This window comes from Saccostrea echinata, unplaced genomic scaffold, assembly GCF_033153115.1.
Source record: "Saccostrea echinata isolate AGI-Se365-2 ecotype Australia unplaced genomic scaffold, CSIRO_AGI_Sech_v1 ptg000054l, whole genome shotgun sequence".
Taxonomy (NCBI): Eukaryota; Metazoa; Mollusca; class Bivalvia; order Ostreida; family Ostreidae; genus Saccostrea; species Saccostrea echinata.
Genome location: NW_026889803.1, coordinates 895,764 through 1,017,659, shown reverse-complemented (window position 1 = coordinate 1,017,659; position 121,896 = coordinate 895,764). Strand labels below are relative to the sequence as shown.

General features: G+C 33.5%; 4 protein-coding genes across 6 annotated transcripts; 3 read left to right on the top strand and 1 right to left on the bottom strand.

The window, feature by feature from the left end:
* The first annotated feature begins 6,232 nt into the window (after positions 1-6,232).
* LOC133172022 (uncharacterized) lies at positions 6,233-56,281 on the top strand. 2 transcript variants are annotated; one of them, XM_061306826.1, is made up of 12 exons: positions 6,233-6,763; positions 6,942-7,127; positions 7,319-7,396; positions 10,941-11,006; positions 20,284-20,548; positions 27,470-27,570; positions 35,212-35,341; positions 36,633-36,740; positions 38,593-38,716; positions 49,982-50,398; positions 50,501-52,483; positions 54,497-56,281. In XM_061306826.1, exons 1-12 carry the CDS (start codon positions 6,279-6,281, stop codon positions 54,649-54,651), a joined length of 4,098 nt encoding a protein of 1,365 aa, XP_061162810.1. In that variant the 5' UTR covers positions 6,233-6,278; the 3' UTR covers positions 54,652-56,281. The 2 variants fall into 2 exon arrangements, with proteins under 2 accessions (XP_061162810.1, XP_061162808.1); XM_061306824.1 differs by having other exon boundaries at positions 10,938-11,006.
* A 2,070-nt stretch (positions 56,282-58,351) lies between these two features.
* On the top strand, positions 58,352-71,017 carry LOC133171580 (uncharacterized). 2 transcript variants are annotated; one of them, XM_061306350.1, is made up of 5 exons: positions 58,352-58,455; positions 58,878-58,952; positions 65,480-66,478; positions 67,809-67,998; positions 68,603-71,017. In XM_061306350.1, exons 3-5 carry the CDS (start codon positions 65,726-65,728, stop codon positions 70,492-70,494), a joined length of 2,835 nt encoding a protein of 944 aa, XP_061162334.1. In that variant the 5' UTR covers positions 58,352-58,455; positions 58,878-58,952; positions 65,480-65,725; the 3' UTR covers positions 70,495-71,017. The 2 variants fall into 2 exon arrangements, with proteins under 2 accessions (XP_061162334.1, XP_061162335.1); XM_061306351.1 differs by having other exon boundaries at positions 58,878-59,027.
* A 22,812-nt stretch (positions 71,018-93,829) lies between these two features.
* On the top strand, positions 93,830-98,209 carry LOC133205203 (synaptotagmin-C-like). The gene is made up of 5 exons (XM_061340962.1): positions 93,830-94,083; positions 94,444-94,589; positions 94,887-95,369; positions 96,578-96,695; positions 97,151-98,209. Exons 1-5 carry the CDS (start codon positions 93,924-93,926, stop codon positions 97,459-97,461), a joined length of 1,218 nt encoding a protein of 405 aa, XP_061196946.1. The 5' UTR covers positions 93,830-93,923; the 3' UTR covers positions 97,462-98,209.
* Positions 98,210-109,825: 11,616 nt separating this feature from the next.
* On the bottom strand, positions 109,826-116,817 carry LOC133206110 (coactosin-like protein). The gene is made up of 4 exons (XM_061342039.1): positions 116,659-116,817; positions 113,478-113,560; positions 111,981-112,138; positions 109,826-110,113 (listed from the first exon to the last, which is right to left on the bottom strand). The coding sequence occupies exons 1-4, from the start codon at positions 116,730-116,732 to the stop codon at positions 110,006-110,008; spliced, it is 423 nt and encodes a 140-aa protein (XP_061198023.1). The 5' UTR covers positions 116,733-116,817; the 3' UTR covers positions 109,826-110,005.
* Positions 116,818-121,896: the final 5,079 nt, after the last annotated feature.

The window sequence follows — 121,896 nt, the reverse complement described above, 5'->3', positions numbered from 1 at the left end:
GTTGAAATTATTTTTGACTTATCTGTCCTTTCTCGTCTTGCCTTTGATCTCAAGTTTTAACTTCTTGTTACGGAGGATTTGCCGTCTTTTAGTTCAGTTTTCGGACTTGCTGATTTATCTGACTTAATTAAAATGAGTTCCTTTAAAGGGGCATAGACACAGATTTGAAGTTAATATTTTCTCATATTTCTGTATATTATTATGACTTATATGTTGCTATAGCATTTCACACGGAAATATAATTTAAAAAAACTTATTTTATCTGGAAATTATTGAAACTACGAATTTCGGGACGCGTTTGATTGACACATCCTTGCACTTTCACAAAGTAAACTTTATCCTTAATACTTAGGAAAAGTAGAAATTTTGTTGTGAATTAATGAAAAATATTAAAGATATAATCCAGAAAATTCAGAGTAGAATGTGAGAGGGTAAAACCAACTCACCAGTATTGTCATTCCGTGCTCAGTGACGTGTGCCGAGTTAAACAAATTGAACACACCCAGTGGAACGTAAACTGTTTTGTAAACAGGGCACGAGCTATGTTATTGTTAATGTTTACGTTTCACCGGGGGTGTTCAATTTGTTAAATTCTGCACACATCACTGAGCACGAACTGACAATACTGGTGAGTTGGTTTTGCTTTTACTTTTCAAAAAAAAAATTATTATATTAAATTGGTCATAACTTTTGAATGAGAAAAGTTGGGTTTTCATATTATACAACTGTACATGTATACTTGTATTACCTGTGACAGGACCTTTCCAAATATACTATGGTTTTTGACCCCGTGACCTTGACCTTGTAGTTTGACCTACTTTTCAAAATTATTAGCTTTGCTTATAACTTTTGATTGAGGATAGGGCTTTCATATTTTACATGTGCATTACCAGTGACAAGGTGTTTCCTAGCACGCTATGATTCTTGATCTTGACCTTCATGATTGACCTAATTTTCAAAAATTTTATCGTTGGTGATTACTTTTGAATGACATTTGATAGGGCCTTCATATTTGACAAGAGCATTACCTGTGTTAAAATGTGCTGTGATATTTGACCCCGTGAAGTTGACCTTCAAGTTTGACCTAATTTTCAAACATTTCACCAGTGCTGCTAACTTTTGAAGGAGCGAAGATAAGGTACCGGTATTCATATTTGACTCGTGCATTACCTGTGACAAGCATTTCCAAATGTACTATGATTTTTAACCTCATGACCTTGAAGTTTGGCCTAATTTTCAAAAAATTTAACATTGCTGATAACTTTTGATTGAGAGAAGATATGGCATTTACATTTGACATGTGCATTACCTGTTTCAAGAGCTTTCCGACTGTATACTCTGGTTTTTGATATTTTTTTTTTCACATGCATGTGCATTACTTGTGACAAGTCCTTTCGGATTGTATTATGGTATTTGACCTCATAACCTTGATCTTGAACTTTGATGTAGTTTTGAGAAGCTTTAATCCTTGCCATAACTGTTATTAATTCAATAATTTATGCCTTTTTGTATAATGCACAGACACAACAGAACACACAAACAAAACAGTTACAATATGCCATAAATAATGGCATCCCATCCACTAAGACACCGATTGCGGAGTACCACAATTCTTTGAATTTGCTTGTTCTCATTAACTGTTCAACCAATTCTTTTGAAGCACTAAAAATCTTTTTTTTTCACTTCGAAGTGAAAGTTGCGGATCTTTCGGATGAGACCTTAAAAACCGAGGCCCCGTGTCAGGGTATGCGTTGGCACGATAAAGATCCCTCACTGCTCAATGGCCCCGAGTGCCGAGTAAAGGTCTAAATTTTGAAGCCTTTCATCGGTATATGGTGACATCTCTAGATGAGTGAAAAATTCTCGACGTAAAACAAAATACAATCAATCAATCAATCAGGTGGTCAAACTGGTTTCTGAAATAAATAATTGGTACAATGTAATTGGATAATTTTAAACAGTATCCATGGAAACAAAAAGGAATTTTATTTTGAATAACTTTTTTTCTCAAATTGTATTTCAAACTACATGTACACAATATTGTAAGTGTCTCTCCAAGATTCTGGTGTTTAAATATCCAAAATAGCTGCCGTTGCCATAGAACTAAAAATGGGTCATTTATTTCTAAAAATTTGACAATATTACACAGTTGGGATCGAGAGGACTTACTTATGCTTCGGCTTGAATAAGCAGTTTTTTGCATTACTTTCTTTTTATGCCCTGTACATAATCGAAGACTCGGGAGCATATAGTTTTTCCTCTGTCCGTCCGTCTGTCTGTTTTTCTGTTTGTCCGCAAAATTTTTAAGCTTGTCCATAACTTTTGATTGATTGGAGCTATGACTTTCATATTTCACAACTGTATTCCTTGTGACAATATCTTTGGGGGAGGGGGGTCTAAAGTTGTGGCCAAGGTTAAGGAATTGGTAAAATTTTGCAAAAGTGGGCCAAATGCCAAGGTCAATGTCAAGAGATAAAATATGATGGTAGCCCCCCCCCCCCCCACATGTAGCTAGGGCTTTCGTACTTCACATGTTTATTTCTTGTGATAAGACCTTTCCATGGGTACCAACAATTTTAACCCTTTGACGTGACTAATCACATGCAAAATTAATGCTACCACTCAAAATGTAGTTTTAATGACAAGCTTGGTCTTTCAAAGCACATATATTTAGACCTTTGCAGTCGTTAAATCGAAATTCCAAAACTTTATTGCACATCGTTGATGTGATGGCCAATGGAGTACGCAGAATAATTTCAAGTTCAATACGACACTCAAAGTACGAAACCAAAACATTCCGATTTTTAACATAAATACGTTAAACAAAAGTGAAATGGGATTTCTTATATATATATATATATATATATATATATATATATATATATATATATATATATATATATATATATATATAGATAGATAGATAGATAGATAGATAGATAGATAGATAGATAGATATAGATATAGATATAGATATATATATATAAAACAGATAATATCTGACCAAGCATTATGAATTCAGTGTTATGTTATCAGAGAACCTTGAAGGGAAAGCTATGGAAGTATAAGGCAGATAAAAATTACATGCTAGAAAATGGAACGAAACATGCATACTGAAATAGTTGGAAGAAAGGGGGGTCTACGTTAAAAAATTGGTCAACAGCTGGTCAATGTGATGCGCTGGAAGAAGTGTACAAGCGTTAAATTCAATTTGATTTGAAGGGGATAAATAACGATTTATGTTTCTGAGAAGATCAATCGAACACGCTGTATACCAATAAAAAGGATGAGTGCACTTAAGCTATGAGAGCTGGGTCCCGGTGTTTTGCGCAAAATAAAATTCCAAAGTTCATAAACTTTATGTTTTATAGGTATTAAACAATGTCTTAAGAGCAGGTTTTGGTATATTATACTACATGAAAGTATTGAATAATGCCGAGCGACACTAGCTTTTGAGACGGGGGTCTAACAGTTTTGTCACATTTCTATTGTTATTCATATGCATACCAGTTTTCAACGACATTGTTTACATCGAGCCGCAACTTGTCCATTGGTCTCATTTGCACAGAATGTGTATTTTGATTTAAACTTCAACATATCCAAAGGACAATGTTGGACAAATTGCGGCTCATATCTAATTTTTTGAAAAAGTCTCCAAACTACGGTCGAATTAGCCACTAAATTAACAGTTCACCGAGTGTCAACGATTGATATTATAATCACTTTACTCACGTGACATTCCACTGTTCGAATTACGCTAAGGCTTTCATTGAGCATTTCATTGTGTTTGTTATTGAAAGTTTCTATTGTGACAGTATCTATCGTACTTTCAACTTCAAACTATGGAAGATTTTTGCGCAAATTTTAATAGGGTTTGAAGATTATATGTCTCTTATTTTACTTTGCATTTTTCATTACGGGTGTTTTGAAAGAATTCTGGTATTGACAGTGTGATTAGTAAGTACATGTACAGGCTCAAGTCGCCTCTGTATAATGGTCTGCAGGGCGAGACATCTTCCCCATCCCTAAACACTAGAATCATTTATTATTTGTGCACCATAAAACTACACAAGCTCTCTCTTCTCCATTTAAATTCGCAGTGCGAAAAAAAATCATATATGTGCTAATGTTTACATTCCACATCCATGCGATTTAAATGACTCCGCCTATTTGCGGATACCTTAAATTCGTAAGTGGTCCCGTTCAAATTTCCGGAATTTAAGGTTTGTATATGTTCTTTTCAATGACATTGTCTGTAATTATAGAAATATGTATGACAAAAAATTCAAGGAATAAATATCAAAAGAATATGCTTGCACAATAATCATAGATTAATTAAGCGATATATTGTAATGTAAAGCTTAAAATGGGTAGCCGAAAAGGTTCCAAATGACGTACTAAAGTGCACTCATTCTTTTCTAAATGTGCATCTAAAACGTTTTCTGCGTTTTGGTCCATAAACATGCTGTAAACATGGTTATATTGAAGGATTGAAATATTGACGATTTCCTTATTTTAGAAAGGAGCATTCTCTGTAAGACCGTTTTGCGGCCTGCAGTTACTTCAAAATTTCAAATATTTTATTATTCATTATTTCATAAATAACTTTTAGAGAGAGTAAAATTTCTTGATATAAAAGAATCAGTGTACGTCTTGCAAGAAAACGTTGACTTTTTCGATGAAAATTCTGAAATCAAAGGACTGGAAAGACTGGATGTCATGAAAATCTGATAAATTATATTAACTCTTGCTAATACATACATTGTATGATGACAAGTCTGCTGGAAATAAAAATGAAATAATCTTCCTATTCCATATGTTATGCATCTTTAACAACTTTTAAGCTGAAGGCTCAAGTGGGCTTTCTGATCAAGAAGTGTCTGTCTTCTGTAATTTTTTCCCATTATCGACTTCTCAAGAACCAGGTCGATTAACATAGATATCAAATGCAAAAACATGCTTTGATCATTGTTGTAAACTTGGCATACTCTAGTTTGTTTTCGTTGACATTTCATAATTTAAATCACCAACCTTCATTAAAAAAGTTTTTAAAAACAGAAGAAATAAATTATTATTATTGATCTAAGTGTATTCCAACAATGTAAAAAATAATAATAATAATAATAAAAAAGATGTAACAGAGACGTGCGTCTTTAGTTGTGAACTTCTTTTATTCAATTCCAGAATTTGACAGAAAATCAGAGGAGAAGATGTTTTTGTTCGTTTTGTTTTGTTTGTTTGTTTTTTAATTCAGTATCAATTGTTTGTAATATTAAGGACATTGGCAAGGTTCCTGGTTATCGTATAGAATTTTTCAAGAACTTTTGAGTAGGTTTAAATGTACTAAATAGGCTATATTCTGGATCGTTTTACCTACTAATCCAGCATTCTTTTTTAGATTTTGTCAAATTAGTGTTTTTACAATTCTTAATGCATTTCCTATGTAAAATGTTGATAAAAGGGACCTACATAAATTTTCACCATAATATTTCTTCAAAACCCATTTATTTCATACAGTTTTTGTATTGTATACATTATTGTAACTTCATTTCCTATGACTTCTAGATATTTTGGTTGAAAATGTATTTATAGAAAAAAGACATGGATATACCGGCACCGATCATCATTTTTGAGTTGCGTCCCTTAACAGCTAAAATTGGTCAAGTGACTGGTTGATTGTTTTTATCATGTAATTGACTGAATTGATTGAAATACATTGTCATAAAAATATTGACATGGATTTATTTTTAACTTTTATTCGTAATTACTAAATGCTGATTCCTTCACACGACCTAAGAACTGTTCTCAGTCGGCATGGTCGACCTACCTTTCAGCATATGTCACATCTTTGCCCTTCCCAGCATACTGAACATAACTATGGTAAATGACGACCTGTTTGCTCTTTGTCCCTGAATACAATGTACAACAAAGCCATTACTACTTTTCTTTCTTGCTGTATAGAAGATTCTACCCGTTGAAGGAAGTACACGTGCTTTTGTTTACCTCTATAACATACGCTTTACTGGTTTTCACCGCTTAGAGAATTCTACACGGGAAATCACTCTCAATCACTATTTTACAAGTGAAAAAACCCATGTATTAAACCTTTTTTCTCCGGAAAGCCCTGACTTGCCAATGTCCTTAAAGAACGAGTTTCAACAAAAGAAAAATTCTATCCCTGATATGTAGTCGGGCTCGATGTTTCCTTTAGCAGTTACACCGGATGTCAGAATTTAATCTCGACGAAACCGCGTGAAAATGTAATACGTCTGAAAATAATGTTTGATTTTAGAGTGGTTTTAATCTTGCCATTCCTTTTTATTGCAGTTTTCATCAATTTAATAGCTTTTAAAACTTTTATCTTTACATCGATATCCATTTTATGTGCGAGTGTATTGTTCGAAAGATGGTCGTCGAGTGGTTGGATTCGCGCGGATAAGAGACTGCAAAAGAAACAAAAAAGTGGCGAAAAGGAAAGATTCTCGGTTACGAATGGTGGTTTTTCAAACATGTTTTTCAACAGGTCATTCCAAGATAAATCAAAAGTGAACAAATCAACTACCAGATCGCCATGGAAAGTTGGATCAAGTTCGCCGCCGCTGGACAACAGAATTCGAAATCGTAATGCCGTTTCAAGAAACCATTCGTTTGCTGGTAGGAGGTCAGATTTTAATAATTCAAAGATCACGGACAGTCGCTTAACATCCATTCCTTTTCTACCTACCGTGAGAAAAGCTCTTGGTCTCGATAATGTATCCAGAAGGTATTGTAATTTATTATCATAGCTCATGTCATTGTCTAATACATGGAAAAATTATTGTATCTTACTGCCAAAACAAGAAATTTCAACATTTCATAGATTAGTTTATAAACTTTGAGACTTTTATATCATTAATGCAAGGTCTCCTGCGAACATTCAACAACCTTAATGTTCCTTTTAGCCCTCTTACAAAAACTCCAGAAGTTGCAGCAGCCTATCCGGAGAGGCCAATGGCTGGCTTTCTACCTGCAGTTAGACTGGGAAGACGAGAGCGACCCCTGTTTTCTCCAAGCTCCAGAACTTTAGGGAGAAGCCCAAACACAGTGAAGATAGCTCCTCCTAATGCAAGAAGAATTAATAATGCAAGGTCTAAAATGTTCATTTTAGCAGATAGATTTTTGTTTACTCACTCATTGATTTTTTTCTTTTGAAATATGAAATTCAAGTTTTCCACTTAAAAATAAATTCACACATAGTTATGTTTGAAAACACTTCTCTGGTGAACACTTTTACGTGCAAGAATTTACAAGTGGTAACTGTGTATGGCATATATTTCAGATTATTCCAAGTAAAAAATGAAAATGCAAAGACTACACCAAACACACAAGCTGTGTTGTCGGCCTTAAAAGAGAAAAGGTAAGTTATAGAGTGCTGTCTCGGTGATTGGGAGGCCATCATGGTCAATGGGACTATGGCACAACTGTCAAAGTTTTTAATGGGCCATTTTGAAAATGAATGGGCCATCTATGTATTCTGATGGGCCATTTTAAGAAAAAAATGAAATGATAAACAAATGTCAAATACAAAAAGAAACATATTTCTTCATTAACCAAATTTTATTTTCATGTATGCACTGTAGCACATTTAAAGGAACCTGCAAACAATATGATTTTCTTGTATATTAGATCAATAACATCAAAATTTCAACATCAACATTGAAAATGAGTGAGGTAATGTACCTTTGTTGTCCTATATAAAGCCGGGTTTTAATCAATGAGATTTGGATGTAGAAAAATCACTGATGTGCATAATCTTATAAGAATTTCAAGTTGACTTTTTTACCCCAGGTTGTAAGTCTCTAATCCTGCCGAGGGGAACCATAAATTTGATATTTCCCGTCATTTCCCAAGTACCCATTCCATAACTGTTTTATTATACTGAAACAATCATGGGAGATTTATAAAACTAGAGACTCAGGCATTTTTTAAAACAATATAGAGGCATTTAAATAATCACAAATGCATGTGATTAAAAATATTGTAAGATAAATAATACCTCAATACTGAGGAAAATAAAATTATCAAAAAATATATAATAATTTCACTGACACTTTGAAGGATTATCGTTGTCTTCATTTTGCTAGAATTCCAGTATGAATTTGACATCGCATGTCGAAATGTTTTGACGTCATAGTTACATTTCTATTAACATTACTTCACAGACTCAAGATTCCTTGAACACTCCGCCCACTGTTCATTTGAATTGGTTAAAATATTAATAAATATTCATGAGGGAGTAGTCCCAGGGAGTAGCTCTGATTTTTCAGGGAGTAGTCCTCAGATTAGGGAAATAGTATCTTCTCAGGGAAATAGACAGTTTTATGGTATAAATTTTATATAGAGTAATAACAGTAGAGGTATAATAATATATGATAAAGCGCACTACTATTATCGAATACAGGGACTTATTATATCAGATGATATGTCAAACACATTTAATAATCAATGTAAAACATTACATGAAATCTAGTTCAGGTAAACAAGTTCATTATTACATGTAAATGGTGCTAGGACTAAATTTAGATATTTGGATTGAAGCAAGATAAGAATTGCTTTTTTAATACATGTATTGACCAGTTTTACATTGTTTCTTTAAGGTGAACTTGAAAATGAAAGAGCTGTGTTCTTTTTATACATAAAATGGCCCTGTCCTTATTCCAATTAATTGACTATCACCCTCTGTCCCATTTCTAACATCAGTATAAAGTAAGGAATTAATGCTTTTATTTCTAATATCAAATTTTCTTCTATTGAGAGTCCAGGTATTGAAATACAGGGTTTGTGAAATTGCGATGTTCTTGCAGTCTTCGACAAATCCCGGGAGTCCGAAGCCCGGGACCTGGTAAAATTGGAAGCGGGCATGTGGAAATTGCATACTTACAAGCCCGAAAGGCATGTAAATTCTGAGGCCTAAGCCTTCGTATTATCAAATTAAATAATACCAATAACATTAAATGTACTTAAAAGTCTGATTTTTCATCTAAAGTGGAGCATCAAATAAAATTTTAACGATAGTTTATTCTACCGAGGTTTCCAAGGAACTCTTTTGCAAAGGAGACACAAAAAGTGTACAGGTTGAAAACAGTATTAATGGCGAGACAATAGATCGATAGAAATGGATTTTCGGATCATTTCCTTGCCATGAAAAGGCAAATAAGAATAAAATTACTTGATAAAATTCTGGGCATGTACCATATTTGGCTGAATATGATACACACTTTTTTTCCAAAATAATTTTCTGTGAGAAAGGGGTGCGTATTTTACACCACAATGGGATTTTGATAGGTTTTTCTTTCATGTGAAACATGGCTATCATACGCACATACCGTAGTATTATCTAGGGACTTATGCAATTTCATGCTGTTTATCGCCGTATTTAAAACTTCGGAACTTATTGTTGGAATGTAGGCTTGTTAAAAATGTTATATTTATAACCTTTTGATAGTTAAATTAAATTTAAGAGCAAGTTAAAATTAATTTGAGCTGCATGTTCATCGTCTCTGTGTAGCCACCATTAATGATGTTATTTATAGATGTTGACACATTCCTTTGCCACGTGCTTCCGTAATTATAGTACACATGTACCTAATCAGCCGGACACTTGGTCAAAAAAAGTAATAAGTCATTTTTTTTAATGAAATACAATAAAATAAAATTTATTTTAGGTTTTAAATAACTCAGAGAAAATTCATTTCAACATAAACATTACACACTTGTTAAATTTTGATTTTATTTTTATAACATCAGCTATTTATTTAATTAATTAATTAATTTCAAGTTCAAAAGAGGAAAATCGTAGTCTATGAATACTTTGATGTTGCAATATCGCTTGCCCTGTTAATTTTACATAATTTTCAACATGATTACCTTAAACTAAAATTAAATATGACAACTCTTAAACTTGCAACAATACCTCGTGCTTTGTTGAAATAAAATTATTTCTACAAAGAGTAGTTAGAATACAGCAACGTATAATTTCAATATCACCGTATGCTAAAAAAAATTAATAATAAACTCTGTTAATACTTTAATGCAACATTATCTCGTGCTCTGTTAAAAATAAATAATTTCGTCCAGATTGCCGTGATATGGAAAGTCAAGATTAAGAAATAAAAACGCATTTGAATAAAATATTGTGTTCTGTAAATTTTCGGCACTTTATCTCCGCGCCGATTTTCATAGAAAATTACCGCGATTTTCAAAAGTTCAGAACACCGCTTGGTAAAATTTTCTGCTGCGTATAATACAACCGAAATGCATTTTTTTCCCCAGTTTCAGGCTCAAAAAGGGGGGTGCGTATTTTACACCAATGCGTATTGTATTCGGCCAAATACGGTAAATATTTGTTCAGGCTAGTGTAATAAGTGGTTAAACCTGCCCGAAGGGCATGTACTGAAAAAAAGATTTGGCGAAGACTGTTCTTGTATTTTGCAGAAAACAGATGTATTTGAGTAGGGTACCTTCAGTAAAGAATTAAAATATGAGCATACCTTTCAATCCTAAAAATAAAACATATTTTATAATTTATTAACAGATACATCATTATGTCATATCACATTTTTGATCAGAAGTTGTGCTCTATACGAAATATTGAAAAATAGCTTAAACTTTCGACCATTTTTTGAAGGAATTTTTCAAGGTTATAATGATGTATATCATGATGTCATAATTTATTGACTAGCAAGAAAATTATGTCATTTTCAAAAGATGATCGAACTGATATTTAATGCATTGTCAACTAAGACTGAGCATCTTAATTTTTCAGAAACTCACAGAGCCAGAAAGGCCATAAAGTAAAACTTGCTCTTAGTTCATGTTGATGACCATTTTAACTTGTTGCTAAACAGTTTTGTGTAGTAGATGTGTTTTAATCTTTTATTTTTCAAATTTATTTTCAGTAGGAAAAGAACCATGGAAGGATTGGATGTCACTATATCAGATGTTCAAGGGCAAATGGCAAAGCGAAGGTATGGATGTCAGGATAAAAAGAATTACTGTCCAGGGACTTACCTAAACCTCAAATTTAGGGAGACATAACATCTCTATCAGAGAAATTTAGGGAGAAGATTTTTAATCTAGGGAGACTTTTTAGCATGCATGCATTTAAAATTATATAAGGTACCAAACTAGTCCCCAAATTTAGGGAGACATTACTTCTCCCACAGATAAATTGAGGAAGAAGTATCAAGTTCTGTGGAGATTCTTTAGCGTGTGTGAGATACTGTGGTCATACTAAATTTAAAAAGTTATAAATATATGTCAATATACCTTATAAGCAGAATTTTTAGCGGGGATTCAATTTTGGCATTATTAGCGAGGGTGCTAAGATTGCTAAAATTGAATCTAGCTAAAAATTAATTGCATATTATTTGTAATACATATAGCTTCATTAATGAACATTATTTAATCACTAAAATTTAATCGCTAAAAAATTTAATCGCTAAAAATATATACCCATTTTTAAGGATAAATGGCGAAAAATTATGCCTCGCTTAAGGACAAGTGCACTTAAGCAGTGCTTAATGGGCCCTTTTTCAGTGCCATTTTACTTTAGAATATATTACCAAATTGTTCTTTTTTGGTAATGTACAAAACAATAAAAACTGGAGACCAACACCCTGAGGTTCAAATTGCGGAAGATTCTCACGTGTGGATACCGAAAGGTATTCAATAGGGTCTGTACCTAAAGTTATAAACTAGAAGATATAAAACAGATCACCAACACTTCGTGAGAATGCAGAAGTAAATTTATTTGGTTGACCGGTTTCGACCAGAGACGGTCATCATCAGAACAAATATACATGAAATGATTATAATCATTTCGTGTATATTTGTTCTGATGACGACCGTCTCTGGTCGAAACCGGTCAACCAAATAAATTTACTGCTGCATTCTCACGAAGTGTTGGTGATCTGTTTTATATCTTCTAGTTTTTTTGGTAATGGTTAAACACAAGTGGATATTTCTAATTAAAATTACGTTAAAACATCACCTAAATCAGCATGGATTTGAAACAAATGAAGATTTCTATATGTCTATAGAATCCGGAAAAGTCGTACCAAACCTATTTTGAGTTTCGTTTATTTAAATCAAGGGGAGGAGACATTTAAATCAGACACTTGAATAATCTGATGGTGGATCATTGACGGGCGCGTTTTCCGAATAATGCTTCTTGTGCTATTTTACCTGAGAAAAAAAAATCGAATGAAGTTGTATAGATGCCTGTAGCCATAGTGATCAAACTAAAAAATTTGCACACTTGCATTTGAAATAATACAATAAGTATTAACATTAGTTCCTTTAATTTAAAAAAAAAAAAAAAAAAAAAAGTGTATTTAGGTGGCTTTCAATACAGGTACCATTGTCTTGCTTGAATTTTTAATGTTTGACGCTATTATGTATGATGACATTTTAACGACACTAAACTCTTCTAACTCTCCTGTGTTCCTAAAACCAAATACATACAAACTTTTCTATGTGGCACAACTTCGATATAATAATAAAAAACGTGGCTGTGGCTATCTTTTACAGTGAGCACCTTTGAGGAATGTTTACCTGGGTAGAACTCCCATGACTACCGGTATTTTAAATAATTTATTCCACGGGTGAGTTCAACATAGGTCATACAGGTAAATAGCTATCGCTTGCTACAGGAAAAACATTGAACTTTTCATACGTTTTTAACATTTTAAGTACAAGCCTAATCTTGTACAAATTTCCTACTTACACACAAGTTGTAAAAATGTATAATGCGTTTTTTGTCATTCGCACAAGTTTGTACAACGTTAGGCTGACAGTAAACAAAAGCTTTGAAATGAATGACCGTCCTCGATTTACCATAGAAAATCACGAATGTCGGCTGACCCCTACCACATTTTTAGGTCACCTGAGTCACTCAGGTGACCTATTGCTATCTCTTTTCATCCGTCGTCGGTCGTAAACTTTTGAACATTTTCAGCTTCTTCTCTGGAACCAGTGAACCAATTTCAACCAATTTTGGCATATAGCATCTATGGGTGAAGGGGAACAAAAATTGTGAAATTCGTGGCCCCTGCCCCCCTGGGGCCTGAGGGGTGGGGCCAAAACCATCAAAATTAATGCAATCTTTAAAAATCTTCTTCTTTACTCCTGGACATCAAGCAGTCAAACTGTTGGCATGATTGTAATGAGCATTTAGCCCTCTACCAAAATTGTGAAATTCATGGCCCTAGGGTCAGGGGTTCTGGTGCTAGGGCGGGGCTATATAGATCATATAGTGAAAGTGCATTATTTCTTTGAAAATCTTCTTCTCTACTCCTGGGTATTATTGAAACAAATTGAATACATAGTTATGATGAGCAAGGGTGACTCTACCAAAATTGTGAAATTCATGGCCCCAGGGCCAGGGGTTCTGGTGTTAGGGCGGGGCTATATAGAACATATAGTGAAAGTGCATTATTTCTTTGAAAATCTTCTTCTCTACTCCTGGGTATTATTTAAACAAAATGAATACATAGTTATGATAAGCAAGAGTGACTCTACCAAAATTGTGAAATTCATAGCCCCAGGGTCAGGGGTTCTGGTGTTAGGGTGGGGCTATATAGATCATATAGTGAAAGTGCATTATTTCTTTGAAAATCTTCTTCTCTACTCCTTGGTATTATTGAAACAAATTGAATACATAGTTATGATGAGCAAGGGTGACTCTACCAAAATTGTGAAATTCATGGCCCCAGGGCCAGGGGTTCTGGTGTTAGGGCGGGGCTATATAGAACATATAGTGAAAGTGCATTATTTCTTTGAAAATCTTCTTCTCTACTCCTGGGTATTATTTAAACAAAATGAATACATAGTTATGATAAGCAAGAGTGACTCTACCAAAATTGTGAAATTCATAGCCCCAGGGTCAGGGGTTCTGGTGTTAGGGTGGGGCTATATAGATCATATAGTGAAAGTGCATTATTTCTTTGAAAATCTTCTTCTCTACTCCTTGGTATTATTGAAACAAATTGAATACATAGTTATGATAAGCAAGAGTGACTCTACCAAAATTGTGAAATTCATGGCCCCTGGGTCAGGGGTTCTGGTGCTAGGGTGGGGCTCTTTTGATTATATAATGAAAATGCATTAATTCTCTGAAAATCTTCTTCTCTACTCCTGGTAATTATTTAAACAAATTGAATACATAGTTATGATAAGCAAGAGTAACTCTACCAAAATTGTGAAATTCATAGCCCCTGGGTCAGGGGTTCTGGTGCTAGGGCGGGGCTATATAGATCATATAGTGAAAGTGCATTATTTCTTTGAAAATCTTCTTCTCTACTCCTTGGTATTATTGAAACAAATCGAATACATAGTTATGATGAGCAAGAGTGACTCTACCAAAATTGTGAAATTCATGGCCCCTGGGTCAGGGGTTCTGGTGCTAGGGTGGGGCTATATAGATCATATAGTGAAAGTGCATTATTTCTTTGAAAAGCTTCTTCTCTTCTCCTGGGTATTATTTAAACAAATACATGGTTATGATAAGCAAGGATGCCTTTTCCAAAGGATGACTGCACTTAAGGACATGCGAAAATTGCGACAAAATAAACTTTCAAAACAAGCATTTTTCTTTTCATTGCAAGAATAGCCAACATCCAATCTGCAACTTTATGTAATTACGTTTAATAAAAGTGTGTATTTACGAAGTTCGAATCTGTTTTCAAAGGCAGGGGTCATCACAATTTCTTGAATCTCCGTACGATAATGAGGACGCCCACTTTTTTACTGACTTTATACATAGTCAGCGCATGTTTGTCTATTGTTCTCCGTTTCACAGCAGTTGTATATTTGCATAAATAATAATGTGTCAAAAGGAGATTAATAGACAAACATGCGCTCATGGTTAAAAAGAGAAAAAAACTGCTTCTTCTTACATTCGCTCTCTGTGTTGTAACCAAGGATTGTGACATGTTGAATATTATAATTAACCGCGTGATGTCCTACCTCAGGTAACTTTGTGAATACTAAATTCCGTCACGTGACTTGTAAGGTAGCATGTTTTGTGCTAACTAGGACATTGTGTTCGAACACGTTAAGTCATCTGGCATGGATATACAATGCTTTAATTACATTGACGTGCTCATATTGTTAGTTTCGTTTTGAAACCTTTGTCAGAAGTCTATTTGTGCCATATGGAATGGAGAGGGAGATTGGAAAGAGTGTTCACGTTCTTTTTTCAAACATGTCATTGTTATTTATCAAGTTTAATTTTAGACCCATATTTACAATGTTAGCTCCACCTCTCATGCATATCTAATGTTCAATCAAGGGCAGGTAAGTGTAAATTCACTATATTTGGAAAGCACTAAGGACAAAAAACATTGAATCATTTTATTGTATCACAGTCTAAAATCATTTTGAGATTTAAATTTGGTTCCAAATTGGCAGGATTCTTTCATAAACATACAAAAGTGAATTAAGGTTTAGATATAAAAGCAACAGAAGCAACCGAAAAAGACCCAAAAACAGGCGTTAAGTGCAGTCATCCTTTGTGAATTTCATGACCCCTGGATCAGAGGTTCTGATGTTAGGACGGGACTCTATTTATTATATAGTGAAAATGCATTAATGCTTTAAAAATCTTCTCTGCACCTGGGCATATCAGAGGCAAAAAGAGTCAAAGTTTTAATAAGGAAGGGTATTTTTACCAGATTTTTGAACATCAAGACCATTTGGTCAAGTGTTCTAGTCCAGGCCAGGGCTCTATTAATTTGTATTCTACTGAGAGGAGTTATTCCCCTTTGCCATTTACTTTTGATAATTAATCACCGTAAATAATGTACTTGAAAGGTTAATAGAATAAGAGAATTATGCAAGAATTTTTATTGTATAATACAAAAAGTACTTTCATAGTTTTAATGATCAGGTAGACTTGTCTTATTAAGGTTTTCCATCCCTAATAGGAACTAATTCTCTATCCTTAAATATCAATCACGTATATAATACTCTGATATTAATTCAAAGAACTTTACAGTAGAAAAGGATTTACCAAGTGAAAGTTTCAAAAACGTAATTAACTAAGCAGTATTTAATTAATAGAAATTGCATTGAAGTCTATGGAGACAAGCGATTTTTTTAAAATAAAAATTCAGATAATAAGAATATCAATAACTACTGTGGCGGAAAGATCCATTAAATCATTAGAAATAGAATGACAATTGAAAACAATTTTTTTACCGTATATTTTTTTAAAATTGATTTTTATTACTTAAAAAAAGAGGGAGATAACTCTTCAACAAAGGTCAAGTCATAAATTAGGACACTTCCATTCTTACATGCTAATAGTAATAAATGTAGATTATGTCTAAATATACTGAGTATTCCACCCGTACACATCTGTTATGTATTCAAATTCATTGAATCTGAGGCTATTAGGGATGGAATACCAGTACCTTAAATGTTCATCAAAGACCAAGAGTCTTACTCAGGCCAATGTAAGATATTTCCACAAGTAATCAAAAGAGTACAGAAGCACTGATAGTTTCTTAATATACTGTCTGGTGAGAGTGATAAATGGGGAACAGATTAGAACCTAATTTATGAACTGTTAATGAATACTAGACTAATTATTTTGTTAATCCTGATCACCCTATTTTTCTTGCTTTTGGGCAACAAAAGCTTCACCTTTCAGTTCATTTTGTACTCTATGGATCCTCTAAATTGTTGTATTATACTCAGGTGACCGTTAAGGCCCTTGGGCCTCTTGTATAGCTTTGCTCTTTGTATATTCATGAATTTCAGCTATAAAATTTGTTGAATCTTATGGTTTAGATATCAATTAATGATCTGAGATGAAAAATTATGCTTAGGCCAAAGTTTTTTTTTCTTTTGGTGTACGATTCTGCTGACCCTAATTTTCACCAATCATGAAAATAAAAATAATGTCTTTTTCCGACATATTTTTCCGGATTTTTCTCAGCTGAACTGGTGGGTTTTAAATTTTAGAATGCATCTTTGTCAAATAAGCGCTTATAAATATATGAGACCTTTACAAACATTTAGGTGAACGTAAATAAACACATGTGCAAACCAAAAATGGCGGTTTTGTCATGTAACAAGGTAATTCCTCACTGAAAGCAATGACACACACTTAAAGAACTTTTTCTGCATGGAAAAGTGAATAAAATCTTGAATGCATGATCCCTTTCTCTAATTGCGATGTCTCCATTGGCTAAATTCATACCGTAATATTGGAGAGTGTATGCCCAACCCTGACTGACCTAGCAGACACGGATACACCTATAGATAACAGGGATTTATCAGTGCCTTCTCATGGGCCGAAATTCGGCCTCATTCCCAATTGAAAATGAGTTCAGTTTTTCCCAATTTGGCAGTACTTTTTCCCAATTGGTGAACAATGCTTTTATTTTTAATTATCTTTGAAAAAAGTAAAATTGTCAGATTGTCTGTAATTTTCATCTATTTAACTCATTTAGCAAAGCTACAGTCATAACACATGTTTAAAAACACTGAAAAAACATCGCCAACTTTTAATCTGAATTTCCTCCGTTTTTCTAAAAATTATGATATTGTGTAATTATATAGATTTATTAAGTTATTTCCACCTACTCAATTGATCTGCGAGTGAATGGTAAGGACTTTAGGCATTATTTCAGATAGGAAAATTTATTTTCATTGCATTAATACATATTAAAAGAGGACTTTTAGAAAATGTGTACTTAGTATAATAATTTGCAGGAGGTTTATAATCTCCAGAAACAGATACAATAATGACCTAAATTGAAATCTTATACACACATGTACATGTACTACCCTAAGTTGTATAAATACTTTATACTCATTGAAGTCCATTTTACCTTTATTAGTCTATTATTCATAATTGATCTTGTATCATTGTATGATGAAGAGGGATCATATTTAATTGTGGTTTGGTTGCCCAAATTAGAGTTCATGCTGAAATGTTAAATGAATTACCCCTGAATACATGATTTAAGCAACATTTTAAAAAATTTTCCAATTTCATCAAATAGCCGATAATTTTTTCCCAATTCCCCAAAAATGGTGTTTCCCAAAATAGGCTGATAAATCCATGGATAATAGTGAAGCCAATTTAGCGTTGAGAGATACATCTTAGTTGAAGTAAAGCTGACTGGTATTTCACTGGATAAATTCAATTGTGTATAAAACATTTTGTTAATTTATAGAAGTAATTTTAATTTACAAATCTTTGTAAATTTGATACTCAATTGAGATCAGAGCCCTCTGAATTACTAAGTAAATAATGAGCATTGCCTACTGTGCAGGTACATAACAAAATTTAAAGAAGGACTTGATTGAGAAATTATTTGAACATTAAATTTGATAGCTGCATGATCAAATTATTATAACTTTTATTTCAATGTCAATTACTTTCAATATTGTTAAACAGTATTTTTCTTCAATCTAGATTTAACTTAAATTTGGATCCTTATTTTTAGTTTGTGGGGATACTAAGGTTTATAACACATCACATATCACTGAAGAGCACAAAAAGAAGTTGAACATCATGAACCAAGCACTGATTGATAAACAAAAATCAGAACTAAATGAAAATGACATTCAGTCTAAAGTTAGAAATGAATTAAAATTAAATAAAAAGAGTTATGTGATCTAGACAATAAAACTTAAAAGTACTATTGACGTGTATTATTTTCATTAAAATAAACATTGCTGTTATTTTAAAATGAAATTGTTGAATCCTAAATTATTTTTATTTTTATTTTTCGACCACCCAATGCATTTTTTTGAGACAGAAAATCGTAAACCAAAAAAAATAAAAACTTCGGCCTTAATTTGATTCTTCATTTTTTCACATTTTACCGGGGCCCATAAGTGCACTCGTTCTTTCTACTTATATGGTATATCTTATATACATGAATTTTTCTGTATTACTTTAACATCTCAAGAGTAATCAAAGAGTCAAAAAAAAGTAGAAGATCTTTTAAAAATATACAGTCTCTGGCCTTGTTCCAGATCATTGCTGGTTCTGAATCATTCTGTAATTACATGTATTACAAAAAAATCTCAAGCTACTGAAGTGATTGCAACATATAAACATATTTTCACATTAGAATGGTTACAGAATATAAAGCTACAATGATTTCTATTAAAACCTTATCTTGTTTTCCTGTCATACTTGTTTAATAAAGTGAACTTCAACATGTCAGTCAATTTCACGTTTGAAAGAATTTAGTGCTGGCGAGAAAAGTTGTTTACCACTCAAATCCAAACATATTTTAGCACAAAAATCAAAGTGCATTTGATTGATGTCAATTGAGCAACTTAACTTAATCAGCCTTGTTTTTACATCTTTGAGATCACCAGCTACAGTTTGAGTTTAACAGTAAACTTTGTCTGTATTCATGACATGAGTTCAATCATTTGACAATAAGATCTAAACTCATAACTTTGATGAAGGCTTAGCTTAGAAGAACTTGCAGTATTTTTTGGCACATCTGCAGGGTTCAACCTAAAACTCAAAAGCTCAGGGAGAATTTACTTCTCCCTCAAAGCAGATAAGGAAAATTTTGAAAATCAGAGAGACTTGATATTATCTCAATTTATGGCATTAATCCCCCTTTTTTTAACAAATTTAACAGGAACACTTCCTGACCTTTGGTAGATTTAATTATATTAAAATCATGGTCACTGGGAATAAGGTTTAGCCACCATTGGGATCAAATATTGTTCAAGAATAGCAGGTCCATGTATAATCATATTGCTGATATTGCAGAGTTGATGAAAGACTACCAGAAATCTCAGATAATTTTTAAATTCTCAAACTTAGAACTGTCTGCTTGAAAATTTGGACACAAAAAAGAGATCATATCTGAATTATTTATTGATTTTAATGTGAACAAAACTTAATCTGGTAAAATTAATTTGCTTTTTTACCAAGAAATATGTAAATTTTGATATTAATTTCAGTGTGTATAATTTTCTTTCACATTCTTCTTTTGATTATGAGGCCTATGAAATAGTAAAAAAAATCACAGAAGGCTGAACATTAACTGGTAAGATTGGAAATATGCCCTCATGTTGCATGGATTCAGGTTTGGTTTAGTTATGATCCCTTGAAGCTGGGGTTTGGATACAATACAGGGTCAACATTTTTCATGGGAAACAAGGGAAAAATACCTTTCTAAAATTTTCAGAAAAAAGGCAAAGCCAAGGTTGCTCAGGTGAGTGTTGTGGCCAATGGGTCTCTTGTTTATTTTGTAGGCGTCAAGAAAGCCAGCAATCTAATGCCTCCACCTCTTCTCTCCCCTCTCTGCCTGATAATCTTCCTGACCTTTCCACCCAAGGCTACACTATTCCCCGTCTGAAGACCCCCACCCTCAAACGCACTTTGAACATGACCAATTTATCAGATACAGATTGGGAGGATAATGAAAGAGAGAACAGCCAGAAACGACCTCGCCGGGAAGCTCAGTATAATTCCATTGCTAGCTCACTCAGTTCCATGCGAAGGATTAAGGAGAGACAGGTATGGGCCAATCTGGTCAAGGTAATTGTTAATTAGGGCCCTGCAAGAATTTGCAGGTGCCCGATAGTAATCATTGTCTGTCTGTCCATCTGTTTCATTCTGTCCATCCACAAATTACTTATTATACCCCACTCCGTAGGAGAGGGGGGTATACTGTTTTACCCTTGTGTGTCTGTCTGTCTGTAACAAATTTTGGTCGCAGTTTTCTCAGCAACTCTTATTGCAGATGCTTGAAATTTTAGCACACTCTTTGTTTAGGCATGCCATCTGGTGGGATTTATTTTTGTATGAATCCGATGTCAACTTCCTGTTGATCCGTGCATCTGTCCATACCATACATAACAAATTTTGGTAGCAGTTTTCTCAGCAACTACTCATCGCAGATGCTTGAAATTTTAGCACACCTTTGTTTAGGCATGCCATATGGTGGGATTCATTTTTGTACGAATCTGATGTCAATTTCCTGATTATCACTGTGTCTGTCCATAACTGAACTTGTGTATTCACATCTTAGTGAGCACTGGCTCACAGACTTCTTGTATTTTTCTTCATACTCTTTTAATGATTATCCTATTAAATGTTGATTCTCTTGGCAGTAAGGCATACTTTGATACCAAGTTTGAGTCTGTGTGTCATCCATTTATGAGCTGTGGTAGAAGGATAAATGTAAGAATGAATTGTAAAGAGAGATAACTTTTCCTACTGTAAACATCTGATAGTTGCAATGAATCCCCAGGGATTAATTATATTGCCTGTTGTAGAAGATCCAGAGCCTAATCTTTATCTGTCACATTATCGCAAATCTTGCTTGAAAGTATACACTACGACCGAAATAGTGATGCGTTGAGTGACGACACTGTTGAATCTGACTGAAATACAATTGATTATGACTGACATACCATTGCGAAATCCAACAAAGAATCTGATTGGTGCATTTTGAATAGGTCCGCCCACATTCTCAAATGTATTGCCGAAAACGTGGAATGTTTCCAAGATAGAAAACGGGCAAAAGAGCTTCAGTATTTTCTTTTGGTGAATAAGTGGGACGATGCAATACCTTATTAAATGATTGTGAGTGTTGGTAAACTGTAAAATGGTCTTGCAAATAAAATCTGTGCCAGGTCTGGCAGGAGTTGACTTCATACATCTAGATCTGTACATGTACCCCGGGGCCTAATTCTTCGATTGAAAAACACGGCCGTTTTTCCCGTTTTCTTCTTTAGTACATAAATACTTAGATTCGGTGAATATATTGTTTAATTATTTATTTTTTAACATGGAAGTTTATATGATATTTATTATTTTATCATGAATATATAAATAATATTCGCCGCTATAGTAAAAATTGCGCTGAAAAAAACACAAGATTTCGAATTTTCTTGTTAAGTGCCATGACGTCCGTTAGAATGGGTATGCAGTAGCACACACACATTTGAAATATGGTATTTTTTGATGGTTGTGGCAATTAAACAGTAAACTTTTGAATAATTCCGATGTTTCACATGTGTTTTACCAGCTATGAATATAGACTAGCCCCTAGTATTTTTTTTTTCAATAATAAGTGCTCCGATATCAGCTGGGTATGCTTTACAATAATACCTGAGTTTTCAATTTACTTGGGTTTGCCCATCTTCGCTAGCCAAGGGTTTCCGATCCGAGTAGATTTCGGATCGGAAATCCTTGGTTGGCAAAGATGGGGTTTGCCTAGAGCCCTAGATAGAACGTTCTATCATTAAAATGATATTGTCCTACGGACCCCGTTTGTGGTGAGGGCTTGCCCCGAGACAGTTAGATTATTCTAACTAGGGTTGGCCTATCCATTGTAATAGTTCACTTGTTTACAATCACTAGGGACTAAAACATAGAGAAAAAGATTTTTAGTGCACTGAAAAGTCGCACAGACTATTCAATTTAACGAACACCGAAAATGGAAAATGCCTTCAATTTATTGCAGAGGAAATTGGCAGATACATGTAGGATAACACAGTTTTTGTCATTGAACAATATACATGTACCGTATTTGAAAGGAATATCACATGCTGAAATATGATTTTGTGCTTTGTTTCTTTTTTTAAGTTCAAAAAGTCAACATTATTTTCGACCATCAAACATGGCTATTGGCGAGGCTGTTGGATGCTTTCCAAGTATATGTATACCACATGAGAGTGGGCGGGTCCTAATCAACCAATTAAAACGCATGTTTTATAAAATGTAACCCGTGATTCAAATTGTTCAATTGTCAAATCCAATTGTGTCATCACTCAACACAACACTATTTTGGTCGAAGTGTATACTTTCAAGCGAGATTTGCGATAAGATTCATTAAAACATTTCTCTGCTAGTGATTTTTGGCTTGCATTCACTGAAGTCTGGCATTATATAAATTGGTCACATCATTCTGGTTCAAATACATTTTTTAGTCTTCTACCGGTGAAACTGAAGGGGACTATAGGTTTCCTCTGAGTCTGTCCGTCCGTGTGTCTGTCTAGCTGTCCTTCTGTCTGTCTGTTCCTCTGTCTGTCTGTCAGTCTGCCCCACTTGGTTTTCCGCACCTTTTTTCTAAACGCTTCCAGATATTGAGCTGATTTTTGGTATGTGCATGTATCTTGATGAGTTACAGATCAAGTTTGCATTTCGTTCTGCTTCAATGATTTTTGACGGAATTACGACCTTTTCAATTTTTCAGAGTTTTCTGCAATTTTTTTCTAAACGCTTGCCAGTAGGGGACTAGTATTGCTAATGCAATACTCTCAGAATGCTTGTTTATAAATGTTCTTTCTAAGGAATTGTAATACATGTATATATGACTAAAGTTATGGTTTTACTGCTTTTTGTGAATGCAATGAAAGGATACTGTTAATTTATAGGCCATTAGGCCAAACTGCCGCATTGATCAATTTTATTGACATTGAAAAGGGAAATAACTCAATTTTCTATTTTTTAAGTTGAAAAAAGAAAATTCAGTTATTCCCCATTTCACACATGCTAATATATGGACATTTTTATTAGATGAACAATATGTTTCTTGTTAATTTGGTATTTTATGAGTTAAATTTTAAATAGATGTTTGTAATAACATTATTTTTAGTTGAGTACATAGTATAATTAAGAAAAACAAAAAAAAAGAAGAGAAAAAAAAGAATTGGTTGATATCATTTTGTTGAACTACTGACATGGAAAAAAAATACACCGTCTTCAAAAAAAGCAAAGAACCTGTCTGCCGCATTGAATTTTGAAAGGATGTATTCACTATTACAAAAGAATTGAGCTATAGCAGAGAACAATTTCCTGGAAAAAGTGACGTTTAATAATCAATCTTTCTTTGTTGTTTTCTACCATATATATATATGTCTTTCAAATTTGAATTTTACAACTAAAATTTATTATTTACAACTTCACAATAAACCTCCAAAGTTGGCCGAAACACCATTTTGTCCCTTAAAGCGTTGAATTTTGCATAAATTTTGGCCTAGAAGTCCTTCAGGGCAGACCTGCCCCTAAATAAAATTATGATATTTTGATAGGTTGGGATATAAGGAATAATTTAAGATAGGATTTTTTTAGGGGCACCCCTGCCCTACGGTCGAAATTCACAAAAAACCTATAAAAAATAAGTAAACTTGATTTTGACAATCTGCTTCAAATTTATACCGTTCAATCTTGTAGTCAGAATAGCTCATTTGATATATGCGCTGACTTTTATGTCGTGGGTACTTTATTTTTAAAGTCGGGGGTTCGAATCCACCTGTTGCCACACTTTTATAGTTTTAAATTTTCGCCTTTTCAAAGACTATTTTAATTTTTTTTTATAGTCTTGAGTATGTTTCTTCAATTATCTATCCTTTATGCATTCCCATTCTTGATATAAGAAACACTTTAAGAGAGAGATCAAATCGTAACAATCCAATATACAGTTGTCAGTCAGGCGGAACAAATCTCAGTATAAGCACACTTTCTCCGAGGACAAGAATAACTCACTCTGTGTTACTCGATACAGGTATTCTCGGCAGCATTGAGCTGCGATGAATTTCAATTGTATATATTCCTTAGAATTTAATCACATTGCTTTTATTCTGTCTGTGCTACTAGTGCTTGTCTGGGTTACATGTAGTACATGAATGTTACGTATTGCTTGAATTGTTTGAGCTTAATATATTTAGAATAACATACATGTACTTTTGTTTTCAGTCAATGTTTTATGATCTTAAGTTTTGAAACAGTAGGGCTACATATATCAGTAACTGTACTCCGGGACCTTGGATTTCATTTAGGCCCGTATGATTTGCACGCATTAATTGCATGTTTTTATTATATCCAACTGAAATGTGTTGTAAAATAAATAGCCTAGACATAAAAAACAGAGTTCCAGAGACAGAAGACATTACCATTATGTACAATGAGAAGTAAAGAAAAATATCAATTATTACATTTGGAGATAACAAACTCAGAATATCAATGAAAGTGTTCCTCCTACCTCTACTCACTGAAATAAAGATTTATGAAAAACAAATTGTTTTATGTATTCAGCCTAATGTCATTAATCAGAACGGAAATCGACAAGCTTTTTGTAGAGAAAAAAACCAAGCCCGGCCCTATAGGTCAGATCCCTATTCATATAGAAGTGATCCTTTTTGGCCCGAGAAACTAAAGATTAATTTTTGGGGGCCTTACAGGCAGATGGATAAAGATATTCTGCTATTTAGGAAATATCATTAAATTTCATAATTAGGCCAACTTTGAAAAATTGTTTGGTTCCCCTCTCCTGACCGTCTGGCTCAAAATGGCCCGACTCAAAACTTTTTTTTAACCTCCAGGAATTAAGATATTTTTTTGGGTTATCAAGTCAACACTTTCTCATTCACTTCATGCTAAAGTTCTTAAAGGTTTGACACTAACATTTTTAGCTCACCTGAGCCAAAGGCTCAAGTGAGCTTTTCTGATCAAAATTTGTCCGTTGTCTGTCGTCGTTGTCATTGTTGTTGTTGTTGTAAACTTTTCACATTTTCATCTTCTTCTCAAGAACCACTGGGCCAATTTCAACCAAACTTGCCACAAAGTATCCTTAGGTGAAGGGGATTCAGGTTTGTTCAAATGAAGGGCCATGCCCTCTTTCAAGAGGAGATAATTTAGGAATTAGTGAAAAAGTAATGGCGTCTTTTAAAAATCTTCTTCTCAAGAACCACTTGGCCAGGAAAGATGAAACTCATAGTGAAATATCCTCAGGTGGTGTAGATTCAATTTTGTTCAAATCATGACCCCCAGGGGTAGGGCGGGGCCACAATAGAGGATCAAAGTTTTACATAGAAATATATTGGAAAAACCTTTAAAAATCTTTTTCTCAAGAACAGCAAAGCCGTGGTGAGTCATATTTATATGGAAGCATCCTCAGGTAGTGTAGATTCAAGCTTGTTCAAATCATGACCCCCGGGGGTAGGGCGGGGCCACAATGGAGGATCAAAGTTTTACATAGAAATATATAGGAAAAATCTTTAAAAATCTTCTTCTCAATAACAACAAAGCCCAAATTGGTCATATTTATATGGAAGCATCCTCAGGTAGTGTTGATTCAAGTTTGTTCAAATCATAACCCCCTGGGGTAGGACGGGGCCACAATGGAGGATCAAAGTTTTACATAAAAATATATAGGAAAAACCTTTAAAAATCTTCTTCTCAAGAACAGCAAAGCCATGATGAGTCATATTTATATGAAAACATCCTCAGGTAGTGTAGATTCAAGTTTGTTCAAATCATGACCCCCGGGGGTAGGGCAGGGCCACAATGGAGGATCAAATAATTATTGTCATGTCCGTCTTCCTTCCGTCTGTCCTTCCGTCACACTTTGCATTTAGCTCTGTTCAAAGCTCAGTTTCAAAAAAACTATCCAAGATATTTTTATCAAACTTCATATGCTGATAGATATTGATGAGAGCTATGCAACTGCATCAACATTTTTTGACCTTGACCGTTCCTTTGACCTTGACCTCACTTTTCTTAAATTAGTGTTTAGCTCAGTTTTAAAGATACCATTCAAGATAGTTTAATCAAACTTCATATGTTGATACATACTGATGTAAGCTATTCAACTGCATCAACATTTTTTTTCACCTTGACCTCACTTTTCTTTAATTAGTGTTTAGATAGTGTTAAGATATTTTTAACAAACTTCATATGCTGATACATACTGATGAGAGCTATTCAACTGCATCAGTATTTTTCACCTTGACCTTTCATTTGACCTTGACCTCACTTTTCTGAAATAAGTTTTTAGCTCAGTTTTAAAGATACCATTCAAGATAGTGTTATCAAACTTCATATGCTGATATATACTGATGAGAGCTATTCAACTGCATCAACATTTTTGACCTTGACCTTTCCTTTGACCTTGACCCCACTTTTCTTAAATTAGTGTCAAACTTCATATGCTGATACATACTGATGTAAGCTATTCAACTGCATCAATATTTTTTCACCTTGACCTTTCCTTTGACCCTTTATACACCCTCGGCGGGGCATTCATGTCCTATGGACATATTTCTAGTTTATTCTGGTTCAAATACAGTTTTAATCAAAACATTTTTTTTTATAATTGCCTTATGTGAATGCATCATGGATAGACTGTCAAATCCTTTTTAAATTTAGTTGGATAACACAATCATTCTTTTATATAGGAAATATCTGTACTTGTTACATTTCCTAATACAGTACTTGTTTCATTTCTTAAATTATTTTGATGATTTTCATATTGTTAGAAAAGTATTTTTTTAAGGTTCAGATAAAATTGATTCATAAATATCAGAAAAATAAAGAGAAATCTCATAAAAAAGATTTGAAACTTCCATATTTTTCAAAAGCTGCGTGACTGTATTTATTGATTTAAAAAGTACTGCTTTGTTGGAGATTAAATGAAATAATTGTCTGCAGGCTGTTATGAAAAGGAAAAATGATTCCAAAGAAAACTCTGGCTTGGTAGAAGACAGATCTGGTCAGAACTCACCTGTCACCAAGAAGCCATCTCTACAAAGGTAAATTGATAGAAATGTAGATTTAAAAAAGAAATTTCTCAATGCTCTCAAGCTTGAATGCTCAGATGAGTTAGTGTGGGAAAATTTAGTGTTGGAAATTTTAAGGTCGAGGCATTGCTTCTTGTGAAGAACAGGGAATTCATTTCCTTGCTCTTGTTTGAAAATTACATGTATATTGCCTAAAGCCCATGAATTGAACCTGATGACTTGAATAATGTTATGAATGCAATTTGTTGCTGAGGCTGTTCTGGCCTTTGAATTTTTGAACTCTTCCCAAGAGGCTATTAGATCCAAGTGAAGGGCTAACAAGTTTTACATAGGCATGCACAGCCTTGGAAGAACTTGCCTTTTGATACTCAGGTGACTTTTAATGTCCATGGCCTTATTCAAATTAATGCAGTAATTGCCCATGACATATGGGTTTATTACGGAATTCCATATTTTGGGACAGTACTAATGAAAAAAAAAACTGAAAAAATCTAGTTGAAAATGTGAAGAAGTATAAAATGTTTTATATTATTGAAAACAAGTAGTCATTCATTCATTCATACTTTATTTCCTTCATTTTTAGGATTATGTGAAAGCATAAAGTAAAATATACAATTAAGGATTAACATATGATAAATATAAATACAAAACACAAAATGATATACATATCAAACACAAAATGATATACATATCAAACACAAAATGATATACATATCAAACACAAAATGATATACATATCAAACAAATGGCAAAACAAGTATGATGAAAGGGGAAAAAAGAAAAATAAATTCATTAAATATAGTGTTCCCTGAAATTATTGAGAATATTTTCTTGGCAGAGGGAAAGAGCTGGTAGAGCTAGGAATAAAACCCAATTTTTCTACACTTAGTGTTGTTCTTACTGAGCAAATATCCAAGCCTTCTTTGATCTGTGAATGTTAGTTTACTAGGCCTACAAACTCTTTTCTTTAACTGGATTTCTCTTCTTTTTTAAATATTTTGTATCATACGATACAGAGTAGATGGTGAAATATTTGGTGTTTCAGAAATATCACCAGATTTAACAATTCCTTGATTATACATTACTTAAATATGCTTCCTATTTTCAATAGCAGTAATTTTTAACAGCAGCAGACAACAGGAAGTATATAAAGTAAATGGGAGGCTACCCATGAAAACTTCATTATTCATTAGAAAGTACAGGGTATTGTCATTAAATAAAATAGTAACATTAAATTATATTGTATGCTATTAATCTGACATTTTAGATACCGGTGAGTGAATCATAAAAAAATTCTCAATAATTTCTGGGAATACTATAATAAATAAATAAATAGGATATATATATATATATATATATATATATATATATATATATATATATATATATATATATATATATATATATATATATATATATATATATAAAGCACTAAAAACCAACAACACTGTATATCCTAAGTGTCGGATCTACTAAGTAGGTACAAGGTCACGGATGGAAATTTATATAAAGCACTAAAAATGACCAACGACACCAACAATAATAATTGTCAAATTTTCGGGACGACCTGTCCCTTCCTCAGGACAAAGAAAAAAGTTAAGAAGTCATAAAAACAAAGGAAATAGAGAAACAAAAACAACTAGCACTACTACTAAACACTAAATATTTACAGTATTACATGTTTAATTTGAAGTTTATAAACAGTTGTGAACAAAGAAATCCGGAGCGCTATGAATTGCGTCCGGTCTATCGGGTGTACGCTGGTCAAGTGCGATTTACATAATTGAACAAATTAATTATCGCTTATTAATTACGACCAAGCAGTAAATCGTACATTGTCTTATTCTCTCAAAATAGCGTACCTATACATGATAAAAAGAAATTAAAGATAATATGGAAGGGCAATTTTAAAATATGAATTTGGATATATTATAAATTTGGAAATCTGATAAAAGAAATAAACAAAAATGTAAGCTGTAAATATTTGGGTAGGTTGTTCCAGAATTGCTAATGCGAATTAACGGTAAAGTTTACACTATATAGAGAGAATGAACTTGTTCGTAAATTTGACAATTATTATTGTTCCTGTCGTTGGTCATTTTTAGTGCTTTATATATATATATATATATATATATATATATATATATATATATATATATATATATATATATATATATATATATATATTAGGGATGTCAATGAATATTCGAATATTCATTCGATGAGTTAATATTCAAATATGAATTTAAGATTCGAATATTCGGTGTTTTTTTCAGATTTCATAAAAGAAGTACTGTGATTAATAAATTTTGATTAGAACAGTACTGGATTTATCCCTGTTTAATTTACTAGCGATCAATTTTGATCGCCTGATTTCTTTCACTACTTTCTTATCGAATATATCTACTGAATTATTTTGTTTTGAGTAAGGTATTAAAGAATTATACAGCAATGCTTTATATATAATAACAAAACATATTTTCCTAGTTTTTATTAAATAAATACGATCGGATCTAGAATCGAGGACAAAAAATGAAAACCTTCTTAGAATGTCTAAAAGACCTGTAGAGTAAACTTAACTATAAATTTAATTGATCATTGAATGATTGTCCGATAGAATTAGTCTGTAATTAATATTGTAGAGGGCTCAATTTCGGAATAAATGTGTAAATTTCTCGGGTTGTACATAATCTTGAATTTTATATTCATTATCGGGAAATTAGTTAATTACCTAGGAAAATTGTCTATGGTAATATTTGTTTATATTTTAAAAACATTGTATCAAAGATTATAATCATATCTCTTATTAGGTTGATAAATGTAATTAATTACATGTATTGAAATCTGAACAGTATACGACTATCCTTGGTAAGGCGACTGGTTCCTCGGAGATACTATAAATACACATGTATCATTTGTTAAAATTATACTTTTCTACATTTAAATCAATTATTTATTTCAAACATTGACAAATATCAAATGGAATTCCTTATTGTACATATACAAAAGTCTTCATACAATTTTACTTCCAATATAAGAATAACTACGCTAAACCTTTCATGAGAGTAGCATGATGCATACCGGTATTTAAAATAAACCAGATTTTATTTATTTTATCGAATATTCGAATATATTCGAATACTTTCATTGAATATTTTAATATTAATTATTGACAAAATTGACATCCCTTATATATATATATATATATATATATATATATATATATATATATATATATATATATATATATATATATATATATATATATATATATATATATATATATAATTTGTGAATTTATGGCCACTGTAAATTGCGAGTGTGATCAATTGGCAGATTTGCCACTGAAATTAAAAGGCCCGGTTGTAACATGTGGTAATATATGTATTGGAAGTTGGTCATATTAATTGCCGGAGATCTTTTTTTCAGGTAGAGAATGAACGAAATTACCTCCAAGGGGAAAAAGAAAACTTATTTATTTATTTTTCTTTTTTTCTCATTCATCATGTTTGTTTTGCCATTTATTTGATATACATGTTATTCATATTTATGATATTAAAAATTAAACATAAGACTCCTATGCCATTTCCAGCTTTTCCATGATTTGACAAAACTGTCCAATATTCCTGTTTCAATTATAATTGCAAAAACATTGTGCCAGGGAGATTTCTGGATAGTTTTGAAAGTTGCTAATGAACACAAATGTGAGAAAAGTAATTTACTGATTTAGTGGTTGACATTCCATAGATTAAGACAGAGGACCAATCCCTTTATAGAGAGTGTTGCTGTTTACCAATATTGTACATGTATATATTATTCATTGGGATTTTTATATTTTGTGATAATTAGTCTGTATTTATCACTGGCTCTTAATCTAAGATTTTTTAAACCAGATATGAATATTTTCTCTAAAATGACAATTAAGGGCATTGAGAACGTCATGTTTACTTATTTTAAGTGCATGAAAGTAATTTGCGTGGGATAGGTGTAGACAAATCTTGCTATTTAACATTTAGATTTACAGACTTGAACAGGGTTGTGGATAACCACTTGCCCACTCACAAATGCGAGTAAAATTTGCTGTGGGCGATTCGATATTAAAAATCTGGTCGTCCACATGGTGAACGATTTTTTTCCGGAACGTAGTCACATTTCAGTCTTATATTTTATATACTTTCAGTTTTAAAAGAAAACACTCTACTAACCTAGATTATTTATCTTGCGTAAAAGCATATTTTTGAAACATGTATGTGACTGAGATCAAAATGGCGATTTATCTCAGTTAAATCTGTTGATACGAGAGGAAATGTTTGAGATTGTTCTAATAGAAATATTGTGACAATCGGCTATAGTTGTCACACACTCCATCCGACTATTATTCACAGATAGAATTTGAATTACCGTGTCAAATGCACACATTAAAAGATCGGGATCAAACTTCATCACAGGTTGTATGTCATTTATTATTGAATATGCCCCCTTGTTAAACCATAGACACTTCAGTTGTATAAGGTTAAACACTACAAAATGTACATGATGAAATGAATATTTTATCCGATCAAAGTTTTTAGAAATTAAAGAGAAAACTTGGCAAAAATTCATATACTGCAAATATATTGATACTACGAATAAAAAAGATCAGTTAGAAAAAATTAGGATTTTTTGTTGTTATTTTTAATTTTCATATAATGTGGGCCCGTGGATCACATTGTGGGCCCGTAAAATTTGAAAAGTTAGGAGCCCACATGGCCCCTAAGGATTCAAAAGTTAACCACAACCCTGTTGAAAATGACAAGTTTATAAATGGATTTAAAAATTATGAGAATGGATTTTGTTTTTAGCTCACCTGAGCTGAAGGCTCAAGTGAGCTTTTCTGATTGAAATTTGTCCATTGTCTGTCATCCTTGTAAACTTTTCACATTTTCATCTTCTTCAGAACCACTGGGCCAATTTCAAACAAACTTGGCACAGAGTATCCTTTCGTAAAGTGGATTCAAATTTGTTCAAATGAAGGGCCACACATTTTCCAAGGGGAGATGATTTAGAAAAGTGAAAAATGGGTGCAGTAATTTTAAAAAGTTCTCAAGAACAACAAGGCCAGAAAAGATGAAACATGTGAAAGTTTTTTGGGTAGTGTAGATTCAAGTTTGTTAAAACCATTAACCCAATCGTAGGGCTGTCACGGTTCCAAAATTTTTCGGGTCGGTTCTGTAAATTTTTGGTTCAGTTTCGGGTTTTTGGGTTCAGTTATTTACATCTATTTTAAACCTTATTTTCATGAATTTAACTTGAAAAATCTTTATTTGGTACATTAAATTTACATTGAAAACAAGTCTTAACCATGTGAACGTCTAGACATGGGTGTGTAGAACTACTTGGCCTACTATTAGCCACAACCTGACCATTCATGCTCGTTTTGATAATTATCTAATACTTCCATGACAAGTGTTTTGTCTTGGAATGAAGTAAATTTCAGTTGTGATGTTTATTTATCACTGTTATTGTCATCATTCCTTTGATTTCGACGTCATTTTTTTGTATTGAACAGACTCTTAATATATAAACCAGACCCGAACTGAAATCCGAAAAAATGGAACCTAAACCGAACCGAACAACTTGGACCGCGGTTCTCGGTTATTTCGGGTACTCGTGACAGCCCTACCCCCCGGGGTAGTTTGGGGCCACTATGGGCAATCAAAGTTTTACATTTTATTAAAAAAATAAAATTTATCTTTGTGGGCATACAAAAGGTTTATTAAAAGTAGGTAAAAAGGGGGTTTTAAGTTGTAAACTTTCAGAGTTTTAAGAAGTAAACATCAGGAGTTTTAAGTCTTCCCTATTTTTTCCCCAATTTTATTAAATTGTCACTGAATTTTCCCATTTCAAAAAAAAATGTCATTTCCCAAAATAGGCTGATAAATCCCTGTATTTAGTATATGCCTTATCATATAATAGGATATACCAACAACTGATTTGCTAAACAATAGATTATAAAATCTGAATGTGGATTTCCCTGCCATGATTAAAAATTCCTCCAACATTGTTTTTGACCTGATATATGATAGCATAGATAACATGAATAATATTAATGGACTTCTCAAAAAACAGTACATTATAAACAATCTTCCCAACTGAAATTCCAAGGCTGAAAGGAATTTTAGCTAACTTGAGTCGAAGGCTCAAGTGAGCTTTTCTGATAAAAATTTGTTTGTTCTCTGTAATTGTTGTCGTCATAACATTTCCATCTTCTTCTCCAAAACCAACATGCCAATTTCAACCAAGCTTGGCACAGAGTATCCTTGGGTGAAGTGGATTCAAGTTTGTTTAAATGAAGGGCCACAACTTTTTTCTAGGGGAGATAATTAAGAAATAGTGAAAATTGGGTGGCATCTTCTCAAGAGCTAGTGGGCCATAAAAGATGTGAAAGCTTCCTGACATAACTTAGACACAAATTTGTACAAATCATGACCCCTGGGAGTAGGATGGGGCCATGATATGTACTAAGTTTTAAATTGGAATATAAAAAAAAAATTTCTTCTAGGGAACACTAAAGCCACAATTTGTCATTGTTTATATGAAGGCATCTTCAGGTAGTATAGATTTAAGTGTTCAAATCTTGACCTACAGGGGTAGGGTGGGGCCTCTAGGGCCTATACATAGGAATACATGTACATCAGATAAATCTTTAAAAGTCTTCTGAAAAACAGCAAAGCCATGATTAGTCACTTTTATATGGAATCATCCTCAAGAAGTGTAGATTCAAGTTTGTTCAAATCCTGACACCTGGAGGTAGGATGGGGCCACAATATGTTATCTTAATTTTACATAGGAGTATATAGGGAAAAAATCAACTGATAAAGAAAAGAAGAGCCATAGTTACTTAGGTGAGTGTTTCAGCCCATGGGCCTCTTGTTTTATGTATAGATAAGTATTAGTAGAATTAAAGGAAATAAAAGACCAAAAATCTGTTGCATATTTTTTGTCCTGTCTGAAAATTTGTCATTCTATGTTTCTGTCATGAACCTTAACTCAAGGTCAATTTGGGAAAGTTCAAGGCACAAAAAAGTATGTTAATTCATGCCCTAGAATTGTAACCTTCTAATGACGAAACATTGAAAGTTCAAACTCAACACAAAGATTATTTCTGACATGAGAGTGTGCCTTGATCTTGACATAAAGTCTTTGGGCAAGTTCAAGGTCAGTTGCAGAAAAGTTGAAGGTGTGTCTGACAATGACCCAAGATCATATAAGTAGACTTAAGGTGTTGGACATAAAAATGTAAAAGTCATGTCTAGTTCATAATATAACAGAAACTTTTGAAATTCATACTTCACATAAATATTACCTATGATCTGAGGGTGTGTCATGGACATGACCAAAGGTCTTTGTTCAAGTTATTCTGTCTGATCCATACCCTCAGCTCTGATTGGTTGAGGTGAGGCAACAAAAATTGGATCAAAATTGGAATAGAATTGAAATGAAATTTAACCAGCTGAAGTATACCAAAGTTTAGCCATTGAAATAATACATTTTAAACTTGTAATGAATTGAGTTACAATGATAATGTGACTTACCTGAAACTATTGACAAGAAGGACTAATTGTAAAGTTAAGTTAGACTTTAACCTGATTAGTATAACTATTTTTTTTACAGTATGGAAACTGTCCTGTTGCCAGAAAATAAAGACATCCCTGTTACAAGAGCTCAGAAGACAGAAGATGTCTCAAAAAGTCAGCTGTCTGATTTGGAAACATCAGTTGCAGAGTTTCTTGGACAGTCAGGGGTATTTACCAAAAAACATTGTTAAAAGTAATGTGTATATTTAGCTCACCTGAGCCAAAGGCTCAAGTGAGCTTTTCTGATCACATTTCGTCTGGCATCCAACTGTCTGCTGTCTGTCCATCTGTCTGTAAACGTTTCACATTTTCAACTTCTTCTCAAGAACCAATGGGCCAATTTCAGTCATATTTGCCACAAAGTATCACTGGGTAAAGAGGATTCAAGTTTGTTCAAATGAAGGGCCAAGCCTTCTTCCAAGGGGAATAATTACAAATTACTAAAAAATTAATGGCATCTGTTAAAAATCTCAAGAATCATTAGGCTAGAAAGTATTAAACTTATGTGGAATCATCCTCAGATAGTGTAGATTTAAGTTGGTTCAAATCATGACCCCAGGGCTAGGTTGGGGCCACAATGGGTGATCAAAGTTTTATATAGGAATACGTTGGACAAATCTTTAAGAATCGTCTTTTCAAGAATAGCGAAGCCATGATTGGTCACATTTATATGAAAGCATCCTCAGGTATATAGAATCAAGTTTGTTTAAATCATGAACCCCCCCCCCCCCTTCAGGGGTAGAGTGGGGCCACAATGGGCGATCAAAGTAATACATAGGTAAAATCTTTAAAACTCATCTTAAGAACAGCAAAGCCATGATTGGTCATATTCATATGGAAGCATTTTGAGGTAGTGTAGAATCAAAATTGTTCAAATAATGACCCCTGAGGGTAGTGTGGGGCCACAATAGGCGATAAAAGTTTTAGTGAGGAATAGCATCCTCAGGTTGTGTAGAATCAAGTTTGTTCAAATCATGACCCCCTAGGGGTAGAGAGGGACCACAACAGGAGATCAAAGTTATACAAAGGAATATAAAGGATATACAGTAAAAATTATCTTCTCAAGAACAGCAAAACCATGGTTAGTCATATTAATTCATCAGCATCCTCAGTTAGTGTAGATTCAGGTATGTTCAAATCATGTACCTGGGGGTAGGGCAAGACCACAATAGTAGATCCAACATATAGGAAAAATTCAAATTCTTGAAAAATCTTCTAAAGCCATGATTAGTCAAAGAAATCTGGTAGCATCCTCAGGTAGTGTAAATTCAAGTTTGTTAAATTTATACTGAACTGATTTCTGCTTTTTCTTAGCCAAAGTGCTCAGATGAGCAATGTGGCCTATTGGGCTTTGGTTGTTGTATTTATCATGAACAGTTGCTCGTGATATTGTGTATGTAAAGAGATTAAGAACAGGCTTTTAAATCTGAAAGATTTATTCTTATCTATTTATTGTAGACACACAAATCTGTAAGAACACCTAAACGAGTAGCTCTATCAGAGAAAGTGTCAGCCAGAAAAAGAGACATGTCCCTGTATGCAGGTCTCAATAAGACATATGAAAATGTAAGTGGATCTGCATTCATAACTCACTGTACAATCATGGTGCATATTATCTTACCATGACATGTAACTTCCTAATTAACTGGTAACGATTGATTGTAGTCTCAAACTAAGTGTAATGAAACCAATTTTTCTGCTTAAGTGAAGAAATTGAATATTATAGGGTTATTGAACTTATATTGGTGAATATTGGCACAATTTAGCGGTACAAATGTGCGAGCTTGCGTGTGCATTTGTACAGCCAACGAGTGCCAGTATTCACCAATATAAGTTCAATAACTCCTTTATTATATAGCTTAAACATCTCCCATTGATTTAAATTAATTATTTCAGTTAAAAACTATTTATTAAGAATTAAGAAAAACTAATTATTAAGAATTTTTTAGTATCAGTATTTAAATTAACGTCTGTCCTGTAAGTGTTCAATATTGCATCATTCCAATGACCCTTCCAAGCATTATGATTTGCTTATTGGGGTTTTATTGAGGCTAATACGCAGTGATTCATTTTGATCTCATCCTGTGTAAATTACGCTCAAATTTTGCTCAGGACGCATTATTTCAATAATTGTGCATCCCAATGTACGCAATAAATTTATAGAAGGACATTTATTATTTTAAATTGTTTCCATATAATCTGATTCATAACTTGACCGATTGCATCATTTCCATGTGCTAAGCAATATGCATGAGCGATTATAACAGGCATAAGTTCGCCAACAACAGGTCAGATTCACAATCACTGTTAAATTGCAGTTAACAAGCAATTATCAGAAAATATTTAGAAGTTAGATAGCATAGTTCGATTATGTCTACTGTGGAACATTTCTGAAGCGTATACTATACCTTTGTATTAAAAGATGTAACCTGTGTATTTTAATTTTTTTCCTTAGAAGCCAAGAAGTACATGTATAAAATTTGATCATTTTTCTTTCTGACTATTTTCATTTTGTAAAAAACTTTCTTTACTTCATTGAATAGAACAACTGATCTGCTTCTTTGCTTTTTATGACGAAGATCGTACTTATGATCTAAAAATAGAAACAAGGTGTACAGTTGACAATATATTATTTTTATGCCACAAAACCATGTATTCTTACTTCCAATTCAATAGTCAAAGTATAGACCCATTCACAGCTACAATAAAACATATGCACTTTCGTGCAATACCGTTTTATATTTCACCAGAATTTCCTCTGTAGTATTTAATATGCGGTACCCTTGGTTTTGGATGCATACATTTTGGCATGGACTCATTATTTTCATTAAGAGGGGTCCTTTGGACCCATGATAACCATTTTCAAAATGAATCACTGAATACATACTAAATTATTAATAAATAATTTCAGTTCTGTGTGAAAATAAACACATCTTACTTAGCTGCCACTACCTCTCATAAATTTGCTTTTGAGAGATTGACCAGACAACATTTTTTGTTTACAACAGGGCGTTCGATATTGAACGCTGGTATTCGGAATCTTTTGGGTATACTCATTTACGTAATACAAACTCAATGTTCAATAAAACGCCAAGATAATGAACACTTAAATTCTCTAAACTTTTAGTAGTTTTTCATTATAGACTATTTATTAGCTATATAAGAAAAATGTTGATTATTCATACTTGAATTTTATATAAGGAACAGCATGAGAATTTTGATGTCAGAATTTATGGATTCCTGACAGAGGGGTCCACAACCATGCCATGAAACACTCAAACATCATCAACTAACAGTCACTTAATACAAATGTTATGTCAAGAAGCATGTACAATGTGTAAGCCATACATTCAGATCTAAATAATTTAAATTAGTAAATTTGAATATTAATCGATATTTTCATTGGACTTGACAACAGGTTCCACAAGCTAATGTTATAGCTAAGATAGAGGATTATGATAAGGACAGAAAAGAAGAGGAAAAGAGAGCACAGGAGATGATGGCAGAGATTGGAGAACCAGAGAAAGAAGTAACAGCAGCAGGTGAATAAATGGTTACCACAAAATATACTTATAACAAGTCAGATGTATGTAGGTCAAGGTGTAGCCATTCAGCTGTTTCATATCCAGACTGTTTGTGACAGTTTCTCAAATATCTAGATAGCTATCTTCAGTTATTTACTGTATGTGTACTTAAAAAAGCGGGCTTCATATTTTAGTGAGTTGCTCACAACGAGATCTCATCTAGTGTTTTTACTCTGTTTCTTATTATTATTATTAAGGTCTTCAGCGGAAGACCTTCTTGTTATTCTTAGGTTTCTTTTCCACTATTTTTATTATTGTTTTTTTTTTTTTCTTACCGATTTTGTGCACGCGAGTTCTCGGAAACGGCTCGCTCGATTTTCATGAAACTTACAGGTCTGATACAACATCAAAAAATCTAGATATATATTTTTTTGTTTTGATGACGTCACTTCCGGTTCGGAGATTTCCGCGATTTTGTGGTTTTTAGAGGGTCACTTTATCCGGCAGTGTTCTCAGAAACCACTAAACATAGAAGTATGAAATTTTCAGTGATGATAAAGCAAACTATAGAGAAGTGAATTTTGTATATCAGCATCACCGGAAGTACGAAGCGCCGATGCTCGCTATCGCCCGAAAATAGTCTTATCAAGAATTTCAAAATTTCTAACACCTTTTCTACAATATCTTTTTGCCTGTAAATATTTTGTTAGAACATATAGAACAGAAGTTGTGTAGAATGTCACAATCTTACAAAGGATATCAACAAGAAGGGGCTGGCCCCTAACATTAGGGAGCCAGAGGGGCCAAAAGTGTTTTCCTGATATCTCAAAATGTATTGAGAATTTGTATAACATCATAGAAGCAAAGTTGTTCAAAATGACAAGCAGCAGCTAAGGAGATCATTGAAAGTCGTCAAAATGACTTCACTTCCGGTCAAACCGGAAGTAATGGTAGATGGCTCATTCTTGCTCATTTATCTGTAGATGTCTCTCAATCTCGATCTCATCTCCTTGAAATTTAGATGGAAGACTTATTTGTTGCTTTGCAACAAGCTCGTCTAGTTAAGGTCTTCCGTTTCAGACGGAAGACCTTATAGTGATTCTACTGTTTTTTCTTATTAGGGTCTTCCGTCTTCTGCGGAAGACCCTTCTATTATTCTATTGTTGATTTTTCACTTTTCTTTTTATTATTAGGGTCTTCCGTCTTCTGCGGAAGACCCTTCTATTATTCTATTGTTGATTTTTCACTTTTCTTTTTATTATTAGGGTCTTCCGTCTCCAACGGAAGACCCTTCTATTATTGTATTGTTTCTTTTTCACTTTTATTATTATTATTATTATTCCACTTTTTCTTTACAATTTTTGTGCAGAAGATATCTCGCAAACGGTTCGATCGATTTTCATGAAATTTTCAGGGGTAATGCCTTTTGATATGAAGATGATCCTTTTTTGTTCAAATCCTTAAAATTCACTTCCGGTCAGAAGTTATCGCCCTTTAATCGATTTTCAGATAACCATTTTGTCGACACAAAACTAAAAAACGGCAAAAGCTAGAGCGCTGAAATTTTCAGCGATTATAGACGACATGTTGAAGTTTTGCACCTGGGTTTTCAAATTTTCCGGAAGTACCTAGTATGGAAGCTCAGTAGGGGTCGAAATTTAGGACATGAATCAGGAGTGAATTTTCGAGACATTTTTTATCATACCTCTAAAACTATGGAGATTTTCTAAAAACATATTGAATAGAAATTGTGTAGAATTACAAGATCTTTTATATGATATCAAGAAAAAAGGGCTGACTCATCACATTAGGGGCCGAGAGGGGCCGAAAGTCTTTAGTCAATACCTCTTTAACAATTAAAATTTTGTAATGCATTACAGAAGCAAAAATGTTTATCTCAACAATTTACAACTATATATTATAATATTAACATCATATGTTACATAACTAGGGGCCATTAGGGGCCAGAATGCAAAATCTTTGACGCTTTATGTTTCAAAAGTGAGAAATATTTTGATAAGCAATATTGAACAAAAGATGTTCAAAATAATGTTCTAAACAATATGCAACGTTTCATTTTTCTCCAAACGTCCCCATTAAGGAGTTAAAGGGCCGGCCCCTAAATACTTCTTTTGCTAATATCTCGGAAACGAAAAAGAATTTCTGAATAGTTGTTGTTCGAAAAGTGTTCAAAATCATTAGATCTTTAAATTGGTATGAGGAAAAAGGGGCTGGACCCTCACAATAGGGGCTGAGAGGGGCCGAAAGTCTTTGAACAATAACTCTTTAACGATCAATATTTTGTAATGTATTATTGAAGCAAAAATGTTTATCTCAACAATTTACAACTATAGATTATGATATTCACATCATTTGTTACATAATTAGGGGCCATAAGGGGCCAGAATGCTAAATATTTGACGCTTTATATCTCAAAAGTGGGAAATATTTTGATAAGCAATATTGAACAAAAGATGTCCAAAATAATGTTCTAAACAAGATGCAACCTTTCACTTTTTGCTTAACGTCCCCATTAAGGAGTTGAAGGGCCGGCCCCTATATATTTCTTTTGCGAATATCTCAGAAACGAAAAAAAATTTCTGACTAGTTGTTGAACAAAAAGTGTTCAAAATCATGAGAGCTTTAAAATGATATGAAGAAAAAGGGGCTGGACCCTCACAATAGGGGCTGAGAGGGGTTGAAAGTCTTTGAACAATAACTCTTTAACGATCAATATTTTGTAATGGATTACTGAAGCAAAAATGTTTATCTCAACAATTTACAACTATAGATTATGATATTCACATCATTTGTTACATAATTAGGGGCCATAAGGGACCAGAATGCTAAGTCTTTGACGCTTTATATTCAAAAGTGGGAAATATTTTGATAAGCAATGTTGAACAAAAGATGTCCAAAATAATGTTCTTAACAAGATGCAACCTCTCATTTTTTACTAAACGTCCCCATTAAGTAGTTGAAGGGCCGGCCCCTAAATACTTCTTTTGCGAATATCTCAGAAACGAAAAAGAATTTCTGACTAGTTGTTGAAGAAAAAGTGTTCAAAATTTTGAGAGCTTTAAGATGATATCAAGAAAAAAGGGGCTGACCTCTCACATTAGGGGCCAAGAAGGGCCGAAAATCTTTAATCTATAACCCTTTAATGACCAATATTTTGTTAAACATTATTGAAGCAAAATTTTTCGTCTTAACAATTTATTTATATCATTATATTTAAACGAAAATCTCAGTCAAACTCTTATCTCATCTTATCAAAAATCGGACGGAAGACCCACTCGTTGCTCGCAACGAGATCTCATCTAGTTATTATTCTTTTTTTTTTCCTTACCGATTTTGTGCAGAAGATTTCTCAGAGACCGCTCGATCGATTTGCTTCAAATTTTCAGGGTTAATGTGTTGCTATCTGAAGTTTATAACGCCATGTCAGTTTTTGAAAAATCACTTCCGGTCAGAAGTTATCGCCCTTTGATCAATTTTTAGATAGACCTTGAGTCTGCACAAAAACTCAAGAACGACAAATGCTAGAGTATTGAAACTTTCAGTGGTGATAGAGGACATGTTCTAGATGTGCACCTTGGTTTTCAAATTTTCCGGAAGTGCGAAGTATGGAGGCTCGGTAGGGGTCGAAATTTAGGACGAAATTTTTGAGTGAATTTTAGAGACATTTCTTATAATAACATTTTAAATAAAAATATTTTGTTAAAATATATTGAACAAAAAGTCTTCAAAATCACAAGACCTTTTATTAGATATCAAGAAAAAGGGGCTGACCCCTCAAATTAGGGGCTCAGAAGGGCCAAAAGTCTTTTATCTATAACTCTTTAATGATCAATATTTTGTTATAAATTACTGAAGCAAAAATGCTTATCTTAACATTCTGCAACTATATATTATAAAATTTGGATCATATGTTACGTAATAAGGGGCCATAAGGGGCCAGAATGCTAAATCTTTGACACTTTGTATCTCGAAAAGGAGAAATATTTTGATAAGCAATATTGAACAAAAGATGTTCAGAATAATGTTCTTAACAATATACACCCTTTTAATTTTTGCAAGACATCCCCATTAAGGACTTGGAGGGCTGGCCCCTAAATAGTGTTATTCTATATATCTCTTAAACGAAAGGAAATTTCTGAATAGTTGTTGAACAAAAAGTCTTCAAAATCACAAGACCTTTTATTTGATATCAAGAAAAAGGGGCTGACCCCTCAAATTAGGGGCTCAGAAGGGCCAAAAGTCTTTTATCTATAACTCTTTAATGATCAATATTTTGTTATAAATTACTGAAGCAAAAATGTTCATCTTAACATTCTGCAACTATATATTATAAAATTTTAATCATATGTTATGTAATAAGGGGCCAGAATGCTAAATCTTTGACACTTTGTATCTCGAAAAGGAGAAATATTTTGATAAGCAATATTGAACAAAAGATGTTCAGAATAATGTTCTTAACAATATACACCCTTTTAATTTTTGCAAGACATCCCCATTAAGGACTTGGAGGGCTGGCCACTAAATATTGTTATTCTACATATCTCTTAAACAAAAGGAAATTTCTGAATAGTTGTTGAACAAAAAGTCTTCAAAATCACAAGACCTTTTATTTGATATCAAGAAAAAGGGGCTGACCCCTCAAATTAGGGGCTCAGAAGGGCCAAAAGTCTTTTATCTATAACTCTTTAATGATCAATATTTTGTTATAAATTACTGAAGCAAAAATGTTCATCTTAACATTCTGCAACTATATATTATAAAATTTGGATCATATGTTACGTAATAAGGGGCCAGAATGCTAAATCTTTGACATTTTGTATCTCGAAAAGGAGAAATATTTTGATAAGCAATATTGAACAAAAGATGTTCAGAATAATGTTCTAAACAATATACACCCTTATAATTTTTACAAGACATCCCCATTAAGGACTTGGAGGGCTGGCCCCTAAATATTGTTATTCTATATATCTCTTAAACAAAAGGAAATTTCTGAATAGTTGTTGAACAAAAAGTCTTCAAAATCACAAGACCTTTCATTTGATATCAAGAAAAAGGGGCTGACCCCTCAAATTAGGGGCTCAGAAGGGCCAAAAGTCTTTCATCTATAACTCTTTAATGATGAATATTTTGTTATAAATTACTGAAGCAAAAATGTTTATCTTAAAGTTCTGCAACTATATATTATAAAATTTTGATCATATGTTACGTAATAAGGGGACATAAGGGGCCAGAATGCTAATTTTTTGACACCTCGAGCAAGTGGAAATATTTTGATAAGCAATAATGAACAAAAGAAGCTCAGAATAATGTTTTAAACAATATGCATCCTTTCACTTTTACAGATGAATATCTCAGTCAAGATCTTGACTAATCTTATCCAAAATCAGACGGAAGACCCACTCGTTGCTCGCAACGAGAACCATCTAGTTATTATTCTTTTTTTTTTCCTTACCGATTTTGTGCAGAAGATTTCTTGGAGACCGCTCGATCGATTTGCTTCAAATTTTCAGGGTTAATGTGTTACTATCTGAAGTTTATAACGCCATGTCAGTTTTTGAAAAATCACTTCCGGTCAGAAGTTATCGCCCTTTGATCGATTTTTAGATAGACCTTGTGTCTGCACAAAAACTCAAGAACGACAAATGCTAGAGTATTGAAACTTTCAGTGGTGATAGAGGACATGTTCTAGATGTGCACCTTGGTTTTCAAATTTTCCGGAAGTGCGAAGTATGGAGGCTCAGTAGGGGTCGAAATTTAGGACGAAATTTTTGAGTGAATTTTAGAGACATTTCTTATAATAACATTTTAAATAAAAATATTTTGTTAAAATATATTGAACAAAAAGTCTTCAAAATCACAAGACCTTTTATTTGATATCAAGAAAAAGGGGCTGACCCCTCAAATTAGGGGCTCAGAAGGGCCAAAAGTCTTTTATCTATAACTCTTTAATGATCAATATTTTGTTATAAATTACTGAAGCAAAAATGTTTATCTTAAAGTTCTGCAACTATATATTATAAAATTTGGATCATATGTTATGTAATAAGGGGACATAGGGTCCAGAATGCTAATTTTTTGACACCTCGAGCAAGAGGAAATATTTTGATAAGCAATAATGAACAAAAGAAGCTCAGAATAATGTTTTAAACAATATGCATCCTTTCACTTTTTACAGACGAATATCTCAGTCAAGATCTTGACTAATCTTATCCAAAATCAGACGGAAGACCCATCTAGTTATTTTTTTTTTTTTTCCTTTTCTTTTCCGGGCCATTTCTCAGAGATGGCTTAACGGATTTTCTTGAAATTTTCAGGGATAATAGAAAATGAAAATACCTACAAAGGTATCTTTCAGTTTTTTCAAAATTCACTTCCGGTCGTCAGATATGTCCGATTTCCATTTTTTCAAAAATATTTTGTCCGAGTGAGATCTCAGAAACGGTAAGAGATTAAGACACCAAACTTATATGAGTAATAGATCTTGAGGAGTAGGCAAATCCATTTGGGTTAAGATTGTCAGCTGTCACTTCCGGTCGTCACAGGAAGTGATCAAAGAAATCGAAATTTTCAACTTTTCTTTTTTGATTTTTTTTCTTTCATCACATTGTTGCATCTTATTTGTAGATTCGATATATGTTGGTCCCACCGGAAACAAAAACGTCAACTTCCGGCTATAAGCGAAAAACTGCATAATTTGAGTATTTTACTTTCCCATAAATTTTTTTTATAGATAACGTATTTGAACTGATTTTTAGCTCACCTGAGCTGAAAGCTCAAGTGAGCTTTTCTGATCACATTTTGTCTGTAGTCTGTCTGTCCGTCTGTCTGTAAACTTTTCACATTTTCGACTTCTTCTCCAGAACCACTGGGCCAATTTCAACCAAACTTGCCACAAAGCATCCTTGGGTGAAGGGGATTCAAGTTTGTTCAAATGAAGGGCCACGCCCTCTTTCAAGGGGAGATAATTAAGAATTAACGAAAAATGAATAGCATCTTTAAAAAATCTTCTTCTCAAGAACTACAGGGCCAGGAAGGATGAAACTCATATGGAAGCATCCCCAGATAGTGTAGATTCAAATTTATTCAAATCATGACCCCCGGGGGTAGGGCGGGGCCACAATGGAGGATCAAAGTTTTACATAGAAATATATAGGAAAAATCTTTACAAATCTTCTTCTCAAGAACAGTAAAGCCATGAAGAGTCATATTTATATGGAAGCATCTTCAGGATGTGTAAATTCAATTTTGTTCAAATCATGACCCCCGGGGGTAGGGCGGGGCCACAATGGAGGATCAAAATTTTACATAGAAATATATAGGAAAAATCTTTAAAAATCTTCTTCTCAAGAACAGTAAAGCCATGAAGAGTCATATTTATACAGAAGCATCCTCAGGTAGTGTAGATTCAAGTTTGTTCAAATCATGACCCCCGGGGGTAGGGCGGGGCCACAATGGAGGATCAAAATTTTACTTAGAAATATATAGGAAATATCTTTGAAAATCTTCTTTTCAAGAACAGTAAAGCCATGAAGAGTCATATTTATATGGAAGCATCCTCAGGAAGTGTAGATTCAATTTTGTTCAAATCATGGCTCCCGGGGGTAGGGCGGGGCCACAATGGAGGATCAAAGTTTTACATAGAAATATATAGGAAAAATCTTCTTCTCAAGAACAGTAAAGCCATGATGAGTCAAATTTATATGGAAGCATCCTCAGGTAGTGTAGATTCAATTTTGATCAAATGATGACCCCCGGGGGTAGGGTGGGGCCCAATGGGGGATCGAAAGTTTTACATAAGAACATATAGAAAAAAAAATTTCTTCTCAAGAACAGAAAAGCTATGTTAGTCTTATTGATATGGAAGCATCCTCGGGTAATGTAGATTCAAGTTTGTTCAAATGATGACCCCTGAGATAGGGAGGAGCTACAATGGGGGATCAAATTTTTACAAAGGAATAAAAGGGAAAATTCTTTTAAAATCTTCTCAAGTACAACAAATTCATTTGTTATATTGGCATAAAAGCATCATTAGGTAGTTTTAAATTCAAGCCCCCCCCCCCCCCCCCCCCCCACCCCCGTTCATTACTGAACTGATTTGTGCCTTAGTCTAGCCAGTGTGCTCAGGTGAGCGATGTGGCCCATGGGCCTCTTGTTGAATATGTTATCAAGACTGCAAATGTCTAGAGTAATGTCAAATATCTTTGTAAAATTCACTTCCGGTTGCGCGTTTAAATGTCCGCAAAATGAGAACTTATCCGAGTGAGATCTCAGAAACTGTAAGAGATTTAGACACCAAACTTATAGGAATATTAGACCTTGAAGAGTAGACAAAACCATTTGAATTAAGAGCATCAGTTGTCACTTCCGGTCGTCACAGGAAGTGATCAAAGAAATCAAAAATTTCAACTTTTCTCTTTTGGATTAAGACTTGCATCATATAATTGTGTTTTTTTTTCACAGTTACGATATGTGTTGGTCCCTTCGGAAACAAAAAACGACAACTTCCGGTTATAAGAGAAAAACTACATAATAGGGGTTTTGAATTTTCCCCAACATATCGCTTATAGATAGAGTTCTTTAAATGATTTTTATATATGTTATTGAGACTGCAGATGTCTAGAGTGACGTGAAATATCTTAGTAAAATTCACTTCCAGTCGCGTGTTTTCTTGTCCTCAAAATGAAAAGCTATTTCAGCAAGATCTCGGAAACGGCATGAAAGTAAGACACCAAACTTAGAGGAATAATAAAACTTGGTGAGAAGGCAAAACACATGGGGTTAAAAGCATCAGCCGTCACTTCCGGTCGTGACAGCAAGTGATCGAAGAAATCGAAAATTTCAACTTTTCTTTTTAAAATTAAAACTTTCATCACTTAATTGCTTCCCTTTTGCTGTTTTGAAATATGTTAGATTCCACCGGAAAAAAAACTTTAAACTTCCGGTTTTAAGAGATAAACTACGTTATTTCGTGGTTTAACTTTCTCATAAATATCACTTATAGATAAGTATTTGAAATGTTTTTTTACATATGCTGTAGATACTGGAAAAGTCAAGAGAAAATTCAGAGATTTTTATTCAGTTCACTTCCGGTCGTGTGTTTTCCTGTCTTCAGAATTAGAATTTGTTCTCACAATTGTTCGGCAACAGTTAAAGACTGAAGTCTAAAACTTTCAGGACTTATAGTCAGTCATCAGTTTATTTGCTTCGTGTAAAAATCGTTGTTCGTCATTATTTCCGGTGGTGACAAGAAACGAAGCAAAAAAGTATTTTTTAAGTTATTTTGTTTCTACATAAGTTTTAGGCTGATAGCGACGTTGGATAAGACATGTTCATGCAAACAGGAAGTAGTATAACGGAGGAACTTCTCATTACTAGTAATGAGTTTCTAGTTATTATTAATTATTCTTTTTTTCTACTTTTTTCTCCAATACTTTTTTGTCCGGGAGTGTTCTCATAGAACCACTCATCCGATTGACATGAAACCTTTTTAGGGTTAATAGGCATGTTGTGTAGGTGTTTGGAACGAAGTTCATTTTGCATGCACGTGCGCGCGTGCAATAAGTGAAATGACTGATATACTTGATGAAGCCGTAACTTTTATATTTCTTGATGAATTGCTTTGAAACTCAAAATATAAAGATGTATTAGTAGTCTAGACAAGATAACATGGTCAAATTAGCATGAACTCATGCGCATGCACGTGCGCTCTTCTCTGATTGGCTGATACAAAAATCTCAATAAATTCCATGTTTTTTGACAAAATACTTTGAAATTTAGAATATAAGTATATATTATAAGGTGCTACAACATGTTATATAGGAAATTTCTTGAAAACACGTGCATGCAGGTGTGCTGCAATCTGTTTGGTTGAAACTTTAAATGTCTATTACTCCCTTGGTTTTCAACAAAACAGGATGAAATTTACGACATGGATAGGCACATAGAGCTCCTACATTATGATACTATCAAAATTGAATGCAAGGCCATGCATGCGTGTATGCTGAATTCTGATTGGCTAATACTTAAAGGGTTACATCTCTCTTATTTTTCAATGAGATTCTTTAATATTTAACACAATGTATGTATTGTGAGACACTATAAGAAAATTAATGTGAAAGCACATGCGCTGAAATTTGATTGGCTGATACCCATATGGCTGTATCGGAGTAGTTTTCCAATGAAATACCCTTAAAAATAAAGTGTTCATTTATATTACAAAAGTATTGTCTAATTTATGGAAGCTTGTAGGGAATGGGGCATCATACGGAATTGGAGAGCCGTTTGGGGAACATCTGTAACGGTTCCCGTTACAATTAGCACTAGTTCCATTGGAAATCAAAAAGATATATTATTATGTTCACTTGTATTAAAATCAAAAGAATTTTAAAAATTAGGGATGGCAATTTGTAACCGGTTAATCGATTAATTGGTCGGAACGATGGAAATCGGTTAGAAAATCTGCAATCGGTTAGTCGGAAAATTTAATAAACATGTATGTAAAATTGAACGCAATTTTCTTAAATTTCATTTTTAAAAAAAGGAAATCTCTGCATAAAAGTTGATAGTTCAGTGTTTTTACACATTATTAAGCTGATTTGGAGGTAATTATGGCTCTCCGGATTGAGATCGCAGGGTAATAATTGGTCCATTTGTGAAGTGTTAATTACTGTTTTTAAAAACATTATATTGGTACCCTGATCGTCCCGTTATACTTTAGTGATTTTACATAATCTCCACTGAGTACTTTTAATGAGTATGTATACATATCGATCTTTTGCCGTTATCTATTATTTTATTAGAAGAAAGTTCGGACAAAACTTTGATTACTGTGACAATGAAGTATGAATTTGTGCAACATCTGCACTGGAAAGATATCTTTCTGTGTCTGGTTTCTCAGGCAAGATTCATGGTTTTCTTATTTTTCTTTTGTCTAACTATTGGAATTGAAATAAAATAAGTTATATGTACATATAGTTTCCTGATCAAGATAATGAGCAGAATGTTTCTAACTTCTAACTGCGTCTCTCTTTCAGTCTTCTTGTGTATATAAATACAAATACATGAAAAAAGTCAAAAATGTGTAATTTGATACGATACAATTAACCGGTTAATCGGTCGGAACGTCTTGCGGTTAACCAATTAGCAATTCTGTATTCGATTGCCATCTCTAAAAAAATACTTGATTTTGTTTTGATGCTTCATAATGAGCTTTATATTTCTCAAGGTTTTTTCTTTAACTTGCATCTTCTTTATCTATTTTAGAGACTACCAGCTCCACTACTGTTTCAACAGCAGCTCCAGCATTAACTTCAGCTGTTTCTCCATTGGCTAATATCACCACCCCAGTAACTCTTGGATCCACCACACCTCTTTCTGTGACCAGCTCTTTACCAGTTTCTAGTACAATGGCTTCCTCTGTAGCCTCCCCAACCCTGTTTTCTGTTAATACCACCACATCTTCCAACTCTGTCTCACCAGCCAGCAAACCTCTGGCTTCAGCTGGATTTTCATTTGGTGGCTCTCCAAGTGTTGGTAGTGATGTTAGCAAGTCTAGTTCCATGGCCAGTCTGTCTAGTAGTACATCCACTGTGACAAGTGCCTCAGGGGCTATATCCAGTGCTGCACCCTTCAGTTTCCCAACTGCAGCTTCATCTGCAACAAAAACTAGCCCTGTGTCAGGTAACACTCTAAAAGTTCAGAAAATGGATTCTTTGTCAAACTGTAAAAATTTTATATTTTATTTCAAAAGTGTAAAACAATTTACCTCTTGTTATGTTGCAGGTTTTCAGTTTGGACAATCACTAGCTACAGCAGCTGTCTCCACATCCTCTACTCCAGCTTCAACTACCATATCAGGAATACTCTCTAGTGGACCAAGCTGCACCATCACAGCTTCCATATCAGCTCTATCTCCTGTATTTGGAGGACAAACAAATTCACTCATATCTTCTTCCAGTGGTCAAGGAGGTTTTAAAACAGGTGGACAGGTTTCAGCAACCAGCAGTGCTGTATCTGCATTACCCACCATTGGTACACCAGGAGGATTTAGCTTTGGAACCCAAAGTTCCAGTGCCTCGACACCAATTACAGCCACCACTACATTAAGTGTTGGAGGATTTAGCTTTGGAGGTCAAAGTTCAAGTGCATTGTCATCAGCAAGCAGTGTTACAACAACTAAATCAACAGCAGGAGGATTTACATTTGGAGGTCAAAGTTCAAGTGCAATATCATCAGCAAGTAGTGTTACAACATCTGAATCAACAGGGGGAGGATTTAACTTTGGTGGAACCACTACTACTGCTTCTTCATTGATGCCTAATGGCTTTAATTTTGGAAGTCAAACTACAACCGTATCAACTGTGACAACTACTGGAGGGGTTTCTTTTAGTAGTCCAGCAGCCACTAATGCAGTGCCTCCGTCTGCCCCTGGTGGATTTAATTTCAAAGCCACAACTGCTACTCAAGCAAATCCTGCAGGTGTCTTTAGTTTTGAAGTAGGGAAGGAGACTACCCCTGCTAGCACAACCTCTGGCACATTTGTCTTTGGAGGCAATTCATCTGCTCCATCAGTGGGTGTAAACTCTGGAGCTTCCACTACATCTCCTCCAGGAGGTTTTAATTTTGGTACAGTGACAGCCAATCCTTCAAGTGCATCAACTGCTACAGGAGGTTTTAACTTTGGGACTCAGAATCAAGCTCCCAAACCTACAACTTCAACAGCTGCAGGGGTGTTTTCATTCGGAGGACAAAATGTTTCATCCACAACTTCCTCAACAAGTGGTGGATTTAACTTTGGAGGTGCTTCAAATTCTACAGCAGGAGGAAGTTTCAATTTTGGCAAAAGTAATCCATCTATTTCAGCAGGATCAGGGCTATTTGGTGCTACTATTACATCAAAATCAGACCTACCAAAGCCAGCCTTTACATTTGGAGCAGTTACCCAGAACTCATCAACTTCATCCACCACATTTGGACAACAGTCAGCTGGGTCTCAATCAAGTTCAACATTTACATTTGGACAGACCACCACAGCTGCCAGCAGTGTGTTTGGGCAGCCATCTGCTCCTCAGTCTAGTTCTGTCTTTGGACAATTTCAGCCACCTGCTCAAACTTCTCAATCCCAGACTCCAGCATTTGGAAGCAACACTTCCCTCAGTACTTTTGGACAATCCAGCAACACACAAGCAGTGTTTGGACAACCAGCAGGGTCTCAAACAAACACAGGATTTGGTCAAGCTGTACAAGGAACATCTGGTTTTGGACAAAGTACAAACAGTTCTGGTTTTGGACAGCTGCCAGCTCAGCCATCCTTCAGCTTTGGACAGCAGAATCCAAACACCCAGTCTGGGTCAGCATTTGGACAGCAAACAGCTCCTCAGCCATCTTTTGCATTTGGACAGACGCCTTCAACCCAACAGACTACATTTGGACAGCAGCAACCAAGTTTTGGACAGCAACCAGGCTCTGTTTTTGGACAGTCTCAAAATCCTCCTGCTTTTGGGCAGTCAGTGGGTGCCCCAGGATTCACCAAATCTGCTAGTTCACCAAACTTTGGAACTTCTAGTATGAATGGTAGTGGCACAGGGTTCAACTTTGGTATGGCAACACCATTGAAAAACTCTCAGAGTTCAGCAGGATCTACAACATTTAATTTTGGAACACCTCAGAATAACAGTGCAACTCCAAACCAGTCCACTCCAGCAAATCCAAGCAAAGGATTTGACTTTTCACAATCATTAGCTCCAGGTGCATTTAACTTTGGAGGTATGTACCAATTAAAACACCCCCCCCCCCCTTCACACCACACCACACCACCTCCCCCCAAAAAAGAAAGAAAGAAATAGAAATTTTAAAAAAATATTTTACATTTAGGGTTTACCAACTGACCCCATTTTTTTCTCTTCTCAACCCTAATTTCTTAAAATAAAACCATACAGAATGAAATGTTTTTAACTTGTACATTATGGTGAATATAATTAATTTATTTGACCATGCGTTTGATGAGAAAGTCTTACCCTATTTCATTTAGTTTGTTTTTAACCTGGAACCCTAAGCATTATTTGCCCTACTGGGATTATTAAAAATGTGTAGGGATATAAAATCTATTATTAGTAGGGATGTCAATTTTGTCAATAATTCATATTCGAATATTCAATGAAAGTATTTGAATGTATTCAAATATTCGATAAGATTTAGTTAATCTTATATATGCATCATCTTACCCTCATGACAGATTTGAAGAAAAACTGTGTGTAGAATTTTGTAGGTTACAGTAAGGAATTTTACATTTGCTATTTGTCAATGTTTGAAATAAATATATTGATTTGAGTGCACATGTAAACATCCGAAATATAATTCTAAAAATTATATCTTGAAGCTCTAAACAATGAGCCGATCGTCTTACCAACGGCAAGATTGTCGTATACTGCAGACCTGCCTACCCTTCCGCTTTTGGCGTAATTCTTCCGCTTTTTACCATGAAATTACGCTGTTACGCCATGAATTTTAAGTTTACACTTTTAATATTTTTCCTAGACAACTTAATGAAAGGCTAACTTGGAAGTTAAAGTGAAGGCTTTCCTAAATAAAAACGAGAAGGTAATTAATACTAATTAATAGGGGGTTTCGGTTCTTCACGATTTGATTATTTACGATACAAACAACATACCTAATATACTTTGTAGTTATGCCTTTTAAACAGGAGGCATGCCAAAATTAAGGAAAAAAAAGTTTTAAATGAAATGTGCAATGAGTAAAGTCAGTTTAATTTTGAATTCCGTTTATTCTTACATTGCTTAGAACAACATTAGAACAAGTAAATGTAAGGAAAACAAAAACGAAATAGCGCAATAATGTAGAATTTGTATTAATATGCAAATGAAACTTTGAATTATGTGATTTTCTATAAATTTTCCAAAAGCTCATTAGGCATGTAAATTAAATAAATTTGATATGACTGCATTTAGGATACCAGTTTTACAACACATAGCCTTTTTCAATAAATGATTTGAAAACGGAACATTCATGCTTGCTTTGTTCAATGATGTACAATTACAGGTTTATTTAGACAATATAGTATCATTACAAAACATCAAACTAAGGAAACATAAAGGATTACGCCGTAATCTCTGAAATTCAGCCAAAATGAGTATTGAAATTACACCCTCGCAATGAAAAGGGTAGGCAGGTCTGATACTGTTCAAATTTAAATGCGTGTAATTAATTACAATTATCTACCCAATAAGAGTTGTAATTATAATTCTTGATACAATGTTTTCAAAACATAAACAAACACTTCCAAGGACAATTTTCGTAGGTAATTTACTATTTTCCTAAAATGATTTTTTAAAATTTGGAATATATACAACCCGAGATAATCAAGTAATTAACACAGTTTATTCTGAAATTGATCCTTTTACGATATTACAGACTAATTCTATAAAACATGTAATTCAATGATCAATGAATTTATTTTGTCAAGTAAACTCTTCACATTTTTAGACCGACAAAGAAGGGTTTCATTTTGTTGTCCTCGAAATTAATCATAGTTATCTTTTTTGTGTGTAATCTGGGAAAAAACCGAATATTCGAATAGTAAATTCTTATTCGAATATCAACTCATTGAATGAATATTTGAATAATCGAATATTCGTTGACATCCCTAAGTATTAGATATGTTTGAATTTTCAATAGTTTTGGACACTATTAATGTCATTTCATTTAATAATTCTGAATCTAAATGTATGAATACAAATTAAAGAAAATTTGTGTTTTCAGCAGGGGGAGGTAATACCTCATTTGGAACCCCAAGTGGAGGGCCCATAACTCAGCCTAACTTTGGGACCCCTACATTCAGTGTTGGATCTGGAAATACCGGTAATCAGGCCAAGCCCCGTCCAATCAGAAAACCGATACGGAGAACAAGAAGATAGAATATTATACAGCAGACACATCCTACCTGTCTTTCATATTTAGATTTGTTTACATTTGGCAGTTAGTTCTGAATTTGAAATGTCATCTGTTTTATCAATCTGTCAGTGATAAACAAGCCAGAGATATCACTGCTTTAATTTTGGCACTTCACAAGATCTATGCCACATGTACATTCATTTGGATTTTTAAAATGTATCGGTGAAAATACCAGAAAGAAAGATTTTATTCCAAGTTCTAAATGAGAATGGAAGGGGAAAATGCAGAATAATGAGAAAATTGTTGTCATCTTGAGTGAAAAACTTTTTTTTTCTTTTTTTATACTATACCTGATTAAAAAATATTAGATGTAGGCAATCAATGCAATTTTACCTGGTATTGCTTTACAACTAATTTTTTTTTTACCAGTATACATGTGTTGATTTGTATAGAGGATGACATTTGGAGTTTCAAATAAGAAATGCCTATTTCAAGATACATGTATTTAGAAGTACATGTACATTACAAGCTCCTGTTTGGGATTAGAAGTACGCTAAATTTATTTGAAGCTTTAAAATTAATTGTGATATAACATGCTGTTGTGGATGATAAAACAGGATGTTTTAGAATTCTACAACATGTGAATTGTTGGTCAATTCAAAATAAGTTTTAATGCTTTTTGTGCATGTGTCAAATTGTTCACAAATTTTCCAATATGGATTTTCCCATAAGAAAAAGGTGCTTTCATTATTTAAGGAATAACTTATTTTGATTTTGTACCAATGTGTCTTTTGTATTGTTATACTGTTCTATCTGACACATTAATTTTTGTGATGGTGCCAAATTTATAATAAACTCCATGTTACAGTGTGAAGCTCTAACATGAGTATTCTTCCCACTGTCAAACAGTGATCAGCACTTAATTTATATATGTAATATATTATTATTTACCTCACAATTTCACAAAAGTTAGTGTTCAGAACCATCTTCATTAAGATGATTTTTTTCTCCAATTTTGTAAATAAATCTTTATTATTATCATCATATACAACCTGTGGAAGTTAAAAAGCACTTACTGAGAGTGAATTTTTTATCTAAAGTTTAAAATATATCTCAAATGCTACAGTGAACATGTATTGCAGTTTTTTGCATTATGTAGCTGTGGAAATTTGACCACACACTTTTACAGTGTAGTGCAGTGGAGCCCCATGGAGCCAGACAACAATAAGCCAGACGCTTCAATTTCCTGATCAGTTTTCTGGGAACAAAATTAATATTTCTGCCAGTTGTAAAAAGTCCATTTTAGTTATCTGGATGTTCTTTTATCTGGACAATTTTCTTGGGAACACAAGCGTCTGGATTTACTAAGCATGACTGTATTTACTAACTATCAGTATACCTCAAGAAGATCCACTGCAACTTGTTTAATTCCATTGGTACTCACATTATAAAAGGGTGAATATAATGCTCAAACTCATGATTGAACAACTGTTGCAATACCAAGTTTCCAGTCTAGTAAGACTTTGGAGACAGATATTGATATATTCTCTGTGTGTGTTGGAGAAAAATAAAACCTGTTACCATTGAGGAAACACCATTGTATGGGGAAATATTCAACAGGATGTTAAATAAATACGAGCTGTGACAACTGTACATTAGTTTGTTCTTTTTGTATCTTTTATATACAGACCTTGGTATGTACCCAACTATGATTCTCTCAACATTACAAATAAGGATGATGAATTATTATTTAGACTTCTTATACATAAAGTATGAGTGTTTGCAGTACAGAATAGTTTTCAGTGGATTTTGTGTTTCTTTGTCATTAACCTTGCAACATAAATGTTTTAAAGGACTTTAGGTCAGTAATATATTTGTAGGTTCCAACTTCTTTCAGGACCAAATTTTATTCATCCAATGCTACATTACCCTTATTTGACTATACTACAACAAAAGGGGGGGGGGGGCACCCAGTCTTTCAATGAACATTTAGTAAAAAGTAGTGTTTGGAAAAAGGGGGGGGGGTAATCAAAGTTTTACATTTTAATATGTATTGTAGAAAAAATTCTCTAGAACAGCAAAGCCATGGGTAATCTTGTTTATATGGAAGCATCCTCAGAGTAGATTCAATATTGTTTAAATCATGACCTCTGGGGTAGGGTGGAGCAACGAGGAGTGGTTTTACATAGATCTTCTCAAAGAACGGCAAAGCCATGGACAGTCGTATTTATATGGAAGCATCCTCAGGTAGTGTAGATTCAAGTTTGGTCAAACCATGACCCCTGGGGGTAGGGTGAGGCCACAATATATGATCAGTATTTTACATAGGAGTATAGGGGATAAATGAACAGTAGGGCCATAGTGACTCAGGCCGTGGCCGTGCTCCCCCCTCTCTTGTAGAAAACAGCTACTATATGCTTATGCCCCCTCGATAAAAACATCTGATGACCTTATTTTTTTTTCGCTTGTCGAGGATTTTTTGGTTGTTGATAGTGCCCCCAACTGAAAATGTATGGCTGTGCCCCCCCCCCCCCCCCCCAATGAAATTGTTTCCTACGGGCCTGCAGGTGAACGTTGTAGCCCATGGGTCTTTTATTTCTTATGTAGCATTGTACTGTACATGTATTAATCAACATATCCAGTACGTTGTAGATACACATCCCCAACCCATTTTGGTTAACCAAAGAACGAATAAGAAAAAAATTGCGTGATTGAAAAGAGAATGAAATCTAATTTTTGAACTATAAATTTTCTGTGAGACATCAATTTAATGTACATTTCAAACCATACTTAATGTACATATCACTTTATCCATGTTTGATTCATTATCAAAAGACTGGCTCTCGATCATCTTTGTATATATGCCGAGGATTTTTGTTCCACTCCGAAAACCCTTATAGCTTGCAAAGATTGGATTGCTCTGAAAAATGCTTTTTACGATACCCCACTTCCCACTTGGATATCGCAGAACAGTAGATGTTTAACTTGATTAGCATATAGGTGTGTGTAATTTTTCCTTTCCTGAAGTAATTTTTTCAAACGATAAACACTTATAATTATAAATACGAATATCATCGTGGAAGTGCAATTATTAAAACATTACACTGAAAGTTTAGTAGGTAAGGGCAGGAGGTCAGTTTAAAAGACTTGTCGATTTGAGCGAGGGACAGTCATTCGGTTCGATATCAGGATCAAATTTCATATATTAAAGTGCTTTTTCATTTTGCTATGAAATCCTATTGCACATTTCTTTTATCCCATTACACGACAATGCGTAAATCTAATGGTTGCTTGTCAGTTAAGAATAGCAGAAAAAAACACGTCCTGCTTTTTTAATCACATTTCTTCATCTATACCAAAAGTTTTCAAATGATTCGATTGAAGTTGAAATAATAAGGAATAAAAACACGAGTAAACACTCACAGATAGTTTGATTTTAGAAAGGTTTTGTTGAAGTACACTGTTTTTAAGCCATAAAAGACTCGCAAATCCTTGATTTAAATCAAGAATTTAATGAATATTTATATTATCCCTTTAATTCTGTTGATGGATTGTGTTGCCGATTCTCGCATCAGATCAAGTGTGACGAAGGATCAATAAACTTATTTTGACAAAGTGCAGTAATTGGAATCTTTTTTTTTTCAAGGAGATTTTTTTTTCTTTATTGATAATCCTTTCAAGAAAGAAAACGTGTGTTCCGTTTTATTGTTAAACACATGTTGCAGTGTTTGTCAGAAATCGATGTGGAAGAAAAAAAAATGACATGCGCATCTGTATAGAGAACAACACCCTGAACTATGACGGGGTCCATGTGTTGCCTTACACAGGTAAGCTTAATTAAGACCTCCCTCGCCCACATATGAGAACAGAAGTGACCCGTTCCCAGGGCACGGTGTCGAAATGCTTGGATAATCTTGATTTTGATCGTACAAAAGCGAGTATTATGGTGAGAAAATTGAATGAACCATTGTGAGTTATCCAGTGTGTGACGATAGATTAGAAGACACCTGCTCCTAAAACTGTGACTTCAATAACAAAGAAATGATAGCATTTTGTATTATTAAATTCAAGGATGATAATAATCACAACTTGGACAGGTATTCTCTCTCTCTCTCTCTCTCTCTCTCGTTTCCTTGTGTTTTGTTCATGCGTTATATAAATTTTCTCCAATTGAATTGAAAAGATCAAATTGATATGCTTACGCTAACACTGAATATTTCCTGCACGAAATATAATTTTCTGATTGTAGAACAAATTTTGATCAAATTTCCATGGCAACTTGAATTTATCTGGGATTCACCTGTTGTGATCATTGATTTCTAAGGTAACACGATTTATTCCTATCATCTGTTGTTAAATATAAGGCTATTATCTATGGATGAACATGCTCTGACATTAGGTAAATAAGTAACAAACACGCCACTTGTAGTTATGATAATCCCGTAAAAGCTTAAAGTATTCATTGTCATGTATCGATTAGGATTAAATAATTCATGTTGGTTTGTCCGTTAAAGTCCATCAAGTGGTCAATGACGGAGCCAAAGTAGCTACAATCCACCTTCCTACCTATATATATGTGTACTACATACAGGTATTTCGTTTTTGCTTTGTTGAAAAAAGTCCAAGAATGCAATCAGTAGTAAAAGAACTATAGTATGGCTACTGTACATATGTTCTATTTTATGACGGAAATCAATTATTTTGTATAAATCTCACCGACATAAATCATTAAAAGATTTAAAGCAAGCTTATTTATCACGTTTTTTATCCTATGCTGAATCATCGTCACATCTGCTTGTTAAATATCTATAAATGTCCCCAAGGCTTTTCCTTTAGTTTTTTTTTTATTCAAATCAATTTCGTACCCCTACATGTCTTTAATGCTAATAAAAAATGTAGACCATACATTAATGGTGTTAAATGCTTGTAAACCCGCAATATTCCGATCGTTATGGGACATCTATACCAGAGAACTATTTGCTGGTGATATATGCCACAATGTTAACAGTAATATTGTCAGATCCCCCGCACACGATTTTGTTAACAAGGGACTCAAACAGAAAATCACAGTTCGCCTGCACATCTACTTGTATTCAAGTCTTCGAAAAAATGTATAATTAAACCTTTTTATTTTAATTTTTTTATTCAAATGATATTAAATATTGGATAAAGGACACTTCCTTGATAAGTATTGGATGCTCTCTCTCTCTCTCTCTCTCTCTCTCTCTCTCCAATGTTTATAGTTAATGGTTACATGTGGTTGCCAAGAAGTAATCCGAAAATCTTATTTGAAGTACAATGGGGTCTGCTATACAATTTTTTCCCCATAAGTAAAGCTTCAAAATTCTTCCCATGCCATCGATTATAACTTACAACTAAAAATTAAACATACATATTTCATTAAGCTTTAAGCGTATTTTTCAAACATATATATATTCTGAATAAAAAACTTTGCTATATGTACAGTTCATATTGACCTTACCCTTGTAGCACCTACGGCAGCGATTAGCACAAGCTTTTTTTTAAATATATACATAAAACACTGCATGTTCGTAAACAGTACTATCAAGATCTGAACATTTTAGATCTTAGCCGGAGGAGACAAATTGGGTTTTACATGGTAGTATGTGTTTTCAAAAAATCATGTGCGGGCCGTTTTTTGTTTTTTTTTTCTCGAATTGGTTAAGGTTCAAACTTTTATAGTACACGTTATTGTTTGTAATCAATTGGGCAATGAGATAGTGTAATAGTATTTGGGCAACAATACTCGAACCTTAAATTGGAATGAGTTCAAACTTAAGTATATCGTGTTGCCCATCATCTTATGGTATGTCATGATTTTGATTCAGATATTTTTAAAGTCAAGGTCGACGGGCAATAAGACACATAAATTAGGTGTAGCTTCGTAACTGAAGAATCCTTGATCAGTGTTGATTGGAGTTCTAACTTGAGCATGTTTTTGCTTTTGACAACGGTATATCATCATCTTGAAACGTAAAAAAAATCACTGACATGTATTGTGATTGAAGGATTGAAGGCATAACTCGGAAAAAGATGAGAGAAATCCGATTTAGTCCCAATCTGTATGAATAATTTTTTTCTATATTCATCGACCAAAAACTGTAAACCCGTTATCGTAAAGACCCCCCCCCCCCCACCACCACCACCACAAAAAAGTACTAGGAGCAATGCTTTGAAGAAAATCTGCGTTTTTACTGTAAATTATGACCAAAATCTGTGTATATTTTTATTCCATAATACTTTTTTTTTAATAAAAGCACATTTTACTCCAGGAAAATCAAGGAAATAACTATGAAGGTTATAATTCCTATTATAGAGGAAATTATCCTTCTGTTTCGATACTGTCAGCAAAATACACATCAAAACAAAAATGAATAAAAACAAAAATATCAAAATGAAATCTTCAAATGAAAAAGAATTAAGACTCCCTTATTTAGAGGAAGAAATTTACCAATCGATCAACATGCCTCGATTTTCTACGCCAGTTCCTGAAACAAAATTACATAGCTTGACAGTTTTTATTAAGCTACTGTTCATGACTATGAAATTGAAAATCCACTATATTGCTTGTTTACGTCCTGTTCCCCCTAACCCAGCCCATAAAAAAGACATATTGCAGAATATTATCGATAACTGATATGAAGAATTTCGTTTTTACACTTCAATAACTTTTCGTATCCATTATTTATATTAAATGTCATATCCTGTCTGAGGCAATACTTTTGCAATCATACTTTGATTGTATGCTATTATACTCTGTCGATACACCCGATCTAATTAATTAAGTCAATATCAAAATCGAAGACAATTATACAACTTATGGTTTACATACAGAAAAGGAACTATTTATACTTTATTACTCATTATTTTTTTTTAAAGTATCAAATTCTAATATTCCTGATTGGTGAGCTACAAGTCTGCAACCACATTTACTATTACCATAGATGTATATTCAATTTTGATAGGCTTATCTGGTTCCGGATTTTACAATGCTCTGGAGTGAAATCCAGATTAGACTAAAAGATATTCATATTTTAATGTCAACATATCGAGGAAGTAAAAAAGTCACGTATAATTTCCTCTTCTATTATGCACCATCACCATTGTATCCAGGTTTTGCTATCCAATAAAGTAAACGAAAGAAACACACCTAGTTCATACTCATAGCCTCAGTGTTGTGTGACTTCCCACTCGTATTGTACAATGCATCTATAAATTATGAATTAAGAATACACCAGACTTATCAATCTTTAAATTGTAATATTGAAACTTCAGGTAATGCATTACACACCTTACAAGATGCCCATTCAAAATATTGAACATATTTTGGTAAACAGAACGTCATTCGATTACATAAATTAAGAATTGGTTTGAACTTGAATAAATGTACAATCATCTACATTGTAAGTAACTTTCTAGTGTTACTGAAGTGCTTTCATAGTGGTTTGGTTGATATATATATTTTTTTGATTTATCCAGTTCTTCATACAAAACTCTGACAGAATGTAGTTCTCTGAATCTTTATGCATACATTTGTATGCTCCGTAGAAATCTTTGTATTTCTCCACTTAGTATGTTCATATGGTGAGATTAAAACTATCGAGCATTTTCTTAAACACTGACTATTTTGTGTGAGCGCAAAATAGAACTATACTTACAATATTTCAATAGAGAGAGAGAGAGAGATTATGGTTCACAAAATCTTTCAGAAATGGAAAACATTTTCCTTATCGTTCAGAATTTTCTATTTGAAAGATTTTAAATAAAATTATTTGTTATCCATTTATTTTTAAGATATATTACTTTGATCTGATCATTGTTTTAGTGGAAAAAAAATCTGTATGTGATCTGGCCCCCGGGATCATGAAGAATCTTAAGCTTAAGTCAAAATCTTTATATTTTACCAAGATGATGTAGAAGTCAAGCAGACCAAAATTTAAATATTTTTCAATATTGTTTTACAGAAGTGTAGTTATCTGCAAATTTAGAGAATAATTCAATAATTAATAAACATTTTTATTAGTCGATTGAAAATTTGACTTAAGTCAAAGTCTGTTTCATGATCCAGGGTCCTGGTATAAATGAGTGAGCTTAGTGTTTGTTTTATGTAAAAAATAAATTTTTTGAGATTTTTTTTCGATTCCACTTCAAGTGAGACTGTACACAATATGAAAACATTTTTCTGGATGTCTTATATACTAGTTAAAATATCTACATTGTCTCACTTGTTGTATTTGTAGAGAGCGGGATTAATATTTAAGCCTGTTGGCTTGTTTCTCAATGAAAGTTCTATTGTAATTGTTTTAGACGTGTTTGTAATTTTGTCAATAAGATATTGTTTAAACTAAACCAAATTTATTGTGTAGACAAATATATAAAATATTCATTGAAATCCTATATCCTTTTTCCAGATATCTATGTACATGTATTAGAGATAAAAAAAAGAAAAAGAAATATTAGATTTATATCAATAATTATATAACATTTCCTCCTGCTACAGTTGACTCGTTAATTATAAAATTATAATGTCGCATAATATGAACAGTATGTTTCTATACGCTTTCTCGTTCGTCGGGGGGGGGGGGGGGGGGGTTCACGATCCAAAAATTTAAATTAGAAAAAGTAACCTAAATATTTAATTCTAAACGATCCAAAAATTTAAAGTAGAAAAAGTAACCTAAATATTTAATTCTAAAGCATCCATAATAAAGTCGTGTCAAGCTAATGTGTTTCACAATGTAAAGCACAGGACTATCAGACTTTATCAGTTGAAGCATCGGGGTGTCTTGACTCAAATTCTTGATCTCCTTTTGTCATTATATGGCTATGTGTACACAACAGAGAATTAACTTCAAGTATGTTACAATAATTCAATAACTTTATTCCAATGTAGTTGAATCTGACATTGAGTTTGCATGTGTACATCATGTAGTTCGTGTAGAATTGGTGTAATAGGAACCCTAGCAGTGCACTGTATTTGTACAAAATTTTAAGAAAGAATTCAATGTAATATGACAGTATGCTTCTCTCTAATGAACATCAGCCAATTACTTCGACGACATCAAGTTTCTCTCTTTCTGTAAGCAAGTTAGAAGAGTCACGTCTGCATTAAAGTGGATAGAAGTGGGTTTCTCGAGGTGAAACAGATTTATCATTGTAATGCGGAATCTGCCAACGTATTCTACAGACAGAGAAAATCCTGATACAGAAGCAATCACACCATAATGGAAAGGGTGGAAAAATAAATGACCCGTCTACAATAACCAAATAAATCAAAATGCTAATGAATTTATCACTTCTATTGGTTAGCGAGAGAGCAAATGAAAACTGTATTTGAATACTAAATCGCCAGAAATCTTAGTTCGTCAAACGTTTTCATCCGCAATTGCTGCAAATGACAGAACGAGAACTTATCACTTCAGTTACTCAATCGTCAAAGAGAGAGAGAGAGAGTTTTTAGAAATCATTTTAATGAAATGTATAAGAATTAGTAAACTTCCTCTGTTTTCGGAAAGGGTCTTTTTAATTATATGTTCTTTTGATTTGTCCCAATGTCCTCTTATATGTATTGCATTCAATGACACGGCCATTTGAACGTTTAGAATATAAAAAAAAATGATAAAGTAAAAAAGTTAAAGGAACATTCAATAACTCGTCTGCTTTCGACTTGGTTCATTGAAGCAGTTTCCATTTCGACTGTCCTGTCCTGTGTTTACATATTTCCAAATAAGTACGATTAATCGGGCCGGAAGTGAGTTATCTGACAGGGTAATTGGATATTGTCAGGGAAGAATGGTGGGACTAAAACAATGTGATAATCATTATCCGACATACCGAGCCTATTGTCTATCAGTATCTCTTTGGAGGACAAATAGATCGATTTGTTGGACGAAAGGAAAACTCATTCGACACGCCCAATGAAGCCATCATGTGTTCCATAGGCTTATACAACCTGTAATATCAACTTCAAAATCAATGTGTTTTTCTCCTGTAGACTTTGATGTTTTTGAAGAAGTCCATTAATTAAAAATAAACAAGAAAGATATTTTAGTGGTATTTTTAATTTTTAAAAAAAAATTACATACCGTCCTTCAACATTGTAAAACATTTATTTCTCTTAATTATAGTGGACAAATAAATAAAGCAACGGGCTTAGGTACATTTAGATTCGTCTTGGTTCGTATCAAATTTTATTTTACATGTAATGAAACATTTTTAAACGATGTCATGTATAGTTTGAAATACTTCATTTAGTTTTATAATTTAAGTAGTTCCCCTTAAGGACATGCGATCGACATGCGCCTGCATACTAGTATTTCCTTTTACAAGTACATTTACTGTGTTATTCTGTTCAAACCCTCGGCAAGCGTTTACATATGACCAGTCGTGTTTCTGTCTAATTTAGAACGTTAGTCTTATAAGGTTCACAATTTGTAGATTTCATTATAGACCTACATGTAATATAAGCAAATAACGTGTGAAAGCAACAACCTATACTTGTTGAGATAAAAATCAAACAGCCATCTTGAAGTCTGATAAGATCAGAGCTGGCCCCAGGAGCAACGTAGAAAACATTTTTTGTATGTTTCTCTTTTTTAAAAAAAAGTCGTTACAAGAGTCTCAGAGATGTAAAAGAAATGAAGTAAGGACATATTTTGCACCATTTCCGTTGCGATAGAATGAAAAAGAAAGGAGGGAGAGACGTATTCATTGTATCTTCCTGCAATTTAAGTTTTGGAGAGGCTATTCTCTTCTCGTGATCAATCAATACTACCGATATTGCATGGTATTCATTCTTGTAATCAAGACCTCATAATTATTTACTTTCAGAAGAAGACAACTCTATGGCACCTTGGCTTGGCCTGAAGGATGAAGCGGCTAAGCATGACAACACCCGGATCCAGTGAACATTTAGCAGCATGCTTAATTATCTTGTGCCAGGCCCTAACTTTACGGGCTCTCTAAGGAAACTTATTCAGCGATTAGCGAACACTTTAATTCCAGCAGAGGTTCATGGCTTCGGGATCGATCTAGAAGCCATTATTGCATGAGGACTGTGCTTTTTTGACCTGGAATATGACTACAGGTCCCTTGCCATGGATCGTACTCACACCTTTGGCTGTTCTTACAGATTTACTTTCAGTCACCATCTTGTGTCATTACCGTTGTCATTTTCACGGGACCGATGTTGTTTTCATCTCCATTCTCGTCTGTATGGTGTTAAACGCCTTGGTGATTCCTCTTACTCCTTCGCTGTTGAATATAACCAACTCGGAATGGAATGAAAACTTGTGTAATTTCTTTGTATGGACTGCACTGACCACACGAATGGTCCAGGTGTCAAATTTGGCACTGTTATCTTTTCACTGGTCAAAAATACTCAGGACTTCAACAAAACGAATCAAAGTCAGCACGACTACCACTGTGAAGATAGTTGTTCCTATTTTCTGGGGCGTGGCCGCTGTTGTCGGACTGTTACCTGTAATTGGAGCAGTTCCTGACAATTTCAAAACCAAAAATGACTGCTTATTTTTGCTTTCCGACCTGGGTCTAGGTTTCCTGATATTTATGATGGTGTTCATTTTAACAATGACTTGCATCTCCCTTGTGTGTTCATTTGATTCCATTGCTCTCATTCACTATGCAAAGAAGATTGCATTTATCAAATACGGAGCAGGGAGGTTTTACTTACCGAGGAAAAACGATGGTCTAGCTGAAAATTACACCGTGCACGAGCGGTATGGACAGCTGAACTTTGCCGCCGATCTCTGTCGTCTGGTGACAATTGTGACGTGTTTCAGTTTCACTGTTAATCATTTACCATGTGTTGTAAGTATATACCCAACGCACAAGTCTTCGTAGAAAATATGCATAAATCTTCTATACTATGCTTATCATTGCTTTTTATTTTGGAGTGGATATTACCAAGTCCACCCACCTTAATTAAAATTTATAAAATTTTAGACGAACCACTTTGTAATATTACAAAATTAGAGTAGTTGTTTTTTAGTACTGGTCACATCTGAGCCGCCTAGTATTTTTCATCCCTTATGAAAATGAGAAGTTCCACAAGATGCTCCAGCATAAATTGTAAATTTGCAAATTGAGATTCATATTTCAGTAATTCCTCGTCCGATATCCTCAGGCCACCAGAACCAACTAATAGTCTTACTGGAGTAATGATATTAATGTCAAAGCCACCGAAAATCAGTGACAAATATCGTCGTGATACAAATTTTGTGGATATTACGGAGGGTAATGACATTCCCCAGCCATTAAGCTCTACTCTGACGAAGTCTTTTACTGAAATTAAACAAACCTCTTCTGGGAGTCGCGTGGCTTTGGGGGGAAAATTTACCCCTACCATTAGTTTCATTTGTATAATATTCTCTGATAATTGTATTATTACTACAAAGGATTTCAAAATGTCGTTCCAGATAGCATAAGGAGATTAAGTAAGAGAGGATATAAGGGTAAATCAATGGTGCTAGAGAGCAATAGGGAAAAAAAGGAAGGGTGTTGCTAACCATCACCATCTGTTTTTTAAGCAGTAAATTCCCAACGGGACATAAAAATGTTCGAGCAGAAAGTTATTTTTAATTTTCTAGAAGAGTAGATGTAGATGTTTTAGTGCTTAAGAAGAAAATAAATCTAAGGAACTCCGAAAGAAAGATCTCATGCAATAATTAAAATATTGATTACTTGTCATCTTTTTCTATATTTGGATTTCGTTGTGTTCATGTTTAGTTATCTGTTATTATACATTAACATCAAGGTGTTACCCTGAACAATTTATTGACATAAGAATTATATCCTATCCCATTATAACATTGACACCTCTAAGGATTTAAGGGTTTTTTTGTTTTGTTTTTGGGTTGTGTTTTTTTTGTTTCGTTTTTGTTTTGTTTTGTTGTTGTTGTTGCATAATCAAATCAAATTTCGAATTAAAAATGTTTCCTTAAAATTTTCAGCACTCAACACAATTTTGTTATACTGGTAATGCCCATAAATTTGACAAGACTTTAAAAATGTTGTTGTTATACTGATGCATGTACGTACTATTCTTAATTGTACCATTTTAAGAGTCGCTCCAAACGGAATTTATAATTTATATATGTTGGATACAATAACACAAATGTGTACGTATTTCTTTCTGTAGGTGATAGAATTTCTATACATGAGCATCGGAACAGATAGGGGATTATCAGAAGACTTGGTCACGTGGTTATCTCTGATCGAGGCTCTGGTGTTACCCTATTTCCTGTGGTTTGGGAGCAGACGATATAAGCACGCAATTACTTACGTCTTCAAAGTGCATATCTTACGTCGTGACCATGACAACGAAGAAAGTGAGTTGTATTCAGTCTCTGATAACAAATGCATCACTGCAGATCTATTACTTGTGATTCATAAAAAACGAAATCAGGTCCCGCCAGCATTATCTTATGTAATTGCCTACATTATAACTACAGGTAATTTAAGTGGCTTTGTCCGACCGGACTCTATATCATACACTTTTCCTATCAAAAGAGCGACTACTTTATGGGCCACTTTCGCATCAATTTATATTTAGTATTTACCCTTTACATAATTGCTATCAGAAACATGGTTGGATGGGTAAGCTATTATATTGATTCTGATAGAACATGGAGAAAAGTTGATCCCTTAGTTACTTAATGTAGTTGCTTTGCGCTGCTTTATGATTAATTTACATAACCAATCTGTTCAGTTGTTGAAGTATTTGCCCAGGAACATCATTCCTATCTGCTGGGGATGTAAAATAAACAAAAGGTCCTGTTTTGACTAATTAATCTTGTTTTGTTGGTTAGCTTCATATTGCATTGTGTGTTGTAACCTTTTTTATAACCATGTTAATATCTCTCTAGTGTTTCCTTGCTGATAGTTTATACAAGGGCATTTGTAATTTATCAAAATATATTTTTAAAACTTCAGATCCAGATTCATGCACGTTACAGTCTTTTACAAGAAAAATCAAAGATGTCCAAACATTGCCACGCAAAGTTCACGTTCCTAACAATCTATCACCATCTGAAAGAACAAGCAGAAGCTCATCCACAAGGGGGCGCCTCGGAGAATCTTCCATGGAGTTTAATATTCAAAACAAAGTTAGAGCTTGCAATTTAAGCAAAGTTAACGTTGATGTACATAGTAATGGCGGGTCAATAGATTCAAGAGATATGAGTCAATTTCACAGATCTGGGTCCTCGGGCTCACGAAACGATCAAGATAGAAAGAAAAATCTTCCATCGATATTTATTAATGATACTCTTAAGAGTGCTTCACCAAAACGTATGAATACGGAGGCAAAAAATGAAGTGGTTCTGGCCGCCCATAAATCTGAATCAGGAAGCATGCGTTCTATGTATTACATGTCTAGTGATTATCATCCAGACTGTCTTAATACTGACAGCTTACCCAGAATTCCAAGTAAGGGATATCAGGAATCGTACAGTAACCCCACCACAATCACCGACGGACGGATATACCTTGAAAGATACGGTTCCAATTCTTTTCCTCGACTGTACGAAGAATCCACAGGCATCTACTCTGGTTCATTTGGTAGTATTCCCAGAAAGAAGCCACCAAAAATGGGACTGCGAAGTAATTCTGGGAGCTCATCTAGTCTCTATCAAACACACTCACGGTCCTCGAGTGGAAATGTCTATATCTATGGTCATTCAAGATCGGCAAGTGGAACAATCTTTAAGTCCTCTAATATTACCTTACCTTCTACACACCAAATCCAAGTGAGGGGTCGTGTGGTTCCGCGACAATCAAGTGAGAGAAGCGAAAGTGAGGGAGTGGCTGGTCAATACTGTGAAAGCGACATTGATAATGTTCTAGAAAATAGTTCAATGCGCTCAGAGGAAATTCAGAATAAGCCTGTTGAAATTCACTCAGTGACTTTCATTGAAAGACCACAGATATTTTACGAGGGCGAAAAATTACGAAGACCATTGACACGACAAGAACAGTTTTATCCACATCAGAAAGATAAAGAACAATTATCGGATGAGAACGATTCTGGATGTATGGCAAACTGTGCAGAAGAACATTTTGAGTGTAACTTAAATATTCATAAACAATCAAATTCAGCTGCAACAATTGCATGTGAAAGTACTGATGCAGAGCTTGATGGATTTACAACAAGCGAACTCTTATCTTCACAACCTTATTCATATTTATCAAGTAACCGCAAAAATAAAAGACAAATTCAAAGTTCACGTCAACACAATAAATCCCGTTTGCCCTGGATAAATCCTGACTTACCAGATAGTGTCCCAGATCTGTTTGATAGGGAGAAATCAGTGGAATATGCATTCTTTAATAATCAATGTATTTCTTCATCAGAGAGTACGGGTATTTCTACTTCACCAAGATTCGACGAAAATACGGATCGCGGTTTTGAAGAAGCTTTAAATGCAAGTTACAATAGCAGGGAAAGCCTTTGTAGCTGTAATGGTGCTTATGTTGAATCTGTCTCAGAATGCACAGACATGGGAGAATTCTTTGATAATCACCAGTGTGATGATAGCTTTGAGTTCAAAACACAGGCCATCGTCTCTAGAATATCCCCGGCAAGTCTTACAGATCCTTTCTCCGAGCACGATGACTCGGTTTTCGCAGAATCAAAAGTAAGAGAAACTGGACTATACTTCTCAAAAGACAGGAAAGAAGGGAGTTGTCCTGATTCATCTCCATGGCCGAAGTCCACTAAAAATTCCAACTCTGTTGATCTTTCTTTCGAATCCAATTTCTCTAACGAGCGACAGGTTCCAGACGGTGTAGGTCCATACCAAGACATAGAGGCTGTGTATTTTTAAAGAGAGAGAGAAAAAAAAAAGAAAGATAGGGTGTGCTGAATTCCAAGAGCTATACTGAACAAAAAGTGTTAAAGATAATCGAATAACACTTCCATCATGTCTGTATTACATTCCACGTTTTTAAATTTTCTATGTTTTACACATTAAAAAGGGAGAGGACTCGTGTCACCTAAAGATCATGATGTTTAAGCTGAGATTTTTCTAAAAGACACTCCTAAATGCAATCCTGCAGCTGGTCTTGTTCGCTGCAAAAATGTATTTTTCTAAAATTGAATTTTTATATTTAAAACTTTGTTAAAGTATTGACCGGGTGCTTCCTCGTGCTTCTACCACCATACATTAAACCCTAATTGACCATTTTTATGAATGCTTAACCTTGAATACGATTAAAGTGGTTAATTTTGTAAATTTACACTGCAGAACCTAAAAATATGGCCAAATTAAAACAGAGAAAAAAGTAACTGAGCAATATCTTTTGAAAACTTTTTTAGTCCTACCGTTAGACTGTTAGTATAAAAGTTTGTCCGAATTCTATCTTTCAAAAAATTCAAAATGAAAGTTTTGGGTAAATGTTTATTTTCCCAGTTTTGAAATATAAAAAAGTTTAAAAACACACTTTTAAGGTGTTTTTTTTTTTTTTTTTTTTTTTTTGTATATTGAATTATGAAAGTATATGATAACTGTTTATAATGGTAGATCCTAAACCTTTTCACAGTATATATTTTCAATAATTGAAATACTCAGTACAAGAATACCTATGTCAAATCTTTACTATTGTTACAACAATCAAAAGTGTTCAGGTTTGCTTCAACTCTCTAATAAAGCTTACAGAGAAAAATCAGAAATAACTCATTATGTGTGTACTTGAATGCAACTTTATCGACAATCATCAACACTTGTATTATCACGTTGTTATATTTCATGTTATAATTCATTAAAAGCTAGAACACTACAATTTGAATTTGTTTGGTTACCTAGTAAGATTTGCCCTGAAAGTTATATCGAACGATTAAAGGTATGAACTGATATAAGAACAAGTCTACTCGCTATAATCATAGTAGAACAGATTCATTGTCACGAAGTTTTAGCAAATTAAAGGACGAGACTCCTCATTCAGAACGTCTATATAACCTGTTCTTCGCAGAAAATCATGTAATTTAGCTTGTAAGCTTAGCATTTACTTTCCCTATATTGATAGGAGAAAACCCATTAAAGTATGTCACCCGTCAGCTTTTGAGATAAGATCTGTCAGAACCTCTCACTTCAAAACTATTTATTAAAAATCAATTTTTATAACATATTTGAATTAAACAATGGAAATTATATAACATTCAATTTAAAAACTGGTCACAAAACATAAAGTAACGATTTGTGGGGAACCTTTTTTTTTTTTTTTTTTTTTTTTTTTTTAATTATTTTTTTTTTTGGTGGAAGCATATTTAAAAGAAAATTCTTCAAATCTACACATTTGTTAAACTTAATATCTTGGAACTTTAGTCGCACATATTTTTACTCAGAAATATTAAATATAAATTTCAATTAATGTTTTTAGAACAAATTTTACACATTCACTAAACAGACTTTGCCAACAAATGAAGATATATTGAAGAAATCAAGATAAAATTTATTTTTGGCCTGATAATTGCATATTTTGACCGAGATCTCAAAATTTACATCAATGGCCCCATCTTTTTCTTTCATTGTTTTAAAACAACACATACTTCCAGGCGATCAGCATTAAAGTCATAAGAAGTTTGATACAAAGCGATTAACCTTAGAGTAATAATTTAAGTGTAAAAAGGTCAAGTTAATTGTACCGTAAGATGCACACCGACCCCCAATTTTCTTTGTGATTTTGAGACATGCTATATGAGTACATATACTTATCAAAAGTATATTTCTCAAAAAACCCTTGATATAATTAATTTCACGAATGACATACCTTAACAAACTTATACCATTGGAATATTGCTTGACATAATTTTTTCCCTCCAATTCCATATTATTTAGAGTAAATTGTTTAGTATAACATATATCTTCTAAGGTCTCTTTTATTTATATATTGGAGCATTTTCGGATGAATTAAAGCCATTCACAATCTATCAGCACAATTCTTTGTTTAAAATAATAATCAATTCTTCATTTACGTGACTTAATGGCTCCTACAACAGTAAAATCGGCACTGTTGACTGAATGCATGTCCACATGTCCCTTACTCTTTGAACCTAGACTGTAATGGCTTCAAACTAAATACTTGTATATCTAAAAGAAAGTAAAAGAAGCTATAAAAATGGCGCGTAAATACGTTTTAGAACCAAAAATGTAGAACAAATCTTTATAAAATTAAGTAAATGCCAAAGTTGTTTTACCGCTTGCACAGAGGAGCAAATGACGCCGGATTTCATGGCGTTTAAAATACATCTATGTTATTGCGGGTTTCAAATATCAAAGCTTATAAATGCACTAAATCACCACTCAGATATAATTTTCAAAATATTTCCTTTAAATTTAAACCAAAAGGAAGAGGTCTTGGAAAAAATTATCAAATTCTGATCAAAGTCCTTATAACAGATTGGGAAATTGATGGAAAACAACTCTAAAAAAAATTCTTCCTTCCTCAAGAGAGCCATGATTTACATTATGATACACCCAATGCTTTAACTTTTAACTGACAATCACTTGTCATGAAGAAAATATGCCATGGAGAGACAATACAGAAATGCCTACGTCATCATTCTCCCTCCAGATTGATGGCATTTCTGTCAAAGTCGATTCATCATTCAACATTCATAACAATCACAATTCATAAATACAAAAAAAGACCTTACATGAAAATATTTTACAATTCAGGATTAACATCAATAACAATATTTTTTAACAGTTCAAATTTTATCATGTATTTGTAGTCAAGTTTAAAGTTTAAAGTTCTTAAATAAATATTTCTCCAATTGCAATTTAAATGAAATGAATTTCAATAAATTTTGTGAAATTATGTACATAAAATAATGATAAAAACACCACGATCACGATCAAATATATCAAAAAGATAAAGACAAATTTAGTAATTTTGTTAAAAATATCTATCAAAATACTCTGGTAACATATTGTTCATAATGACCATTTACATATTAAGTGATATATGGTTAGAAAATGTATTTTTGATTTTGCAAGTTTTAAAAATTTAAGAATATGATTGAATTAAATTTTTAAAATGAATTTATATAAAAAAAATTCTTCTATATCCTTAATTTTGACAAGTACACCGATTTATAATGCATGACATGAGCATGCTGCTGGCAAACAAAAAAAATGAATATTTATTATCAAAAGACTTCAATTGATGAAACATGATACCCTTTGATAAAATGAGAAACCTGCTTAACAACTACATTTTTACGTCACATTTTACCCATTGTTAATTACACTGATATCGAAATTTCTGTAAAGAATGTTTTGTCCATTCTAGAGCATTGGTAATGCTAAAGCTTTCGAAGTCTCCAGACTGTAGTTTGATGGGCACTTACATTCTTTCTTTTTTTTTTAATTGAGATTATATTTTAGGCTTTAAATTTAGTATTATTACCAGGCCCACAATACCTTTGTAGTAAAACAAAATAATAACATCGTTTTCTATGTTTTCTATACACATATATAGACTTTGTTCTGGGCTGCTTTTTTCAACTGGACCCAGGAAAATTCTGCCTCTCTTGTCTCTGCCACTAAAAAGATTTTTGACCATGTTTGCCTAGGTCTCTCAATCCTCCTCTTTTCCTGTGGATTCCATTCAAGATCCTGCTTTGTGACATTGTCTTGTGATCTGCGCAGCGAATGCACTCCATCCCCATTTTCTTTTCTTGATGTTGATGTTTCACTGGATGAAACTAAACCATTCAGTTAACTAAAAGACTACTGAAATGTGACTGAATGGCAGAGTTGTGCCTTTTGATCATCTTTGCAGGCTTTTCAGTAATCATTAAGTTGACTGAATGGCACAGTTTCATCCTGTGTTCGGGTAGCGTAATGTATCTGATGATAAAAGGTGGCCCTTTATCATAACAAAAACCTTAACGGTCACCTAAGTAATACAACAATTTATAGGATCAATAGAGTATAAAATAAACTGATAAATGAAGCTTTGTTGCCCAAAAGCAAAAGAAATAGGATGGTCAGGATCCACGAAGTAATTAGTCTTGTATTCAGTAACAAATCATAAATTAAGTTTTGATTTGTCCCCCATTTATCACTATCACGATGCAGACTACTAACAGACTGTTATTGCTTCTGTACTAATAAACTCTCACATTGGCTTATTCTGGTCTTTGAACAACATTTAATAAGATAAAATATTTTTGTCTCATTATTTACAAGTCTACCTGATTATTAAAACTATGAAATTCTTATTCTATTAACCTTTCAAATACATTATTTATATAGTGATTAATTATCAAAGTGAATGGCAAAGGGTAATAACTTCTCTCAGTAGCATACAAATCAAGGACCAGAAAACTTGACCAAATAATCCAGATGTTCAAAAATCTGGTAAAAATACTCTAGCTTATTAAAACTTTTACTCTGTTTGCCTCCGATATGCCCAGGAGTGGAGAAAATTTTCAAAGAATGTAATATAGAGAGATAACGAACAGTATTCAATCTCAGTCAATTCAAACAATACAAATCGGTAGAAGAGCAAACACGGACACCCAAAAACATCAGAGGCGGGATCAGGTGCCATGGAGTAGTAAACATCCCATATCGACTCGTCACACCTGCTGTGTGCTCCTTGTCATGATCGGGTAAACGGAAAATCCGTAGAAATTTCAGTGTGTAAATAATGGCTTAACAATTAGTATGAAAAACGTCAGTCAGCTTTGACCTAATGATAGATTGTATTTTCTGATAAGGTCATTGTATCGACCTTAGAACTTCCGAAATGATGAATTCAAACGAGACTGTTGATATCCTTTATTATCAACTTGTTGGTAAATAGCTTACATCGTTTCAAAATTTGACTGTACGAAGAGCATGCTCTTTCGTATCGAATCAACTGGGAGACATAAACCCCATTTGCATGTGATAAGTGTATATCGCTTCATAAGTAAGGGAAGTTTAGGATAGAAAAGTTAAAGTCATCACGTTTATCATAAAGTTTTGTTGTAAGGTTACCATTAACTTCTTTTTCTAGTCAAATATCCAAATATAAAACAGATGTGTTAGAGTCTGTGGTGTCTTTTATTTCAAGTTCACTGGGGTATATCGAATCGACATATGAATGTAAGTAACTATTGTTAATAATTCCTCGTCAATATATTTAAATGTCGAGTTGAAGGCCATAGCAAGCGTTTTCTTCCTCTCATGTAGCTTTTTCAATAAATCCTGCTTCATATGAATACAAAAATAGGTCTGCTAATAAAGGGGCGCAGTTGTTACCCATGGAAGTTCTAACAGATTGTTGGAAGACCTGGAGTCCAAAAACTACATAGATAATGTCAATCAGAAACTCATGCATCTTTTTAATATCAACGTCAGAGTACTTCTGTGTACAATCAGAATGTTTTTCAACAAAATATTTTTGCAAATGATCAATGACAAGGTAAGTATATTTACGAGTACTAGTTCCATTTTTATTGAAAAAGCAGCTGTCTGTGATGTCTAAAAGCCTGGACTTGAATTATTGTGGGGAATTGTTGCATAACGTGTTGAAAAGTCGTTTTGATGTTATTGACTTGGGGAAAAAATTGCGATTTCAAATTTTCTAAAAGTTCCGTTGAGTTTTTAAGTATCCACATCTGATTTACACCACTTCTGGAATATACTGTTGTACAGTGTTCCTAAAGTGTCTCCTTCACTGCTGTAAAATATTTGATTGAGGAGTAAATAAAACATCTGGGATATACTGTTGTACAGTGCTCCTGAAGTTTCTCCTTCACTGCTTTAAAATATTTGAGTGAGGAGTAAAGATTAGAGGCTTGGTAGAACATTTACTAGAACCCGCTATATGTATCTTTGTAAGGATTTTTATGGAGTTGTGGAATCCAGTATAGGTATGGTAATTCAAATTCATTTTCATTGTTGAGAATGTTAAATATATTTAAAATTGACATATGGTTTAGAAGAATTTCCTTCTTATGAAGGGGGCTATGAGTAAAAGTTGGATTACCACTTGCAGAATTAGATCCTAGTTCCTCTAAAATACATTTCAAATAAAGAGTCTTTACGAACAAAAACAATGCTGTTACCTACTTTGTCAGCTGGGACCAGTATATACTGATCGTGGAATCTATCTATTTCTTGTTTCACTTCCACACTGTGGAAGACAGAAGGATAGATGGTTTCATATTGCCCCTTAATCGCTTATTGCGAGATTTCAACATTTATCTGATACTTTTAATCAATTCTCACAAAGTTTCAAGGTTTTCTTTTTCACAATTGGTCCATCGTCTGGCGTAATCTTCCACACTATTCATAATATTTATGAAATTATGATGCGAGTTGAAAGATCGGGGTTTCCTAAATTTTGGCCTTTTTATAATAAAATGATTTTAGGTCCTCATTATTAATTATATTAACTTCACCAGTAACAGTGTCCAGCAGTGCTATATTTGTAGGGCGAGGAAGAACATGAATACATTGGAGGATTATGTTTCAGATGTTTGTTATCTAGGCACTGTAGTTTTTTGTAATTAAAAAGTTTGGAAGCAATTGTCGATATATATTGGTGTGGACGTCAACTTGAAATATGGTGAAATGCATATGCAGACTGGACCTTTTTGTGACCAAGAATATTACTTATATTAACTGCGTTAATTCCTTTGTGGACATATTGAAGTTTAAGGGGTTGCTGGAGTAGTATTTTCTTTCGTGAAACGTGACGGATTTTGCAATGTCCATAATCACAGATCCGAGCCTGTATTCTGGTGTCGAAGAATCCAAACATGGACTTTCATAATGCATTTTCACTACAGATTCAACAAAGCCCTACCCTTACACCAGAACCCATGACCCAGGGTCATGAAATTCACAAATTTGGAAGAGATACTCTCATCATCACAACTATGCACTTAATTGAAGATTTTTCAAAGTATAACATGTAACACATTTTCACTATATTATCAAGAGCCCTCCCCCATCCCAAGAAACACCAGAACCCCTGACCCTGTTTTGTAAGAAGCACCCTATTCATCATAATTATGCCATTTGTTTATCTGCTTAAAATTAAGGAGCAGACAGGATTATTTAATAGAATTAAAACATTAAAATTTTTACCTTGTTTGCCCAGGAGCAGAGAACATTTTCAAAGAAATCATGCATTTTCACTACAGATTCAACATAGCCCTACCCTACCTCCAGAACCCATGATCTAGGGTCATGAAAATCACAAATTTGGAAGAGGTACCCTCATCATCATAACTTTGCACTGAGTCGAAGATTTTTAAAGAATTAACACATTTTCATTGTATATCAAGAGCCCCCCCCCCCCCCCGAGAAACATCAGAACCCCGGATCCTGGGACCACAAGTTTTAAAAGGTTTGTAAGAAGCACCCTTGTTCATCACTAAAAAAAAAAGCAGCCCATAGAACATTTGCAATCTGTCTTGGAGAAAGGGACTAAGAGTATAATTACACGACAAAATTAATGAAGGTAACCCTACACCCACTTCGGTGCTTACAGAGAATGACCGTCGGTCTTTGCATCTCAAGATTTTTATTTCACTCCTGTTCGGGTCTAATTTAGTCCAATTTCTGATTTTTTTTTATTAAAGTTATTCATTTATAAACCATCTTTGCGAGTAAAATTGCATTCTGTTTGTTTAGGTGCTCTCAAATTTTACATGTATGTCACTCACCCCTAAGCATCGACATGCCAGTATAAATGCTTTGATTGGTCACCATCATTTATTTTAAAGAAAAACTGGACCTTTTTTTTTATGCGCCATTAAAATCAAACAACAAACTACTTTATAAGGGGGGGGGGGGGGTATTCTCTTTAGTTACAAAATGTACGTCATTTTTTGTATCATATTTTATTTGGTGAAGAGAAATTTAGAGATTAAAACTAATTAAATTCTATTTCATTGACTATATTGGCCTTGCTACTAAACACAATTTGTCGTTAAGTCGAATGCTGACCTTGTCTTTCATACAAATTGTTAGGCCATTATTTTCACACTGAATTGACGGATTTTTCCGTTTACCTGATCATGACAGGGGGCAATCGGCATACAGGGGATACTTACTCCTCCATGGCACTTGGCCCCACTATTTTTTTTTTTTCAGAGGTCCCTGTGGCTCTGCTCACAATTATTGTTTAAATAGAATTTAGAGTATATGATCACTACTTCGTTATTTTCAAAAATTGTATATTCGGAATACTATACACATCAGGCTATTGAATCCGTTCTCAGAAAATATTTTTTAATAGATTTATTGCTACGCAGCTGTTGGAGTACGAAAAGTAGCATTTTTGTCACTTAAACTGAACTTTATCTGACTATATATATAAATTATTTCCTCAATCGAGAAATAAAATTTAAAAAGGATGAATCGCATTCTTCTTATTAATCAAAATATCATATAGTCAAACACTTTTGTGGGGAAAAGTGATTACTTTTTTTTAGCTTCATTGTTCTTTGCTGATAAACAAAATAAAATTTAGCCAATCCTTTAACAAACTGTATTAATTTGTTCTGTATACAATGTGTATGTTTGTTGGTTACATGAGCGTATTTTCCATCTTCTCTCCTACAGTGTATAATTTATTTAGATAATGATGAAAACAGTTTGTTCTCATCATTGTAATTAGTTATATTTATTAGGGATGACAACGGTAAACCGATTAACCGACTAATCAGTCGGAAAGATGGTAACTGGTTACAATTTTTAATACCAGTTAGTCGATACTAATTGCAGAATATGTACTTATTAAATAATTTTGTTATCTTTTAAAATTACAACTTGGGGTGTGTTGAAAATGAAGGGCTGAGAGCGACCAATTATGCTATTAGGTAATTCTTCAGACCGCCACTGTCTGAACAAGCGCCCGTAATTTATCATTATTACACTGAATACTAACCCCCTGTAAAAACAGAAAATTCCGATTTTGTTCCAATTCCAAGGTACTCAGAAACTGAAACTCTCTCTCTCTCTCTCTCTCTCTCTCTCTCTCTTTAAATGATAAGTCTCAATCCAAGAAATCGAAACTACGTGTTTGCAGATGCGAAGATAACGAACGGTAAACAAAAATACAATAAAACAAATCGAGAGGAGAGCAAAATGGGACCTCCAGAAACATCGGAAGTGGAATCAGGTGCCATGGAAGAGTATCTCCTTTCGACCAGTCAAACTTGCCACATCGGGTATACATGTACGAAGTAATCTGTAAACAAAACCCCATCACCATAAATTAAAACCTCTAGAGGCGTTTTGACATCACAGACAACTGCTTCTTCAGTAAATATAGAACTCGAAAAATTTTTAAATCGTGATTGCTTATCAACAAAAGGACTTTGTCAAAAATATCTTATTCTTATACAAGTACGCTGAAGTTGATGAAATATATGGAGATAAGGAAAATTATCAAGCTCAAAAGTCCATTAAACAATACAAATTTTGGAGCAATACAAACACGGGCCTCAAAAACTTCAGAGATGGGATCAAGTACCATGGAGGAGTGAGCATCCCCTGCCCGTGTGCTCCTTGTCATGATCGGGAAATAACGGAAAAATCCGTCGACAATTCAGTGTGTAAATAATGGCCTAAAAATTAGTATGAAAAACATCAGTCAGCATTTGACTTAATGATAAATTGTATTTGCTGACAAGGTCATTGTATCGACCATAGAACTTACGAAATGACGACTTTAAACTAGATTGCTGATATTCTTGTCTCATCAACTTGTTTGTCAATAACTTACCTCGTTTAAGAAATTGTTCATACGTAGAGCATGCTCTTGGATCAACTGAGAGATGTAAACCCCGTATGTAGGTGATGTTGGTATATTGCTGCATAAGTAAGGGAAGTTGACGATTGAAAAGTTAAAGTCATCACGTTTATCATAAAGCTTGGTTGTTAGATTACCGGTAACGTCTTTTTCAAGTTAAATATCCAAATATGAAACAGATGTGTCAGACTCTGTGGTATTTTTATTTCAAGCTCACCGGGATACATGTATATCGTATCGACATAAGAATGGACATAACCATTGTTCATTGACAATGCGTCGTCGATATATCTAAATGTCGAGTTGAAGGCCACAGAAAGTGTTTTCTTCTTTTCACAAATAAGATTTTTCATTTCGTATTCTTTTTCCTGCAACACAATAAATATAAAAGAATTATTAATGTTTCTATATGTCATCTAGACGATTTAAAGTTGAAGACATTTTTGACTATCACGATGAATATTTGAACACCATAATAAACGCTTTCAGAATTAATCTAAAAGCAGAGCTTTGTAGACTCGATAAACGATGTTTTCATGTTCATTCTGTTCCCAGTTTCAATGCATACTATTGAATTCAAAAAAAGTTTGTGTTTGTGAATGATATAAGATAATTGATACTTTAATGCTATAAAAGTTTATAGTAAAGTAATATTTTCTCAAAGCAATTAAAAGATGAATGAATAACCCAACGAATACTATTTACTATAATGTCTATCAAAATATAATCCAGTTCAATGGCACTATAAACTGATTTATAAAATATGCACAAAAGATGAAAAATTAGAATTTATATGAAATACTTGTTTGGAAATTTAGTACAGCATTAAGCTTTTATGTTAAAATACAAAAAATTCTAACGATTACTAATATATGGAAAATTATTTAAGCAAAAGTTTAACATTTATAAAGAAATAATTAGAAGCAAATTTAATATTCCTAGTTTGCATTTATTGAGAAAATAAAACGTAGATTAACTTTTTAAAACAGTATGGTGAAATACACTTCTTTCTAGATCGCAATTCTAAGGTTTAGTTTCTATTTTCATGAAACTGAATTCCATTCGCACATCTTAAATAAAGTTTGAGTACAAAAATCTGCTGTAATTTTTTTTGTTGGGGGGGGGGGTTGAGGGGGGAGGGGAGGAATTCACTGCTACCCGGTAAATTCAAAGTCTACAATGATGAAAGACGGAAGATCGGAAAGGCAGAGTATCCTTTTGCAAGGAAAAACTTATTTGCCAGCATCATGCTTGTAAACACAATGTCCAACTCAGTAATCCAATTTTCAATTATTAATATGTGATAAATGTACGTGGGATGTGTTGGCATGATGTCTCGTCCACTACAAGGAAGTCTAGCACTATTGGAATTTAGCTGCCCACTTAGATGGTGTAACAGTATCTAGGTAAAGTTGTACGTCATATTCTTATTTGTTCAACATCATGTAAACCTTTTTAAAACACGGGACAAAATACTAAACGGAAATTGATAAGGAACAGAAAACGAGGTGCGGGTGCATTTTGTAAAAAAAATTATATTGAAAAGCTGTTTACACAGTTTTCCTCCCTGAAGTAGTCACATGAAATTATTGACTTTCAATAAGAGGTAGCCTTTAAAAAAACAAAAACACTTAATCGTCATGAAAAAGATTCTGAGCATCTACAATTCTATACTATAATTTAATGTATTAGATGACTAGTATTGTGGGATATTTCTGCCACTACTAGTCAAAAATGTTTCTGATACCGTACGAGGGTCATTCAAAAAATTCGTAGACTTTTGTCATAACTTTTTTATTTGACGTCATAATATAACCAAATTTGGTACACATATTTTAACAATAGATTCAAATATTTTAAGTCAAAAAATGACTTAAAATTGGAATATGTCGTGATATTTATCAAAAGATTTAAAACAGTAAAAATGGGGTCACGGAGCAGAGTCAAAATCGAGTTATTTACTAATTATACACTTTATAATGTCTGTAGTCATACCTCTAATAAATGGCGCTTAAACGAAATAAATTTTAAATTTTCAAATTTAGTATTGTTCTATTTTTTTCAGATTCTAAAATGTAATGTAATACATTGCTTCGTTTAAAAGATATCAATTTCTAGAGAAAAAAAAGAAATAAACGATGACGTCGACGTCGAAGGACGCCACGGAGCAGCGAGTAGCGATAAATTTTGCTATGCATTCTGAAAACCTTTAAAACAAACCTTAAAAACCTTTAAAACAAACTCTGAAAATGCTGGAAGAACCAGGAAATATATCAGAAATGAATCGTACATTTGTATACACATGTGGTTGGTAAAGACTTTGAATCGGACGATGGACGGTCTGCGAAGAAACAAAATATTTGAAAAAAAAATCTGGTCAAAAGAGTTAGTAAAATCGTGAAAAGTGATGTGCGCTTCACTGTCTCGGAACTTCTGCAGAGTTACGCGGTAAAAAAGTTGAAATCACTGACAATCTAACTTAAGCCACTTGAACAATTGTTAGTAAACTATGTGTCAAGTGTTATAGATATGTTTTTATGAATGGGTAAGACATAACAAACCGTGTGTGAGACGAAGAGGCAGAGTAATTTTGAGAAACTTTCTCGACATTTTTTTTGACGTTAGAATGTTGTTAAGCGCACGCCGTGCTGATAAACATATTGCTTTTATATTTGAGTATCATATATTCCATTTAATCAAATGGAATGAAACTTTACACATCGACAAAATAAATGTTTTTACATATGAAAAAGTGTTGGTCTTAAATCATGTAAAAATAGTATGATAATGAGAGGCATTGTCTACGTATTTTTTGAATGACCATCGTAGGTGTACATAAATTGACGTATTCAAAAATTTAGCGCAGTCACTGGTTATTGATGAGTGGTTGGCGTAATCATAAATAATCGCTGCACACGTCTGCACCGTGTTTTGTTTTTTTTTTAATGATTTATTAACGGGTATTCATGCTTTATTTGGCAGCACAAAAATCTTTTCCAATTAATTTGCCACGTCATTTTTCACATGTAATAACGTTTAGGAATTTGGAACCTAAAGAGATTTTGCTTAATAGGCTTGTCATGTGTCTATTTATCTCATTTAGAATTCATTAAAAATCTTTTTGCTTTTTGTTTTATTTGATTGGTTGTTTAACGTCCTTTCAGGAATTTTTCACTCATATTAAGACACCACTTGCCGGTGGAGAGCTGCAAATTTAAACCTGTAGTGTACTAGACACTTTTGCCTTAGGACAGATTGGAATCTTTTTCATGTCAGCACCTACTGGGACAGGGGACCCCGGTTTATACGGTCTCAACCGGAGGACCTATCTCCATGTCTCTTTGCAAAGTATTGACAAATGAAAAATGTTCAGTATTGTGATCTGTGCCTAAAGGACCCCAGGGGCAAAGTATGTGGTTTCTTATGCTACTGAGTTCATTTTTTCAAACAGTACTCAATCTAAAAAATATAAATAGGTACACATGTAGATTAAGTAAAATACATTGAAACATTCCACAACTTATTTGGCACCAAAATTGTGTTTCCTTGATAGACGAAAGTCCAGAACCGTCTTCCCCACCCCTGGCTATTGAGAACTGCAGAGAAGAAATACTCACACAAATACACACACTGACCATATATGTCCATAGTATACTGTATAATAAAAAGGATAGACCGGAAAGATTAAACCTAAATAAGACCAGCAAAAAAACACATGTCACTGGCTCACTAATTAACACTGCGCAATCGTAGGTGTCTGTGTGGAGGGCATAGAAATCGCCTTAAAAAATTAACAAGCTTTCTTTAATCGTTCTGATCATGAACAAAATCGTTCTAATTCAAAATTGAAAGATTGACAGAATTTCAAAATATAAGATCTGTAAAATAAATGGCGTCTCATGTTGGGGCCACATGTAAAGTAGAAATCGCCTTCGTTAGAAATTAACAAGCTTTCTTTGATCGCTCTGAGTAACAAAATGGTCAAAAAATCAAAATGGATATTAAGTGTGGCAGAATTTCAAAAAATAAGACCTTAAAAACAAGTATTCTGATTCTGAGAGTATTGCTTAAGCTATGCTAGTCCCCTACCAGAAAGTGTAATCCGGTTCCCCTTAAAATTTAAAAAGGCCATAATTCCATTAAAAAAAATCATAAAAGCGGAACAAAATTGAACTTGAACTATAACTCATTAAGGTAGATTCACCAACTACAAATCAGCTCAATGTCTGCAAGCGTTGAGGGAAAAAAGTGCGGAAAAACAAGTGGGAAATCTGGTTCCCCATAAAAGATTAAAAAGGCCGTAATTCCATCAGAAATTATCTAAGCGGATCGAAATGTAAAGATGATCTGTAGCTCATCAAGGTACACTCATATACCAAAAATTAGTTTAATATCTGCAAGCATGAAGAAAAATGTGTGGAAAACTAAGTGGGACAGACGGACAGACAGACGAGGAGGAAACTATACCGGTAGTCTCGTCCGGTTTCAGCGGTAGGGGACTAAATGAGAAGACCAACCGCTTAGACTTACATGGTATTTGCAAATAGCAGCCAAATCTTGTGAAAAAACCAGACCATGTATCTGGATGAGGTTTTGTCACATGTATGATATACGCTGTGTTTCTCGTATTAAAAAGTCTCAGAAGTTCACAAAACATCTAGTATTATCAAACAGAATTCGAATGCTTTGAGACATGAAAATGAAAAAAAAATAAATGTCATCGATTTTTTTTGTCAGAGTCCTTTCAATAATGTGACCAGACAACCACAAATAGCTGTGAAAGTTTGGTATAGATCGCTTAAATCTTCTTTATATGTTTCAGAAGAAAAAAAAAACCCTTTCAATAAAAAAATTAACCACCTAATTAGAAATATTTCTTTCTAGATTTAATTTGAAATTGAGAATATGAGCCATTATCTTTTACTTGAATTTCATCTGATTATTTTCAATTTTTCTTTATTTATTGATTACATTTTCAAGCTACGGGTATTACTAAATACCTTATGCACGTACTCTAAAAAATTTAAGCTACTGTCCGAATAAATATTTTCATATAAATGGGAAAGGTGGAGATAATGAACAGTCATCAATCTCATAAATCCAGTAAACACAACAAATCGTAAACAGGGCAAAAACACGGACCCCTGAAAACACCAGAAGTGGGATCAGGTGTCTAAAATTTGCGAAATTTGACTTTAAACGAGATTGTTATCTTTGTATAATCAACTTATTTAGCAATAGCCTGTCTCGTTTTTAGTCATCACGTTAATCACAAAATCTAGTTGTTAGCTTGCCATCAATGTCTTTTTGTAGTAAAATATATCGATAGCATAAAATAAAAAAGAAAACATCGTATAGTTTAAATGTTGCTCTGAAGTAAAACAGTTCAAATAAACATGTAAAATAATATATTACCAATATACCGTTAATCAGAAAAAAAGAATGTTACTTAACAGTTAATAAATATCTTAAAGATAATGAAAAATGTTCCGTTGCAAGTTGTTTTATTATCCCAAAGTCAGAGATTGTTTTTAAATGATTTGAATGCATCTGTGCTTTTGGCTTCTGAATTCAAAAAAAAAAAAAAGAACGCATTAAATACATTATTTTTTCCAGGATTTACAAAAATACACCCATCATTCTGAAAACAAAGATAATGTTGTATGCATCAATCCAGAAAGTATACTGGATTAAAACAGATAAAATTCGTTTCCTTTTTTTTTTTTAAATATTATTTATTGTTATATATTGGCTACATTTTTGTTCCCATAATGGGGGGTATAGATTGCTTTTGGCTGTTGTCTATCTGTCTTTCTATAAATAAAATCTGTAAGGGCCACAAGCCTCAAAATCCGAATTGGAATGGTTCAAAATTGCATATCCTGTTGCCCATAACCTGAATGGAAAGATTTCGACAAAAGGTCATACTTCAAGGGTCAAGGACACTAAGCAACAAGCGTGTCCCGGATATACCTCTGCAACACTTAGTCCTGTTTCGATGTATAAATCAAGTAAAAGACTTTAATTGATGGCTATATAGGGACAGGGAAGGGGAAAACATCTGCCGGTATTAAAGAATCAAAAACAACAACAAACAAATAGACTACGGTAGTTTTGTGGTGTTTTACACATACTCAGATCTTTCTTCAAGAACGGAGTGCTACAATGTGTTTCATTTTCAGTGATTTTTTAGCCTGATCTGAGGGCGTTTTTATTCCATCTTACTATTTTGGTGTACATGTCTTCCCCTTGATTTACCAAGTCCTCTATCCTTACCTTTTCCCTAACCCCTAGTAAGACCTCAGCTCCAACTCCCATCCCTCATCCCCAATCATAAGCATTATCTCTAAGACCGCTGAACATTAACTGGCAAAATTGGAAATATGCAGCTTACGTCATTTTCATCTGTTACAGTCAAAACATTTAATGATAGACAATGAAATGGGCGGGTACAATTCGGCACGGACGTCTGCGAAAACATTGGATTGAAATTGCAATTCGAAATTCACTTTCAATCCACCTCAGCTACGCTAGAGCGCACCGTGTTACTGATTGACACAGAAGACAAATAATTTGAAATATATATAAATCAGAATTTTCTATCCCATGTTTTTAAAGAAATATAAAGGGACAAATATTTGATTTCTGTTTGGTATGTGTGTGTTTGGTGGTTGGGCGGTTGGAGGGGGGGGGGGGCTGAACGATCTTGGAAATGAATAAGAACGTTTTATTTTAGTTTGGACAACCCCTCCCTGTTTTTGTTTGTCAAACATTTTTCAGAGAAGAAAAAACTAAAAAAAAATAAAAGCTCTTGTCGTCCTAGAAATTAATATATTCTTCCTGTGAAGGCATGATCTGACTCGACAATTTTTGACACCCCCCCCCCCTTTCTAGAATCAGGGACCTATATACTAAGTTAGTATGTAGGTCCCTGCTAGAATCAAATGGCCATCACCTGAAAAAATAATCTCTGTATTCTAGGACTTTGACGTGTCCTTAAAACATAGGCTAAAAAACTCATATAAATATGAATTTCAAACAATATGTATTTGGGAATTGAATTTATTTGTCTTTTGAATCATACATTCACACTTTAGGTTTGAAGACAGCTCAGATGGATTGAAGTTGAATTTCATATTTTTTTCAGTGAAGAAGAAAATAAATAATGTCTTTTGTCATCCTACAAATATTTAATATATTCTTTCATGTGAGACATAACCATAAATAATCTGATTCGACAAAATTTGCCACCCCCCCCCCCACCCCCACCCCCCAACTTCTAGAATCAAATGGTCTTCCCCTAAAAGAATATACATGTAGCTATATCTCCTATAACTTTTGTTTGTCCTCAAAATAAAAAATTGTTATACATTAATTTCAAACTATACGCATTTGGGAACTGAAATTATTTGTTGTTTCGATCATACATTATAACTGCGAAAAATAGCTCAGGTGGATTGAAAATGAATTTCGAATTGCAATTTCAATCCAATGTTTTCGCAGACGTCCGTGCCGAATTGTACCCGCCCATTTCATTGTCTATCATCAAATGTTTGACTGCGACAGATGGAAATGACGTAAGATGCATATTTCCAATTTTGCCAGTTAATGTTCCGCGGTCTTAACTGAATATCAGTAAACTGCAAGCGTTAGCTCAGAGATAAAGTTGAATTTCGAAAAAAAACTAAATTTTGTGTACAGGAATAATAACAGTAAAATTTAATACTAAAAATAGATAAATCCTTATTTGGGACTGCAGCAAATCTTAAATTCATTTATTTTTTAAAACCGACAAAAACAAACAACAACAAAAAAAAAAGATCCAGAGCTTTTTTCAGCGAAACCATGATAAAGGACCTTGGACACAGTTTTTAATTACATGCGCTATTCATGTAGGTCATTTCTCCATCTAACTAATAAATAGTATAGCTATTAAAAGAGAGATAAATCGCAAAACGAATACAAATAAGATACAATTTTATCTCACACTAGCACTGGTTTTGGCTGAGATTCGAACACACGTAATTTCAAATTTTTAGTCAATAGTGTAAATTTAAAAAAAAAATACTAGATGTTGACAGGAATGTTTGCCTCTTAACGAATTTCCCTTGTACCTGGGTATCTTAATTACCAATCTGAAGTTAAAAAAATTATTGAAGCACAAATTCTCATTAAAAAGGAACTTTGGAAAAGTTTTTATGTGTTTAGAAAAAGACATTTGAAATTTTGGGCCCCTATTTCGTCTTTTGGACTAAAATGAAAATCCGAAACCTTATTGAAAATATATACAGCACACTAAAAATTAAATATTCCAGAAGTGTACGATTTTGACCCCCAGTTGGCCACCCGAATAAAAAATGAAAATTCATTTACGTTACTAGACATCTACAGGACACCACCAATCATATTCCAAAACGATAAATTGGCTACCACGAACAATGTAAGAGGTGTACTGGTTTCTACCGATTTTTGTAAAAAAAAAAAAAAAAAAAAAAAAAAAAAAAAAAAAAAAAAGGTCTTTTTCGACCTCTAAATAGCCTTAAGAGTAAAAATGAAATTTTCGAAACTTTAAAATTGCGCATCTACAGAACACCAGCAATTATACTCCAAAAGATAAACTGGCCACTGCGAAAAATGAAAATGAAAGGAGAGTTCTTGAAAGCAGGTTCTTGTAGAAAAAGATTTTTTTTTTCGACCCTCACTAATTCTCCAGGGTAAAATTGAAAATTTTACATCTACAGCACACTGCCAATCTCACTGAGACAGGTGGACTGACGGACCAGGATAAGAATTTTATAAACCCAGACGTTCTTCAAAAACTACGGGAAAAGTTTCCTCCTCCCCGTTGTCCTACTTTTTATGACTGTCGTTTGAACTTTCCAAATATCAAATTCAGATTTTTTTTCACTTCTTTTTTCACGTCTGCCTTTCTTATGTAAGGGCTCCAAGTAATATAGGCAAAGATTCCTCATAAATCCTATGAATAAATCATAATTTTTTTCTTGTTCAATACTAGTATATATGTATATGCATAATAAAGCGTGTATTTTTTAAGTCTTGTGGAATGTTTTGCAAATCAATGAAAGTAAATAAGATCTTATCATTATTGTTTTTATCCAACGGATTCGATATACTTTAAGGTACAAGTATGAGTTGTATTACCATGACCATATAAAATTTTAATTATTCTATAACTCGTAGGATTTATATCTTTTAGTAACTTATAAAGCCCCTAGCTTACTGGCCTTCTATCGATTATGAATCAGATCTACACGTATATTACAGATCTATAAGATCCTAATTCAAAGTAATAAAACTATGAAATTTAATGCATTATATTGTATTGGTCTATATCTTGATGTTGCAAACATCTTCCCTAGTACAAATGTAAGGATAATGTTTTAACTCATCAGGGAAATATATATCAAGAAGCATATAATATACTATAGTCTTTTACAAAATACTTTTTTAAATAGAAGATTCCCATATTGATGAAATAAATGTTTTTCATTTGATTATCACGCAAAGGCTGCATTTAGCAATTGATAAAATCAGGGAAAAAATGATTAAATTAATTTTAATTGAGAATGATTGCATTTAAAAAAGAAAGAGACAAACAATGCTTTCTAAGGTCTGCAGAAGAGATTATAAGATCGTGGCCAGAGACAAATATTTATCTATCACAGTGAATTGTATGACATTAGTACCAGCTGTTGCCTATGAGTCACGAGGGTTTCCGATAAAAGCCTCCAGCTCTCCCGGATTTCTAGATCTACACCTTCACAGATATATATCAACCGTGTATTAAAAACTCTTTAAACTTTATTTAAAAGGAATAAAACTGGTGCAATGAATCGTGAACATAAAACATCCGGAAACCTTTTTACAAGCTGTATATGTGACTGATCGAATGTGAGAATTGTGTGGCCTATGGTTTTACTCTAAGTGCGAATACTGAACAGAAAAGGGGACAATTTATTAACCTCCATAAAGATATAAAATTACTGCGTGTTAACATTGGAATCCTACAAATCAACCACAGAAGATAACATACATTGCGCAAGATGAAAAAATCTTATGTCACGGTTAAGGTATGTATTGAAAAGTAAAACATAAGGGGTCATAGGGAAGTGTACTTTAAAACCGGGTTTTAGAGGAAATTTAAACCAAGCAAGTTTGTTTATGTTTTGCTCCGTTGGGTACATCTTCTTTAATCTCTGTTACATGTAGAAGAACAAGAATACACTTTAAATCAGGAGCTTTGATTTGTATGTAAGTATCCAGATTAAGGTAGGTGTAAATCCTGCTGATGGGTAGAATTTTGTCCTTCAGATGTCTTTTATTCGTACCAGTATAGAGGGCACCTTCCCTTGTGTTCTGCAGTATCTTCCACTATCCTCTAGTACAGGGGATATACATGTATGAGCAAAATTGATTATTTTGCACAGTTTAATGTTCGCTCGGAGATTAAGTTTAGACTTGGTAATTTTGTTTGTAAATCTTTATTAATCAAAATCAGAAGATGTTATACATACCAGTCACATTAAACCGCTAATTGAATAAAGTGAATACCAGGCTGACATATTAGACATTTAATAACAAGTGAAAAGCCCACATATTGGAAAGGATGCAGTCAATCACCGATCTTTTCTCAAAAACTTTTTTTTTAATTTCTAAGTTTGAACATCCATGCAGTAAAAAATAATAACTGTAACAATATGGAATGCAGAAGCGAGGCTCTATCTGAACACGTACACCGTCATTGCAAAAATCCTTAGAATAGTTTTATCTCTCCTTGATTCAAAGCATTTCTGGCTTTTTAAAATTGTTTGTTTGTTTGGGGTTTTTTTTTTTGTATGAGCATACTTATGATAATAGATCCTTTTAAATTGTGTTAGGGCCTATGGATTTTTTTTTTTTGTGTTTCTTTTAATTATACACAGGAATATAAACCGATAGGAAATATCTTTAAAAGTCTTCTTAAGAATATCAAAGCCAAGATAAGTCATTTTACTACAGAAGCTGCTCAGGTAGTGTAGATTCAGTTTTGTTCAAATCATGACCCCAGAGGTAGGGCAGGGCCACAATAGAAGATCAAACTTTAACATAGAAATATATAGGAAAAATTAAAAATCTAAAGCCATACATAGCCAAAGAAATATGGAAGCATTCTCAGACCTCATTTAGTGTAGATTAAGGTTATTCAAATAAAGACCTCCTGGTGAGGGGAGGGGGTAGTAGGATGGAACCACTTACATATTGGAACATTTTAATAATGAACAGAAATCTGCCTTATTCTAGCCAAAGTGCTCAGGTGAACGATGTGGCTCATAGGTCTCTTATTTTTTATAATTATTATATTTCGGACAGAAATATTTGAAATTGTTAATACAGATAATTGATGCATTTAATGTTAGAACATGTTAGAATTAGACAGAAGAGTCCCTTCATTCGAATTACGGGACTGGATCCTGAGTCCCTTAATGGAGAGCATTTTGATCAAGAGGCTTTTTATCACATGAAAAGTTGGAATTTTAATTAATAAGAACAATACGACAGATTTTGAAAAGCTTAAAAGTGTCAAGCAGCTTTTTACTTCTAATTTCAAAAAAAAGAAGAGTAATTTAATGATGAGTTTTTTAACTTTCCTTTGAAAACTTCTCCCAAAGATTTACATGCTAGTCAGTTAATATTTATTTCTTAAAGTATTTTATTTGTTCTCAATTCATATCTAATGTCAGTTTAGAATGACCAGAACTAAATGCATATAATTTATTGACTCTCAGTAAAACCTGTTGCTGTTTGAAATTCACTTAACACTGCAACAGCGGCGGTTAACAGTCATTTATAAAAAGTCCAGATGTTAGAACATGTTTGACCATCTAGAATTATGGCAACATCTGCCGAGTGCAGGCTAAAGGGCACACAGCAAGTTATATGTCATAAAAAGTTCAAATCTATGACTATTTCGATAATTATGTATTTCACTGAAAATAGCAGCATGTTTCTACAATAGTTTTATATATCGTGTCAATGACTTATGTTTATCAGTTGATTATGCACCCTAAGTGTTGATTATTAATAAAACAAAGCTTGAAGAATTGATAGGAATTAATGATCTAATGATACAAAGGTGCATGGCCTAGGACCAAGTATGCCACTAACCTTTTATAAAGCTGGGAATATTTAAACATCAGGGAAGAATTTATTTTTCTCACCAGAAGTGTGTAGGAGTGTTCGCAATATTTTTAAAGATAAAGCATGCAGGACTCTTTGGAAAGGTAGGCTGTATACATATACATGTGTTGTGTGTACTTTCTGAGTAAGTAATGATCACAAATGATCACAAATGAGAAATTATTAAGACTTTAAAAATCGAATAGTGAAACATGTACATGAATTTTATTTATGCATTAAATTATCAAAGACTCCAGATGTGTTAAATTGTTGCGCCAAATGTTAGGGATGTCTGACATTGAATTGTAGAATCGGAACCATTGTGGATAAAAGCATCTAGTGGAAAAGTCACTTCCATCCATTACAATGTGTCAGACTTCTCATTGACGTCTGTGTAAAACTTTAACTAAATGTGTAAATGCCTCAATTAATACTTATAGGTCACCCATTTATGATGTGTAAATTGAAGTAGGTCATCAATGGCGTTTGATTAATCATACGTGTCTAATGGCACCACCTATTCTGATACGAACAAAATTATTCTCTGGTGAAAGTTTCACAAAATTGCTTATCATCTGAATAAATGACGATATTTACATAGAAAAAAAAGAGAGATAAAGTGAAGGTGTTCAGGGATTGATAAGCGTTAAAGTATCTTTTATTTGCTGTACGGAGGGTGCGCTCCAGGTAGTCAGTGTACTTGTCTGAGGACAGGTAAATGTATTCAATTTATTTTAAAAAGTAGGAATTTTGCCGATACAAACTTCTTGAATCAGTAAGACGTAGAATAAATAGTAAGCAAATTGGAAGCTATAGAAATTGTCTTTTGGTCACTGTGTAAAATATTGATACAGCAAGATATATTTGAGACACATGTTTGATGTGAAATGTATTTGTACATCAAAGATATGTACATTGTAAAGATATACACAAATCATGCGGTAGTAAGTGTACTCCACTGACCAGTAGAAATTCTTTTTCAGTTTATTCGTGAATTTATTATATACATATGTTTTAAAGTGTACTTCTAGGAAACATAATTAAAGCATATCTGTATTGAGTTTTAGTTATTCAGATGCATATCAACTTATCGAGTACGGCATGCTATTTTAACTAGTGGGTTTGAGAACAGAAAACTCTCTTACAATCAAGATCTTTAATGCATTGGGTGTACATATGCATTTTAACTGATTGAGTGAAAAAAAATCTAATTGCAGGTGATGTTTTGAAATACCTGAGAGTAACTTATATAGCTTTGGACATGTATCCCTGCGTAATTCATAAGTATCCAGATTCGACTCCTTAAGAGAACAACATGACAGAGGAGTTAATTGCCCTTGATGTGTGGGACAAGTTACTGATCTTGGTTGGCGTGGCGCTGTTTATGGTTTTGGTCATAGTGATGTTGATGTGTGTTCTCTCTCCCTACTGTTGTCTCTATCCATACTGTCCGTTCCGGGTAAAGAATCCACTAGGTACGAATAATACTCAGAAAATGGATTACGATTACAGGCATTCATGCTGTTGTTTAGTCAAAATGTATCTCGTAATGAATAAAATATTTCATTGTGAGATTTTTGAGAGACTGGTGTGAGATCTGGGAGAGTTCTAAAATATATGAACTCAGGAATTTTAACTTAACATTTCTAGCTGGTTCGATTGCAAAATGATGAATGTCTATTAACTCGGTACAGAAAGCTTAATGAAGCTAGAACTTTTTAAGTATTATTTTGTTTGATAAAATGTCATTGAAAAAAGTATAACTTATGTGGAAGCCAATGTTTACCAAGGCTTTTTTAATTTATAAGCACTCTATAATGATTTTATTTCTAAAGATGGAAAGCCTTTGATAAATTATGGATCTACCGACATAATGAGGGAATCCAAGCACGATAGGCGATCTTATCTGGGGTCTATAAAAGAAGAAGAGTCTTCCGAATGGTCCGACGCAAGCGCAAAGAGTGCCCTTGAGCTTAGAAGGGTATTATATCGTTATGTTTTCCAACTTTTTACAGTCATAGCAATATACTATAAAACAAGTTTATTATTATTATTTTTTTTTTACAAAGAAATAACCAATATAGACTTAATTATTACTAAGTTTTGATGTAGCAAGTTTAGAAATTTCCATCGACTTTGATCTAATTATTTGTGATTTCAATTTTAAAATAATAAATCCATGATCTAATATTAAATAATAATTGGGTACTATATTTACCAAATTTTATTTTCAAATTTTAATAAAAGAAAATTCGTTCATGCAATACTAATTTTACAGACTATGTCACCCGGTTACGTTCCAAATGGATCAATTGGCTCCCTGCATTTAGTCTCACAGATTCATGATGGAACGCTGCACTTCTCTCTCAAATACGACAAATTTGACAATGACTTACTCATTAAAATTTTGGAGGTTACAGATCTCAATGTTGAAGATAAAACCGCCATTTTGTCTCCATATATACGGGTTAGGCTATACAGATCTCATAGACAACTTTTTACCGGTGCAGTTGAAAATGTTGATACCGAGTTCAAGACCCGGATACAGAAATTCAAAGACAATTTAACTTTTAATGAGACGTTTAAGACATCCATTGCAGTCACCAGCGTAAAACATATCAGCATTAAGTTTCAACTGTGTGACTTGGATAAGTATTCCAGAAAGATAGTAATTGGAGAGTGCCTTATGAAATTAAAGAAAATTCATTTGGAAGATTTCGAGGAAAAAGTCTTTCAGGAAAAGTTGAGGGCACCGATAGAGGTGTGTATTTCTAACAACTGATTTAATATTTATAAAATCTTATAACTGTTTACATTTGGATTTTGCGAAACAGAAGAATATCAATGTTGATTTTTAATAGGGAACCTGACTTTGGATAGTTACTTTAAAGTACATGTACTCGGGCATTGGAAAATAAATTTATTGGTCATTTTGTGGAATATGTTGAAAAAAGTAATGAAGAACTAGTAAAAAATTAACCCCTGATTTTCTTCAGTAATGCTTACGAGACTGCTTTGTTTGGAGCAATTTTTGTCGAGTAGATAACAGTGATACAGATAGAATTGAACAGAGGTTTAACTAGCTGCAGAACCGTAGCTCTCTGCTTGAGAGGCAGAGATCTGCTTTATCTGTCCGAATTTTCTCAAGCAGAGAGCTATAGTTCTGCAGCTAAGGTGTAACAACATGCTGTCATTTAGTAAGATCAACTTATTGTAAAATATAAATACATGTACACTGTAGTAATAAATTTAGCAGTAAAAATAAACTACACGTTCAAACTCAGTCCTGTACAAGGTTTTGAGTGTGTCTTATAGGTCTTTTCTTAAAATTTTATTGTTCGTAGTTTTATCAACGAAGAAGAAATAAAGACCATCCTTATTTTGACTTGAATAAGTCTGCTTTGTTAGAAGAAGTAATGGACGCAAATGCAAATGATGTATTACGTGATTTATGCGTGATTATCATTATTGTTATGCAAAACATCGTGTTGAGTAATGATTCAAGCTATGGCTTAGGTCGATAAAACTAACGAATACACATTTTTAACGCCACAGCTGCGGTATGTAATAAATGATGTATGGATTTTTTGCAGTTTAATACAGTAGTCCATGTATCAGACACTAGTACATTTATATGCTACAACACAATACTTCAGTAATACAACAAATTATCTTTAGCCGAAGTCTTTTGTTACACTCCAATTATATTTTGAAAGCAGCAAAACAATATTAAATTTTCACTGTATATCAGAAAGGACGGCACGACTGATATAACGTACTAATTCTAATAAAATAAGAGTTTTGGGGATGAATGGTTATATGTTGTTAGAAACAGATAGATCATCTTAAATTCAAAACTAGGTAAATAAAAGTACTTTCTTGGCTCCGGGTCATATTTTTTATATTATTTATACAATATATGCACCATTGAATTTAAATGAGTTTTTCATCGAAGTTGGCATTTTGTAGGAGGAATCAGGAGAAATATCAATCGGACTGAATTATCTTCCCACGGCAGAAAAACTTTATATCAACGTGGTCAAAATGAAAATCTATAAGACACCAAATAGACCTCAGAATGTACTCGGTACGTATCTAGAAAATGAAAAAAATAGGCTTCAGAATGTACTCGGTACGTGTCTATCTAGAAAATGAAAAACTAGGCTTCAGAATGTACTCGGTTCGTATCTACCTAGAAAATGAAAAACTAGGCTTCAGAATGTACTCGGTAAGTATCCGGTAATTTGGCATAAAGTGAAAACAAAGTTGTGTGTTGAAGCATTGACCCTTCTTAGTCTGAATATAAGTATTTCATAATTATTGTAATAATTGTTACGTTTTCTTTCACATTCGATGCTTGTTTTACATTGTACATGTATGGTAGGTTAAATTCAAAAATTTGTTTGGTTTTAATTTCTTTTTACTCGGTCATTGATTGGTTTGTAGTTTCATACTGTAAATCGTGTATTTCCAACCAGTCAGTAATTAAATAAAATCAACGATTTTAAAGAAGAAATAGCTAACATTGATTTTTGTTAACAGACACCTATATCAAAGTTGTTCTTATGCATGATGGAAAACCACTTAAGAAAACCAGAACAGGAACTAAAACGGAGGAATCGAACCCTGAATTTGATGAAACCTTTCCGTTTGATGTGCCCACCCATGAGCTCGAGAAAGTCTATGTAGCAATCAGTGCGATTTCTTTAAACACGGAAAACTCGGAACAGAAACTTTTGGGTCGGATCTATATTGGTTTACCGTTTGGGGGTTCGGCACAGGAACACTGGGCAGAAATGATAAGATCGCCGAGAAATCAAGTCCAACATGTGCATAAACTTACTGAACAGTGACATTTTTAAAAATGAGTGAAGTCGTTAAATATCAGTATCTTTTAATCCTTCTCTTTCATATTCCGTCCTTTGAAATGTATTATGTATCTCCAGCAAAATTGTGCACTTCCAATGAGCTTTGTAAAAATGTCTGAAAATCAAGGTATGGAGAATTTTACAGTGGATACTGAGCATCAGAGCCCAGCCTATTACATAACGTAAGAAAATTAAAGCTGGTTGCTTTCTAGTATGGTTTTGTAGAAATGCATGAAACATTTTTAAAATACTTGTTCACGTGAAATCCAAAATCAGAATTAATTAAATCAATCTACAAAATTATATATTTTTTCCTAGTATAAAGTGCAAACTTTCGATCACTTAAGTAGGAATTTACAGAGTGGGTGTACTAACAAATATGCCACAGACTAGCAAGCTTTCCCTACAATTTATATTTTATACAGAGCTCGTTTGTTCAATAATCCTTATTTCAGTTTATTTTGATAAATATATTACTTCATTCCCATATAAAATGTTACAAGAATGTGTGTATTCTTGGGAAAACTTTATGTGGAATAAGCGTTAATTTTACATTTTTTTGAGTTTTGGGGTTGCAGGGATGCACAAATGTATGTATGTGTTCAAACGTTAGCTTATTGGAAATTCAGTTGTAATTTATTGTACAGTTTATGTTTACACTGGGTTTGATTTAAGCAAAAAAGACATTGTGCGATGCTTGATACGAGATAATAAATAAAAAGTTAAAATCACATTACCTTGTTTTACTTAAATTATGTAGCGAAAGTAGAGGAGATGGCAAAATGATATCTGGCCTTTATAGGTTCAAAAAATAACTTGAAGAAAGTACATGTATGTAAGCTTGTATCTATGTGAGATGTGTCTGGTTAAGATGGCCCCTACCTGCAAATTCCGACAAGGTTACAATTTTTTTATTACAACACACAAAGACAAGAAACGCTTTTATCTTCTGCATTTAGTTCTAAGCATGCTGTTTGGTATATTTGAAGTTCAAATTCATCAAAATTTTGAAAGAATTTCATGACTAACATGTTGCAAGAGTGTTTCTCGTATTATAAAAGTGTGCTTAAATACTTCTTTTATCTGAACACTATCAAAACTACAAATCTCGGGTGTGTTTCATATGGTACTTTCATGAACTAAAATTTATCCTTAATATTTAAGAACAGTGGGAACTCTGTATTGTATTTTTGAAAGAGATTAAACCTATAATTAAGAGAAGTCGGAATAGAAATGTAAAAAAGCAAAATCAACTCACCAGCATTGGCTTTTCATATTCAGTGATGTGTGCAGTGTTAGCAAATCAAACACACCCACATGTAGGGGGAAAAAAACAAAAACAATATCAGTGATGATAAAAATTGTAAACAAATCAGCAATGCAACTGTACTTATGCCCCTTTAAACCGGAAACTTTTTAAGAAAAATCCAAACAGAAAGTTATCCTAGAGGCAGAACAGCATATTTCTGCATGTTTACTTGCTCAACGTAGAAAGTTGGCATCACAAAAGACTAAGCTAATTTTGAATGTAAAATAAAAAATCTTCAGGTAAACATTTATCTGCATAATTCATCCTTAGGCGATGGAAGCTTAACGTATATTTGGTTACAATGTACAGCTTGCAGCAAAATATATCTGAAAATTCTCTAAAATACAGAATTCATAATTGCATTGTATTTTGTGATTTTCCCTTCAATTCTAAGCTTAGTCTGAGATCCCCATGGGTTTTGAAAACCCCTGCAATGACTCCCATATTGCATTGTTTCTAAAAGTTAACATTGAATAGGGATAGAAAACGGACAATGCCATCCCATTAGCATTTTGAACAAATATTTCAACAACATAATTGCTTTAACATATTTTTCACAATGATTTTAAATGGTTAATAATCAATTAGACATCGTTCACTTGCAGTGTTATTTCATAGTTCTTCAAGAATGGATGCTAGAATTAATCTACTAATTACAGGATTAGTGTTTCTATTTCTGATTATCAAAGTCTTATTAGGTAAGTTGATGATTGCTTAGATTTTTTTTGCAGGAGGTGGAAAATTAGCCGCATTAGCCATTTTTGCCATTAATAAAATATATGTGAAAAATGAACGTTTTCATTCAATGTCTCTAAAGCAATTTACAAGAAAGTTGACTACATTAATAAATTTCAATAATGTTGTTTGACGGACAAAAAATCAAAACTTACAATATTGAATGGATTTATCAACTGTACAACTCACCTATGTACAAAGGTATTTGGAACGGATCCTGCAAAACCAAGAAGACGGCTCAGAGATTAAATTTAACCTCAAATAAACTTGGCTCGAAGCTTTGAGTAGAGAAAATTGAAGACTGTAGAAATGAAGAATGTGCATTTAAAAGGGGAAAATGTAACTAATGAAAAAAAAAGAAGAAAAAATACATTTCTTTATAAATATTCTCTTATGCAGAATAAAAAGATAAACAGAAAAGTATCCCTACATCATGTAGATTCGTCTTTTTAAAAGGTGATAATGAGGTTCAAATTTTGATATTGTGAAAATCAAATTTTACTAGTTCTGGCTCTAAAACTTGATTGAGTATTGACTATTGAACAAGATTTATGGTAGATATTCTTTTTGTCAAAGTTAATGTGTATACAAGTTCATTTATAAGAATATCGGCCCTTGATCTCCGTATTGAATGCATTTCTCCTTATCTATGGTTCCATTATTTCAAATGTCAATGAAATTGAAAGATTGGTTTCCATTTAGACCATCAGTCCTTGACAAAAAGAAAATGCTTATTCTTTACATCCTACATCGTTGAAGACATGACATTGTCTTAATTTTCTAGGTGCCACTATAAATTCAGGTTTTCCAAATGTAGGAACTCGTTTTATACTATCCATGGTTCGTCAGCCACAAACTGCTGGGAAAGAGAGTTGCAAACTTCTCTTGTACAATCCTAGTCCAACGAATATTACCAAAATAACAGTACACCACAGCCTGAAAGTCAAAATAAACAACGATCACTGGACTGTTGGGCCTTTAATGACGTCATGGATTGATATTCCTGACGAGTACGGCTTGAACAAGACAATACAAATGTCTAACAAAGGATTTGAGATAATGTCCACGATACCTATCAAACTGAAAATGATTAATATCGGATCTTTCTCAGGGGATTCTACTATGGTATTCCCCTATACAGAACTCGGAAGCCAGTACTTTGTTATCACTCCATGTAATGCTAGCAGCACGTACAGTCAGGTGCAGATTGTTTCCACCAATATAAGAACAATGGTGCTTGTAACCCTTCCTGGAGACCGTGCCACGGCCATTCTGACACTGTACGGTAAAGTTTATCACGGCGGAGAAAAAATAAATGTTACCTTAGGAAAATACACTGTGCTCCATTTGACGAGTATGCATTCTCTTACTGGAGCTCTGATATCATCCACTGATATTGTATCCGTATTTACCGGATGTGACTATGACTTTCTAGACTATACTGGACAAACAAACACCGAGAACTTCTATCATAAAGTTGAGCACGCTGTCGACCGTACCCGCTTAGGCCGATCCTTCGACTTCGTGGCTGTTGAGACCTGTCGAGCAACTATTGTGGCCTCCCAAGCTCAAACCACCCTAACGGTCTCAAAGGAAACACATTGCCAGGAATATATTCTCGTTAACGAAGGAGACAAATTGGAAATAGCCTTGACAATAGGAATTGCCGTCGTGTTCAGTTCGAATCACCCCATTCTTGTTGCAGTTGACAGTGGGAGGGATTTTTTTCTTTACTTAACTCCCTGGGAACAACAGATATCAAAGACTACCTTCTGTGTAGACCATCAAAGCAAAGTCGAATTCTCTATGTCCATTGATCAGGGCTGCGGGCTGGACTTTTCGGCTAATGGAAATAACATGGAATTAAACAAAGACATTTTAAAAGTGAAATGTTATGATGATAATACCAAATGTTTCTTCACATCCCGTGAATATATAAACTCACTTGGATGTTTTACAGTCGAAAATTCATGTGGATTCTTTCATGGGGGTGTTATAATAACAGCAACACAATCGAAAACTACAATGGAAGAAAGTTTGGGTAACGCTATGACAATTGTTTCACCAGTGAGTCTTATTTTTCTCAATTTTACTCCAGCTGTTGCATAAAGAAATATCATAATGTCATTCAAATTCAGTTCTTAATCAGAGGAAAACTATATTTCAAATGATACGATGCAAATTTACCGATTATCATATCACATAAATGAGGAAAAATAGTTTCGTCGACAACATGAATTGCAAATCTTTAAGAAATTGCAATTCAGCAAAATAGCTTTTAATGAACTGATTAATTAATTACCTGGCGTAACCTTTCTACTTACAGTCCTGCTCCAGTGGTGCTGTCCCTTGTTTGGATGTCGTGGTATCTTGTGTATCCACCACAACATCAGTTACCACTATTTCTAGTAAGTAGCTTTCGTTTAAAGAAGATGGGTGAAAAAGGCGTGCAGAATGCCTATAGCTTTAGATATTAAAAAAATTCATATTCAATTTGTGAATTAAGTATTTAAAATAAAGTTCTCATTATTGAAATTTATAAAATTATGATCAACAAAACCTTTTTGAGAAAAAAAAAGATCTCGGAAAAAAGTATTCTTTTATTCAAAAAAATAAATAGTATTCGTGGGATTCGAACCCCTAACAATAAAAATCCGGAGTATCATATTGCTTTGAGACAAACACGCTAACCACTACGCTACACAGCTACTGATGAATAGTGTCATTTGAATCATGTTTGTGATATGACCCTTGGCTTAGTGGACTTCAAGTATTTCTCGGAAAGATGCGAATGCTTTGTCATAAAAGTGCACTTTTAAGGTATAGTGGGTCTTTGCTCCATGTTTTTGTAAACCAAAAAATTTATATTTTTATGCAAACTTTTAGGATTAACTTTCAAAACAATGAAGCGAAGACCCACTCATATCGAAAATGTTTGTTAAAGTTTGAGAAAATGATCCTTTTTGTCCTCTTTAGTGTGTGTATGCTATTTCGTAGGCAAATAATTTCAGTCTTTGTGAGATTTTTGTAAATTGTAGAGATTTTACATAAAATATACTTTAATGTGAGATGAAATATCAAAGAAAATTTTGATATAATTTAGATTTTATTTTTCACTTCTTGTTTGTCGCACTATAGGCACTTCGCCCGCCTTGTTCACCCATCTTCTTTCTCCAGAATTGGAGTATATAAATCAAATGTCCTTACCAGTTGTGGATATATAGTCCAAGATATAAGGGATAAAAATGTTTGGTTCTTGGAAAACTGATTCCCATAGAATAGCAGCTATTTTTAACCTCATGATATACATTCCATAACAAATAAATATTCGTTAGATTCAAAATAAACTCGGGAAAATTATACTGCATTTCTTTAATATGTGTACATATATACACATGTTCTGTATTTTACTGTTTTATAAACAGCACTTCCTAAACTCATTTTTAAAAGCTATTTTTTAAATTCCTTTCAAATTGATAAAATACAAAACCAAACCTTTCTTAGGTAATGTGTGCGAGAACGGAGGCTCCATGTACACCCCTAATGTAGGCAATACACTCTGTTACTGGATAACCGCGCTAAGCACTTCTGCAACGGACGCGAAACAGAAATGCAAAGATTCAAATGGGATGTTGGCTCTGATCCCGGACCCGGGAGTGAACAATTTTATTGCGGAACTTATTACAGCCAAAGGGTTTGTTAAACATTTAAATTCAATTTCCTAGCTAGTGTCCACATGTTCGTTGTCCATATTTATTTACTCCTCTGCGGGAGATGCTTATAAAACAGTCTAACGCGTTATTTTTAACAGATACACAGGTTCTTGGTTCTATATTGGATACAAATTTGTAAATAATGAACTCAGGAGTATGACAAATAATGATAAACAATCATGGGCTGAATGGGAGCAAGGAGAACCTAGCACTCTCCAGAACGAGGATCATGTTGCAGTACGATTAGTGGCGAATATTTTGAAATGGTACAATGTTATGATGACCGGAGCCAATTTCAGATCCCTGTGTATGAGTACATGTAAGTAAAAAGATTAATTGCAATCTTGTCATATCCATGGCTATTTTACTTCCTGAACTAGACTAGTTGTCAATTACTTTGAAATGTAATTATATTGCACATGTTTAATTCAATACCAAAATAACAAATTTTATGACCACACAATTTTTTTATAAATATCTTCAAGTCAGATTGTGGTATTTGGTATGTTGGATTCATTTTTGACAAAAGTTCATGAAGTTTACCTATCTACAGTTGACAAAGAAAGTGGATCGGAACACTTTCAATATTGTAGCTTTGTTTATTCTCTGATGTTAGTTCCTCTCTGTTTTTTTTTTCATTGACATTTCATATTATATGTTTAACATATAGTGATATTTAATTAATTGATAACATTGTAATTGTAAAACGAATATGTAGTAATAATTTATTACATTAATTACCAGACATAATCAATGAAGATGTTATTTAAAACAATCAGAGGTCATAATTACTGTACTTTTTATAACCGGGCGACTCTTAAATACCAGAAATGAATGATGGAAAATACTCGTATTTACATAATTTGGCCTTAAACTTCAAGTAGTTCATACTGATTCACAAGAAGATTTTTTTTACCATAACAATCGGACCAAGCGACTTTAAAAAATTATAATTAAAATTTTAACATCTATTCATTTATTGAAAAATATCGTTTATTGGTTCACATACTGTAATGACCTAAACAAAACTCTCTTTAATGTTTTATCACCACCGAAGTATCAACTACAACCACATCAACCAAAACTACCACCACAACAACCAAAGCACCAGTTACCACCACAGCAACCGAAGCACCAGTTACCACCACATCTACCAAAGCACCAGTTACCACCACAGCAACCGAAGCACCTATAACCACCCCTTCTGCTGCACTTACTACAGCATCTGAAATCGCCATATCTACCGGTGAGTGCCGATTACCACTACTCCTGTTAATACGCCAGTGTTGCACTTTAGGTCACGGTATATTGATATTTATATAAATATCCTTATTATTCAATAAGATAATTTTCTAGGGGTACGATGAAAGTTTCCACAAAGAGAACATTTATGTGATATTGTTGACTTTTTATAGTTAAAAATGGCACTGTATTTCTAATTAATTCTTGTTTTCTAGATGCACCTTGCAATTGTACATGTACGCATAGTGTTGCAAAAAACCTTACCGTGGAAGTTCTGGAAGAAATACAGAGAATGAAGAAAGAACTTGAAGTGGACAAAACCACGTTGTCCTCCGCAATCAGAAGCAAAACCAGTGCCGAGGACCCCCGTCCTTCTGCTACTTACGTTGGGGGGACTTTCAGCGTGGTATTCGTGACTTTGATCTTTGGGGGATTGGTACTCATGGATTTTCCAGTCTTGATGGAGTTGGTGAAAAGGATGATGGCTTTCTTCAAGAAAATAACTTAACATGTTGGATTTAAAAGCCGATATTTATAAGAGATCTTAACAGGTTGGGGGGTAGTCCGAAATATCTGACGTTTTCCTGGCTTTTTTACTATTTTTATATTTTACGTGCCAGGAGAACGTCAGAACCGGTGCCATTACGAAAACTGGAAATTTCGTCGTCTCCAATCGGAGTTGATTTTCGATACCTGGGAACTGAATTAAATGCCGTTTTTACAATTTATCAATAGCACAATGCTTCTAGTACTCACCAATATCGATAAAAAGAAAACAGCACTCATCATTTCGATACAGGACTTGAAAGATTTGAAAATGCACGAAATGAAAACAAATCTCGACATTCAGATAAAATGTTTTCATCGGATTGTATATTTTAGAAACAAACCATAAAAACGATTTTGATGAGTACTAAAAGCATTGATCTATTGATAAATTGTGAGTTTGACATTTCATTCGCTTTGCAAGTATCGAAAATCAACCCGAGAATGCCGCCTCTGGTTGGAGGCGGCGAATTCCCAGTTTTCGTAATGGCGCCGGTTCTAACCTTTTCCTGGCACGTAAAATATAAAAATCGTGAAAAAGCCTGGAAAACGTCAGATATTTCGGACTAGTTGGGGGGAAACGTAAATTACGCTAAAATAGTGATATATCACTATTATAATGAGATTCCATTACAATTTCAGGATGACAGTCGTATTAATCCTCGATTTAATTAAATAACATGCTTGCTGTTTAAAGCGCAAGTCATGGTGGGTATAAAAATGGACATTAATTAATTGGCACCCTTACATTTATTAAATTTTATGCCGATGCGTTTAATAATGCGAACACACTTTTTAAAATGTAAGTTACATTTTTAGCATAGCAACCAGTGATTGTCGTAGTATTCAAGAAAGACTGAATCTCAATTTTTCTCACACGTGTCAACAGAAAACTTTCAACCCGCATTGAAAGAGGTTTGTCGAATTTACTAAAGAAAAGATGATTTTTGTCTGCATGTTACGGGTATATGGAGGCCCGTTGTGATAAATGGAAGAAGTTCATTACGTTACATGTATATATTTTACTCACGGAATCAAATTTGTATATCTTAATTGCAATAAATCGTTCTGTGAAGCATTAAAGTAAATAATCCGGGTAATGGTTAATTTACGATACATTTTCATGCAACAAAAATTACGCGAAATATAGCTGCAGTTTCCAAAAATAAATCATAATTGTATTTAGGCGTTTTTTATAAGGATTAGTCCCATCTTTTTTGCCATAACTATTCCAATGGGCAATACTTATTGTACATTTGTTATTTCTATGTCAGTATTCTTAGTCACATTTATCTTTGTGTACATGTAATGAGATATATTTTACGTGAGATTTACTGTCCTATTTTGTGCCTTAGAATTTTTACGAGTATCATATGTACTTTTAAGATTGGGAAACATTTTTGGCATTTTCAATAATAAATGCTCTTTTTCGACAGACTCGGTGTTATGTTAACTGTTTGGCAAAAAACAGAGCAGAGTGGACTCATGGCTAAAAAAGTACCTCTATTATATTAGAAGAGGATGGTATAATGATTGGTGTTGCCACAATTATATATACTGATTGGTGTTGCCACAATTGCATGTACTGATTGATGTTGCCAAAATTTCATGTCGTGATTGGTTTTGCCTCAATTACTGAAAGACCTTACTGAATGTACACTGGTATATGTGTAATGGCGTTTACATTAAGAAACACCTTCTTCTCCGCCAGAGTAGCATGGCTTCATTCCGGATGTTGTGGACACAGATATTCATAAGGCATAAGTCAGTAAAGTACAGGTTTTTTTTTTTTTTATATCTCATCTTAATTTACGAGATGTATTCGTCAGAAATACTACAGTTTTATATAAGGATTTATTTTCATTCACCCATAGACAAAAACATACAAAGGATCTTATTTTTAAAGTCTCGGATTTTTTTTTAATTGATGTATGTACAAGCACTAAGTCTTAATAAATACGTTGTCAACAAAATATCTTCTTACATCATGCCCTTTTTCTGTATTTCTACAGCACAAAATTTTGAATCGACTTCCTTTTCCTAAAAATGTTATACTCTCTAAAAAAGATCTCCAAAATTCTACTTCCATAAATCATTCATTCTTAAATGCACAATGAAACATGGGATGCTAACGAGTACGGTCTTTACAACTTTTGCTGAAGCCATGGTGTCCGGTTTCTGAGTTGACTTACATATACATGTATGTAGTTAACGTTGTACAAGTGGACTGTAAATCTATAAATCGTAATTCCTCTTGGGTTTGAGCAGTCACGGCTGTGTCGTTTGAATTGTATAAACCTATACCCATATTCATATATCATGGATGCACTTGTTAGTGATCTTTTTCATTCTTTATTTTACAAGCTCCTTAGAATAACGCTGTGCCGGTTTAGATCAAAATTATAAATCATGGATTTTAATTAACAATAATTTATGAAAAGAGGTTTTTCATATAAAAAAAAATGCATTTCCAGTCTTGAATATGACATCCTAGGACAAACAAGAGGCCCATGGGCCACATCGCTCACCTGAGCACATTGGCTAGGAAAAAAAGCAAAAATCAGTACAGTATTGAAAAGTTTACAGGGAGGGGGGTGTTGAATTTTAAACTACCTGATGATGCTTTCATATCAATATAACAAATGGCTTTGTTGTTCTTGAGCAGCAGATTTTTTTTCCCATATATTCATTTGTAAAAATTTGATCCCCCATTGTGGCCCCACCCTACCCCCGGGGGCCCTCATTTGAACAAATTTCATTCTACACTACCGAAAGATGCCTCCATATCAATTTGACTAATCATGGCTTTTCTGTTCTTCAGAAAAAGACTTTTTCCTATATATTCCTCTGTAAACTTTGATCACCCATTGTGACCCCAACCTATCCCCGGGGTAATGATTTGAACAAACTTGAATCTTCACTATCTGAGGATGCTTCCATATAAATATGACCAATCATGGCTTTACTGTTCTTAAGAAGAAGATTTTTAAAGATATTTTCCTATATATTTCTATGTAAAACTTGGATCCCCCATTGTGGCCCCACCCTACCCCCGGGGGTTATGATTTGAACAAATTTGAATCTTCACTACCTGAGGATGCTTCCATATAAATATGACCAATCATGGCGTTACTGTTTTTAGAGATATTTTTCTATATATTTCTATGTAAAACTTTGATCCCCCATTGTGGTCCCACCCTACCCCCGGGGGTTATGATTTGAACAAATTTGAATCTTCACTACCTGAGGATGCTTCCATATAAATATGACCAATCATGGCTTTACTGTTTTTAAGAAGAAGATTTTTAGAGATATTTTCCTATATATTTCTATGTAAAACTTGGATCCCCCATTGTGGCCCCACCCTACCCCCGGGGATCATGATTTGAACAAACTACAATCTACACTACCTGAGGATGCTTCCATATAAATATGACCAATCCTGGCTTTGCTGTTCTTAAGAAGAAGATTTTTAAAGATATTTTCCTATATATATCTATGTAAAACTTGGATCCCCGATTGTGGCCCCACCCTACCCCCGGGGGTCATGATTTGAACAAACTTGAATCTACACTACCTGAGGATGCTTCCACAAGAATATGACCAATCATGCCTTTGCTGTTCTTAAGAAGATTTTTAAATTTTTTTTTCTATATATTTCTATGTAAAACTTGGATCCCCCATTGTGGCCCCACCCTACCCCCGGGGGTCATGATTTGAACAAACCTGAATCTACACTACCTGAGGATGCTTCCACAAAAATATGACCAATCTTGGCTTTACTGTTCTTAAGAAGAAGATTTTTAAAGATATTTTCCTATATATTTCTATGTAAAACTTGGATCCACCATTGTGGCCCCACCCTTCCCGCGGGGGTCATGATTTGAACAAACTTGAATCTACACTACCTGAGGATGCTTCCATAAAAATATGACCAATCATGGCTTTGCTGTTCTTAAGAAGAAGATTTTTAAAGATATTTTCCTATATATTTCTATGTAAAATTTGGATCCCCCATTGTGGCCCCACCCTACCCCCGGGGGTCAAGATTTGAACAAACTTGAATCTACACTACCTGAGGATGTTTCCACATAAGTTTCATCTTTCCTGGCCCAGTGGTTCTTGAGAAGAAGATTTTTAAATGATGCCATTATTTTTTCACTAATTCCTAATTATCTCCCCCTGAAAGAGGGCTTGGCCCTTCATTTGAACAAACTTGAATCCCCTTTACCCAAGGATGCTTTGTGGCAAGTTTGGTTGAATTTGGCCCAGTGGTTCTTGAGAAGAAGATGAAAATGTGAAAAGTTTACAACAACAACAACAACGCCAACGACAACAACGACGACAGACAACGGACAAATTTTGATCAGAAAAGCTCACTTGAGCCTTTGGCTCAGGTGAGCTAAAAAGGCGACAAGAACCATTTAAGATTCCCCTACATGGATAGATGTAAACAAGAGTTGCTTGAATTTTTTTCAGTAGTGAAAATATTTTAAAGATTCTAGAAAAAGAATTGGCCTGCCAAACTGTGCCCCCTCCCTAAATGTTTTAGCCGATATATATATATATATATATATATATATATATAGTTATACGTATTTCTACTTTCATATATATAAATTCGGGAATAGTTGAAAAATTAATTCATACTTTCATATTTCTTTTGTCTACACTGTTACACTGTGACTAAAATATACGGTACCTTGTACAATGATTTAACTTTAACCTCCAGAGTATTTATGTGAAATTTATCATGTAGAGCATGAACACTATGCTCGCCAATGATTTCAACAGAAGTAACGAATTAAGAAACATAAAAATCTTCTTTTTTTTTCATTTGAAGACGAGATTCATATACAATCGAAACAATTGTTATATATCACAAGAATAGATAAGGCATTTTCCTAAAGCAATTTCTCTTTTTCACTCCCATATTGAAATTCATGTTTCAATAAAGTTTCTTAAAATTTCTTTGACTAGAGGTTCAATTTCCTGTTCCATAGTTTGCACCTCCAGCCTTTACAACAGCATCACGAATCTTGTTTTCGGTTATATCCGAGACGTCATCAGCCGATACCTCGAGAGCAAAAATCTGTAACAAAAATATCGCTGGAATAAATAAATATTTCTCATATTTTAGAATCAATGACATCAAAATTGAAATAATAATTTAGAGATTCAAACTGTACACAGTAAAGGAACCTTTTCATTAAGATAAGAATTGCCCTTAAAAAATTTACGATCAGCTCAACTTCAATCGATTAACTAACAGTCATGATGATATGATCAGATATATCCATGCCTTTCCATTATGAATCTACGATCAGACATACCTTTGTGATGTTAAAGCACTAGCCTCTTCCTTGTTATTTTTCAATCAGACTTACCCTACGATGTTATTATCAGCCTTACCCTTATAATACAACAGACTTACCGTTAAAATATTATATTTACATCTGTAATGTTATACAATTATTGCTGTTTTAGAGGTCAATACGATGATTTAGCCACCTGATGATGTACAATATTCACAGAGCCCGAAGGGTTTTAGTTGCTATGAAAAAAAGAAATTATGTAAGGCTCTTTTACAGAATAAATTTTGAAAAGGAAGGGGGGGGGGGCATTATCAGGGAAAAATGACAGCTGAAAAAAATCTTTGATTAGCCCCCACAAAAAATGAATTCTTTTAACTTCAAATTTTGTTTTAGGTTTTGGTTGGGGGTTAGGGGTGGAGGATTAAGGTTCATTAGTGGGGGACCAGTCTTTCAATGAATATTTTTAGTCTAAATTAACACTTACTTATATCTATATCTGTGAAATATTTAATTACAAACATCATATTGACTATAACAACATTGTATCACGGGGATCGCCAGATTTCTTCGATTTATTGACCGCACAACCGATGAGTTGCTATATTCGCGCTTCAAGAGTAGTTGAAAGTTATTTTAAACTTCTTCATAAATCCTTGATTGTGAGACGTTTGTTTTTATTTTTTTTTTTCTTAAACTGTTGAAAATTGAAAAAATTGTATAATTGGAAAAAAGAAAAGGGTATTTTGCTGAGAAAAATAGTGAATTTGATGTAAATATAAACAATAAACTGCGTTTTATCGTCATCGTAGGGGAAATAACACTTGCCATCATTTCTGGAAAATGATGTGCATCATTAAATTTTCTGAAATGCTTGCAACCATTTGCCCTATGATGACATTTATTGCTTAAACAATCAGATTTACTTTATAATATTACACCCAGACTTACCCTTAAGAGTATTAATATTACAATCAGACTTACTTGATGGTCATAAATAAGACTTACCCTTATAATATTACAATCAGACCCCTTAATATAAACGAAAAAGGGCAAGGATAACGAACAGATATCGATCTCATAAAAATTACATGTACAAACAATACAAATATGAGAAAAGGGCATAAACACTGACCCCTGAAAATTCCGAAATGGGATACTGCCTTATAATTTAAAAACCAGACTTACCTTATTGTATTTCAATCAGATTTTTCCTTATAATATTACAATGAGACTTCCCTTCTAATAATACAATCAGACTTAGGTTACACTATCACAATCAGATTAACTTATAATATATCAATAAGTATTGCCTTATATTATTACAATTAGATCTACCTTATAAATTAATATTTTTAACAGATTTACCTTATAATATTTCATTAGACTTAACCTTATATAGAGTTGCCCTTGTAACATTACAATCAGACTTGTCCTTATAATATTACAATTAGTCTTATCTTGTAAAAACACAATCAGACTTATCTTAAACTATTATAATCAGACTAACTCAATATTACAATAAGTTTTATCGTATAATATAGTAATTAGACTTACCTTATTATTACCTTGTAAGATGTCAATCATATTTACCTTATAAATGATATTAGAGTCCGCCTTACCTTATGATATTACAATCAGACTTACCCTTAGAACTTCTTTTACGAAGGCTTTATCCGTTGATACTCTGGCTTTCTGCAATGGCTTTACATTTTTACCTATCCATGTAACTAAAGCAAATTTGGCACGCTTGCTCATTTCGTCCCCGGTTATCAGTCTGACATAGCCGAATGCACGTTCATCATCTGTACAATAAGGAAAAAAATCAATGATCCACTAATTAAATCCTGTAAAAATATGAATCATCAACACTGCATGAATAGGACAAAACACGGACCCCTTGACACACTGGAAGGGATCAGGAGCCTAGAAGAAGTAACCCCCCTCCCCCGGTCATACATGCCTTGAGCTCTATCTGTTGATTGGAAAAACAAAGTAATCTGTAGTCAATATAGTAGAAACAATGGCCTAACAACTGGTATGACAGATATCAGTCCAAATATAAATAAAACATTGAAATATAATATACCAAGGCGGTTGATTCGTACAAGTATTGCACCATCTTTCACATTTCTGCACATGATGCAAAATAAAAGTTAATCTAAATTTCCACTGGACCTATAAGGAAACTCAGTGAAAAGACAAAGCGCTGCAGAATTCCCGATTTTCTTTCAAAACAATTTCAACAGCGTCATGTGTTTATACTAGATGTAAAGAGTTTTGGATAACCTTCCTTTCCAAGTAGCACGTTGATTTACTTTGACTGTGCTGGAAACGATTATATCGTAAATTTGTGGGGGGGAAAACTGTTCTCATCATTTAAAATAATTTAAGATTCAGTCACTATAACAGAGCAATTTGTGTATCTCTGGCCCGGCCCGTGGAATATTTCAATCTCTAGGCCTGGAAATCACTTACGTAATGAGATGTTACAAGAAAGCAAATTGTTAAACAAAATGCAATAAGATTAGAAGTGCATAAACAGAATCTGTAAGCTTAACCGTAAACAGTTTGATTTGCGTGTGAGAAATATTCGTGAGTTTCGCTACCTTGCCTGTATTGCGAATATTTTTTTTCTCCGCGAACCGTTTATTTCACTGTGTAAAATGTTCCCGAGTTCGTGAAAATTAGTCGTCGCGGGTAGATTTGAGACTAACAAATCGCGAATAAAAGTTGTCGCTAATAGGTTTACGGTATTAACTTCATTAGCCTCGAGATTTATGATTTACTTCTCTTACAGATTTTTATGAACATTTTCATGTTGTTTATATAACGGTATATTTGTACAACACTCTATGAGCTTCAGTTGTGTCTTAAGCTTAGTACCTTCCGAGGTCTTTTGCCTCTGAATTTGACCTTAAAGATTGCATGGGTTTAGTACGACTTGACTTAACTCCGAGCTCAAGAATATATATTTATAAGAAACCACTTTATCCAATTATGCTGATTTATGATTACAACGATTTAAAACAATTCTGAACATGAACCCAGGTTTTTTTTTAATCTTTGTCTGCAGTCATACATGTAGTAAATATTTAATTATCTTTTCGTGAAAAAAAACAATTTCAAGAGAGTTGACCTTACCCTGAAATTTTGATTTAAATTCTTCGTAATCTGTGCCTTGTGAATCCACAGTTATTTCCGTGTCTGTATACTTCAGAACAAGCCTACGAAATGAAAATAAGGTTAAAAATAAGGATCGCATATATACAATAAAAACAAGACTTCGAGAAAGTTTTTATTCATTTCGACAAGTATAAAAATATCATGCAATAAACGAGCTTTTTAAGATTTCACAAGTATCTATCACTGGAAGACTTTGATTAAACACTGCACGTGAAGTGATACCTATTTTACTTTTGTGTCACATGAAATATGTTTTAATTTTATTGATAATCGACTGTATTTTTGTACACAGTGCACTGCTCACTTATTTTCATTCTATGTAACAAAAGTTAACATAAGTGTAGCTGCATAAGAACTTTTGTAGAGATTCAAGGCTACTATATACTAAAGTACTTAAAAGAAAACCCATATCAAAGGCTACGAAGTGTGGCAGGTACATGCATTTCTTCCCTTTGTAATGATTGTTATAATACTTTTAAAATCATGGAAAAAGAATGCTAAATATTTCTTTCTATCTTCAGTTTGCAAGTTGTAGTCCATATATGGTGCCTCTTGATAGTCCTACAGTTTCTTTCAAATTAATAAATCTAAAAAGTGCATGATAAGTTTTGCTACATTGAACGAGAACTATTCTAATTGTGTATGTAAAATTAAGTACATGTAATTACAAGCACATTATTAAATCTTCAATAACGGAATCTTAATCCATGTATAACCGGATTTCGATTTTCCGGGAACCACTCGTAACATATATTGTACATGTATAAATATATGTTATCGCCTGTACTGTCTTATGCATGGATTATGAAACTGTTATCTATTAATATCAATTTATTCCACATGAATATGAACGGAATATTAAAAATGTTTTGTATTTCGGTAATGTTTTGTAATTTTACATGTTTGAGACAACCTTGTTACATCAGGAGTAACCTCGATGTTAAGAATGTTGAAATTCGATATACTAGATGTACAACTTTAAGTTGTTAATGACGAAAATATACTAAATTTTTCGAAGAAGGCACGTCATATACATGTAAAACTGACCCATTACAGCTCAAACTGTGATAATTTACTTATATTGTTGTGTGTGCGCTCGCACTTGCTGATTTGTGTACGTGTATGTGAAGATCGATAGAAAAGCATAAACTATTATTTCTTTCGAAGGAACCCATACGTTATCTGTAATGTTTCAATGAAATATCAAAAGTACAGAATAAAAAGCTGATACTGTCCAGTCATTCTATTTCGTTGGAGTAATATTAAGGGCAATAAAAATGTAAACAGTTTAAACATTTTCTTTATGTTTTTCCTTTTTATAAGTTATAAAATAAAATCATGAGTTTAGATATTGAAATACATGTACAATTTTTACATATCCTTTCTGTTTTATGTATGTTAGGATATCTGCTCAATTCTATGAAGAGTCTGTGAGCTGATACACGTACAATGTAGTTTACATATTGACTCTCTGTATTCATGTTAGAATAAAGTTAGATATTAATTAATCTTTTAATGTTTCATATTTTTATATTCGAGATTGTTTTTAATGAATTCGAAGTTACAAATTACTGAGTAACTCATAGTATATGTCATTATGGTTTGAATATCAAGAATTTTTTAATAATTTTTTCTACCAAGGAATATCAAAATGTTTTTGAGTGAGATGAAGTTCCTTACTACATGTACGTATGAATGCATCTTTTAATGAAGGAAAATCTGTTGATGTTTTCTAATATAAGTATAAGGTAAAAATTATTGAAATAGAAATTTGTTGACAATTTCTCAAAATGTTTTCCTTATTTGTATTTCACATAATCGAAAAAGGAAGAATTGTTATAAGATTGTAAATACAGACACCTAGAACTGTTCAATATAGGTCAAACTTTGTAAGGACTTCCCTGAATTCAATTTCTTAAATATGCAAATAAAAAGTTGAGAACACAACTTGTATAATTAGTTTTTTAACATGCTGTAAAAATCTCGGTTTTTACAACATGTTCAAGATGTATACATTTTATTTATTTAGGTGAACAAAGCGAATGTAAAGAAATTTATGATAACATTAAATCAGTTCATCTTTACACTTAAAAAGGGTAGCATATACTTTAAATGTTTACACTCATTTTATACAACCCGAGCACAAAATATCTGATTCTTCCGAGTTGACTCGTCAATGCGGATACAACTAATGCCCCTCTGGATAACGGTAATCAGAGGGGATATTTCCGGTCGCTCTCGTGGCATCCTTAACGTTATGGTAAGTCAAGTGTAACAATTCGCCGGTGAATAAGGGACGAGTGTTTGTGACAGATTTGTATACAGGAAGCACATACAGAAATGTCTATATAAGGAAAAAAATACTACAGTACTTTACTCAGCACAAAAAATCTCACCCCACCAGACTAACAAACATTGTATTTGAAAATAAAATAATTAATAATAATTTAAAACTCCGCGCAAACTTACTCTGAATTTTTTGTTTTCAATGATAAAGCCATATAAGGCATTGTTGTTAAATATTTCCTATTCAAATTCGTAGTAAAAATGAACGTGATTGTTCACTTTGAAAAAGACAATAACTTCCTATTGATAAGATTAACCTGCAACTCTATTTTTCCCCATGCTTTGAAATATTTCTTTATAGATATGTATAGCATTATACAATTTTAAATCATGATATGTATATTTATTTTCTACAGACTTTGTTGTACTAAATATAAAAAAAAAATATCATGGTATTTGTATAACTTGCAGAATCAGCAAATTTTCAAAAATAATAGCATTAAACCCAAATTTTTCATTGATTATTCCCCATTCAGAAAATTGTCCCGTTACTAAAGCAAACCTCACTTAAATTAGTTTTTTAAATTAATTGTAGAAAGGTATTTGAGAAAAAAAGCTCTTAATTTCCATCAACATTATCAAAGTTTTACTGAGGCACAAATATATTTTTTTAAATGCAAAACCGTATCTAAATAAGGACTGAAGTATATATTTTTGTGTATTTTCCTCAACAATTGTTTCAACAAATGCAACTGCAGCACTTTTCTTTAGCGGTACATCTAGATTCCACCACGCCCCGGGTATACAGAAAGATACTTAACTTTTATTAATAAACAATTGCAAATGAACTCACCAATTAGTGTCGTTATTGTCATCTCGAACTGCTTCATAAACAGGCGTAATATCATCTTTATTCACGACAACCATCTTGCAATCTTGATTTTGAGCAAATGGAATGCGCTCTACATGTAACTCAGGAACTAGAAAGCTGTAGTGAGGCGAGCCCTCACTTCCGCTTATACTTGTCACACATTTTAGATGCGCGGTGTGTAAGGACGTGTTATTGTACAACTTGTTGTGTCGTGACAATTTGTTTTCCTTACTCGATAGGTTTTATTGCTTAACTTAATGACCCTTATTTGTTGGGGGTGTTGTCTGCGTGGATTCAGAGATTTTAAAGGACATGACAGGTGATCGTCATTATGGTCCCTTTCCATTAACTGGCAGTTTTACATTAAGAAATTTTACTCGGACATTACGAAAACAGCTAGTTTAGTGTAAGATTGGGGCATGGTGTTTACTTTTTAGAACGAAAGACTTCCCATAAACATTTCTCTTAAGTGTACACAATTAACCTAATTCCTTCCCCTCTAGATAAGATCTGCAATAGCCACAGGTAAATTTTACTAAGTCAGTAACTGGAAACACATAGTCCACCTTAAAATACAGGAAATGAAACGTTACTGAAAATATCCGTCCAGATATATTGGTTGAAATGACGTTTTTTGCTACAGACAAATGGACGAATCGAACTTTTCACATGCCGATACCTTGAATCTTTGTCACATGATAATGCCAATGTTTTCGTTGTGATAGACTTGTATCACAGAAATTCAAAGTGCAGAAAAAATATCATTGTGTCATTAGCAGCTGCAGTGTATCCAAAACAAAATTGACTTCTTCTAATTTTTTTTTCAATATTTATTCATCATTTTGGCACTGTAATTAATATCCGGGAGCACATTACGTTTTGTGTTTATATCTTACACACACCCATGCTGGAAAGGTGTCCGTGTAGCAACCTTTTTATAAAATTAATAAATATCTGATGAGAAATGAAAAATAAATTGAAACGTAATTAAAAACGTTTAGACTTCGTAATAATCACATTTTAAAAAATTTATTTACAATTTTTATTTATGTTATCAATAAGGAATTATTCTATAGAAACAATGAAAAAATAAAGTTTCATTTCCTCATGTGTACATTCTAACACAACCATAAATAGATCGGCCGCTCCTGTGGTCGATAATAAAACTATTTCAAAGAAGTGACGTCACATCCTTCACTTCGGGTTTTCAGGACAAGTTCTCGGTGATTTTACTGTCAAGAATGTCGATCCAGCCATTTACATTCTATATACATGCAATTATTTAAGGAATATTGTCCTTGATGTGCAATTTAAATTTTTTTCCTAGGTCCTGTAATATATTAAAGCAATATGAGCTGCATTTTTGAGAATTTTATTTTGCTGTACTGTTTTGATGTAATTTAAACTTTATAGGCCAAAAACTGTCCATTCGGTGAGAAAAAAAGAACTGCTGGAGGGCCGTTAGGCCCGACAATTATTATAGTTCTTTTTACTTACAGAATGGACAATTTTCGGCCTATAACTTACATAAAACATTTACTCTATTGTATTCATAATGTACATGTACTCTCTTAGAATTGTTTCTCATCCATTGTTTTAAGTAGGCATTGTCTACTTATTGGACTGTCTCAGGTAAAGATTGTTTACAATCAAAAGAAACTTACATTTATTGTAATTGTTAACTTAGTGGACAGTTATAGGTAAGTGTTGTTTTTAAATAAGTGAATAAAGAATAAAGATTAAACACAAAGCATGAGATTCGAACACCATTTTCTTGTGATTGTGAATGTTGAAAACATGTAATTTCTTCCGAGGGAGAAAGCATATTTCTGATGCAAAACAAATTCGGATATGCTGAGTTATTTAGTAGTAATGCAGGTGTCATTCTCAAGTGATATTTTGGATTTTGAGCTTAGGATTATCAAGATAATAAACTTTGAACTCAAAGTGGATGTGTTTTTTTTTTCAAATATTTCTCAACTTTTGGTCAAGGCTATTTAAGGATGCAGAAAAACAAAGGGAACGTTGAGATATTTCCGTAATTAAATCAACAATATTTAGATGATTTAGAATAGAATTATCGCAGAAAATGGAGCAGAAATATAAATGGGCAGTGACTGTGCTCTTTTAACTGACAATGTTACACAGTACCAGACCTGTTTACTCTTACGATTTCGCCGTATTTTTTACGGATTTTGAGTCCAAAATACGTCTCACGTTTGGTCTTATGAAAATACGGAAGTCGGAAATCCGTTTGTTTGGACTCTAGCAGTTAGTTTTCGTTATGATCTGTCTCAGTTGAAGCTTTTTAATCGCTAAAAAAAGAGAGAGATTTCAAACACTTGTCATGTTGGGTTGCTAAAACGCGGTGGTTTAAAAAAAAAAAGACAAAAATGATAATCAAAAATGTAGTTGTTCTCTAGTAACATATTTAAAATTGATGGAAAGTGAAATCTTACTGGCAAATGCTAAATATCTCACTGACAAATCAATTAAAAACTAGTGAGAGACAACAATATGGGTAAACAGGTCTGCAGTACCCAACGTTAATGTTTTCATGATTAAGGACATCACAATGTTGGATGATAAAGAAATAAGTCAGACACAAATCGGGCGAAGACTATTAACCAAACACCCTTACATTCCTATAATAAAAGAAACGATGCACTCCTGCATTAAGTGAGCAAAATTATTCAGAGTACTAGAAGGTGTGATTGATTCTTGCCAGGAAGACATTAAAAAGGGGAAGTGATATCCCCAGTGTGTTGTTGGTGCAAGTTACATTCCAACAGATTTCGGAGATATTTCCTTAAATTTAAGTTTTGACATTCATTGTGAGTTGGAATATACATTTCATCATTAATCGGAACAATTACATAGTTTTAATTGTTGTTTCTTTGATTTGGCACATATATTTCATTACATTGTGAAACATTTGGATTCATTGCTAAAAAATATTTATTTGTGTCTGTTGTGTTTTCTCAATCCAATAACTTAATACCTGTAGCCGTCAGTAAGTTATTAAACACTGTCCATTAATTTTAATAATGGACAGATTTTTTTTAACTTATTTGACAGTTACAGGTAACTTACTGGACTGTCTTGGACCTTTCAAAAAATAGAAAGTATTAAAAGAACAAAAGATGATAGTATACTAATGATTTAAGATCAGTTAGACAAAAATAAAGTATTAAATCCAATGTACAGGACGACAATAATGTAACTTTGCTTCAATCAAAGCTTAGTTCTTCCATCACAAATATGAACAACAGAAGTTTATAAACGTTCTTTTTTCTGACATTGAATTAGTTAATTACAATATTACAACACATATTTCCGACATCGACGTTTCAGCTCTTATTGCTTTTAAGGAAAGAAACATTAGGACGTAAGTTGCCTTGAACTTGAAATAAAGCGGCGCTTAAAAAATATTTTACATCTTTAAGATCAAACAACCCTGTCTGCATGCAGAAAAGGAATTCAACAATCAAGTTAATCGTTGATCATTTCATTAAGAAAGAAAATTTTCTTTATAATACATGTATTTCTAATATTATTTAAAATGGAGTTATTTTTAATGTACAATTACGAAGCTTATTGTTGTTCAAAGCTACCCTCAGCATCCCAATAAGTTATTGTATTCTGACATTTCATCGATATTTCAAACTGATCTAGGTTGTTTACATCTTATTCAGCATTACGTTACGTTTGCCTACGTAAGTCTATTGTACTGGAATGCGCATGCTCAAATTAACAGTAGGCATAAAGGGATTGATTGATTGATTGTATGTTGTTTAACGTCCCATTCGCAATTTTTCACCCAAATGAAGACGTCACCGCATGCCAGTGAAGGGCTTCAAAATTAGAACTATACTCGGCACTCAGGGACATTGAGCAGTGAGGGTTCTTTATCGTGCCAACGTCTACCGTGACATGGGACCTCGGTTTTTAAGGTCTCATCCGAAGGACCCGTGACTTACTTTTAGTGCTGGGCGCCTGGCAAAGGAACAGTCACTACCTATGTTTACGTCTTAGGTTTGACGCGGCGCGGCGAACAAGAATCGAACCTGGGCTTCCCGATCACGAAGCGAGCGTCCTACCACTAGGCTACCGTGACCGGTTGGCATAAAGGAAAAAGATACCGTTAACTTTGTATCATCATCTGAATATATACGTATTTTCTGAAGTTTCGTCTCTATCGTCTACTCTGTAAAAAATTAAAGTACATTAGGTCTTATTCTGTCGGAGCCTCTTATAGTTACTGAGTGAGGAGCTAAAACACGATCTTCATTGAATGCAACATACGGTATAACCTAAAATAAACTACAGAAAAGAGAATCAACTCCGTCTAGCCAGTACTTTAATTAAAAAGAAGCGATTTAATTTCAACGTGCAAAATTTTAACTTCTGGTGGTGTGAATTTTTTCCGAGCTTGCCGATGCTCATAATAATTACTGGGTCCATACAACAAATGATGGCCTAGATAAATGTAAAACTAGCAAATCACATTCAGAAATTGACAAAATGTAATGTGCTACATAGGAGTTCATAGAATGTTGTATATAGTGACAAACAAATGTGAGTATCTTATATCGCAATCTTGCAAATTGTTTTATTGTACCTAACAAAACAAAATGGCTTTTATTGCAAAATGTTGATAAGTGTTATCTTCGATAATTTCCTGATAATAATTGATTTGTACTTTATGAATTTTATTAAACATTTTGGGGGAATAAAAATTACTTGATAGCGAAAAAAAAAACATTTCAACATTTCCCTTTAAAATATTATAACATTTCGATATACATGTACCGACACATATTTTTCGATAACGACTCAACGGTACTCAAAGCCATCAGTCTCTCTCAACACATAAAAACATTCAGCGTTGTGATGTACGTACATCATACTGTATTCATACATGTACAACACCTGTTTCATATCTTTGATCCCAGTCAGAGTATATTATACATATCAGCCTCAATTACAAGTGATCTTTCTGTATATGTTTGTTTATTGTTTAACGTCCCTCTCGAGAATTTTTCACTCATATGGAGACGCCACCACTTGCCGGCGGAGAGCTGCAAATTTTTAACTATACTCGGCACTTAGGGCCATTGAGCAATGAGGGATCTATTTCGTGCCACCACCTACTGCAACACGGGACCTCGGTTTATACGGTGTCATCCGAAGGACCGGTCTCCACTCCCACAGTGGGAT

What these genes read in the sequence shown, in the direction of transcription:
- LOC133172022 (XM_061306824.1), top strand. Translation starts at nt 6,279, where the DNA reads ATGTTTGATTTTAGAGTGGTTTTAATCTTGCCATTCCTTTTTATTGCA. An exon ending in GGGCAAATGGCAAAGCGAAG is followed by an intron (nt 11,007 to 20,283) that starts GTATGGATGTCA and finishes TTTATTTTGTAG; the next exon opens with GCGTCAAGAAAGCCAGCAAT. An exon ending in GAAAGAAGTAACAGCAGCAG is followed by an intron (nt 38,717 to 49,981) that starts GTGAATAAATGG and finishes TATCTATTTTAG; the next exon opens with AGACTACCAGCTCCACTACT.
- LOC133206110 (XM_061342039.1), bottom strand. Translation starts at nt 116,732, where the DNA reads ATGGTTGTCGTGAATAAAGATGATATTACGCCTGTTTATGAAGCAGTT. An exon ending in ATTTAAATCAAAATTTCAGG is followed by an intron (nt 112,139 to 113,477) that starts GTAAGGTCAACT and finishes CTTATTGTACAG; the next exon opens with ATGATGAACGTGCATTCGGC. An exon ending in TCGTAAAAGAAGTTCTAAGG is followed by an intron (nt 110,114 to 111,980) that starts GTAAGTCTGATT and finishes TTTTTGTTACAG; the next exon opens with ATTTTTGCTCTCGAGGTATC.
- LOC133171580 (XM_061306350.1), top strand. Translation starts at nt 65,726, where the DNA reads ATGACTACAGGTCCCTTGCCATGGATCGTACTCACACCTTTGGCTGTT. An exon ending in TTAATCATTTACCATGTGTT is followed by an intron (nt 66,479 to 67,808) that starts GTAAGTATATAC and finishes TTCTTTCTGTAG; the next exon opens with GTGATAGAATTTCTATACAT. An exon ending in TGACCATGACAACGAAGAAA is followed by an intron (nt 67,999 to 68,602) that starts GTGAGTTGTATT and finishes TTAAAACTTCAG; the next exon opens with ATCCAGATTCATGCACGTTA.
- LOC133205203 (XM_061340962.1), top strand. Translation starts at nt 93,924, where the DNA reads ATGACAGAGGAGTTAATTGCCCTTGATGTGTGGGACAAGTTACTGATC. An exon ending in GTGCCCTTGAGCTTAGAAGG is followed by an intron (nt 94,590 to 94,886) that starts GTATTATATCGT and finishes CTAATTTTACAG; the next exon opens with ACTATGTCACCCGGTTACGT. An exon ending in TAGACCTCAGAATGTACTCG is followed by an intron (nt 96,696 to 97,150) that starts GTACGTATCTAG and finishes TTTTGTTAACAG; the next exon opens with ACACCTATATCAAAGTTGTT.